Raw genomic sequence first — 144,179 nt, 5'->3', positions numbered from 1 at the left:
AAAGAAGTAGTTCCTCACTTATCATTACTCTTCTTGCTAGCATACATAATAGCATAGTAATGGAGATGGAGAAGATGGCAAGCTTAAGCATTGAAGCATGACTCTTGGTTGGATTTGCATTCCATAGCCAAGAGTGTTGGTGTAGGCTTTCACTCTCACAAGCTTGGAGAAGGAGGTGGTGTTCCTCAACTTTCACCAAGTGAGAATGGTGTCTCCAATGAGTGTGTGTGATGGTGTATATCCCCCTAGCACCCCCCTTTCTTGCTTTGGGAGAAAATTCTACTTGCTACAAGCTCATTGGACCCCTCTCCCCTTAGCCAATCACATCCAGCATGCAGTCAAGCATATGGGTAGTCTTTTGACAAGTGTCCTCCTTACCCTTAGAGAGAGAGAGAGATTGAAAATATCTAGATATTTGTTAGGTGGAAGCAAAAGCTCATTGGACCCCATGCTTTAGCCCAACCAATAGCATTCAAGCACCCATGTGGTTAAGCTTAGTGAGAGTCTGACATGTGTCCCATGTGCCCTTTTAGAATTCCCCTAACTTTGAGATTTTTATGCATAGGAAGTTTCTCAAGCAACTTCCTCATTAAGTGAGTAGGTTCTCTTTTTGACTCAAGCATCTTACCCCCCATGCATAGGAAGCTTCTCAAGCAACTTCCTCATTAAATGTGATAAGTACCTCAAGTACCTTAGTCATCAAGCATGACAAGCACCTTAGGTGGAGTTCCCACCTCAAGCACAGCCCTAGCTTGCCTAAGTTTAGGTCGGGTTCCCACCTCAAGCACAGCCCTAGCTTGCCTAAGTTTAGATAGGGTTCCCACTCCAAGCACAGCCCTAGCTTGCCTAAGGTTCTCACCTCAAGCACAACCCTAGCTTGCTTAAGGTCAAAAGGACTTTTAACACTAACCGTTGGAGGTCTTTAATGAAGCTAAACCTAAGGTCTTTTAAGCTTCATTAGTTAACCTTGCTCTTTGGCAGACCATCTCTCATGTGGGCCCCTTTACCATTGGCCCCGTGTTGAGATAGATCCGTAAGCACATGTCTATATTCTAACCCTTGTTCCCGTTTATTGTCCCATATTAAATGATCAGTTTAATATGAGAAAATCATTTGGGTTGGTTAGATATTATATATTTGATGGCATTCACACTAAAGGATTTTTTGAGTCTGACATTGCTTTGGGTTTATAATGTATCAAGGATTAAGTTGTACTATTCCACTCTAGCACAACCTCCAATACTTGCTCTTGAGTTCACTCACACATATGACTTTGAAAGCCCTCCACTAGATTTATTTTTGGTCACATCAAAATGGGTCAAAGTAAATAATGATATTCATTTAGAGAATGATAATAAGATTTACAAACTCTAAGCTCATGTACTAGATGATTAGAGAATATTAGAAGTCAATAACGATCATTGGCATGACATAAAATGTGTGTCTTTTTGGGTATCCCGCCAATAATCATTATAAAGGCAAAGACAATGCATTAGTTGGCTTAAGTTAGACTCATTATGAGGAGAGTGTGCAACCCTGCAACCATTCCTTCATCCCTTGCATCCACAAAGCTCCTTGCAATACACCTTCCTATTAAGACATCTTCATCTCCAACTATTGTGCACGCAGACACCCCGGTGCATGCCCACAACCTAGTCTCCATCACGTTCATGTAGTGATTTCTCCTTTTCTACATAGCCCCTTTTGCAAATCTTAGAGATAGGGAAGCAAGGAACTGTTTCTTCAAAGGCAATGCAAGCAGTTTTAGAGGAACACCAACAAGCCATACAGGAGATTAGGCAAGAATTAGCACAAGCTCAACCACAATCAACAGCTTCTTACTAGCACATAGGCAAACATGTGTTTTAGGTCAGAGAGAGGGAGTTGCTTCAGAACTAGGACATTGTCATTATTCTAGAAGTAGCAAAAATACTCATTGATCTGACTTTTATTGAACAAGTAGTAGAAACCTAGTTCGATGCTAACGTATCTATAGCCGTGGTGAGTGGTCGCAACTTGTAGATAATTGTTGCTACCATATCACACATCTTTAGATTACCATTTGGCCAGAAGATGCAATCCTGTAGTGTTGACACCATTAGTAGTTTCTAAATGAAATGGTTACCCCTAAGTCCAAGAAAAAAAGGAAGTCATGAGGAGAGGGTATCACAGTATTTGCATTATAACATAGGGAAATACACAAGTTTTCTATAGAAACCATTAGCCTCAAGAATAATCCAACCTATCTTTTAGAGAAAGCTATTTAGCATGCTACTGTTTAAAGCCATCAATAGTAAGACACCAATTAATCTAGGCACAGTTTTATTCAACACTATGGTGACCCAAACTGCCAAAGTCAAAACCCACAAAAATTTCAAGGTTTAGTATGTGTGGCAATACTTCTACTAGGAAACAAGCATACCTAAACATGTCAACACCTCAAGACTTTGTTGTTGAAGTTGAGTGGGGTAGAAGCCCAAAAAGACGAACCCCCGAGTGTGGCAACCTAGAAAGGGCAGAAGGCACTGGTCACACAAGGGACAAAGCACTTCAAAACGAGGTGCAAAGAAGTAGAATTTAACAAAAGATTCATGGATCAATTGAGTGCTAGAGTGAAGAAACCAGCAGAGGCATGCCTGGTGATAAGAAATTTGAACTAGCACTTCTACATTTATAGCTATTGTGTTGTCTAGCACCACCTCAAATATGCAATAGACTTACCAAAAAGAGTGAATTAGACATATGAGCAAGTTGGTACATTAAAACAGGCAAATTTTGTAAGCAAACAAGGCATTAGGATCACCACTACCTTGGTACAGAGAACTGTACATAGGCTTTAAGCCTTACAAAAAACCATGTTAGTGGGAAACTTTATTAATGAGACATCAAGGAAAATGGCAATTCCATACAATGTCCAATGATCCAATACCTGACAAAAGGCATTGATGTAGACACCATCACACTGATGGATGTGTCATGACTATACAAACCGGGTGGAACACAATCATCAATGCCCTAGGATGATGATGGAAGCCCAAAATTTAATGCAACATTTTGATATGGCTCGATTAGAACAGCAATTAGAGCAAGATGTTATCAAAGAAAAAAGTTACAAAAAGGATATTCTAATGCTTAAAGAACATCAAATTGAAGAAGAATGTCACAGGAAGAAGAACACAAAGATCATCAAAGAGCTCCAACAGCAAATAGAACAATTGAAGCTCCAAAACTAAGCTCTGACTGTTGAGAAATGGAGACACACAAAGGTTGCACAAAAAGTATTTTTGGATTAGAAGACGACATACTTTGAAAGAAGTCCATAGTGTACTAAAACAGTTAGTCCTTGACAAATACATTTATCAACCACTAGTGAACATAATAGATTCAGAGGGTAACTTGACCCTAAATTTAGAGGATTTTCAAAATCTGATGACAATAATCAAGGATGATCTCAAGGAAAAGAGCTTGAGAGGACCGGGGACCATCACACAAGAAGAATGATGATAATGAAAATGACTCCATTGATGCTCCTTGCTCCAGTCCACAAGGTGAAAATTGGACCAGCTAAGCACTTGGCAATTCTCAAGGCCCATCTGACCATACACTTGGCATACCAGCTAATCAGACCAAGGGAGGGTAGAAGCATGCACCTCTAGAACAACAACCTAAAGGCTAGCAACAGATGACTCTGACATGCAAACAAAACAAGGGAAAATCTATTTAGACAGACGGAGCTAGACTCAGATTTCATTTCTAAATTCTTGATTCAATGTTCAAGTCTGAGCAAAAGTCTATGCAAAGAGAAGGCAATCCAAATCCGAACATTCCTCCAGGATGATGATGCTTATTTGGATTTGGAAAGATATGAGATATTGTATATACATGCTAAAAGCTTGATCAATCAATGGAAACTTATCACATATCATTAGCAAAGGACCTTCAATCTTCCAAAACATTCTAAGGCACTTTAGGTTTTGAGTAGGATACCTGAATTTATTTTGACACACAATGATCTTCTCGTGAATCCCCAAATCAAACACTTACCTACTACAATGAACATTCAAAGCCTAGGGATTCAATTGGAGGTGTTATTGGAAAATAAATTAGTAGACAAATAATATCAAGGTAGTAATTAAATCCCTTTTACTAAAGATGCAAATAGACAAAAGACTACTAGATCACCAGGTCATAGCCCTCCTCCAGAACAATGCATCTAGCGGTCAAGGTACACGAACCAGGATGAGACTCATAACAAAAAAGCTCTTTAAAAAATGATGTAGCAAGAGAAGCATGTAGTCTTAATTACATTGAGACGGTACCAAACTCACTGGTACTGATGTATGCACTTCCCATGAAGGATGAGGAGATATTTAAGTTTTATCTAGCCCTCTATCCCAATTCCAATCAACATACTGATCAAATGTGTTACATCAATCAAATTCAAGAATGATTGAACAAAGCAAGGCACTATGGGTTGCTCGAAGTCTATGCTGAAGAGAAGACTCAAGAGCATAGTGTTAGGGCTGAAAAAATATCTAATCATTTTTTGGGGCATGATGAACCAGTGGCAAGCTTAGATTAGTCTGTCGATCAAATATAAAAATGAGCTACTTTAGTTGTCAGTCAAGACATCAAAGATTCCTGAAAGGAACTTGCCAGTAAATTCAGCTCTAAACCCCAGTCCAGAGAGATGACTAAGGTTTTGTGTGAAGATAGGATCCAAGAAAATCAACCAGACCAAGCAGGGTGGATACATACAATGTCCATCTATCACAAGTTGAAAATAGCATAGCTCACCAAAGGCAAGAAATGCTCTATGATCATGATGCAAAGACTTGGCATGCTTTAACACCTTATGAAGTTGAGATGCTTGCAAAGCGAAGGATACAATTAGAGCAGGAGGCCATCTATTGAAATATTAAAAATGAGGTTGTTGCATCTGTTAGGGTGGTAAAGCCCAATGTGCCGCGCCTGAGTGTTGGGCGGCCGGAGACTAACCGGGAACTAACACTGACCATTCATTCTATACAAAAAGAATAAGGACTCATAACCCTAACACTGTTGTGTTTGGAGTCCACCCAAACCTATGTCTCCTCTCTTCTCCATTGCTACACACACACACACACACACACACACACACACACGTTGCACGCACTCTTCAACTGGTATCAGAGCTCAGGGATTGGGAGCACCATTGGAGCTCAGCGGGGAGGCAAGCGGAGAAGCAGCAAAAACTACAGCACGTTTTTGCATATCTATTTTGGCCTATCAAAACGTCTTTATTCAAGCCAATTCTCACGAATTCTTGATCGTTCTTTCATCCTCTTCAACTTTGCAGAAGAAAGTTTTATCAAAATCCTCACCAATTTTGAGATACGTCACTCAGACTACCTGCACGTCTAGGATACACAGGTGCAGATTTTTATAGATCTGTTTTAACCTGTAAAAACAGCACATTTCAGGTCCATTCCCGCGAAGCGCAACCATTTTTGTGTGGTCGACAACTTTGCATAAGGAAGTTTCTGCAAATTTTGCACAGTTTGAGAGATAATCAGTTCAGACAGCAGGGTCTACCCTCGTCGGTTCTTCTGTGTACAGGTTTTCATTGCAGACTCTTTCTGCAATGTCTGTCACATGCATATTTGATGTAAGGTCTTGAGGGTCTGTTATATCAGATAAACCGCCGTAGCGATTACAGAAAGGGTTTCTGTGGTTGATGTAAGATCTTATGCGGTTTATGTATTGTGATGGAAATATGCAAAGCCTATTGTTGAGGGTCGTAGTGAGGTTTTATTGAGCTGGGAGATTCTCAAATGTGTAGATCCTTTCGGTTATATAGGTTTTGGAGAGAGCCCCGACATCCCCATAGTTTCGGCATCGACATAGGATGTATGTTTATGCGATTAGTGCAGTATTGGTGTGCACCTGCTGACCCGTCTCATTGTTGGCATTGTTGTCATCTTTATGCGTATGCCTTTGACAGTGTTCAGTTGGTCAAAGACACTCTTCTAGAGTTGGAGACATTGGCAGTGACAGTTCTTTGAGATTTTATCTTGCCGGTTTAGCCACTTTGATCAGTGTTTCAATCATTGTACACATTTGTTTTGGGTTCAGAAGTCAATTTTGCAGGGAATACTTTGCCGAAATTTTCCAGGTTTTCTATCATCTTCTTTAGTGGAGTGGATCTATAACTTTTGTTCCTTGTCGAGTGGTGGCTTCATCATCGGAGAACTCTTTGTTCAACGTTAAGAAGTTGGATGGCACTAACTTTCCATTTTGGAAGGAACAAATTTACAATGTCTTAGTACAGAAGAAGCAGATCCGGTCGATAAAGATGAAGGGGATAAAGCCTGAGGATATGGATGAGTATGACTGGGAGGAGTTGGATGACCTTGCCAAGTCCACCATCATGCTGACTTTGTCAAAGAATGTGTACTTCAATGTGAACATGGAAAAGACTAGTTATGAGCTGTGGAAGAAGTTATTGACCTGTATGAGAAGCAAAGTGCAACATCATAGGTTTATTGGCTGAAAAATTTAGTTGATTTGAAGATGGATGAGGGCACACCCATGTGCAACCATCTCAATGAGTTCAACACAATTTTCAGTCAGCTTTCTGCATAGGGAGTCAATTTTGACAATTCGGTCAAAGCAATGTTCTTGCTAGTTACGTTGCCAGAAAGTTGGGATACTTTCCGCACAGCCATAAGTAACTCAACACCTCCTGATGGTTTAACATGTGCTTATGTTGAGGGTAGTTTGCTCACTAAAGAGGTTAGCAGGAAGAATCTTGATACTTCTTGTGGTACTAGCAATGCTCTCGTTGTTCGTGGTCGATCACAAGAAAAGTGCAAGCAGAATCAGAGAGGAAAATCTCGTAGCAAATCACGTGGCCGAAAAGACATTGAGTGCTATCATTGTCACAAAAAGGGTCATATGAAGAAAGACTGTCGAAAGTGGAAACAAGAGAAAGGTAAAGACAAGAAGTCGGAAGTAGCCAAGACTAAGGAAAGCAGTATAAAGATTGAAGAGATCAATAATTTTTTTGTTGAAGATTCTGACGGAGATATTTATCTCACATCTGCCATGGATTCAGCATTTTTGGTTGCCACTGATGACTATGCTTTACAGGATTGGGTTATTGACTCAGGTGCATCGTTTCATGTGACTCCTCACAGAGAGTGCTTTAGTACATATGATGCAGCCCGTAAAGGTCGTGTTCGTCTTGGCAATGATTTTGCTTGCGACATAGTTGGTGTCAGCGATGTGCAGCTGAAATTTTAGAATGGTTCTTCATTCATGCTCAAGAATGTGAGACATGTGCCGAAGCTTACCAAAAGCTTGATTAGTATAGGACAATTGGATGACGTAGGATATTACTGCACATTTGGTGATAGCTCGTGGAAAATCACCAAAGGTTCTTTAGTAGTAGCACATGGTTCAAAGTCTGGGACTTTGTACATGCTACATGTATCCAATGTTAAAAACCATGTAATTTGTGTAACCGAGCAGCCAAGTGTTTCTTTGTGGCATCGTCGGTTAGGACATATGTCTCAAAAGGGAATGAAAATTTTACCTCGTTTTGGTTATGTGCCTGGCTTCAATTTCTCAGACTTTTCAGTTTGTGAGCATTGTCTTTATGGTAAACAAACATAGTCACCACACAAAAGGGGAAGCACTCGGAAAAGTGAGCCATTAGAGTTAGTGCATAGTGATGTCTGTGGACCTATGCCTAACGTATCCATGGGAGGTTCATTGTACTTTGTTACATTCATTGATGACTTCTCAAGGAAAGTGTGGGTATATCCTCTCAGGAAGAAGGATGAAGTTCTTTCAAATTTTCAAAATTTTGTGGCATTAGTGGAGAATCAGTCTAGCAAGAAAGTAAAGTGCTTGAGGTCAGACAATGGTGGTGAGTATGTCACTAAAGCCTTTCATAATTTTTGTGATTCCAAAGGCATAAAAAGAGAGCTGACTGCTCCATATAACCCTCCACAAAATGGTGTTGCTGAGAGGATGAATCGTACCATACAAGAGAAGTTATGTAGCATGTTGTCTAATGCAGAGTTACCTAATGGATTCTGGGCGGAAGCGTTTAACTGTTGTCCATCTTATTAATAGATCTCCTAACACAAGGCTTTAGATGAGAAGGTACCTGAAGAGCTTTGGTATGGGAAGACCCCTTCTTACAAGCATCTTAGAGTCTTTGGCTGTGAAGCGTATTGCCATGTTCCAAAGGAGTTCGAAGCAAGTTGGCTCCTAAGTCAAAGAAATGCATATTTCTTGGCTATGGCAATCCTGGCGAGATGGTATTTCGCTTATGGGATCCTCAAGCTAAAACGGTAGTTCGCAACAATGACGTATACTTCAATGAATAAAAGATGCATAAGAAGCCTGTGCATACAGTGGAGGTCAGGAGAGTTATCTTCCAAGAAGATGGAATTGTCCACAATAGGGCTGAAGTGCCTAATGTCAGACAACAAGTGCAAAATCCTCCTGTAGTACAAGATGTTGCTAAGGGACAACCGGCTCAAGTAGTTATTAGAAGGTCTACAAGATTTTCAAGGCCTCCTGATAGATTTACTCCCTCATTGGACTACATTATGTTGACAAATTGTGGAGAGCCTTCCTGCTATAAGGAAGCCATGTCAATGGATGACAAGGCAAAGTGGGAGAAAGCTATGCAATCAAAAATGGACTCGTTGCATAAGAATCAAACTTGGAAGTTGGTTCGGTTGCCTAAAGGTAAAAAGGCATTACCATGCAAATGGGTGTACAAGAAGAAAATTGCACCTCATGATAATAAACCCAAGTACAAGGCACGCCTTGTTGCTAAAGGATTTAAGCAGCAGCAGGGTATTGACTTTGATGAGATGTTTTCTCCGGTTGTCAAGATGACTACTCTGCGATGTGTACTTGCGTTGGTTGCTAAAGACGACATGGAACTTGACCAGATGGATGTCAAGATGGCGTTCTTGCATGGTGATCTTCAAGAAGAAGTTTATATGCAGCAGCCATAAGGTTTTGTTGAGAAGGGCAATGAAGACTTGGTGGTCAGTTAGAAAAGACTCTTTACAGTCTTAAATAGTCATCAAGGGAGTGGTATCGTAAATTCTACTCGTTCATGTTCTCTCAAGGCTACAAACGTAGCAATATGGACCATTGCCTCTACACTAAGCGAGGTAAAGATGGTAGTTTGCTGATTTTGGTCCTTTATGTGGATGATATGTCAATTGCCGGGAAATGCCCCAGAAATGCAGGGATGAGATTTCAGCTTTGAAGTCAGAGTTACATACAAACTTTGAAATGAAAGACATGGGTGAAGCAAGCCATATCCTTGGCATGCGCATTAAGCGAGACAGATGCAAGAAATTGGTCTATTTGTCTCAATCTGAGCACATTGCTAAAGTGCTCAAGCATTTCACTATGGATAAGGGGAGGACATTGAGTACTCAATTGCCTCCATATGTGAAACTTTCTAAAAATGATTGCCCTAAATCTGAAAAGGCTAAAATGGAAAAAGTGCCTTATTCATCTGCAGTTGGAAGTTTGATGTATGCTATGATTGCTACACGTCCTGTAATTGCTTTTGCAGTGGGAGTTGTTAGCAGATATATGTCAAATCCAGGCAAGAAATATTTGAATGGTACAAAAGACATGTGCATTTGCTTTGGAAGAAAGGAAGCATGTGTCATTGGTTACACGGATGCAGATTATGCAGGAGACTTGGACAAGAGAAGGTCCACTTTAGGCTATGTTTTTGAATTCACTGGAGGTGCAGTTTCATGGCGATCTCGTTTGCAAGATTGTGTTACCTTGTCTACTACAGAGGCTGAATATGTTGCAGCTTCAAAAGCTTGCAAGGAAGCTATATGGCATGGTCGGTTGGTGGGAGACTTGGGAATCAATGTTGAGATGCCTATGTTACAGTGCGATAGCCAAAGTGCTTTACAATTGGCAAAGGATCCAGTGTTCCATGCAAAGACAAAGCATGTGGATGTGAAGTATCACTTCATTCGTAAGGTGCTTGAGGACAAGCCATTGCAGCTTGCCAAAATTCACACCACTGAGAATCCTGCTGATCTTCTAACAAAGGTCTTACCTTCAGAGCGGTTTGCACATTGTCGAGCACTCATGGGCATTGGGTAGATAATCATGGTCATCGTCTACTTGTATTGTATGTATATAAACATTATCACCCCAGCTTAAAGGCACATAGTCCTTTATGTGGGAGGTTGTTAGGGTGGTAAAGCCCAATGTGCCGCGCCTGAGTGTTGGGCGGCCGGAGACTAACCGGGAACTAACACTGACCATTCATTCTATACAAAAAGAATAAGGACTCATAACCCTAACACTATTGTGTTTGGAGTCCACCCAAACCTGTGTCTCCTCTCTTCTCCATTGTTGCACACACACACATGCTCTTGCACGCACTCTTCAACATCCAGTGGACCTCAAGGTCAAGTATATCCTAGAGTGCTCCATTAGCCACCTCAACAAGAACCAAAGCCTGTTTTGAAGAAGTGCTAAAAGCAAGCAATGAGTTTAGACCAGCCATTTGGGCTTACTCCAAAATCTAAGAAAGGGAAGGAGGATGTAGATAGCGGGAACCTACCCCTTGGAAGCAGGTTTTTAAAAAGAAAAATTACTAGTAGTTCTAGTAATTATGTAATTGTATAGTCAAACAGTCAGTCAAAACCAAGTATGAGCACTTATAAATAAGACCGGCTATTTTCATTTTGGGATCTTCTATCGATCGGTCTAGAGAAAAGCTCTATTGGATTCATGAGTTCTTAAAACTCTTGCACTTTCTTATAATTCAACACTTAGTGCAATACCAGTTGTACTTCTGAACTCATCAATTTAATATATAAAATTTCAAATTTTCTCAATCCTTATCATCTTATTTCACTCTTTTAATTCAATCTAGTTGTATGTCTTTGATTTTTCCATCTGGTGATCTAAAATTTCATATGTTCATTTCATCTTATATGTTATCTAACATCTAATCAATTTGATATTTGACATTTGACTAGTCTGATATCTGACATTTGACTCCGAAGTTTTGAAGTCTGACATTTGACTCTGAAGTTCTAAACCCGGAATAGTTGTCAATTGACCAGCTCATTCCAAGCACAATGAAACCTTTACAAACACATCACATATCATTTAAAAAACAACAAAATCAAAATATTGTATGTCCACCTCACAATCACGAAGGGCAAAACAACAAACTAGCTGCAATTTACAATGCACTTACATCATCGGTATCTTCCCTCATTGAAATGTTCCAATTGTTGTTTTGTTAGATTTATGACTTCAACTGTCTCATTGATTTACAACTTCAACAGTCGCATTGTCATTGGTGATTTCAACATAAACACTCAACAAACAAAAAGTCATATAAAAACTTGTCATTTTTTTGCTTCTTATGGAATGCAACAACATACTGCAAATCCTACTACATTGCATGGAACTAGTTGATGTATTCACACCAGGTGCAATTTACAAAATATGTTGCAGTTTGACCATCCCATTTTCTATAGCCTATCTCCACATCCACCATAGCAACATACAAAACAACATGAAAACATCTCTACTTGTTGTTTTCTTTTGAAAAACGTCTTAACTACATTGTGCTCATTTGTACTAATATCCAATCCCCTCGCTTATACCACCTCCTCCCTTCTGCTCTAGTATCCACATTCATGTTTTGAGTACAATAAATTGAAGCTTTTCTTTCAGAACATCAAACTTAAAAAACAGAATCACCTTCGTGCTACAAAGCTTCCATGGCAAGCTCTTTTCCAATTACAATTATCTTGTTCCCCTCCCTCTCTCTCTCTCTCTCTCTCTCTCTCTCTCTCTCTCTCTCTCTCTCTCTCTCTCTCTCTCTCTCTCTCTCTCTCTCCTCCTCTCCTCCTTACATCTCCTCACACTATAATAGGAAAAGTCCAAAACCGCTAGCATTGCCGCAGATTAACAAAGGAAAATAGAAAGAGAAAATATTGTGTGTGCGGAAATAACAACGGAAACAGACACGGTAGTGGTTTAACAACAATATATGCGACAGTTGGAGCAGTAATATAGCCGCAATTTTTACCTTGATTATTATCACAGATATTACCTCATGTATTAAAACGCATATTATTGCCCATATTACCATGCATACTACCACGTATATTACCTCTCATATTTGGATGGCCCAGATGAGCATTTTTATTGTTGACCTGCATAAAGTCATCTGGTCTATGACTGTCTTCTTCAAGCATATAGCTCACATCAACAAATATTGGTCGCTTCTTCTTAATACTCTTCTCTCACAAGGGAGCTATATTCATCTTACGGGGTTTGTATACTCATCTATGAAATTGAAGAGTAAGTCAAATCAACCGATGATTTGGTAACTCATGCATTTGATGATTGACTTAAGAACCTCTGTGCATGATCATTAGCTCTGGTACTAGGAGCAGACCTATAACCTTTAAGGTAAGCAATGTATTTGACACTTTGTAGCATTGCCATTGCCATTGCCATGTTCATGCCAATTGTTTCATACAAGCTAATTTTCTCCTCAATACATGCATGCATGGAAGCATATTTGGTATCATACAAGTTTGAACACATGTGGCTACTCATTGCCTCCTAACTTTTTCTCTCTACTTAAACATTCATTTAACATTATCATGAAATCTACGTTAATCTCTACTTTAAGATTAACCATTAAATCTACGCTAATCTCTCTTTTTCTCTCTCTCTCTAATTACACAGTAAGCAAGAAGGAAAGTATCTACAAACTAATCACTCACCCACAACAAACAATCAAACAAGCAAAGTGAGGTCAACCAAACAAGCAAGAAGCACCTGCACCAAACAAGAAAGAGGTACAAAATCTTTGAATCTAACTTTTCTAGAATGTGTGTGTGTGTGTTTAAGACAATTGGGGGGGGGGGGGGGATTGTGTAGAAGCTTACATCTTGTGTTTCACTAGCATTCAGGTCTTCTTGCGGTCCTCTTGTGTAGAGCCCTCTTGTGGTACACCCTCTCTCTCCAATGATCTTTGTTGAGTGATGGAGCACTCCACCAAAGATTGATTGTGTGTGTGTGTGTGTGTGTGTGTGTGTGTGAAGGGGGGAGAGAGAGAGGGAGGGAGAGAGAGGGATGTGAGCTTTGAGAGGGAGAGAAAGAGAGAATATGGCTGCAAGTGCAACGGCGGTAAGAGTAGAAGAGCAAGGTATGTTGTAAAAAATGCAAAATATTGTGCTCTATTCTTTTTGAAATTTGCGAGGTAATATGTGCGGTGTATTTACTTAATTTACAAAAAAATATCCTTCCCACTCTCCTCTCTCCCCTTTGGCCACCTCACAAGAAGGCATGTTGAAGATGAAGGGCAAGAGTACCTTGGAAAAGGCTCTCTCCTGCCGATGAGTAAAGGAGATGAAGGGCGACAAGACCCTGGCAAAGAAAATGCCTTCGCAATAGGCCAAGATTCACAAATACTAATGGCATCCTATGAGCCAATTGCAAACTAAGATGAAAATGTGAAAGCCATATCCTTTGAGCAAACTGCAAGCCAAGGTGCGCAAGGCGATAAACCTGCACCCTTTGAGCCTCCTAAAGATCAATTTCTCTTAGCAAACAACGAGAAAATCTCCCTCTTAATTGGGCCTCAAAGTGATTATACGTTGGCATCATTCCAAGGCCCTTGCAAACCTGCAAACAGACCAAGGAACTCGGTGCTTCCTTTGAATGCAGTCAAAAGTGATAAAGGCCTCGTCTGGTCAAGTTGCAAATATAAAGCAGATAATGAAGAACTACAGATGGATAGCTTTCAAGCCTCAAATGAAGCGGACGTTACCTTCATGCTTAAATCAATTAATGCTATTTCTCTTTGCTTCTAAGATTTTAGTGAAGCATATTATCAAGTCCCATATGACAATGAGCACTATGTGTTTCTTGGCATGAGACTGCAATCTTCAACCTCGTGTGAAGTGAAGTCCAAAATTCATCTTCTTCTCCTCATGAATAAATCTTTGTACCTTGACGATGGAGCAAATGAGATAGACCGTGTGCATCAAAGAATATTCCTCACTCAAGATTCCCACTTCACTTGAGGGGGAGAAGTGCTAAACAACCTTGTGAGAAGCTTGATTTGCTGACAACAAAGCAGATGATGACTTCACACCTAACCAAAGATGTTTTGGGTCCGGGTTAATTGCATCTCATGATTGTAATGCAATAAGCATGTAGATAAGGATTAATCTATGCGAAGCACCAAGCAAACCCAATAAAGGAATTATAGGGTGCAGCTTTTTTTTGTATCTTCCATCACTGCCTTGTGCAGTCACATTCCTTAAGGGGGAGTGTAGGACGGACAAGGAAAGTATCCGCCCAAAGTGAACCGGTACATGTAGTTACATAAACAATGTTTACACCAACAATAATAACAGATTAGTTAAGCGGTTACGTCCATCTGTGTGTGCATGTCTTTAGAGAGAGAGAGAGAGAGAGAGAGAGAGAGAGAGAGAGAGAGGTTCATACCATTGATTTGCACATCATCTCCTACATGTAGTGCACCACCAGTGCATGTGTCGTTGGATCTGCAAGCTTGATTTTTTGTCCATTGCCCCGCCTCGATGACACCAGCTATGCATCTACCTGATAACACTGCATCCATCTCAACCTCGTCCACAATGCTTCCCTCTATAGATTAACCATGTCCATCCCACTATCACCGTTCAGCCACAAATTTTTGCTTGCGCCTTTTTCACCTTCATCACCCACTTTCATTTCTGCTTCTTGCCTTGAGGAAGACCTTTTTTATAAAGAAGTGTAATATTCACAATTTTACAGAATCACAAGTGCGTCAGCTTTTATCCTAAAGATCATCTCTTTACCTTTATGTCTCCAGGCCTAGGCTCTTCCAATGCATACTGGAAGAAGAATTAATGAGCCAAAAAAAATTCACCAATGTGCAACCTCTAATACACACACCTACTACTACTCGATCTACTCCAATTCCATTATGTGGAATCTTCACAAGATGCTCAAAATCTCCACCATTCTCCATTTCAAAGGTCACAACAAAACCACCTTTTATACCACTTCATTACTCGCATTTGAGCCCATCACGTTGAATATCCAAGGGTCAAGCTAAATCACTAGGCTACAAGCCTATGATGGTGTGTAGGGTGGCCTAATTCATCAAAAACAAAAAAATGATTCCCCCCCCCTCCCCTTTTTCACTTATCGTGCCAACCTTCTTGGTCTATTCTTGGTGTGTAGGGTGGCCTTATTCATCAAAAATAAAAAAAATGATCCGCCCCCCCTCTCCCCTTTTTCACTTATCGTGCCAACCTTCTTGGTCTATTCTTATTTGATTAAATAGAATTTCATCAGATTCACCCTCTCCTCTTATTAGCCAAGGATGCAAAGCAAAAGCCCATGGATCTTGAGTTCGCAACCTTGCGGACCCAAGGCAAGCGCATGACAATAAGGCGATGGCTTCCAAAGTTGCCAATGTTGGAATTTGTGGCAATGCACACTAATTTATAGTTTATGCAATTCATTGTTATGTTAGGACATTGCATTAGTAGAGAGCTCTTTATGAGTAGTATTTATTTTATACCTGTGTGTGAAATTTTGTAATTACTTTTTATGAGCATTGACACTATCTATCTCACTCTTGCACGAGGGTAGAGTACACCCATTGCCTATGTTGTTTCATCTTCTCTCTCTTTCTCTCTCTCTCTCTCTCTCTCTCTCTCTCTCTCTCTCTCTCTCTCTCACACACACACACACACACACACACACACACACACACACACTATCTCTCCCTATTTGACATTACCTCGTGAGAATGATATTATCCTATTCTTCAAGGCCATCATAGATTTGGCAGTAGCATTGTTATAAAAGGGGATAGTATGCCAAGAGCTTAGAGAACATCTATAGAGCTTTGAGTTTTGTGACACCAAGGAAAAGACGCCCAAGCTCTCTTTATCTCCTCTACATCTCTATGATATGTTGAGCAACCTCTTTATCACTCATGCAAGAAGGTTTGGTACCAATGGGTTCCCAATAAGGTAAGCACTTCTTTTTCTATCACTATGTGTATTTTCTCTTTCCTACTTTTGTTTTAGGTTTGTATTGAAGAAGTGCTTGCCTAAGAAGTGATTGTTTGGTTGTCCAGTTTTATATTCTTGGCTGCAATGTAAGTTGGTGCACCGTAAGCTAGGGTTGAGGGGGCAGTGAGAATGTGCAATCCAAGCCATGACAAGTCTCCATTGGTAGTGGGGAAAGCTACATCTCTCTTCTCTTAAATGAGTTGAATAGCCTTGTCTATCAACTCAAGCAAGTGTGGTAAATACAAAAAGGGGTTAGCATTTGAATGTATGCCACCATATTGGGATTAAGGAGCAAGGGATTGAGCTAGGTAGCTTGCAAATATTAGGGCTCTTGAGTCTCTAGTGTAGCAAAAGGATTAGATAGCTTTCAACCTTCAATACACAAGTCATGCTACAACATTGCAAGGATTAATAATTTAGAGGAGCATGCCCTGTACCGAGGGCTAAATTACCTTTTTTTTAGCACCATATCTAGGGAATGTTGGTCATAAAAAGCAAGCCTACTAACCACTGTGTGCTCGCTTGTGGTACTTCCTTTTCACATTTAAGTCAATAACTAAGTCATTTAAGAATATTGGAGTTATGGGAGCTCACGAACCCATACCAAAACACCTCATTGTGGAGGTTTATCATACCATTTGGAATAAGATAATTATGGTTAGGAAAGAAAGATCACTATTATGGTTAAGTAGAATATATAGGAAAATATGTGTGGTTAAGGTAGTTGTGCTTGCTATCATTCTTTTCAACGTTTGCCTAAGGATTGTGTGGAGTATTTTGATTTTTTGGTAGATAGCCTTGATAAGCTAATTTTGCTTGTCTTTGCAAGAATTTTTAAGGTTTCAATGTGAAAACTTGTCTTCTTCAGCACTAGGCTTGTTGTACTAGGGATTCATGGTGCACTACCCTCTATTTCTCATATTATTTGAGCCGAGTTGAATTATTTATAGCATAGATCAGGTGTTGGAGTCTATCATGGGTCAAGGAAGTTTTGGAAGACTTGGGGACATAGTAGAAGTTGTAAAACAATGGCAATCATGGATCATGAAACAATTTGAGAGGATCAATCTTGTCTATACCTTGATCTCACTAGTCCTAATCCCCAAGCCTGTGAGGCTTATTTGGTACCATTTTTCATAGCCCTGATACTGCTCTTAAATAAAATGATAAAATGAGACAACTTTGATTTGGGAGAAACTTATTAAGGCATGAGTAGGTGGTGCCCAAGCACACCATTGAGATTGTATAACCAACACACCAATTGAGGTTGTTCCCCCCCCCCCCCCGATCTTGTCTTTGCTTGGTCATTTCCCTTCAAGTAAAAGATGGAGACAAACTCACGTGCCACTGTCATGCACTTGCTAAATATTATAATGATTGGAGATTTGCCTCAAATTAAGAGGTTTTCAACAAAGCCAAAGTGAGTTGCTTCTTATCATGATTTACAGGGCACACGCTTGCACCTCCTTGTAATAGAACTCTAGACTTGAAGGTGATTGTACTCATGACGTTCCCCATCCATGAATCAAATAGCAAATTTCACTTGTGTCAAGCTTTTTTCTTGTTAGGAGATTCAGCAAGATCAAGGATCATGGATGAAATTGTAGGCCTCAATCAAGGGTCCTCTTTTTTTTCCACGTGGCCTTTTCTCCTTTCACCATTGGGAAAAACTATGCTTTGCTAACCAAATACCGACAAGCACTATAAATCTTGTTCTCACTGACCTTGCGTTCGTAAAAGTGCATGCCATCCATGAATATGACAAATCTTGTGTCAATGTTTCTTCCATGAAAGGGGAATTGTTGATTATGGTTCTCCATCTCGTCAAGAAATGTATGGTATAGATATGGCATTATCTCCATTATACAGCATCATCTTCACTTATAATGTCATCTCCAAAAGCAAAGCACAACCTACACTTATTCCGTAACATAGCACAATCCCCTGAGTTTGAGCTAGGGTTCATGCTATGCATAACTACACATTTCCAACACAAGTTCCTTGCCCTGGCAAAAGAGGGTTTTGTTTTAAAACATACAAACCCAAAAAGCGCTAGGATCAAAAGATAAAATAAAGTGTTGTTTGCATTAGCTGAAAACACGGTTAAAGAGGTTGGGCTATAAGTTAGATTGGAGGACTTGGCCTATGTCCAATACTCTCTCTCTCTCTCTCTCTCTCTCTCTCTCTCTCTCTCTCTCTCTCTCTCTCTCTCTCTCTCTCTCTCTCTCTACATGGCTTGTGTCCAATACACACAAGCTCTCTCTCCCTTTTCGTGAGCCAACTAACATAATAAGTTTGGAGTGAAAAACAAGTTCAACATGGCCACTCACTATCCTTTAATCTAAAAGAGAAGCAAAATTATCACAAAAAATCCTAACCATGCATTCATGACAAAACAATTTCATGTGGAGATCGATAGTGGAGGGAAAAAACATGAGAAAAAAATCTTGAAGAGATTTTCAATAGGCAAAGAAATTCATTAGCAAAAAAAAAACACAATAAAATTGTTAGTAGAGTCATAGAAAATAAAATTAGCTCTAGAGTGTTAGTAGGTATATGCTTGCATCTTGAAGGCATGTGGAGTTTTTCAAAATCCAAGAGACATGTGGCTTATGCAAACTAATGATCCGGGCAAAAAAAAACCTCATGAAAAAGAAAATTTTATGTTGCGATCAATAATGAACAAATATATGCACGTAAAATACTATCATGACAAGATTTTTGGTATGTAAAGTATAGCAAACAATCTCACAATGAAATTGTCAGTCAAAAGGGGAGCAATTGGCATGGCTATGTTCAACATGCATGCCAAGTGTGGTATGTAGTCGGGGAAAATTATTTTTGTGATGTTTTTTTGTCGTATATTTTAAGTTAAGCTTGCACAACTACAAACAATCAAGGGTTTGACTTAACATGACATACAAAGTAAAGCTTTGGCAACATTTAGATTTTTAGTTTGAGCTGTGATATTATGACTTGATAGATTATGATTCATGCCAACTTCTTGACAAGCAACATCTTTCATAGAATTTTCATCTCTTTCATGCTTAAGCAATTTTTGTACATTCTACTATAAATGATGCTAATAATCTTATTGTGTTTTCAAGTTGTGACACTACATGGAATGTAGAATGCAAGTTACACATGCTAGTGGATGAGTGACATTTGATCGTATGGTAAGTAGTAACTATCATAGTCTGCTCTTGAACAACAATGCAATGAACGAACACATTGGGATTTGTAGGCTCTTGTGAGAATAGCATTCCCATATACACTAAAAATTATGGGGACGACAAAGAAAACTCCCTCATTTGAGGAAACTTGCCTGTTTTTCTCTCTTTATGATACGAAAATGGAACCACAATATCATAAGCAGCTTCTACGATAGCAACCTAGGCTAACTTTGATAGTTTGTGCTTGTTTTTTCCAAGCTACATACAACAAGTGTCAACCATGTGATATTTGTAAGTCAACCGTTACATTGTCCAAAAACAATAAGATGAGATACAAGGTAAACAATTCTTCATCTGTTTCTACTTGATTATTGATTGCGTGGGATTATTACACCATTATCACATTTTCTTGTAGTGCATTGGTGTGCAATTGTCATAGGGAAACTAAACCTGCAATATGTTAAGGGCTCACAACGCTAACAGGTAATTAATACAAGAATCATGCAGTGTATAGATAAACACGGCAGAAGATTGCATATTAAAACACAGAACTGCATAATAGATGAATGAGAAACAACATAATGAAGATAAGAAAGTGCAGCATTCACTGTATATTCATCATCACCATTGAACTACAGAGAAAAAACAGCAGTACGACTACAGGGAACTGCCAAAACTGCATGTCGGTTACATTCGAAAACTGCTACACGCCATATGACCCTTCAAGGCTTTAAAATTAACTAGGCATAAAGTCCTTGTGTAAACAAACCCCTAAGGCTTAAAGCTAAAACCTTAGTTACACTCAATAAATAAGTGCCCTAACAGATCAAGCACTAACACCTGGCACTCCTGGTGGGCAATGTTTCTCAAACATTGTGAGAACCCATCCCTTGATCAAAAATTTCAACAGTAAGATGATCTTTATCTTCAGGCTCCTTTGAACTTTTCCCTTATGTTGCAGTATCCTTATTATCTTTACCAAATCCTGCATCCACTTCAACTTCAAGTGCCTTCATTGCAGTCTCAGCATCTTCTCCAGTGAGTATGTCATCCACAATAGACAATACTGGATCTTTAAACTGTTGTTGTCCACCTGCAACATCTGCTTCTTCATCTGCAACTCCAATTGGAAGTGTGAATGTACCTTCACTTGATTGTTCCTAAATTTCAATTTCAGGTTGCTCCGATAGTACAATATCTCTTTGAGTAATCACTTGTTCTAGTTGATGTGTTCCATGTTGATCCAACTGCAACTTTAATTCTTCATACTTCTTCTTCAGTTCATCAAATTGTCTCTGCATGAACAAATTTTCCTCCTTGGCTTCTTCCTCTGCAAAAATCTGATATGGTTTGCTAACCTCATCATACATTCTGAGTTTGATATGCTCCCACACTCCTTTCATGTACTCCATTATCTCAGTTTTCATTTTGTCCACATCAGCTGAAGCTAAATACCAACCTTCTACATCTAACTCTTCTTCTACCATCTCCCTGATCTTTTCTTCCACTATTTTGCATGATGTAACTCTGTTCTATAGAACTTTGTTACTGCTTTCAAGTGTTGCATTCAAAGTTGCCATTTCAGTCAATTGCCCCTGTAGCACACCTAGCCACTCATCTTTCCACTAAGCAATTCTTCCTGAAGTCTTTTCTTGGTATACTACTAACTGCTTATAAGATGCCAATTCTTGTTTCATGAGCTCTTGGCTGTCAGTCAATTCCTTGACCCGCTTCTGCAAAATCTCCATTTCAGACCAAGTCTTCTTTTCCTTTTGTGCACCCTCTCTGATTTGCTTCAACTCATTGTGCAATCCCTCATTTCCCTGCTCAACAAGGTAAAATACATGGCTTGTTGATCAACATACTCCTTTACTACACCCAATGCATTTTGCACCTCATTAAAGATACATTTGGAAAACTTGCTTTAGATATGCCCATCTTTTGAACTGTAGTATCCCCAATTGCAAGTACAAGATCCTCTCTTGTAAGTTTCCCCTTCAATTTTTTGAGTTTGATACCTGTTTTTACTGTCACATGGACTACATTTCTTTCACATGGCTTTTGAACCATAGACTCAGGAGATAAATCCCCAAATTCCTGATCTAACTTGACTTTTACTACATCCAAAGATTCTTTCTTTGAATAACCTGCAGCCATCAGTGTTTCCATATCCTTTGTCATCTGGAGGGGTTTCTTGTCATGTTGCAGTTTTTGCCCTTTCTCCTTTCTTTGAGCACACCCTGAGTCTTCAATCATTTTTTCTGGTGTTAAAAAGCTCTTCCCCTGTAATATACTTGTTATTGACATATTGAAAATATTGATGCCAAGTATGGACCCACCTTGTTTGTTTTGTCCTTCTCTCTCCGTTTGGTATAAATCTCAAATTTAATCCTCTCAAAGAGAATATTGGCCCATCCAATTTGTCTACCTCCTTCAGCTGCTAGCAATATTCCATAATTTTCCCTACTTATGTATTCCGATTTAACCAATAAAAACACTCTTTCAATTAACCACCTCACTTGCTACTACGTGACCTAATGTTTCATACGTGACAGTTGGTAGTAGTGCATGTCACCCTGAGATGGCCCAAAAGCTTTTGACATATCCTTCTCTGTGGCTTTACTAACTTCATTGTCCTCAGCAGTAGGCACATCAAACACTTGGGCAATCAAGGCTTCAATTAGATAATCATGAGCAAAAATATGGCCATCATTTGCTCATAAATACTTCAGGTAAACCATGGGCATCTGATTTTGCCTCCAACTTACCCATGGCAGTCTTGCAAAATCCAATAGCCCTATGCTCTTCAACCATGTTACATTGTCATCATTGGCTACCAAATCATATTTGAAATCCAAAAAAGTATACTCTTGTATTGGTTCTTCCTTTGCAATTGGCATAGCCTTGAGAGGTGTTAGCATCTCGGGTTCATCTTCAAAACTGGAGTCATGGATGATGGCTCGTTGATTTTTGGCTTTACGCAAAGGCCTAGCATGGCAGGAGGTTCATCATCCTCCAATCGCAAGTCGGCCTGCTCCCCCAGAAGTATTGCAATGGCTTGACATATTGTAGCAAGGAGAAGAACTTAGCGCAACAGAAAAACACAGAGAATTGAAACTCGTAGCGCACTTGCTAATAGTCACCCATTAGCCATGTCACATGAATAAGTTGTCACTATCCCAACATCATCATTAAACATATGCTCCTCTCAAGTCCCGATTATTTCTCCAAAAAATGGCTTTAATTGAAAACCATTAACTGGTTTGGCAATGAGCTGCCCTGACTCATCAGTTAAAACAAAAGTATTAGGCCCCACAATTTTAGCTAACCTGAAATGGATCCACATATCTCAGTTTCAATTTTCCAGGTCAGTGTCCTAGCTTGCTATTGTAAACCATCACCCAATCTCCTACAGAGAAAATTTTAAACTTTATGTTCCTGTTGATCCATGCTTGCCTTCTTTGCTGATAACATCTGCAATATACATAGATTTTAAGTTTGTCGTGTTTACCTTTTTCACCAATGCTTCCTTTCTGCAGTTTATTTACTCTTCATGTGACAATTTCTGTTGAGGTGCAACCCTTAAACTTGGTACTAAAAATTCCATAGGAACTACTGCGTCCAACCCATACACCAACTTGAATGGTGTCATGCATGTTGTCACTTTAAATGCAGTTCTAAAAGCCCAAAGTGTTGAATTCAACTTTTCATCCCAATCTGTTCTGTTCTGATTGACCAATTTCCTGATTATCCTGATCAAAATCTTATTTGTACTCTCTGCTTGTCCATTTGACTGAGGATAGTACACAGTTGATTTCTTATGCAGGATCATATGCAACTCGGTCAATTTACTGATCACTTTGTTAATGAAATGTCCTCCCTGATCAAAAACCAACTCAGTAGGACACCAAACCTGGTCATAATGTTTTTATTTTAAAAAAATTGCCACACTCCTTGCTATGTTATCTCTCAAAGCCACAACTTCTATCCATTTTGTGCAATAATCAGTTGCAACCAATATAAACTTGTTCTGTGTAAACCTTGCAGGTGGCTTGATTGGACCAACAAAATCTAATCCCCACTTTTAAAACGGTTTCAAAGGTAATATAGGTGGCAAGGGCATCCTATCTACATTCAATGGCCTTTCTCTCTCTGACACAACAAACAGTTCTTACTGAATTCCTGAGCATCTTTTATAACAGTTGGCCACCAAAGTTCTGCTTGAAATATTTTCCTTGTAGAAACATCTCCTAAAAAATGTCCTCCTATATTACCTGCATGAGCTTCTGCCATTACTTCTCTTTGCTCAAATTCAGGAACACATCTCCTAATCACATGATCAATTCCTCTCTTGTACAATACCCCTGCTATTACTGTGTAAGGTTTGCTTCTTAATGCTAATCTTTTTCTTTGATACTTATTCATTGCTTCAGGTAACACCCCGTCCATCAAAAATTGAAGCATGTCTTCATACCAATCCCTGACTGCTCCATCACCTGAACTAAAAACAACTCTGCATCAGGTAATTGATTGGGTACTCCTGAGGAATCAACCTCACCTAATTCCAATCTACTGAGATAGTCAGCCAAAACATGAAGTCTCCCAGGAGTATGTATTACTACATATTCAAATTCCTGCAAGAGCAATATCTATCTAGCCAACCTTCCTGATAAATGTGGTTTGTTCACTAGATAGATAAGAGCCTGATGATCTACGTGGAAGATTACCCTATTGGCTAAAAGGTAATGTCTAAATTATGCAATGCATAGATCATTCCCAAGCATTCCCTCTCTGTAACTATGTAATGATTTTTTGCAAGTGCCAGTACCCTCCTCGCATAGTAAATTGGTCTAAAGCAACCTCGTCTGGTTTCTTGCATCAATGTTGCACCTATTGCCACATGAGATGCATCCACAAAAATATGGAATGGTAAATTCCAATAAAAACAATTAAATTTGGTGCTATAATTAACATCTTCTTTAGAATCCTGAATGCTCTTCTCCCCATTCAAATACTGCATCCTTCTTTGTAATCTTTGTTAGTCGTGTACAAGCATGTGTTAAATATCTCAAAAATTGGTTATGCCACTTCACCTGAACCAAAAATCCAGTCAATTGCTTAATTGTCCTTGGTTCTGGTGCTTTATTGATTGCTTCCACCTTCCTTGGATCTATAGATACTCCTTCTTCAGAAATTACATGTCCCAAGAGAACTCCTCTCTTAACTGCAAATGCACACTTGGCTGGGTTCAGTGAGACAGTCTGAATTCCTTGCATTTCTAAAAACACAACCTCAAGTGCTCAAGATGCTCCTGCTTCTTTCCAAAAACACTAAAATCATCCAAAAACACGCTCATAAATGTTGTAAGGAATTCAGCAGACACATGCTGGACCACATTCTGAAATGTTGGTGAAGCATTCTTAAGCCAAATGTCATCACATTGCTAGCATAAACTCCCCACTCAGTGACAAAAGCTGTTTTCTCCCTGTCTTCAAGTGCCATTAAGATATGGTTGTATCCACTTAAACCATCCAGAAACTATAAAGCTCATGTCCAACTACTGCATCCAATAGTGTATCACAAAAAGGTAATGGAAATGGATCACTCACTGTTGCAGCATTTAGTTTCTTGTAATCTACACACACCCTGATCTTTCCATTCTTCTTGGGAACTACAACAATCGGTGACAACCAAGTAACCTCATCCAATGGGTATGAAACCCACATCCAACAGTTTATCAATCTCCTCTTTTAACCTGTTTGGCATAGTTAGGATTCATCATGTATCTTTGCTGTACGATTGGAACTGCATCTGCTTTCAAGTTAATTTTGTGCTAACAAAAGCTAGCATCTACTCCCGTCATATCTGTATATTTCCATGCAAGAACATTTTTGAATTCTAAAAACAACTCCTTGAGTTTCTCCTTAAACTCCTCATCCAATTCTGCTGACACCCTCACTGTTTGTGGTTCCTCCTGAGTGTTCACGTTCAGTTCTTGCAGTTCATCCTGAGTGACCCTAGCAATTCTTTCCATCTGATGTTCAAAAGCTCTTTCTGCCTGCTTTACTGCTTCAATAGCTTCCAATTATTCTTTATTTCCAATCTGCAAATTTTTCAACAACTCATCACCCAATTTGGTAGTTGACTGCTTACCCTGAGCAATCAGTGCTTCTTGAGTCAAAGACTTCAACCCATTATCCTAATGGTGCAAAACATACTTAGTTGCTATGTTTTGAACATCCACTTCAAAAATAGGTACCACTGATGAATTGGTTCTCATAAATTCTTCTTCTACATCCTCTCCAATTTCTTCTACCATGTTCAGTCCCTCTGCATGTAGTGCCCTGAAACCTGGCTGTATTACCTTTCTAGCATCCATTTGCATTCTAACTTTCTTCTTTCCTCTTTTGATCACAATGGAGTCTGCTCCCCACAACTGCTTTACTCTTGTTGCTCTTAACCATGGTCTTCCCAACATTATTGGATAAGAATGAACATTCTTCCAACTTGAGTACTACAAAGTTGGCTACAAACTGCAGTCCCCCAACAGAGATCTGCAAATTCCTCAGAATTCTCAAAGGTTGAACTCGCCTCTGGTCCACCATTTTCACCTGAAAAGGAGCTGGATCCCACTTCAAGAGATTCAATCGTTTGTAAGTTGACTCCGGGAAGACAGTAACTCCTGATCCCCCATCCAAGAGTACATCAGGGAAAAACACCTTTCCAATAGAAGCCCCTACGGCTGGTACCTCGTAATCAACATCGAAAGGTTGAACTTCACAAACTTCCCTACAATCAGTTTCCTCAGTATACATTCTTGTTAACTGATTCTTTCCTGCTACTTCCTTAGTAAGTCTTTTTATTAGTTGTTGTGAAAATGCAGGTACCAACCTCAACATTTGTTTAATTGTGATTGTCATGGGACCTGTGAAGAAAGCATCATAAAATTCATCACCACCAACCTGTTCTTGCAGCATAGTTGGACTGTGTTCTAAAGTCCTTCTTCCCTGATCATCCAATGACCTTATAACAAATTCCAATCCTCAGGTGGTACACCCCCTCTCTGAGTGTCAACGTCAGTATCCTGATATGAATCATCGGTGACTCTGACTCTTCCGACTCTGAGTCTGAATCCTCAGTCTTCTTCTTCTTCTTCTCCTTTAGTTATGCCTTACCTCCATATCTTCTTTCAGCTCTTGCAAGCTGCTTCCACCAAATCAGTAAAATCCTGTGCATTTGCTAATGGGGGTCTCCTTGCTACTGCACTTATGAACTCCTTTTTGAGTCCCTTACAAAAATAGTCTCCCAATTGCTCCATAGAAGGTTGTTGTGCTTCTTCTAACCTATTATTTAAGTTTATGAACTTCTTTGCATAATCTTCAACCAACAAATCTTTCTGCTTCAATTTTCTCAACTTCTTCAAACTGTCTTCAGGTGTTTTATCTTCCCTGAACCTTAATATAAATCTCTGCCTCAAATCATTATAATCAACAAAATCTGCCATGCCATACTGCAAGAACTAGTCCATGGCCTTATCCTGCAGTGTTGCTGCAAAATGCTCTTTCTTCACTACATCTGGATGTAACACCTCATAACCACTTGCAAACCACCTTGTTTGAAACTGACCAACATGGCTATCAACATCTTGGGATTTTTTCCCGCTGAACTTTGCCGCCCCCACTTTGGGATTTGGTGCAGCCATTGGAGGTGTCAAAAGTGTTTTGAGTACTCTTACCGGGAGTGGATTAAACGGTAAAGTACTTGTTCGTGATGGTACAAATTGCAATTGTCTTCTTGTCCTTAAGATTGACTGAGTCAACAGTACATTAACCAATTGTCCCAAAAGTGGGTTTACTATGGGAGGAGTTGTCTGTTGGACTTCTTGGTTTGCAGGTGGGGTCTCCTGCAGCATGTGTTCAGGTTCTTGCAGTTCAGTCCCCGCCCCAATAGTTTCCTCTCCTGCAGCAAGCCCCCTTACAGGTACTTCTTGGTCATCACTACTCGACTCTTCTTCATGTCTTCCCCTTCCAGCAAACTCTCTTCTTAGTCTAGACCTTGTGCCATATGAGTGTTGTGGTAAATTGTCCCCATCCGAAAACTATTACACACCATATGACCCTTCAAGACTTTAAAACTAACTAGGCATAAAGTTCTTGTGTAAACAAACCCCTAAGGCTTAAAGCTAAGACCTTAGTTACACTCAAAAAGTAAGTGCCCTGACAGATCAGACACTAACACAATATGAGTATAAAGTAACATTGGATGTTCCAAGTTATCAAAAAAGAGGGCAAAAAAGGGGGTCAATAGCAAGAGAAAGTGGAGAGAAAACTCCTATATGTAGTCTCACTTTGAGATGCAGATATTTTTGAGATATTAAAGACTACTAGCATTTATCATATCTACGACATAGTTCTTATAATAAAAAGGATCTTTCCAATCTATCATATTCAAACTCCAAGAGGGTGATCAAGTGCAATCATTGTTAGTACTTTGTTAGTTTCTAGCGCTTTGCTTGTGCAAACTTACCTACATCTTGTATAAATTTCAAACCTATACACACATAAGATGCTATAAGACCCATCCTTAGCATTATTTTTCCTATAACATGCCATGTGCATGCTCATGGCATCAAAGCAAAAAGGATTGGAATGAACTGGTCACTTTTCATACCTATTCCAAGTTGGAGATTTAAAGTAAGATGTCAGATCAGATGGAGAATCAAGTTTAAACTTCAGACAAGTATGGAAATCAAAAAGTACAAAGCTAGATGTTGGATACAAGAACTGAAGCTGGCATATTCAAATAATGGAAGAAAGTACAACTAAACAAAAAGTACAAAGTCAGATATTGGACACAATAACTAAAGTTGGTATATTAAAATAATGGAAGAAAGTACAACTGGAACCAAGTGCTAATTACAATAGAGCTAATTGATAATAAGAGCAACATCTCAAGAAGTACAATGACTCAAGACTGACTAGTGATGTCAAAGACTTGGGATAGATATCTTAATGACTGACCATCCTCAAAATGAAGTAGCGAGTCCTATTTATAGGTACTCGGATTAGGTTATGATGACTGATTGTACATTGTTACAATTACTATGATAATTATAGATGGTAAATACCTGATCCTACCATGTAATTTGACTATATACAAGCACCCCAATTTCCACCATCTACATTCCTCCCCCCCTTTCTTTGAATTTTGGTGTATCTCCAAAATTCCAGATGTCCATCTGATATTAATGCTTTTGCTTCTATTAATCTGGAGCCTTCTTCAGTGTTTCCTATTGAACAGTTTGGATGGGACCTAAAGTGTCCAAGGTTGACTTGTTCTTTGAGCACTACAGGGCCTCTCGCTCCAGTTGCTCCCTGTGATCAGTCATCATCTCAACTTTCTATGGCATTAGAGCATTCCATATCTTCATATCATCATCATAGAAAGTTTTCTTTCCTCTAGTGAGTCTGGCTTTGGCGAGCTTATGACAAATCGATGCAGTGTACAAGCAGCTAGATTTGTTTGATTGGCCTTGATCCAAGTGTTAAACAAGATTTCAACCATTTTTTTAAATCGAGGTTTAGAGGCTACTATGTTGGCCAGCTCTCTCTCAGGAATCTTTGATGCTTCAATGGACAATTGGAGCAGCTCATTTGTAGACTTTATCAATACACTGATCTAGCTCCTCCACTACATCATCATTCCTCTAAAGTTTATTAGCTCATTTTTTAGCTCTGATACTAATGTTTTTTATTCAGTGTCATTGAGCACGTTCTTCCATGTGACCCAGAGGGCTTTACTCTGTGCGTACCATTCTCTGATGTATCTTTCCTTATCAGCTGCTTCATTGTATTTTGGATACATAGGAAGGTAGAGACTAGGAAGCTCATCATCTTTCACTGGTAAGGCGTACAAGAGTACCGAGAAATCAGGCACTAATTTAATGAAATTCATTATCATCCGGTTCTTTTGAATCATCATTTTCAACAGGATCCAAAGTAGATGGAACAAAATTTTTAAGGCGGTTTCATGTTCCCAGAGCCTCATTTTTGTCTTGGCATCTCTACCGTTGAATACATTGTTTTCAAGAAATATTTTCACTTTCTAATTCAGAATCCGCATGATAATCTGCATTTTTGTCAACAGTGTCTGCATCCCCAATCTGATATCTTTCATACACTTGTACAAAGGGTGGTTGCCCAACAACATTTCCAACTATAGATCCAGGTTTTGGACATTCATTGTAGTTAATTGCTGATCCTGACAGTTCACCAGTAGATCATCCCTCCCTATCCAGCAATTGGATGGTGTTGGGGTGTGGAGGCAGCCTGCATATTGCATGTTCATGATAGCTGATTATCTTTCATTGGTCAATCATTCTTTTTCCACCTACATACAACATATGGAACCTCTCCATATCTAAATACATGTAAAAAATTATGGATCTAGAGGGCCTTTTCATATCATAACCTTTTGTTCAGGCTAAGGTATTGGATATAAGCTTTTCCTTTATTTGCTCCAGTGAGAGCCCTACTTTGCTACTACCCTTTGCTTCTCCTTGTGTTGTGCTAGTCTTGATGCCTCCTGTTTCTTATCCAAGAGCTAGAGGAGGTGGAGGGGGTTTTCGTTGTCATCATCCCTCTTCTCACAAGTTCCCTCCCCAAACCCTTTGTTGTGGTCTCGCCCCTCATTGTCTTCACTTTTATCTTCATCCAAATCATGGGCAAGATGCTCTATCAGAGCCTGGTTAGCCAATGTATCATTGTAGATTGAGGTCTTTTCTTCCATGTCCTTTTTTGTGGTGTTTGCCAAGTTTTTCAAATCTTCACAATTCAATATTAAGTTTCCATCAAGATCAGATATTTCTACTAGGGATTGGTAGGTGTACTTATCCAAGATAGATTGTTTTAAAACTATATGCACTACTTTTTGACTATTTAGTGGTATGATCTTCTAATCCAAGTGCCTCTTCTCTTATCCTTGGTCAACTTCCATTTATATGCACTCAAAGTTGAGTTTTGGAGTTTCAGCAGTTACTTGTTGTTGAAGTCCCTTGTTGATAGACTTTTGGTCCTGTTCTTGTTTACATTCCAGATTGAGCAAAATATCTTTAATGTGAAGATTTTCTTTGAACCTTTGTTCTTCAGATAATCTCCTTTTCAAGCTTAGCCTTCAAACGAGTGATATTAGATTGTATGATAGAGCTTTGGGCGTCCATGATCTAACCTATATCATTGACTACGGTGTTCCATCCTATTTGGATTGTGGCTACGCAACCATCAATCACAATCTTTATCTCTATCATGTCAGTTCGGTAGGTGAGGACATGCATCTTATATGGTATAGTTAACTTCCCAAATGTTTCCATTATGAGAGTGCCCACCATTTTGTTCTTTCGCAAAGCCTGCAACCTATCTATTAATGTTTCCATAACAATAGAGGTTACCTCAATGGTTTGTTCAAAAGTTGTGGCATGATCAGAGTTCTTCGGCTATTTAGTGGCAGTCTCTAGTGGGGATCCTGATAGCACAAATGCTTTATGTGTTGAAGTTCCTAGGACTTTACCAAATATTGACTCTGTAGTGTCGAGAATAGTTGATGCCGCAACACCTTGCTTGCTCCGAGACTTGAACCGGTCCCAAAATTCCTTCGTCAATTTTTGCTTCTTAGGTGTTGATATGGATATTCCAGCTTTGGTCTATTCCATGTCCTTCTTTGTTTTGAGTGTCACCATAGAAATATGTTCTATCTAGGATTGTAGACCAGTAGTCTAGTCCTTAGGTGCTTTGCCTCCACTGTCTTCAACATAGAAAACCGAACATTCACATGCACCGATATAATGGTTGCTCAATAAAAAATTGCTAGACATACCATGCTTTGAATAGATATTGGGTTTGTACTTTTGTTGTTTGGGTCATTACACTATTAAATACGATGGAACTCAGATTGATCACCACCTTAGTGATCATTGTTCTAGTCAAAAGCATGCTGAACATCTTTCTAGACCCATATGTGGGGTTGTATTTTAAATTGATAGCTATAGCAGAAAATTTGTACGTTGCTTTGTGTTCCAATGCTAGGACTAAAATGCCTTGGCCATCATCTTTTTGCTTCTTCCTGGCTTGAGGAGTTTTCTTTAGAAAACTACTAATCGTGTCTCCTGTGCACGGCTGGCGTTTTGAATCAAAGGGTAGTCTGAAAACATGGAATAGCGCTGCAACAATTATACGAAGAGTCCAACAATTGATTGTGACCATGCATGTATCTGAGTTGAAAGTATCAATGACCTACTTGATGATTGTAACATCAAATGGTATCCAAGTAGCTTCGACTTCCATCTCCATATCCCATATCTTGAATAGTGCTCACTCATTTAGTTGAAACATGTACTTGCTAATATTCTCATGAGGTATAGAACATTGGGCTATTGCTGAGGCCACAACTGCTAAAATCCTTCAATTTTTTGAGCTTTCTCATTGAAGATAGCCTTCATGGATTGAGAGCTCAATATTCCTCTTTTCCCCATGACGAAGCTCTACTATAGGATCTATGTAGATAATGAAAACTCGCTTGATGAATATGGTGATGCAAACCACGAATACGTAGGTGTATCAGGATGTGCAATAGCTAGAGAAGGCGAAGATGATGCAGGAGGAGGCTTTGTAGTTACAATGTCTGGTTTATTCTTTTGATCTGACTTTTGATGTGTTATTGTTCTTTTGTTTCTCCTACTACCATCACTAGCATTGATATAACCTTTGCTTTACCCTTGTTGTCTAACTTTTGAGACCCATGTGGACAAGAGCATCTTTAATCCTCTTTGAATGCCTCCTCCTTGACTAAGCAGAGTGCTGAGAGCCCCCAAGCCCTTCAGTATCTCTCCAATAAGGGTTGGTATCCATCTCCTCATTTCGGCAGTCAAGTACACCATCAGGTCCTGACTCCAATTCTTCAGCCATCGTGCTGATGTGGTCTTGATCCTCAGCAAAGACTATAGTAGGTCTCATGCCTCTTGTTGCACGTCTGGATGGCATTGCAATTATTCAGGTAACTTCAAATTCCAACTAGGAGATAGGTTCCTTTCAAGAGCTTGAGCTCACCACCGTGATCACGAAAATTGAATGAGCTAGTTACTTCTGACAGCTGTTTCAGGTTGGAGATTTAAAGTTAGATGTCAGATCAGATGGAGAATTAGGTTCATATTACAGACAAGCATGGAAATAATATGTGAACTAAAATAAAAGCACAAAGTCAGATACTAGACACAAGAACTAAAGCCGGCAAATTCAGATAATGGAAGAAAGTACAATCAGGACCAAGTGCTGATTACAGTAGAGCTAATTGATAGTAAGAGAAACAGGTCGGCAAGTACAATGACTCAAAACTGACTAGTGATGTCAAAGTTTTAGGATTGATCCCGTAAAGATCGACCCTCAAAATGAAGTAGTGGGTCCTATTTATAGGTACCTGGATTGGGTTATGACTGGCTATACATTGTTAATTGAAAAGTACCAGATCCGACTACGTAATTCGACTGTATACAAGTGCTCGACTAAGGCCTGCCGCTCCCACCATCTACAAGGAAAGGACCTAAAAATAATGATTAGGGAGTGTCTACCTGTTTTGGACAAGCAACGTCATTGAGTTCACAAAAACTAGATAGACTGAGATCAACAAGATTAATTTTATAGTTTCATACTTGAATGCCACTTGTACTAGGATGAGTTGCCTAGTTGAGAGTGTTATCAACTTTCGCTTCTATGGAAATGCATACTTACCTAATTTGTGATGGATTTATTTGGTTGAGTAAAAGGTCCCAATTTACTGCAAATAAAACATAAAACTTGTCTCGATTGAGTCTCATCCCCGCCTTCCCTCCCCTCTCTCTACTCCTACACATTAGCCTAATTCAAATGCACTCTAGTTGAATTTTTGGAGGTCTTTTTTCGTGGGGCAATCACGTGTGAAATGTAAAGAGCGTTCAGTGGAAGTCTTTTGCTGCACTACGCATTCAGTGCAGTGCCGCACACCATTTGAGCTTTCCAGCACTTCTTTTTCTGTGCTATCAGAACTCATTCGACGCCAGCTTCCTCTTCATCGCGCAGGCCGCTGAAGTTCGAGGTAGGGTTTTGTAGTCTTGGTGCCCTTTGGGGGGGGGAGAGAGAGAGAGAGAGAGAGAGAGAGAGAGAGAGAGAGAGAGAGAGATATTTAACCTTGTAGGAACAATCCCAAAAGACCTCAAAGATCTTTTCGACCATCTTGAACTACCTGCAGCTCAAGAGGGAGATTTCATTCATCTAGTTTAAGAGGTGTCTGTACAACCCCTTTGCATCTAGTATACCAGATGTTTGGTACAACCCCTTTCCATGCAATGTAACGTGCTCCTTTTTCTCTTTGGCCCTGGGGTTTAAGAAGACATGAGAGGAGACAAACAAAATGTGAGAGGGAGAGGATGATGCACGAGCAATAAAAACGCAATAGATTGCTCATACAATTGGATAAGGACAATGAGAGTACCTCTGTACGTCCCAAATAGTGGGAGGAATATGTACACTAAACATTGAACACTCGGAGGCACACAACCAATCTAGTCATCAAATCTAATTTTGAACCGTTGATGCTTGATGATCACTATCTAGCCATCTCATCCTTTTGGAACTTTTGATGCACTAAGATTAATATCTAGGCATCTCATCTAGATAGAACTATTGATGCACTAGGATCACATTTACATCTTTTTCCACAACAAGATCTTAGACTTAAACTGAACTATTTAGTCATCACATCCAGATTCCAGATTGCATTGATCTCTAGCAGATGTCTTAGATGCACTAACTTCATCATATCAATTTGATTTAATCATCAGTATCACTCTTGTCAGCGAGTAGAGAAAGTGTTGCAAACATTTCACCTCTCGCGCTCAAACAAAGACATGTTTGTAAGAGTATGTCAATCAGTTAGTTCTTAAGGAATTTCCAACCACAAACCCAAAACTTATGGTAGGAGTACATACTGGTAGGCTTGATAATAAACTACCTCGATACCTGCCAAGATTCCGCGTTGCTTACCACTTAGGAGATTGTTGTCATATCCTCATAAAAAGGAAGAGGGGAGACAGTGGACTCGAACTCATCACCACCACACAATTACCCTTCTGATGATATCACATAACCAACCAAGCAGCTGTGTCGAGGTGTTCCAAAACGGCAATTCATGTATGAAAAAAATCTTGCAAGCGGTCTTCCTTATGCTCTGCCCACAACACTGACATGCGCGTCCCATGCCATGCTTGTCTCGCCTTGCTTGCACGCCCATGTGTTTGACTGTTGCACAACCATCTGGGTGCTCGTCGCGCATTCCATGCTGCTACGCCACTTGCGACCATTATTTTCTGAGATTCGGCTTATTAAGCCTTTTTCCAAAATGGGTACGACATACTTATGGTTAACTTACATATTATTAAATCACTTAGAAGAGTATTGTCAGCGTGTCCACCCCTGTCACAAACTATTGGGGTGCTAACCATTGAAGACCAAGAGGGTCAAGACTCCCTAAGCCTAACCCTAGCCAACTTGCAAATCCTGGCCGAGGAGCCTAAGCCCTAAACCCTAGTAGAAGCAGGAGAAGAAGAAGTTTTACCAACTCACTGAAGTTGGCCGAGTGGCCTAAAGACTAAAGAAGGTTTGGATTTTAATCCTAACCTAACTCAACTTACAGGAACCGGTTGAGGGGCATGAATCCTAAAATAGATCACACACACACACACACACACAAACTCTAATTGCGTGGAGGTTGATGATGTGGCATGCTGTATGGAATTCTGCAAGTTGCGTTGTAGGATGGTGACGTGGTAGCGCTGTACAGAGAGTCCTTTGGGTGCTAGCTTTTGGACTAGATACTTTTAGACTTGATGCTTTTAATGTATTGCTTTTAGATGAGGCCAAGGGTCTTTAAATAAGTGGGTTGGGTTATCTCTCTTGCATTCTACTAGGAGGTGAAGCAAAGGAGAGTTCTCAGAGTTCTACAAGGTCAGAGCAATATAAAGAATTACCAAAAGGGGCCCCATCGTTTGGGGCCATTGTAGTCTGGGAGTGCAACTCCGTCATTCAACGTCTCATGTGGATTCTTTCTCTCTCTCTCTCTCTCTCTCTCTCTCTCTCTCTCTCAGTTTTGTGGCTTGAAGTGCTAAACGTCTGTTAAAGTCTGTTCTTTTAGTTGGCACGTGGTGCCCGTCCCGTTAAGTGGTATCAGAGCTTCAGTCGTGTGCTTTTCGAAAAGCATACTTGTCCTCCCAAGAACAGACAGAGCAAGGTGTCGTTTCTTGATTCCACAGAGTACCTACAGTTTCTCCTCGACCAGCTTTGCGACATTCTCTCGAAGCATCCTCAAGAGAATCTCTCGGTTTTGCAGAGCTTTCAACTGCACTTGAATTACATGCTTCCTCCTCTGTTGCCTTAGGCTGGTCCTCCTCCTCCGGCACCAGAAAGCACAAGGGCTTCTAATCGAAAACCAACTCAATCTTTGATTCCGATCGGGGGAGTGTTGCAGGCTTAGACACTCCAAGTGAGAAAATCAATAGCAACATACGAACAAAAACTTCAAACTCACTGGAGAGAGTCGACACGGCACGACGGTGTATTTACACCACTCTGTTGCTTCACGTAGGTCCACGACATACTTATACGGCTAGTATGTTTCTGGGCTAGCCACCCATGTATAGGTTGCACCTTTGTCCGACCGCCCATATTAGGGGCGGCCGCCCGCTCAATATGGACTCCCTTGGGCACTCGTATATATGGGGCTAGGGGGGTTCGCATTATAGATATCATCTGATCATTGTACGGGTCCTCTTGTTATGGTAGTCATGGGGGGCTGATCGCCCCCTCTTCCACACACGAGTGTTTCTCTCTCTCTCTCTCTCTCTCTCTCTCTCTCTCTCTCTCTCTCTCTCTCTCTCTCGCTTCCGCACATGCGCACTCTCACATGGTATCAGTCGCCAGAGTTTGGGGCGCATCACCTTCAACAACAAGTTCTTGTCACAAGACGGGGACCACGTGCCAATAGAAAAGAACAGACTGAACAGACTTTTAGCACTTCAATAACAACTGAACTGAAATAGAGAGAGATGACACGTGACACAGAGTGGCGGAATTCCACCCCAGAGAGTATTGGCCCCAAACCTTGGTGCCCCCTTCGGTATTTCTTTATATTGCATCATCAAAGTTTGTCAAGCCGGTACTCCAGACTCTGCACCTTCTCCAGGAAGCATGCACGGGGACCACGTGCCAATAGAAAAGAACAGATTGAACATACTTTTAGCACTTCAATAACAACTGAACTGAAATAGAGAGAGGCGACACGCGACACGGAGTGGCGGAATTCCACCCCAGAGAGTAGTGGCCCCAAACCTTGGCGCCCCTTTCGGTATTTCTTTATAGTGCATCATCAAAGTACAAGCCGGTACTCCAGACTCTGCACCTTCTCGAGGATGCATGCCAGAGTGTCACAAAGTGATGACGTGGCGGATAGCAAAAACCCTAATTTCTGCCAAAAACCCTAATTTTCGGAAATGGCGGAGGTTGAAAAAAAAATTTTTTATTTAAAAAAAAGAAAGATGAGCGATGCGAATTTCGCTTTTGAAGAGAATGCTTGTTTTTAACAAAAAAAAGGAGAACTTGAGAGAGAAGAGCTTTTGAGTTCTTATGCTTTTTATTTTAAAAGCTTTTGGGGCTCTGCTTTTGGGCATCCCTTGTACCTTTAAATATGTGGAGAGGGCATCACTTCTCAGAGCATCTGGACGCAGAGTCTGAGAGTGAAACCCTAGCCACTCTCTTGTACTTTGATCTGATTAATATAAAAAGAAATACCGAAAGGGGCGCCAGTCTTTGGGGCCAATATCTCTAGGCACGGAACTCCGCCGGGCCAGTGCAAATCTATTGTGATCTGTGAATTGTTTTGAAGTGGTTATTTGGTGTTGTCGTGATTGATGCTTGACTTGGAGTGTCCAAGTCTGTTACAGTGGTATCAGAGCACGGGCGATTTCTCTTCTACGGGAAATTCGATCCCCGATTTTTTTTTTTCCGCGGCACCTATGGCTTCAGGCAATGATCAGTCGACTCCCTCTGCATCTGGAGATGCGGGCAGGGATCACCACGAAGATTCCGGCACGGAGTATGGCCCGCCTAGGCCTACTTAGGCGGAGCAGCAAGAGATGGAGTGTCGTCAATTGATTGGCGATGCAACAAAGATGATGCTCAATTTTGCCAAAGACCCGAAGATGGCAAAATATATGAACTAGACCTCTTTGGAAGAGGTACAGATGGAGTGGCAAAGAACCACAACACCACTCGCGAAACCCGCTCTCAAGAAATCTTCTGCCTCCAAGAAATATACGGAGAAGGAACTGGAGAACGTGGTAGATGCACGGATTGCTCAGCTTTTCGACGTGCAAAAGAAGGACAAAAAGCATGGCAAAAAGCAGAAGGAAGGCACTGACTTCCTGGGATATTTGGGTCGTCGGTTGACATTCGACAAGGCAAAGAAACTGAAGAAGCGCGTCAAGTTTGAAGGCCTACCCAGTTCTTCTTCTTCTTCTTCTTCTTCTGACAGTTCTTCTAGCTCTTCAGACTCGAGCGAAGAAGACAGGAAAAGCAAAAAAGCGAAGCAAGAAACAAAGCTTCGAAAAGGGCAAGAAAAAGGCAAAGAAGGCTACATCTCGCCCAGAGACTGACAGTTCTACTGAGGACTCGTCTACAGACAGCTTAGATTCCGATGACGGAAACTTTTATGCGAACAAGAAGAATTTTTTTTACCAAAGCTAACCAGTATGACTTTCTTGAAGATAAAAGCAAGAAAGTCCGAGAGTTTAAGGAAGGTGGCCACTCGATCAAGTTTGATACTTTTTCAGGATACTCAGATGCTTCAAGGCTTTGTCTTTTATATAGCAGTTTGACATCGCTTTCGCAGGAGGACGCTATTCAGAGCACTCCAAGATTCGGAGAGCTGCCTCTTACTTTAAGGGGAATGCTCGTACTTGGTGGTCCACGCTTCTTTTAAACAAGACTGTGCCAGTTAAATGGCTGAAATTTAAGAAGCTTTTTATTTCTTCTTGGTTGACGCAAGAATATGAACGAGATGTACGAGCTGCTTGGAACCATCTTCGGATGACCAAGAAAGATACAATCAATGCTTATTGTGAAAGATTCTAGAGCTCTTTTCTACCCGCCTCTTCATTCAAGAAGATCTCGTTCAGAGAACAGATTGAGCGGTTTACCTTGGGTCTACCTACAGAGATCCGAGATCACTGCTTGGAACAGAAGTCAGCTTCTATCAAGGAGTTGAGGAGTCATGCGAAGCGGGGCTTTGCCATTCACTCTGGCAGTCTGACCTACCCCACATATGAGGCCATGACACAATGAGCCGAACAGACTTCTGGGAATGAAAGTAGAAAGAAAAAGAGAAACCCAGTGAAAAAGGATGCACGACCCAAGCTTACTCTTGAGGAGAGAGCTCGCTTCATCAGAGAGGGGAAGTGCTTTGGATGCGGGGAACATGGACATATCTCCGCGAAGTGCCATAAAAAGGCACAGAAAGAACAGAATGATAAAGACGACGACAGGCCTGAGAGTTCGAGAGCAGCTGAGGAACGTGGCAGAAAAGGCAAATAGAAAAGCAAAACTGGTACCACATGGCGTGGGACTTGCACCGAAAGAAATGAATGAAAGTACAAACTTTGCCGCTTTTTGGGGCAAAGTGAAGGATTTGGAAGCTCTTTTGAAGGAGCCAAGGCCAACTTCTTTTCACTTGGAATTGGCGAGTCGATTTGGAATTACGCCCGACAGACTGGCGCCACAGGCGGAGGTAGTTTGACTGGCACCCGGATGGGATGTTGCCATTACACCGAGCATTGGCAAACTTCGTTTGCAATGACAGGGGTGTTCAGGGCACGTGAGTGACGTTCTACTCGGAATCCCTTGGTACCACTAGAACTACGCTGTGGTTGACTACCGGGCCGAGAAAGCGACTTTGATAAATGAAGGGCTTAGAGATTGTACTTGATGAACTTTAGTTTCTTACTCATTCTTTTGGGAGAGAACTGAACGATGGATAAAGGTTGAATATGTTTTGACCTGATCAAAAGAACGCCAAGATTTTCCTCCACACTCATGCCGATTGCTTTTCAGAGGGCCTGAAGATCAAACCATTGATCTGATACCTGGAAGCACGCCACCGAATCGGCCACCTTACCGTGCGAGCCGAGTACAGAATGATAAGATTATGAACCCAATGAAAGACCTCTTGGAAAAGGTTCTTGTCCAGCCTAGTACTTCACCGTATTGCTCTCTAGTGTTGTTGGTTTTGAAGAAAGACGGATCTTGGAGAATGTGCATCGATTATAGCACTCTCAACGAAATCACCATCAAGAACATATTTCCGATTCCTAGGATCGATGATATACTCGACAGGTTACACCCGACAGGTTACAGGGATCCTCGTGCTTTAGTAGGATTGACTTGAAGAGTGGACATCATCAGATTAGGATAGCGCCAGGAGATGTCTACAAGACAGCTTTTCAGACGACTTTTGGGTTATTTGAGTTTTTGGTGATGCCTTTTGGCTTAACCAATGCTCCTGCGACATTTAACCGAATGATGGATAAGATTTTTCGAGAGTACAGGCTATTTGTTGACACTTTCTTTGACGACATCATTGTTTTCTCCAAGAATGAGGCAGAACACAGAGATCATCTGCTTCAAGTCTTTCAGGCATTACGAGATCACACGTTAGTGATTAATGCAAAGAAAAGGTCAATTTTTCCTACCAGAGATACACTTTTTGGGACACATTGTGTCAACAGCAGGAGTGCAAATGGACCCGGCCAAGATAGAGACTATCCGTGATTGGCCCGATTTGAGGAATGTCCATGAAGTTAGAAGCTTCTTGGGATTGTGTTTGTACTACAGGCGGTTCATACGAAAGTTTGCAGAGGTTGCTTCCCCTTTGCATATCTTGACACAGAAATGAGTACCTTTCTCGTGGGGATCCACAGAGGTGACTGCCTTTCAGACCTTGAAAGAGAAATTGACTACAAGACCTGTTTTGACTTTGCCAGACTTGCAAAAGTCATTTGAAGTATATTGTGATGCTTGTGGTCGTAGTCTGGGTGCGGTCTTGATGCAAGAAGGCCATGTCATTGCTTACGAGAGCCGATTGTTCTCTAGGCCGGAGATGACAGCACAGATATATGAGAAAGAGCTTTTGGTAGTGATCCATGCTCTTACCGAGTGGCGGCACTACCTATTCGGAGCGGATTGTCTTTACAGACCATCAGAGTTTGCACTACTTCTTGTCACAGAAGCAGCTTTCGGAAAAGCAGATGCGGTGGGCGAACATCTTGTCACAGTTTCACTTCCAGATTCTCCATGTGCACGGACAGAAGAATGTGGTGGCAGATGCTTTGTCTCGGAAGCCGTTGGTTCTGGCTATTTCCGCGATACATCATAGGAGCTTCGAGGATATGGTCGATCAGTATATCACAGATACAGATTTTGCAAATATTTTAACACGGATACGGGATGGGGAGACAGAGCTGGATACTCCCTTCGGGAAGGCTACTTGATGAAAAAGACTATGTTGTGCGTTACACAACCGTTGAGGAAAAAGGTCATGACTGAATGCCACTGTCCACCTTTTACGAGTCACTGCGGCATTGCTACCACCATGAAGGGGGTAGAGAGATACTTCTTTGGGCCGAGACTCAAAAAGGATGTGGAAGAGTTTGTGCGTAGTTGCTTAGTATGCCAGAAGGTCAATTTTGACAGGCATAAGGCACAGGGATTGTTAAAGCCTTTACCCATACCTACCTGCCCCTGGAAAAGTATTGAAATGGATTTCATTTTTGATATCCCGATTACACAGAATGATCACGATGATTTTTCGATTACATGGCACGTCTAAGACGATTGTCTCTGACAGAGACCCCAGATTTATGAGTTTGTTTTGGAAGGCAATTTGGGAGAACATTGGCACGCAGTTGCAGTTCTTGTCATCGTTCCACTTGCAGACTGACGGGCAATTTGAGATTGGCGATTCAGTGATTTTAGATTTATTGAAGTCTTGTATATCGGATCAGAAGACTCAATGGGGGTGGAATTTGCCTACAATAACACGATACACTCTTCGACGGGGAAGACGCCATGTGAGATTGTTGAAAGTGCTGCGAAGGTTCCATCCTTCCTGAGCACGAAAGATTAAATATCGGAAGCGAATGAATATTCGCGAGATTTGGATACTGCTTTTGCCAAGGTTCGCGAGACTTTGCAGGAGTCTCAAGAACAACAGAAAAAGGCAGCGGATCGCCATCGTCGCGACTTGAAATTGAAGGAGGATGATTGGGTGCTCTTACGTTTTGAGAAGGCACGCCTACGAAAGAAAAAGGGAAAGGAGAGGCTTTTTCCAAAGCTTAGTATGCGATACTACGAACCTTTGCAGATCACTGACAAGATAAATGATGTCTCCTTCCGATTGAAACTGCCAGATACTTGGAGGATTCACAATGCATTGCATGTGAGTCTCTTGAAACCTGTTAAGGGTGATGTGCCTGATGAGCAACCCGAAGTGGAAGAAAACGAGGAGATCCTTGTTCCTGAACAGATTTTGGCACATAATGATACGAAGAAAGGTAAAGTCCGAAGGCGGTTCTTGGTTAAGTTCAAGAACTTTCCTGCATTTGATGCGAAGTGGATGGAGGAGGAGGACCTAGCAGATACTCCTCGGATTGTGAAACTTTACGTCGATGTTTTGGTTTAGCATAGTCTACTCCAAACGGAACCCAGAAATTCAGCTTGGCCGAAGATCTGGTGCAGTGGGATGCACAAGAGGGGAGTCACTCCACTCCTTTGTCAACAGATGCCTTGATTTAGATACTAGAGTCACTGACGTCTCTTTGAGCTTCAGGGATACTGAGAGCTGACAGTATTCTGCTGGATAACTTTATGAAATGGAATTCCTGATAATGATACTGATTTGTTCTTGACTTCTTGTGAGTGCAGGAACTGATAGCCGAAATGACTGCAGCATTTTGGTTTGATTGATCTCGAATAGACATGGTTGCAATGGGGTTAGTCAATCGGACATCGTTGAGGTCCCGATTGGACCTAGATGTGATTGCTAGCTACATTGCCGATAAATCATGGTCTAAGATCTGAATGAATGTTGAATGTCATGTGATGTCCTGTGATGTCGTGTGATGTGACTGTCGATTTTGTACATGTGCTAGATGTGTGTTCCTAGTACGTATGTACTAATAGTCAGTGTCTGCTAAGACGGTTTATGGCTTCTGTCGGTTTTGCAGGCGTAATCGCGGTCGATTACAATGCTTTCAAGAGGGGGGTATGTCACAAAGTGATGACGTGGCGGATAGCAGAAACCCTAATTTCCGGAAATTGTGGAGGCTGAATTAAAAAAAAAAAATAAAAAAAAAATTGATGCGACGCGAATTTCGCTTTTGAAGAGAATGCTTTTTAACAAAAAAAAGGAGAACTTGAGAGAAGAGCTCTTGAGCTCTTATGCTTTTTATTTTGTAAGCTTTTGGGGCTCTGCTTTTGGGCATCCCTTGTACCTTTAAATATGAGGAGAGGGCTTCACTTCTCAGAGCATCTGGACGCAGAGTCTGAGAGTGAAACCCTAGCCACTCTCTTGTACTTTGATCTGATTAATATAAAAAGAAATACCAAAAGGGGCGCCAATCTTTGGGGCCAATATCTCTAGGCACGGAACTCCGCCGGGCCAGTGCAAATCTATTGTGATCTGTGAATTGTTTTGAAGTGGTTATTTGGTGTTGTCGCGATTGATTCTTGACTTGGAGTGTCCAAGTCTGTTACACAGAGAATGAGCCCTAATCTCATATTTAAAGGCCCTTGGCCTGAAAAGCAGTTACAATGAAAAGCCTTTAAAACTCAAAAGCTTCTAGTCCGAAAAGCAATGCCAAAAGCTGCCAGCGTAATTTACAAAAATCTGTACAGCTTGCCACGTCATCAGCCAACGCAAAACGCGGAAATCCGTACAGCCTGCCACGTCATCATGTCAGCGCAATTTTCGGAAATCGCCGTACAGCTGCGACGTCATCAGATTTTGCGCGTGTATGTGTAAGTCTCGCTTTATTTTAATCCCTTTATGTCACTGGGGCCCCATCGGACAGGATCCCCATAAGTTGGTAGGACTTCTTCTTCAGTTACTTGTTTTTCTTAGGGTTTAGGCCCCTCGACCGACATCTGCAAGTTGGCTCAATTCTTTAGGCTTTGACACGTCAGCAATTTGTTACATTTCCCCTCCTTTTAGGAAAACATCAGCGTTTCTGCAAATGTGCCTGCAAGAGGGGGTGGCGCCAACATGTGGACTACTTCCATCGCGAAGGAATGCTTTGCCACCTGCGTTTTTGCAAGCAACCATCAGATCTGCTATTTCTACTGCCAGTACTCCGCCTTAAATATGTGCCTTGGGGCCTCACTCTAGTATTTTAGGTCTTGGAAGCAGAGCACGAATCTCTCGACGGTTGTATCTTTTGGTTTAGAGTTTTCATGTTACTGCTTTTGGCCAGATAAGTGCCATGGCCTCTCTTCTCAATAGATGAGCTCGGGAGCACTGCGAGAGAGAGGACCCTTGGACATTGTACTCTTGCAAAGTAATAATAAAGAAATAGTGGAAGGGACTCCAATCGTTGGGGCTAGTGCAACTCCGCTCGGAACTCTGTCGTGTCGTGTCGACTCTCTCTCTCTCTCTCTCTCTTCCCCCCCCCCCCCCCCGCCCTTTCAAGTTTAGTTGAGTTATTTACAGTTCTCACGTGTGTTGGTGTTACAGGTGTCACGTGACACATCCGACCCTATTTGTCCGTGGACAAGCTACATCATGACAAGGGTTGAGTCAGTCTAGTCAGTCTAGATTAGCAAGTGTTCTGGCACTTTTTTGAGTCTGTTCGCAGACAGTGCATGCCCAGGCACTTAGTGTAGATGCATATCCTTTGGTTGCACACAGCATGATCATAAGCATTCCCATCAGAATCCATCAGAATCCTTCAGGGGAATTTTCCAGTGCATTTAACCTATTTTCCCTATTTTTGACATTTTTCACTTATTTATTAAGTGACTTTTGTTAGGAATTGAGTAGGGCAAATTGGGTAAGATAATATATAAGCAAACCTAGGCTAGCACTAATTGGCAGAAGAGCAAGGAGAACACAGGTCGCAGGTTCCCCCTCTCTCTCTCAGCAAGATATTGGTGGCGTTTTTCCTCCAAGCAAGATCCTCAGCACCCTAGCGTTTTTCATCAGAAACCTCATCGCTGTTAGGTGCAGCGGAATGATTGTTTGCTCTTTGCTCAAGATGAGTGCTCCGAACTGTGCTCAAGGTCCCTTTTAGTTCTTATGGAAGGGAGAGCCTTCCGTTCTTAATGGAAAGTGCTATGATCACAAACAAAGTGAATGGACACTGTGCGTGCAAGTGTATGAGACTGAGAGATAGAGACAGAAGAGAGATACAACACCAGAGACGTTGTAAAACCCTCCTCCGAAGGCCCCACTCTCGTCGGCGAGAGTGGTCTACTTATTGATTGCACAAAGTGGTACAATGACGATGCAATGGACTGATGCAACCAGGGACTATGCCGATGACGACGACGACGACGACTTTAGGGCTGAAATCTGTGGTCTTCTAACTGCTGAATTTCGGGGCTGTTTCGGTGGCTGAAAATCACCGTTTGGCTGCGGTTTTATGGGCTGAAATTGGGGATCTTTTGCAACCAACTGGGGCTGATTCTACTGCTGTACCATAAGCTGAAAACGCTGCCTTTTCTGTCGTGGCAATGGCTGAAAATGAAAAACGCTGATGCCTTCGTGTTGCTAGCAAAAATGCTAGACTGATCTGGTGCTGCAAAGCAAAAACGCTGATGGGCTGATTTGGAAAACACTAGCAAAGCTGGGATTGCCGGCGATGATGGGGATCTGCAGTCGCTAGGTAATGCTGGTGAGGCTGGCGATCAAGCAATGCTAGAAAACGCCAGGTCTGAGGGTAGGCGAGGATGGACAATCCAAAAACGCCAAGGGGTCTTGATGGTCCTTGATGGGTTCTGTTGAGAAGACGCCTGTTGAGCGGGGAGCTCTTGCTGCCTCTTCTGCCATTTAGTGCTAACTTGGGTTCGCTTATATGTTTTCTTAGCAAAATTGCCCTACCTACTTTTGTTGGAAATTCCTTAAAAATAATAAGTGAAAAATGTCAAAAATATGAAAAATAGGTTAAATGCACTGGAAAATTCCCCTGATGGAATCTGATGGATTCTGATGGGAATAGTGATGATCATGCTGTGTGCAACCCGAGGATATGCATCTATACTAAGTGACTGGGCATGCACGGTCTACGAATAGACTCACAAAAGTGCCAGATCACCGCTAATCTAGACTGACTGGACTGACTGAACCCTGATCAGGATATGCATCTATACTAAGTGACTGGGCATGCACGGTCTACGAATAGACTCACAAAAGTGCCAGATCACCGCTAATCTAGACTGACTGGATTGACTGAACCCTGATCATGCTGTAGCTTGTCCACGGACACATAGGGTTGGATGTGTCACGTGACATCCCCTCCTTTTCAAAGTGAGGTACTGGTACCGAACTGTATGGCGTTGAGGGAGATCGCCAATAGCATCCGGAATCTTGGAAGGGACTCTTCGCCGGCCCACTCTGATGTGTGGGTCGTGCGGTACTTGAACTTCATAAAGGTTTGCAACGCTTGCTTCTTTGGGCCGCGCCGAAAGCGACAAAGTTTTCTGTGGCTCCTTCAATGCTTGAACTTCGTCGAGAGTCATGCTTCTTTCTTCTTCAAGAATCTCCATGGCTGAAAATTCCTGAAACCATTTCCAACACAAAATCATGAACATACCCATTCCATGTAAAGTTAGTGGAAAAAATCGTGTCTTCTCAAAAGACTGTGCATGCAATGTAGCTGAACAACGAGACGGAGTGCCAAACTGTTCACTACACACGCGCAAACAATGAGATCAAATTTTTCTCTTATGATCTAGAGCAATCAACTGTGGCAACACACAATGGAAATGCCCACGCTTGGTGCTCATACTTCCATGTGCTCGTTCGGAAACTGTGTCATGCCAAGGAAGAGACATGGAGTGTGACTTCCATGAATGCATACTTTTCAGCTTTTCATGAAAAATTCGCATACATCGTGCTCATCCATGAGAGAAACGTGCTCAACATAGAATATGTCATGCCTAGGGAAAGGGATCACATAAAGATGTTGACTAAAATACAGGAAACGATCACGAATGAAACACTCGAACAATGCGTGCGTATCAATCATGCGAACACATAATACTTCCTGTGAGGGTTCTTTGGACCTAGGCTCGAGAGCCAAGATCGATTCTTCCTGAATGATCGAATCGTCCTGTGGGGGTTCTTTGGTCCTCGACTCGAAAGCCAAGATTGGTTCTTCGTGATTGATCGAATCTACAACGAGGTTAGCTTCGCTAGAAAAAGCATCCACTAACACATCATCCTTGTGAGTAATCACATCATCTTCATGCAACTCATCATGCTTGTGAGAAATCACATCTTGATCATGCAAATCATCATGCTTGTCATTGTCAATCAAATCATCATGCTTTTCACAATCATGCAAATCCTGTGTGTCATGCTTTGGAGAAGAAGAGACTGAGAGAGTCTCCTTTTCCCAAATCTCTTGCATCTGTGCCTGAACTTGAGAAAAGAGTCGCCAGAACTCTTTGTTGTGTCGGTCGCTCTGTTCTTTGAGGGCTTTGTTCTCACGATCAAATTCTGCTTGTCTTGCTTTGTTCTCTCGATCAAATTCTGCTTCTCTTGCTTTGGCTTCCAAGCGTGCTTGCTCGCTCTCACGCGCTATGGCTGCCATTCTTTCTTGGTACTTACGCTCGATGGCTACGATTCTTTCTTTGCTTTCTAACTTCCTGTCCATCATCCTCTTGTCGAAAGCCTCCATAGGAGTTAGTGCAATCCTTGTTGTAGATGGGAAAGGAGGAGGATCAGAAAAACCTCCTGGTGGGGAAAATTCTTCTTCGCCTCTCTCATGCTCATCACCTCCAAGCGAAGTATCCATTCCGCTTCGAATGATGACCATTCTCAAGTCGTGGGTTTTTGTGGTCTTGGGTTCTTAAGTTCACGAGGAACTTGGGTTCTTGGGGTTCTTGAGTTCTTGAGGTTTTCTTTCGCTTGCAAATCGCGTTGGAGAAGGATCTTCTCTTCACCCGAGTTCTACCCCTTTCTGCGGGCGCATCCCTTGGCGGCCTTGCGCTCATACCAAGGTTGCTTTTTCCCACCTCACGTTGATTGGCCGGCCGCTAAGTGCACGGTCCACTCTCAATGAGTGAAAAGAGACACAAGGGGAGGCTGGACAAGCCCTTCTTTCTTGGGATTCCTGTCACTCTTCAACAAAACACGATTAGGGATCTACATGCCCAAGCGAACTTGGGTTCGTGCGACCTCATCAAGCAAAAAAAAATTCTTGTGGTTCTTGTGGCTCTTTCCTTGAGTGATACAGAACACTGCCAAAGCTCTGATACCAATGTTAGGTGCAACAGAATGATTGTTTGCGCTTTTCAAGATGAGTGCTCCAAACTGTGCTCAAGGTTCCTTTTAGTTCTTATGGAAGGGAGAGCCTTCCGTTCTTAATGGAAAGTGCTATGATCACAAACAAAGTGAATGGACACTGTGCGTGCAAGTGATGAGACTAAGAGATAGAGAGAGAAGAGAGATACGACACCAGAGACGCAAAACCCTCCTCTGAAGGCCCCACTCTCGTTGGCGAGAGTGGTCTACTTATTGATTGCACAAAGTGGTACGATGACGATGCAATGGACTGATGCAATCGGGGACTATGCCGATGATGACGACGACGACGATTTTAGGGCTGAAATCTGTGGTCTTCTAACTGTTGAATTTCGGGGCTGTTTTGGTGGCTGAAAATGACTGTTTGGCTGCGTTTCTATGGGCTGAAATTGGGGATCTTCTGCAACCAACTGGGGCTGATTCTACTGCTGTACCATAAGCTGAAAACGCTGCCTTTCTGTCGCGGCAATGGCTGAAAATGAAAAACGCTGATGCAAAAACGCTAGACTGATCTGGTGCTGCAAAGCAAAAACGCTGATGGGCTGATTTGGAAAACGCTAGCAAAGCTGGGAATGCCGGCGATGATGGGGATCTGTAGTCGCTAAGTAATGCTGGTGAGGCTGGCGATCAAGCAATGCTAGAAAATGCCAGGTTTGAGGGTAGGAGAGGATGGACAATCCAAAAACGCCAAGGGGTCTTGATGGTCCTTGATGGGTTCTGTCGAGAAGACGCCTGTTCAGCGGGTAGCTCCTGCTGCCTCTTCTGCCATTTAGTGCTAACTTGGGTTTGCTTATATATTTTCTTAGCAAAATTGCCCTACCTACTTTTGTTGGAAAGTCACTTAAAAATAATAAGCGAAAAATGTCAAAAATATGGAAAATAGGCTGAATGCACTGGAAAATTCCCCTGATGGAATCTGATGGATTCTGATGGGAATACTGATGATCGTGCTGTGTGCAACCAGAGGATATGCATCTATACTAAGTGACTGGGCATGCACGGTCTACGAATAGACTCACAAATGTGCCAGATCACTGCTAATCTAGAGTGACTGGACTGACTGAACACTGATCATGCTGTAGCATGTCCGCGGACACATAGGGTTCGATGTGTCACGTGACAATCGCCATGGAGTTCTAGCACCCTGGCGTTTTCAGCCCACAGTAGCATCGCCATAAGATCTAGCCATATAGCGTTTTTAGCAGTCAACCATCATTGCCACAGATCCAGCATGCTAGCATTTTTCAGCCTGCATACTCAGCCCTAAATCAGCAATTTGTACAGCCATTTTCAGCCTAAAACCAGCTTTTGGAAGAGCTTAAAACCAGTGGTTTTGGGACAACAGATTTCAGCCTTCTGGCGTTTTTGGACAGAAGAGGAAGCACGCAGTTTTTCAGCCATAGAGTCGGTCTCGTCATCCCCGTCGTCGACATCGACATAGCCCTAGACTTGCATCGGTTCTCATTCATCCACTTGTACCAGTTTGTGTAATCAATAGTAGACACTCTCGTCAACGAGGGTGGGCCTTCGGAGGAGGGTTTTACAACGTCTCTGGTGTCGTATTCTCTTCTCTCTCTCTCTCTCTCTCTCTCTCTCTCTCTCTCTCTCAGTCTCATACACTTTCTCGCATAGTGTCCATTCACTTTGTTTGTGTTCATTGCACTCTCATTTTAAGAACGGAAGGCTCTCCCTTGCATAAGAACAAAAGGAACCTTGAGCACAGTTCGGAGCACTCATCCTGAGCAAAGTTCAAACATTCATTCCGCTGCACCTTACATTGGTATCAGAGCTTTGGCAGTGTTCTGAATCACTCAAGGAAAGAACCACAAGAACCACATAATTTTTTTTGCTTGTTGCGGTTGCACGAACCCAAGTTCGCTTGGGCGTGTCGATTCCTAATCGTGTTTTTGAAGAGTGACAGGAATCCCAGGAAAGAAGGGCTTGTCTAGCCTCCCCTTGTGTCTCTTTTTACTCATTGAGAGCGGGCCGTGCACTTAGCGGCCGGCCAATCGACGTGAGGTGGGAAAAAGTAACCTTGGTGTGAGTGCAAGGCCGCTAAGGGGTGCGCCCGCGTAAAAGAGCAGAACTCGGATGAAGAGAAGATCCTTCTCTAACACAAATTGCAAGCAAAAGAAGAACCTCAAGACCCTCAAGAACTCAAGACCCTCAAGAACCGAAGAACCCAAGACCCACAAGAACCCAAGTTCCTTGTGAACTTAAGAACCCACAACTTCAGTGCATGGTCATCACCCGAAGCGGAATGGAGATCGGGCATGAGAGTGATGGGCAAGAAAGTACTGAAGAAGAATTTCAGCAACAGGGAGGTTTTCGTGACCCTTCCCCTTCGCCATCTATGCCAGGAATTGCACCAAACCCCATGGAAGGTTTGGTTAAGTCGATGATAGACATGATGGCAAAGCAAGAGGCGACTCGCATTGCCGCGGAGCGTGACCGCCAAGACAAACATGATCGTGATCACTTGGCGGCCGAGGAAGGAAAAGAAAAGAAGCGGCAAGAAAGGCCGACTTGGTGCAAGCTCGCTTGGCGGCCGACACAAGAAGGGAAGCTGCCGAAGAAAGAAAGGCTACTTTGGAGTTAGAGCGTGAGGCCCAGAGAGAACAATGCATGAACGACTTGGTACTATATGTCCTCACCTCGAAACCCGAACCGGCCAAAGAAGTTGGTGGTTCATCAAGTGGCACAAGCCGAGATTCGGACTCCAACAACCCCGTCACCGAGAAGTTGACGTTCAGTAAGTACGATGGTAAGATGGATGCTAGTGTTATTCATTCTTGGTTGCATCAATTTAATGCTTATTTTGCGACAACTAAGAAGACAGGAAATAGCAAGGTTTTGACGGCAACTATGTATCTTGTCGGTGATGCCATCAATTGGTACCACGCATGGCAAGAGGCACAGCTAGCCGCGCACCTAGAGGAAGTCGACGGAGACGCGTCCCTTTCCTTCAATTGGGCCGACTTCCAAGACAAGCTTAAGGCGCGGTTTATGCCTCCTCAGTACCTAGCACGATTAAAAGAAGATTGGCACAATCTCAAGCAACATGGTATGCTAGTCATGTCTTTTTCTAACCGTGTTTTGCAGCTCGGCACTCAATTACGCAAATCAGATGATGAGCGTAAAGCGGCATTCCTTTTTGGGTTAGACGAATATATCAAGTTTGACGTAGAAGTCTTCGATCCAATCGATCTCAACAAGGCGGTAGCGATTGCTCTCGCACAGGAGACGAAGCACAACAAGGGAAAGCCTAAGGAGAACAAGACTTCCACAAGTACCTCTCAGGCTTCTAAGAACCCTCAGAACGGTAAGAACGGTAACTCTTCTAACCAATCTTCCAAGAGTCTCTCAGAAAAGAACTCTCACAATGAACCTAAGGGTAAGGCTAACACAATTGCTAAACCTAAGCTTACTCTAGATGAAAAAGTAGCACAAGGAATTTTAGGAGGATACATCACGTCCGAAGAGCAAAGCACTTATTCTAAGGAAGGTCGTTGTTTTCATTGTCACATGAAGGGTCACATAAAAAGAACATGTCCTAAGCTTGACTCTAATGAATCTAAAGAATCCACAGAACCCACTTCCTCTGTCAATGCAATCAATGACAACACGAGTGTGCCCCAAGTTTCTTCTGACCCTCCCATTGATGAGTCTCTCATTAAAAGTTATGATCATATAACGGGGCAGCGTTTTGTCATATTGTTTGACCCAGGTAGTATGCATGATGTGATCAATCCCTCTCTTGTTGGGAGAGCCTGCTTAGAGGTTAGTCAGAAATCTCCTCTCGAGGTCTCTGGCTTTGCTTCTGGTATGGACTCTCTCATCACGAAAGAGTGCCTTGATGTGCTGTTTACAGTCCAACAAGTTGCTTTCCGTAGAAAATTTTTTGTCTCTCCTCTCTCAGGATGTGATATGATTTTGGGCATTCGATGGTTTCGTGAGCATAACCCTTTCATTGATTGGGCGGAAAATATGTTCACTTTCAATGCCAAAAGTGACTCTCCCATTGTCATTCATGGAGAGCAAGTTGTTCATTCTCCCTCTCTCATTGCTAATGTGCAAGCAAAGATTGAACGGATTCACGAGAAGGAGACTCTCTCAGTCTCTTCTTCTCCAAAGCATGACACACAAGATTTGCATGATGATTTGAATGATAATGATGAGCATGATGATTTGGATGACAATGACAAGCATGATGATTTGCATGATCACGATGTGATTTCTCACAAGCATGATAATTTGCATGAAGATGATGTGATTGTTCACAAGGATGATGTGTTAGTTGATACTAAGCTAACCTCATTGCAGATTCGATCAATCACGAAGAACCGATCTTGACTCTTGAGCCTAGGTCCCAAGAACCGCGTCAGGAAGAACCGATCTTGGCTCTCGAGCCTAGGTCCAAAGAACCCTTACAGGAAGTACTATGTGTTCGAATGATTTGTCCGCATGCATTGTTCGAGTATTTCATTCGTGATCGTTTCCTGTATTTTCGTCAGCGTCTTTATGTGGTCCCTTTTCCTAGGCATGACATATTGTATGTTGAGCACGTTTCACTCATGAATGAGCACGAATGTATGCAGATTGTTCAAAAAAAGCTGAAAAGTATGCATTCAAGGAAGTTGTATTCCATATCTCTTCCTTGGCACGACACCGTTGTAGAAAGATCACATGAAAGTATGAGCACCAGGCATTGGCATTTCCGTTGTGAATTGCCACAGTTGATTGCTTTAGATCAGAAGAGAAAGATTCGATCTCATTGTTTGCGTGTGTGTGGTGAAGGGTTTAGCACTCCGTCTATTGGTTCATCTACATTGCATGCACAATCTTTTAGGAAGACAAGTTTTTTTCCACTCACTTTACATGGAATGGGTATGTTCATGTTTTTGTATTGGGAGTGGTTTCAGGAATTTTCAGCCATGGAGATTCTTGAAGAAGGAAGAAGTAGGCCTCTAGACAAAGTTGAAGCATCGAAGGAGCCCCAGAAGACTTTGTGTCACTTTCGGCGCGGGCCAAAGAAGCAAGCGTTGCAGACCTTTATGAAGTTCAAGTACCGCACGACCCACACATCAGAGTGGGCCGGCGAAGAGTCCCTTCCAGGATTCCTGATGTTATTTGCGATCTCCCTCGACGCCATACAATTCGGTACTAGTACTTCACTTTGAAAAGGAGGGGATGTCACGTGACATCCGACCCTATGTGTCCGTGGACAAGCTACAGCATGACAAGGGTCCAGTCAGTCCAGTCAGTCTAGATTAGCAAGTGTTCTGGCACTTTTGTGAGTCTGTTCGCAGACCGTGCATGCATAGGCACTTAGTGTAGATGCATATCCTCTGGTTGCACACAGCATGATCATAAGCATTCCCATCAGAATCCATCAGAATCCTTCAGGGGAATTTTCCAATGCATTTAAAACCTATTTTCCCTATTTTTGACATTTTTCACTTATTTATTAAGTGACTTTTGTGAGAAACTGAGTAGGGCAAATTGAGTAAGATAATATATAAGCAAACCTAGGCTAGCACTAATTGGCAGAAGAGCAAGGAGAACACAGGCCGTAGGCAACAGGTTCCCCTCTCTCCCTCTCAGTAAGATTTCCCCCCTTGGTGGCGTTTTTCCTCCGAGCAAGATCCTCAGCACCCTAGCGTTTTTCATCAGAAACCTCATCGCCATGGAGATCCAGCACCCCGCACCCTGGCGTTTTCAGCCCACAATAGCATCGCCATAAGCTCTAGCCATAGCGCGAAGAACGCAACGAAAGAATTGCCATACAACAAGAAGCGACTCGCATTGCCTTGGAACGCGAGCGCGATGAACGAAAAGAAAGGAAAGCACAGTTCGGAGCACTCATCTTGAGCAAAGTTCAAACATTCATTCTGCTGCACCTTACATTGGTATCAGAGCTTTGGCAGTGTTCTGTATCACTCAAGGAAAGAACCACAAGAATCACAAGATTTTTTTTTTGCTTGTTGCGGTCGCACGAACCCAAGTTCGCTTGGGCGTGTCGATTCCTAATTGTGTTTTTGAAGAGTGACAGGAATCCCAGGAAAGAAGGGCTTGTCCAACCTCCCCTTGTGCCTCTTTTCACTCATTGAGAGCGGATTGTGCACTTAGCGGCCAACCAATCGACGTGAGATGGGAAAGAGCAACCTTGGTGTGAGCGCAAGGTTGTGTGCCCGCCGAAAAGAGCAGAACTCGGGTGAAGAGAAGATCCTTCTCGAACACAGATTGCAAGCGAAAGAAAACCTCAAGAACCTCAAGACCCTCAAGAACCCAAGAACCCAAGACCCTCAAGAACCCAAGTTCCTCGTGAACTTAAGGACCAAAGATCATAGTGCATGGTCATCACCCGAAGCGGAATGGATACTTCGCATACAGGTGATGAGCATGGGAGTGGCGAAGAAGAGTTTTCCCCACCAGGAGGCTTTCCCGACCCTCCCCCTTTCCCATCTACGCCACGAGTTGTACCAAATTCTATGGAGGTGATGGTCAAGTTGATGATGGAGATGATGGCACAACTAGAAAGAAAAGCAGAACGATAGGAAGCCAAGGACCGCGAGCGCGAAGAACGAAACGAAAGAAATGCAATACAGCAAGAAGTGACTCGCATTGCCTTGGAACGCGAGCGCGGAGAACGCAACAAAAGAATTGCTATACAACAAGAAGCGACTCGCATTGCCTTGGAACGCGAGTGCGATGAATGAAAAGAAAGGAAAGCACAAAGACAAGAGGAATCTGCAGCAAGACGAGCGGCCTTGGAGGCCAAGCGTGAGGCTCAAAAAGACCTCCGCACTCAAGAATTGGTTCGATAAGTACTTGCCTCGAAGTCCGAACCAGCCAAAGATCGTGGGAGTTCCTCAAGTGGCGCAAGCCACGATGCGGATTCCAACAACCCAGTCACAGAAAAGTTGACTTTCAGTAAGTATGATGGTAAGATGGATGCTAGTGTTATTCATTCTTGGTTGCATCAATTTAATGCTTATTTTGCGACAACTAAGAAGACAAGAAATAGCAAGGTTTTGACGGCAACCATGTACCTTGCCGGTGATGCCATCAATTGGTACCACGCATGGCAAGAGGCACAGTTAGCCGCGCACCTAGAGGAAGCCGAAGAATTCACGCCCCTTTCTTTCAATTGGGCTGATTTCCAAGACAAGCTCAAGGTGCGGTTTATGCCTCCTCAGTAGCTCGGACGATTGAAGGACTATTGGGCGCTCTCAAGCAAAATGGTATGCCGGTTATGTCTTTCTCTAATCGTGTTTTGCAGCTCGGTACCTAATTACGCAAGTTGGATGATGAGCGCAAAGAGGCATTCCTTTTTGGATTAGACGACTATATCAAGTTTGATGCAGAAGTCTTCGATCCAATCGATCTCAACAAGGCGGTAGCGATTGCTATGCACAGGAGATGAAGCACAACAAGGGAAAGCCTAAGGAGAACAAGACTTCCACAAGTACCTCTCAAGCTTCTCAGAACCCTCAGAACGGTAAGAACGGTAACTCTTCTAACCAATCTTCCAAGAGTCTCTCAGAAAAGAACTCTCACAATGAACCTAAGGGTAAGGCTAACACAATTGCTAAACCTAAGCTTACTCTAGATGAAAAAGTAGCACAAGGAATTTTAGGAGGATAGATCACGTCAGAAGAGCAAAGCACTTATTCTAAGGAAGGTCGTTGTTTTCATTGTCACATTAAGGGTCACATAAAAAGAACATGTCCTAAGCTTGAATCGAATGAATCTAAAGAATCCACAAAATCCACTTCCTCTGTCAATGCAATGAATGATAACACAAGTGTGCCCCAAGTTTCTCCTGACCCTCCCATTGATGAGTCTCTTATTAAATGTTACGGTCATATGACGGGGCAGCATTTTGTCATATTGTTTGACCCAGGTAGTATGCATGATGTGATCAGTCCCTCTTGTTGAGAAAGCCCGCGTAGAGGTTACGGTCATATGACGGGGCAGCATTTTGTCATATTGTTTGACCCAGGTAGTATGCATGATGTGATCAGTCCCTCTTGTTGAGAAAGCCCGCGTAGAGGTCAGTCAGAAATCTCCTCTCGAGGTCTTTGGCTTTGCTCCCGGTATGGACTCTTCTGTATAAGATTTTTTCTCTCTCCTCTCTCAGGATGTGATATGATTTTGGGCATTCGATGGTTTCGTGAGTGTAACCCTCTCATTGATTGGGTGGAAAATACGTTCACTTTGAATGCCAAAAGTGACTCTCTCATTATCATTCGTGGAGAGGAAGTTGTTCATTCTCCCTCTCTCATTGCAAGTGTGCAGGCGAAGATTGAACGGATTCAGGAGAAGGAGACTCTCTCAGTCTCTTTTTCTCCAAACCATGACACACATGATTTGCATGATGATGGTTTGAATGACACGCATGATGATTTGGATGTTAATGATGAGCATGATGATTTGCATAATCAAGATGTGATTTCTCACAAGCATGATGATTTGCATGAAGATGACGTTATTGTTCACAAGGATGATGAGTTAGTTGATTCTTTTTCTAGCGAAGCTAACCTCGTTGCAGATTCGATGAATCATGAAGGATCGATCTTGGCTCTCGAGTCAAGGTCCAACGAACCCCTTTAGGAAGGACATATCTTGGCTCTTGAGCCTAGATCCAAAGAACCCTCACAGGAAGTACTATGTGTTTGAATGATTCGTCAACACGCCTTGTTCGAGTGTTTCATTCGTGATCGTTTCCTGTATTTTAGTCAGCGTCTTTATGTGATCCCTTTTCCTAGGCATGACATATTGTACGTTGAGCACGCTTCACTCATGAATGAGCACAATTGTATGCGGATTGTTCATGAAAAGCTGAAAAGTATGTATGTAAAGAAGTCACATTCCATGTCTCTTCCTTGGCATGACACATTTGTAGAAAGAGCACATGAAAGTATGAGCACCAAGCATGGGCATTTCCGTTGTGAATTGCCATAGTTGATTGCTCTATATCAAAAGAAAAAGATTCGGTCTCATTGTTTGCGTGTGTGGTGAACGGTTTGGCACTCCGTCTATATGTTCATCTACATTGTTTGAGGAAGACAAGATTTTCTCCACTCACTTTACATGGAATGGGTATGTTTATGGTTTTGTGTTGGAAATGGTTTCAGAAATTTTCAGCCATGGAGATTCTTGAAGAAGAACGAAGCATGACACTCGACGAAGTTGAAGCATTGAAGGAGCCACATAAGACTTTGTGTCGCTTTCGGCGCGGCTCAAAGAAGCAAGCGTTGCAGACTTTTATGAAGTTCAAGTACCGCACGACCCACACATCAGAATGGGCCGGCGAAGAGTCCCTTCCAGGATTCCGGATGTTATTGGCGATCTCCCTCGACGCCATACAGTTTGGTACCAGTACCTCACTTTGAAAAGGAGGAGATGTCACGTGAAAGCTCTGACACATCCAACCCTATGTGTCTGTGGACAACTACAGCATGACAAGGGTTTTGTTAGTCCAGTCAGTCTAGATTTAGAAGTGATCTGGCACTTTTGTGAGTCTGTTCGCAGACTGTGCATGTCGAAACACTTAGTGTAGATGCATATCCTCTGGTTGCACACAGCATGATCATAAGCATTCCCATCAGAATCCATCAGAATCCTTCAGGGGAATTTTCCAGTGCATTTAGCCTATTTTTGACATTTTTCACTTATTATTTTTAAGTGACTTTTGTTGGAAAGTAGGTAGGGCAAATTGAGTAAGTTTGTATATAAGCAAACCTAGACTAGCACTAATTGGCAGAAGAGGCAGCAGGAGCCCAAGCTCAACAGACAACTTCTCAGCAAGAACCCCCTTGGTGGTTTCCCTCCAAGCAAGACTTCAACTCCCCTAGCGTTTTTCCATGCACATCCCCATAGCTTTCCATTGTTGGCGTTTTCAACAAGACTCATCGCCATAGGACCTCATCTATTGGCGTTTTCAACAAGGCATCGTCACAGAAGAAGACCCCAGCCCTAGCGTTTTTCATAGACCCAAATCGCCCCTTTTGGCTGGCGTTTTTCAGCAAGATAAGCAACAACAGATTCCAGCCTTGACAACCATACAGACCCGCAGATTTCAGCCCGCAAGAAGCAGCCCACAACAACGTTTTTCATGAGCAGAAATCAGCCCCAATTTAGCGTTTTGATTTGCAACAGATTTCAGCCTTGAGCATTTTTGGACAGCAGATAAGGAGCTTCAGTTTTCAGCCCTAGCGTCGGCCTCGTCACCCCCGTCGACGACACCGACATAGCCTAGACTTGCATCAGTTTCATGCATACACTTTGTACCAGTTTGTGCAATCAATCGTAGACCACTCTCGCCAACGAGAGTGGGGCCTTAGGAGGAGGGTTTTACAACGTCTGTGGTGTCGTATTCTCTTCTCTCTCTGTCTCTCAGTCTCATTCACTTTCACGCACACTGTCCATTCACTTTGTTTATGATCATTGCACTCTCATTATTAAGAACGGAAGGCTCTACCTTCCATAAGAACAAAAGGAACCTTGAGCACAATTCGGAGCACTCATCTTGAGCAAAGTTCAAACATTCATTCCGCTGCACCTTACATTTTTTATAGCAAAGGTAGGCATGGGTTGAGTCTTCATCCAACCAGCAAGATCCTCACTTTGTGACAATGATATTATCTTGTAATGATATAAAAATCACCATCTTTGAGAAGCACTTAAAGATTAGTGTCAACATCAGATCACTCAAGACCTAAATAGATGATCTAATTGCATGTGTTGATACCAAGCCCTGGGTGCTTCTTTGAGACCATATAATGCTTTTTTTAAACAAGTAGACATGATTCTCACAATTATTAATGACAATATGAGGCGGTTGTTCTACATACACTTTCCAGTTTCTTCTCTAAATCAGCATTCAAGAAAGAAAACTTGACACCCATTTGATAATAAACAAGCCATACATAATGTGTAACAAGATCAATATTGTATAGTGGGAGCAAAAGTCTAATCCATGTCAACCCTATCCTTTGGAGCATATTCTTTAGCAACAAGACGAGCCTTATACTTGCTAAAGAATCATTGACCTTGGAAACCCACTTCACGCCAATTACCTTTTTGTAATATGGGCGACTCGCAAGTATCACTCTACTTTTGAAGACATCTTTGTTGATTTACCTTGTTTTGGTCTCATGTGCTATTTTGGTCTTTAAAGATGTTAATCTTTCTCTCTCCCTCTCTCTGATCCCTCCCTCTCACTTGGTTTAAACATTAGTGTGAAACACTCTAGGCGGGTTGCAAGGCAGTTGTGTGATAGCAAGAAGTAATAGTGTGGCTGCCCACGGATTGGACTCTCTTGTGCTTGTGTGAGCCATTGTTGAGATGGTCCTTGGAGAGAGGGGTTGCCCTTTGTCGTTGTTTTGTGCCACTTGAGGGCATCCTTTGTATAACTTTGACATGGCTTCTTGGAGTACATAAGTATTCAGCCCAAGGAGAGTCTAGCTTCAAGAGTTGCTTGATGTTGAAGACGGAGAGCATGTTCGGTTTTGATAAGGAAAATTCTCCTATTGCATCATTTGGTTGAAGTTGTCATAGAAGGTACATTCTCTTGTATTAACTTCTTCATTTAATAAGGAGCAACGGTTTGCGTAACGAAGTGGGGGGCCCTCGCCAAAAGCATACGTTACGGTATATAATCTTTTGTTAGATTAAGCCTTACACAAATGTAACTACAAACGCAAACTCAAATGCCCATTTTTGTGAGAGTGCGCGTGTTAGGAAGAGAGAGAGAGAGAGAGAGAGAGAGAGAGAGAGAGAGAGAGAGAGAGAGAGAGAGAGAGAGAGAGAGAGACCACAAACGCAAGATATGGTGAAGAGGGGGCGATCAGTCCCCCATGCATAGCAGCTAAAATACGCGTATTTTATTTAGAATACACGACGTCCCGTATTGAAACATACAATACGTCTCATAACGTTTTCTATTCTAATGTTTTTTTTCTCAAAACGTATGTCTTTTTCTAATTGATCAATTGTGTTTTAGAGCTTCATGGTGCTTGTTTATGTATACTATGGCTAAATATTGAAGAGTCATTGAGGAGGTCCATGAACCGCTCCATTTGTTCTTATTAAAGTATCATATCTAAAAAAGTTGACGTATTTTATTTTTGATTCTCAAAAATGCGTCTAGTACGCGTATTGTACATCGCGTATTAAACATCCCGTCCCGTATTGTAGCTGCTATGCCCCCATGACTACTATGAGCAGAAGACCCTGTCAATACATCAGATGATCTCTTGTGTGCTGAGAGATGTGGAAGTGGGTACCCCCCTGCCCCCATAAATAGGTGCCCAAGGAGGGCAAGGCCTGATAAGAATCCCCACGACCCAACAAAAAAATGATATATGGAAATATATGTGAGATCCGGACAAAAGTGGGCTGCCGGCTCCAAACTCAAGCAGTCGGACCAGGTACAACCTAGACTATGGGTGGCCATCCCTGAGACATACTAGCCATACAAGTATGCCCTAGACCTGTGAAGCAACAGAGTGGTGTAAGTCTAACACCCCCTCTCAGCACCGGATGTTGAACAAACCGCATGAAGCCGAAGATGTGAGGCAAATGATGAAGATGTCTGTTGAGATGTCTGCAGCAGTCTGGGGTGTCCCAACCATCAAGAGATCTCTGTAGGAAAATGCCGTCACGAGCAGTGTAGCAAATTGTTGTACTCCGCCCATACAGGGTGAAGATACTGCGTGAAGGTCCCGAACTGAGTGTGAAAACAACTCCTTGTCGTAAAAGAAGTGCCAATAGGCCTGCATGTGTCCTGCCCAATAGGATCTGTGGTGTCTGTAGTCAAACCGTCTGGAGAAAATGGAGAGGCCTAGGAACCGTCATGAGAATGATCGGAAGCCTTTCAATGCATGAACCTACAACCCAAGGTGACTAAGTTGTGTAAAACTCCAGGAAGGCCAGATGTGGTAATCTGGGCCATAAACGTCCTCCGAATCAAGGAAAGCCAGACTAAGCAATCTGCACTATAGAAGCTACCGTAAAGCTGCAGCAGTCACCGAGAGACCGCATGGACCACCACCGGATGGTGTCCTGTCAGTAGGTAGGGTAATCCAAGATGAGGGGAAAGCCAGACTCAACAATCTGCGCTGTGAAGGGCCTCTGAGAAGAGGTGTGGTCAGACCAAGTTGTCTGCACTGTAATCATCCTGTATGAAGAAGGGAAGCGAGACTGAGAAGTCTGCGTTGCGAAGAACCTCTAAGAAGAGGAAAGGCCAGACCAAGCTGTCTGCACCGTCTTGCCTGTATCTCGTGCCTCCAATCCTCCGGTGTCAACCAAAACAGAACTCGTGCCAACAACACCACCAAACCGCAACTTCGTGTGGCTCTCAATGTAAATGAGCTGGGAGTGGCCTATTGCCCAGGCTGGGGGATAAGTCTACTGTAAGGTTACCGAGGGTGAGTGTAAGCAACTCTGAAGGTAGCAATCCAAATGATAAGGAGTGTAGAAGAGCAACTGCACTATCATCCAAGCCAAGCTCCGGGTGACTCCGGATGTAGTCGCGGGATGCATGATCTCTCACATCTCACGGGTAAACTCTCAAGAGAGTCCAAAGCACTGAAGTCTTACTCTAGTCTGTAGATCCAAGCAATGAGCCTGTCCAGGAAGAGATCCAAGATCCTCTCCCTAAGTCCATGTAGATGCTCTTGTGTAAGCAAGTGATCTGACGTGTCGAGGTCAAGTGGTAAGTGTCTGTCCACCCAAGATGGTGGTGTCCTCTTTGGGAATGTCCTGATCCCATATGCCATGAGCATGGCCATATCTCGTGTGAACTCCTCTGATGAGTGCATAGGTGTGTCCATAGCAAATCACAAGTCACCACCCCCTTTGGAGTGCGCAACCGCCGAATGATGGCTGGAATGAATGGATCTCCCAATGATCGTACGCCCGTAGATGATCAAGCCAATGTCGAAGATACCGTGTACTGCAACAGTCACTGAGACACCGCATGGACCACCACCAGATGGTGTCCTGACAGGAGGTAACCTCATCCTCTGTGTAAAACTCCAACCAAGTGTCTGTTGTCCACCCAAAAACGCAACTGCGAGGTGATGAAAACGCTGCTGTCCAGCGATTTTCAGCGTGCTCGTACGCTCCCGGCAGGGTCTGGAGCGGTGCAAAGGGTGTAGGGAAGGGTGGTGAATCACTGTCACTGCCCCATATGGGCTGAAAATAGAGAAAACAGCAAGGGGTAATGGCTGAAATCTGTAGATCTGAAGAGGAACTTTTCCAGCAAGGCACCGGATGCCAAGGCCGGGTAGGTGGTGGCAAGGTCCGAGGTCCAGAAGCTGAGCACTGCCCTCCTGCTGCAAAAACGCAGGTCAATTTGCAGCCCACTTTTGCTGCACTTTTTGGCACTAAAAACCTTATGTTTGCTGAAGAAACATAGGCTTGTTGGGTACCCTAGGTGCCCAGCAACTTGTGGAAGGTGTCAACGACACAAAGTGACCAATAAAACCACCGAAAATGGGTTGAAAACCCAAAAACGCAGATGAAGGTAAAAAACGCAAATGGAGGAGGGGCATTTCCAGTGACGAAACTGTCCCAGAAGTGTAGCGCTAGCAGGGAAATCCGCAGATTTGATGTTTCTTGCAAAAAACGCAGGTTGAGGTGAGGCCCTCCGCGACAGATATGGCTCCCGTTTCTGCGCGTGCCTGGTTGATGTAAAAATGCTGGCAGATCTGGCTCCACTTGCAAAAATGCTGGCTGATCCAGCCCTTGGGAGAAGAACCTGATGTGATGTAGCGCCTTAGAACAGGCAGAGCCTGAAGCTGCTGATACCATGTGACCTGGCGACTGATACCATGTGAGAGTGCGTGTGTGCGGAAGCGTGAGAGAGAGAGAGAGAGAGAGAGAGAGAGAGAGAGAGAGAGAGAGAGAGAGAGAGAGAGAGAGAGAGAGAGAGAGAGAGAGAGAGACCACAAACGCAAGATATGGTGAAGAGGCGCCCCCCATGACTACCATGAGCAGAAGACCCTGTCAATACACCAGACGATCTCGTGTGATGAGAGATGTCGCAGTGGGTGGGTACCCCCCTGGCCCCATAAATAGGTACTCAAGGGGAGGTAGGGCAAGGCCTGATAAAAATCCCCACGACCCAACATAAAAATGATATATGGAAATATATGTGGGCGCTGTCACAAGACGGGCACCACGTGCCAATAGACAAGAATAGACTGAACAGACTTTTGGCACTTCAATAACAACTGAACTGAAAGAGAGAGAGAGACGACACGCGACACGGAGTGGCGGAATTCCACCCCAGAGAGTATTGGCCCCAAACCTTGGCGCCCCTTTCGGTATTTCTTTATTTTGCATCAACACAATACAAGCCGGTACTCCAGACTCTACACCTTCTCCAGGAAGCATGCCAAAGAATGAGTCCTAGCTTCATATTTAAAGGCCCTTGGCCTGAAAACAGTGAAAAGCCTTCAAAATTCAAAAGCATCTGCTCTAAAAGCAATGCTCAAAAGCTGCCACCGTAAAATCCGGAATTCCGTACAGTTGCCACGTTAGCAGTCAGTGCAAAACGCGGAAATCTGTACAGCATGCCACGTCATCAGCCAACGTGATTTTTGAAAATCTGCCACGTCATTAGCCAGCTTCGCGATTTCTTTTGTGTGTGTGTGTGTGTGAGTCTTGCTTTACCTAGACTATGGGTGGCTGGGGAGACATACTAGCCGTACAAGTATGCCCTAGACCCGTGAAGCAGCAGAGTGGTGTAAGTCTAACAATTTCGGGGGTTATTGTCCCAACTATCCACCCATCTTCCTCGTCCAAACATATTCTCCTTGTTTTAACTGTCACGAGACGGGCAACGGAAAAGAACAGATTGAACAACTTTAAGCACTTCAAATAACAACCAAACTGAAAGAGATGCATTACACGATATGGGGAGTGGCGGAGTTCCATCCCAAGAGAGCATTGGCCCCAACCTTGGCGCCCCTCTTGGCATTTCTTTATTATTGCTGATTCGCAAAGTACAATAGCCAGGGAACACCCTCTCTGCAATCTGCGCGTTGAATAGTGCCTGAGAGGGTCCCCAAGGCTCATATTTAAAGGCCCAAAGCCTAAAAGCATCAAATATGAAAAGATGACCCAAGAAAACACTTTTCTAAAATTTAGGGATTTTTCTAAAAATCCGCCGCAAATTTTGGGATGTCTGTACAAGTGCCATGTCATTATATTTCGAGGTTATAAACTTATCTGAATTCGCTTCTACCACTTTCGGACGCTTTAAATAAGTTTTCTTTGACTTTGAGGGTTTTTAGGCCCCTCGACTGCTGATCTGTAAGTTGGTCGGGGATTCCTTCTATTTCTTCTTCTTCTTCTAGGTTTTAGGCCCCTCGACCGGGATCTATTCCATTGGTCGGAACTTGGTGGGCACTATTCTTTAAAAATAGGCCACTTGACAAGTCTTTATAAGTTGGTAAAACATCTTTTACTGCTTCTGCGGCTTCTTCTTAGGGTTTAGGCCTCTCGGTCGGGATCTGCACATTGGCTCCGTTCTTTAGTGGCTTGACGCGTCAGCAATTTGTGACATTAACCCCTCTTGTGAAAACAAGGTTCCCCTCTAAGCCCCGTCCCGACTATTTGGGATGGGTCGCTTAACAGGAAAGGCTCCCCCCCCCCCCCAACACACACACACACACACACACACACACACACTTGATGAGTGGTTTTAAAAGCAAAAAGAATTCATGTGAAGGGATTTTGTAAATTGTGCTTGTCATGTGTTTACAATCCATAATTTAATGTAAGGCTCTTGCTAGTAGGACTTGTATAATTTTAGATGCAAAAGTTATCCTTTAATTAAGCAAAAATGCTGTTGTTAGGACCTTAATTTTACTGTTTTGCTTTCTCTTTAATGAATGTGGTCTGCCTATATCAAAGCTATTTCTAAGGTTGAGGTGCATGTTGATGTAGGAGCGCAGATAATTTTCTTCGTTTAATTTTTGGTGTTTTCCATTTTCAGGTGTGTAATAGAGCTTTGGAGATTGATAATGGTATTCTTTAAATTGGTTTTCCTTTTGTTTGGAAAAATTGAGTTTTGAGCACAATTGTATGAAATCTAAGGGGGGACAAGCGGGGCAAAGTGAGCCCCTTCCCCCCCCCCCTTTTCCCCCTGCGCGCCTGGAGGGGAAATGGAATTGAATTTTAACTCGGGGTTCTCTAGATTTAAGTTCCTCCTTATTTATCAAAGCCTCCTAGTATTTCTCATGTGCACACCTCTATTTTTTGGTGCTTGATTCATTGATTGTTATCTAGGCATCTTTTGGAGATGCGTTTTGTGGCTATATTGGATGGTTGGAGCAAGCTTAGAGCTTGTTCGGGCTTTTGGATCTTGCATATTGAATGCTTTTGTTAGGACTTAAAGGCTTAAGATCGGGACTCGTCGATTTGGATGTACTTGTGGAGCTTTGTGTATTGAAGAAGAAGAGGTCATGGGTATCCTTAGAAAAAGGTCATCCGTGGTAGAATCCTAATATTTTGAAGACTAAGATCAAGACCATGTAATCTATATTGATTTGGGACTTGGTTATTATTGTTGTGGATGCTATGACTCTTGATTTTAATGCTTAAGTCGTCAGGTTATTTGTGGAATGCAAACAACTAAAAATCTAAAGAACACATACGCTTAACTTCTCCAATTGTGTACTTAAGGAAGTTTAAACATGCACGTAGTCCTGCCAAGAGGATTAGGAAATCTTCTCAAAGGCAAGCCCATTGCTTGAAGATGGGACTTGAATGTGAATTAGTGACGTGTAAGATGTAGGAAATTTGGGATGTCATGACTAGGTTGCTTTAGCAAGAGGTGATATGACATTAGTGAAAATCGAGAAGTAGTTGCTCTTTAGGCTTTTTGTGTTAAGAGCTTTGGAGGTCATCTCTTGGGTTTCTGGTCTAGATGTAGTGAAAGGGGGCTTCTATGTGGCTGTGCCCTGCCTTGTGAGGCTCTACTAGGTGTTAGGCGTGCCGCACCATGGGGATTTCCCAGATTGTGTCTACTATGTCCACTTGTGGGCCATTTTCAGAGGGTGCCCCATATTATGAGGTGACGTTTCATGTTCCTCCTTGGCCGTCCTTGTCCTTGACGATAACCCCCCTAGTGGCCGACCTACGAGAGGCCAACAACATTGGGTTCCTATAGGGAACCATTTTGACCCTTTAGAGTAGGATATTCTCCTTTCACCTTAGCCTCGCCGCCGCCAGCCTCCCAACGCCGTGGACCCCTCCCCCCCCGGCCCCCTTCCTCCCCCACTGGCTCCTCAGCCTCATTTCCTGGCCCTTCTCACAGTCCACCATCGGCTTAGGGGACAAGACACTCATCAACAACTCAATCTCTTGGCAGTGCTTCTGCTACGAGTCAGTTGGCTTGGGAGCCTGAGACAACCCTATCAAAGGACGCCACTTTTGGTGAAGGCTTCTCCTCTTTTTGCGCCAGTCCCTTGTGGGCTAACGAGCTTTGACATTCACCGATCTCTTCGATTACGACTTTACGTGATTTCTTGGCAACTCATCTCTTGACCTTGAGGCAGCTTGTTTCAGAGTACATGTCCTCTTTCTGGCCGCTAGAGGTGTCGAGGCTTTGGATACAACAGTTGGTTTCTCCTTTTCTTTGTGTGGTAGGGATCACACACGGTGGACTTTGCATACAATACTAGATTGGCTCCAGGTCGAGGCTCTTGAGTTCTCGCACCACATGGGGAACATGGGAGTGACAGATTCAGACGCTTTGGCCGCTAGCCAAGTTCAATGTGACGCCACCTGATGCAGTTGGTTGTAGACACATTGTGGTATACTTTTTTGCAGACACTAAGAGTGCTCCTTGTTATGTATTTGTCCATGAGGATTCCTAAACAGAGGATGTAGCCCTTGTACACTTTCCTTGGGCATGGGTTGTATAGTCACTTCAGGCATGCCTCTCTCAAGGTCGCTCGGATGCGGATTACTTTCTATCCAAGCCGGCCTTGAAGATTGGGAGGTTGGTTGCACGGCAGCATCGGTCTTCTCTCAGTGATTCCATGAGGATTGTCTCATGAAATGTGTAGGGTTTAAGTGGACCCGAGTTTCTACTCCAGAGGGGTCGATTGTGATAGGAGCTTCAGAGATGCCTTGTGGGCGACACGATAGATATCCTCATGCTTCAGGAGCACCACCTTTGTGAGAGCCGTATTCAGCGTTGTGGACAGATCTTGCGTGACCGCTATGAGACTTTCTGGTTAGTTTCTTTTGGGCCTGTCGGCATTTAGGGAGGCGTATGTATGACTATTGCGAACTCATGGCAGCAGGCCATTGTGGGCAGAGGTATTATTGTGCCAGGCAGGCTCAATGGGTCACCATACAGGTTCAACGTAGCCTTGTGGGATTCTTGAACATTTATGCGCCCAACCATGCGCTTGCACGGGCTGAGTTTTGGTCACTATTGTGGAGTCCTTGCCGCACGTAGAGCATTGGTGCATTGGAGGGGACTTCAACATGCTTTAGGACCCCTTGGATAGGATTGGAGGCAGCCATGCTAGTGCTCACAGGGCTGAGTTGGTTGTTTGGGAGCACCTATGTACGACTTTGAGGATTTCGGATGTATGTCGGCATGTAGGCTTCGTACGCCCTCAAATATCCTCTCTTTCTCCCTGTCTGACCGCAGAGTAGGGGGCGTGAACCTGTCAAGGATAGATCGTTTTTACGTTGGCGACCTTATTTGTGACATGGGAGGTTCAGTATGAATTTTGGCAGGGACTACTTTTTTCAATCATGCTCTAGTGATTCTTATTGTGTCAGATAGACAGAGGAGTGGCAGTGCCATGCTACACATTCCAGAGAGGATTTTACTGGATATAGAGCTAAGGGAGTAGGTTGTGGCGCTTTGGATAGCGAGTATGGACGCACAGGGGGATCTTGTTGCTAGAGCGGCCTCTCCCCTTGTGAAGCTTAGTCGTTTCTTTCTCCAAGAGTCTGCAACTCGCTTGGCTGCGACCAAGGAGGAGGAGAAGTGGCTCCGACAGGGCTTAGCCTCATTACAACGGATGTAAGAACATCACCCAGGTAGCCCTTGGATGGAGGAGCAGATGCAACAGGCTCGACATGAGCTGATCACCATGGAGGAGCAGATGCAGCAAGAGCTGATCACCATTGACGAGCGGCGCCACGAGTTTGCCTTCCATTGTCAAGCATCTCAGTGGATTCAGATGGGCGACAGAGTTACGGATGAGTCTTTTGAGATTGTGGGTCCTTGCCATGCGCACATTAGTGTTTGCCAATTGAGGAGGCCCGATGGGCTTGTTGCTACAGAGCTCGAGAATATGCGCGCAATTGCTACTGACTTTTACCGTGAGTTGCTCTTAGCTTAGGCAAAGTTAGAGCGGTGAGATGCATGCAGAGAGCAGGCGTGGGCACAGATGCCTTGCTAAGTCATTGACGAGATGCGCCAGAGGCTTGAGAGCCCTCTCCAGCTAGAGGAGCTTTAGGAGGCCCTCAGGGCACTTCCTCGGGGTAGTTGCCTAGGGAAGGATGGTTTGACTCCTAGCTTCTTCTTGAGTATTGGGAGTTGCTTGGTTGAGACCTTTGTAGTGCTTATCAGCACATTTTTCACACTACGAGATGCCAGATAGCATGAGTGAGGGTTTGATCTATCTTATCTCCAAGGAGGGAGGCTCCTTGGACGAGATTCGGCAATGGCGACCCATCATCATTCTCAACTCAGCCTACAAAATCTTAGCAAAGGCTTTGAGTTTGAGAATTTAGCCGCTACTTGAGAGCATTATACATGAGACACAGACGGGCTTTGTCAAGGAGCACAGCATCCTTGACAACATTCACACTTTTTGGTAGGTGGTTGCTCTCACTCGTCTACAAGAGGATCTTGTGGTACTCCTTGTCGATTTTGAGATGGGGTATGACAGAGTTGATTGGGGTTTCCTTGAGGGCACTATGCGCCGGATGGGGTTTTCAGATGCATGGATTAGGGGAGTGTCAGCGCTCTACAGGTGTGCGCACAATCAGGTGCTGTTGGCAGGGGGAAGAGGGGAAGCCTTCATGCTCACACAATCGGTTCGACAGGGCTGCCCTCTTGCCCCTTCTTGTTGCTCTTCTATGCTGAGGCGATGAGTAGATTTTTGATCTCCCAGGAGGTTGGTTTGCATGGACTGTAGTTGCCTATTCGGGGAGATGAGATTTGCGGTTGACTCACCCGTTTCTAGAGGGCCGGGATGCCAACTTGCACAAGTGTGAGCAGTCTCTTGAGGTGTTCTGTTGTGCGTCTTGAGCACTGATTAACTGGCGGAATGCAGTGGCTTTCTTGGTTGGTAGTGCTCCCATGCCCGATTGGTCGCTTGGAGAGGGCTTTAGGTGGATCCCCCAGGGACACGAGTATGCTACTTGGTCTATGAGGTTGGTTTGGATCTGTCATAGCAGAGCAGTAGATTGCTCCTCTCCTCCTCTCCATCAAGAGGAAACTGCTCCATTGGAGCTCAGCACGGCTTTCTCTTGGTGGTTGGGTTGTAGTGGCCAACTAGGTGCTTTTGGCTACCATGTGGTACATCACGTCTTGCTGGATTTTCTCGAGCTCTTGCATTAGCTAGCTAGAGAGGTTGATCAGGAACTTTTTGTGGTCAGGACGAGACACACAGTCAGCTCGGCCCAAAGTCTCTTTGCAGGTCATCACTTTACCTTTCTCTCTGGGAGGGTTGGGGACCATCGACCCAACACGGCATAGTAGAGCCCTCCTTGGGAAGTTTGTGGTTAAGAGGACTTCTTCTAAAGGAGGAGCTCTGGAAGGAGCTGTTACGCTACCGAGCTCGCTGCTACTGCACGCTGCCCCCCTCGCCATCCCTGAAACCCCCCCCCCCGTTTGCGTTGCCCCTACCCAGCATTGCGTGCTGGTGCTCTAGGCCTCACGCACTCCCCGCTCACCCTGTGCTTACTCCCGCCAGCCCCCCTCCTCCACCTCTCTCGCTGCCTCAGTCCGCCATTGCTTCGTCCGCCTCCCCTTAGCCTCCTCAGCGCGCAGTCCCCTCGGCTCGCCTCCAGAGTCCTCTTTTTGCCGCCCATCCCCCCTTTTTTGCACTCCTTTAGCGCGCGCCCCCCCCCGCAGTGGAGTTCTCTCTGGGACTTTACTCGCCGGGTTACGCAGGGATTTGGCTTCACGCGCCCCATTTCCTTCACAGCAACAGACACAGATAGAGGCTCACGCTCCGCCCCAGAGAGACTCCTCAGAATCCCCCTCGCTAGCCCTGCAAAGCCCACCATCCGACTTGCTCTCTTGCCGACAGAGCAAGCGAGCCTTGCCGCAGAGGTGGAGCGCCTTCAGGCGACCTCCGTCATCTGCAAGATCATCGGCACCCGACCTAGCAGAGAGGAGGTGCGTGATCTCCTCCAAGCCCGCCTTTTAGCAGAGGTGGGCAAGATTCTCGATGTTTAGTTTCTCGGGCGTGGCTACTACCAGATAGAGTTTGATGCTCTCGAGATGGCGTCCAAATTCATTGCGATGACCCCCCTAGCCATTCGAGCAGTTCGAGCGCACTTTCGATAGTGGCGCCAATTTCGACCTAGCTACCGACGTTCTTGTCGAGGAGGCAGACCTGCCCATCTTAGTGTGCCTCCCTGGCCTGTGGAGGTAGTACGTTCCGCTCCTTTTAGGATAGGCTCAGCGATTGGGATTGTCCTGGAGACACCTCGCACGGCAGCCTGTGTAGCTGCCAAGGCGGCCGGCATCCCCACAATACGTGTTTTGCTCTGGGACACCCACACTCTCTCGAAGGTTATCCCACTACCTCGAGTGAGTGGAGGTTGGTTTCGTTAGAGCGTGGAGTATTCAGGCCTCCTGAATCAGTGTTTCATTTGTAGACAGATGGACCTCTTGGCAAAGGCTTGTCCTCGTAGGAGACCTCGACCCACAGCGTATGCGCAGCCTTCGAAGGCTGAGCATGCCAAGCAGCCAGATACACAGGACGCACGGGCTGGTACCTCGACTGAGACCAGCGATCAAGCTGACGGTTGGCAGCAGGTGCCTGGACGCTGGCTACAGGGGCGGGCTTGCCCCACTGCTCCCCCTGTGGTGGCCGACCTTCAACAGCTCAGCAACACCGGGTTCCGATTGAGAACCATTTTGACCCCCTTCAACAACACCCGCCTGAGGAGGCCCCGTCCTCTTCAGTTCCTCCACCTCCTGCCGTAGGCAGAGCAATGGTGCATTGGGGGTGACTTCAACATGTTGGAGGACCCCTCTGATAGGATTGGAGGTAGCCATACTACTGTGCATGGAGTTGAGCTGGCAGGTTGGGAGAGGTTATGGATGACTTTGCGGGTTTCAGATGTGTGGCAGCATTCTAGCTTTGTGAGGGTCCCAGACAGCTTGGCCTTCTCTCTTTCGGACCGCAGAGTGGGAGGAGCGAATCTATCTTGGATAGATCGCTTCTACACTAGTGACCACTTCTGTGACTTGGGTGGGACAGTTTGCATTTTGGTTGGGACTTCTTTTTCGGACCATGCACCAGTGATTCTCATAGTGATAGATAGACAGAGGAGGGGGAGCACGATGCTGTGTATCCTTGAGAGGGTTTTGCTGGACTCTGCTCTCAGAGAGCGAGTGGTGGCTCTCTAGACAGAGGGCTTAGACATGCAAGACTCTCCTGCTCACAGTGGCCTCTGGACTTGCTCAGCTTAGTTGGCTTTTTCTTCAGGAGTCCATGGCCCCCGCCTGGCTGCAGCGAGAGAGGAGGAGTAGCGTCTCTATCGTGGCGTTGCTTCCTTGCAGAGGATGCAGGAGCAGCCTCCAGACAGTCCTTGGTTGGAGGAGCAGTTACAACAGGCTCGCCAGGAGCTTGCTAGCACAGAGGAGAGGCGCCATGAGTTTGCTTTCCGTTGACTCAGGTGGGTGACAGAGTGATAGGGGCCTTCTTCGAGACTGTGGGACCCCGACATACGCAGGTGAGGGTCAGCCAATTGAGGAGGCCTGACGGATCAGTTGCTTCAAAGCCAAAGAACATGCGAGCAATTGCTACTGACTTTTATCGTGACCTGCTGTCAGCAGAACCTCGGTCAGAGCGTCAAGATGCATGCAGAGAGCAGGTTTGGGCACAGATGCCTTGTCTTGTTGACTGAGGAGATGCGCTAGAGTCTTGAGCTGCCTCTTCAGCTAGAGGAGCTCTACGTGGCCCTCAAAGCACTTCCCAGTGGTAGCTGTCCAAGTGAGGATGGTTTGACTCCCAACTTTTTCTTAGAGTACTGGGACTTGCTTGGCTGAGATCTCTACAACGGTTTGCACACAGGAGAGATGCATGACAGCATGTGTGAGGGTCTGATTTACCTCATTCCCAAGGAGGGTGGCTCCTTGGATGAGATTCGACAGTGGCGGCCCATCACCATCCTCAACTTAGCCTACAATATTCTTGGCTTTGAGTTTGAGGATTCAGCCACTTCTAGAGAGCATTATACATGGGACACGGATAGATTTTGTCAAGGAGCGTAGTATCCTTGACAACATCTTTACGTTTTGGGAGGCTTCTGCCCTTGCTCGCCTCCGTGGTGAGGATCTCGTGATACTTCTTCTCGATTTTGAGAAGGCCTACAATAGAGTTGATTGGGACTTTTTGGAGGGCACTCTACGCAGGATGGGCTTCTCAGCTGCCTGGATCAGAGGTGTGTCAGCTCTCTACAGATGGACACACAGTCAAGTACTTTTGGCAGGTGGTAGAGGCGATCGCTTCATGCTCACACATTTGGTCAGATAGGGCTGCCCTCTTGCCCCCTTCCTCTTTCTGTTCTATGTTGAGGCGATGAGCAAATTTTTGGCTTCATAGCAGGTTGGTCTACGTGGCTTAGCGCTCCCTATTTGGGGCGACGAGCTACTGGATGCAGAGTTTGCAGACGACTCAACTTTGTACATGGAGGGCCAAGAGGCCAACCTTCACAAGTGTGAGCATGCTCTTGAGACCTTTTGTTGTGCATCAGGCGCACGGATCAATTGGAGAAAGGCAATGGATTTCTCGATTGGTAGTGCTCCTACGCTCGATTGGTTGCCATGTGAGGGTTTCAGGTGGATTCCCCCAGGGACTGTAATTCAGTACTTGGGCTGTCAGGCTGGTTTGGACTTGTCTCCTGAGCAGCAGATTGCTCCCCTCCTTCTGTCCATCAAGAGGAAGTTGTTACATTGGAGCTCCGCACGACTTTCTCTGGTAGACAGAGTTGTAGTGGCCAACCAGTTGTTGTTGGCTACTATGTGGTACATCACATCTTGTTGGATCTTTTCGAGTTCCTGCATCAGCCATGTAGAGAGGCTGATCAGGAATTTCCTTTGGTCAGGGCACGACACTCAGATAGCCCGGGCCAAAGTGGCCTGGCAGATCATCACTCTTCCTTGTTCTCAGGGGGGGTCGGAGATCATAGACCTAGCAGAGCAGAGCAGAGCCCTTCTTGGGAAGTTTGTTGTCAGAGGATTGCTTCGAGGGGAGGAGCCCTAGAAGGAGTTTTTGCTTCAGCGGCTTAGTGCTAGAGTGCCTTAGGTTGGAGGCCCTTGGAGACCTTTGACCAGATGGATTTTCACAGAGATGTGCAGAGCTGGCTTGAGCAGGAGACTGGAGGACCGTTTTGCTGTGAGTCTGCTCCACTCTTGGGAGCATTTGAGGAGAGGCCTGGAGCAACACAAATCTACTTGCACAGAGGAGCGTTTGCGACAATCTCAGGCTTGTCAGAGGAGCTTTAGAGCATCCAGCTACAGGGCATGAGAAGGGTGCAGAGCATGTGTCAGGACATCACAGAGGCAGTACCAGCTGAGTGCCTCACAGCTCTCGAGTCAGCAGCGCCCAGATGGATGGGGGCCTTGACACGACTTGAGGTCTCATCGCAGTTCGGGCTTGTTCAAAGACTGTACCTTCCTTGTTTTTCGAGCTATAGGGTGAGGGCCGTTTACACCGAGTTCCAGTTGAGGCCCCACAGGTTGTAGAGTGCTGTTTTCAGCAGATCCGAGTTGTGACTTGTGTCATAGATCCTGACCCAACAGCTCTTGAGACTGGCCACTGGAGGCTGTGGGCTTGGGAGAGCTGTCCACTGGCAGGAGTGCAGTGGGATCTTGGAGAGTGGTTTTGGCGGGACCCTTTCACATCAGCCGACCATCCAGGTGTCCCTTTCTTTCAGTACACTGTTCGATTGGGATGTCACATACTGGCAGCACGGAGAGAGGCTCGTCCTGTTGCAGCACCTCATTGGCAGGAGGAGGGTCTCACAGCTGAGTTCTTGTGAGCTTTTTGGGCGAGGTTGTGGGACGCCAGACAGCCGCGGCGAGTCACTTTGCTCTAGTGGCTGGTTGCACATAGAGCTACAACAGTGGGGAGCTGGCTTGTACATAGTGGTCTCTCGGCAGCATGTGCAGCTTGCGGCCATCCTGTGGAGAGTCAGCGTCATTGTCTTTGGGACTGCCCTATGGCACAGCAGGTTTGGCTTCGTGTCCTTCAGCTAATGCCAGCTTTTTCCACAACACGACAATACACTTGGGCGGCAACTGCTTGGTCCACTCTCACAGACCCGGCACTATAGTTTGAGCTATCCTCCACTAGCAGGATGATAGTGATCCAGGGGGGTCGACCCACACTCCAGCCTGCTACATAGCTTACTCCAGAGGAGTGGTGCAATGAGAGAGAGGAGTGTTGGGACTCGGGAGCTCATCTATGGCCTGACGCTTTGGTTCATCTGGTGGGCCCGCTGCTTCCGCATCTTCGAGACTCGTTGTCACAAGGCGGGCACCACGTGCCAATAGAAAAGAACAAACTGAGCAGGCTTTTGGCACTTCAATAACAACAGAACTCTGAGAGAGAGAGAGAGACGACACGCGACATGGAGTGGCGGAATTCCACCCTAGAGAGTATTGGCCCCAAACCTTGGCGCCCCTTTCGGTATTTCTTTATATTGCATCATCAAAGTACAAGCCCGTACTCCAGACTCTGCACCTTCTCCAGGAAGCATGCCAGAGAATGAGCCCTAGCCTCATATTTAAAGGCCCTTGGCCTGAAAAGCAGTTATAGTAAAAAGCCTTTAAAACTCAAAAGCTTCTAGTTCAAAAGCAAAGCCAAAAAGCTGCCAGCGCAATTTATGGAAATCCGTACAGCTTGCCACGTCATCAGCCAGCGCAGAACGCGGAAATCTGTACAGCTTGCCACGTCATCATGTCAGCGCAATTTTCGGAATTGGCAGAAATTAGGGGTTTCAGGTTTTAGGGTTAGGGTTTTCAAAATTAGGGTTTGCAGGTTTTAGGGTTAGGGTTTCCAGCATTAGGGTTTCAGCAGTTAGGGTTTTTGGCAGACATTAGGGTTTAGGCCCCTCGGCCACATCTGTACGTTGACTCCATTCTTTAGGCTTTGACATGTCAGCAGTTTGTTACATCTCCCCTTCTTGAAAGAGAGTAATCGTCCGCGATTACAGCATACTTGCAAAACAACTCAAGTTAGCTCAAAAATTTCCGAGGGTCATTCCGAGGGACAATCAGTTTGCTCTTTTTATTAAGGAGTTAGCTTCTCCTTTCTGCTCTTTTGATCAAGGAGTTAGTTGCTCCTATCGGCTGTTTTGATCAAGGAGTTAGCTTCTCCTTTCGTCCAGATCGGAACTCTTGATATTCCGGCGTAGTAAAATTAGCCATCACACCCAGAACGTACTGATCTTCCTTAGGTGTCTTGATGCACTAAAATTACATACCCAGGCAATCTCATCCAATTAGGAATATTCAGTGGTTGGCACATCACAATGCAACACAAATGCTCACATATGCATGTTACAAGACATAGAAACATAAAGCCGCCGATGAACACTCCTCCCGCATAACCTAACAAGGTCCTGGCCGGGAGATATTCAACGACTCCCTCATCACTCCTCCCGCATCACCTAAAAAGGTCCGGGCCCGGAGATATAGAGGCCTTTTACAACCAAACGCCCCCCAGACCGCAGCCTGCGTCGTTTGGAGGTGCTGAGAGTAACCACTGCTCAGACTTCTTAATACTCCTCCCGCATAACCATCTAGGTCGGGGCTGGGAGTCACAACAACAATTATTTTACAAGCATACAACCAAACGCTCCCCAGGTATCGGCCTGCGTCGTTCGGAGGTTTTCAAACATACAACGAAACGCTCCCCAGGCATCGGCCTGCGTTGTTCCGAGGTTTAAACAATACCAAAACAGTATTTATCACTTCTCCACCCGGGAGTAAAATCACCAATCATTGAAACCAGTATCAAACCAGAGTCAAACAATTCAAATCGGCACCAAAACAGGTTCGAAACAGATACCATCCATTTCAAAAAAAGTTTCAAACAAGATCACCAAACAAGATCAAACAGAACTCAAACTTAAAAAGCAATCTCGACATCAATCGAGCTCGAAAAGTCGACTAACTTTCCATCCTGAAACTTGCACCAAAAATTAGGATTAGGTTTCTTCCATAAGGTCGTAGCCGAGCACAGCATGGTCCATCAACTCTTGGACAAATAGTGTTTCTTTGGTGGCGATGGTAGTCCCAAGATAGCAATCGCACTCGGTCTCCAAGTTCATCTGCTCGTGAAGAGACATCTACTGGGAGATGTCGAGAAACTTCAAGTTATAATCTGCTAGGGTTTCCATGGCAAGCATTTCGGGATACCCCACTCTGCCAGAAGTTGCACTCCGAAGTAAGATGTTAGAAACCATATAACTTCGGGCAAAAAATTTCTTGAAAGCTTGCCAAGTACTTGGAGTATGCTGCTTGGTAGCTGTAGACATCAACATCTGCATGGCACTGCTTCTGAGAAAAACAGTGACTTGAAACAAATCTGGATCCTTCTCTTGCAAGTGATCTTAATTGGCTGATGCCCTGTAAGACACTGCGGTGAAGACGGGAGCGCGCCCGATGTGCGATGAAGTAAGGGTGGGAGTGGCTAATATGTCCGGGGTGGACTGCGAAGATATCCTCGAATAAAGCTCTGTCTGCCCTTTTGTGGGACCGGTATGCTCTGATACCACTGTCACAAGGCGGGCACCACGTGCCAATAGAAAAGAACAAACTGAGCATACTTTTAGACTTCAATAACAACAGAACCCTGAGAGAGAGAGAGAGAGACGACACGCGACACGGAGTGGCGGAATTCCACCCTAGAGAGTATTGGCCCCAAACCTTGGCGCTCCTTTCGGTATTTCTTTATATTGCATCATCGAAGTACAAGCCGGTACTCCAGACTTTGCACCTTCTCCAGGAAGCATCATATTTAAAGGCCCTTGGCCTGAAAAGCAGTTATAGTAAAAAGCCTTCAAAACTCAAAAGCTTCTGGTTCAAAAGCAAAGCCAAAAAGCTGCCAGCGCAATTTACGAAAATCCGTACAGCTTGCCATGTCATCAGCCAGCGCAAAACGCGGAAATCCGTACAGCCTGCCACGTCATCATGTCAGCGCAATTTTCGGAATTTGTCTGTTGCCTTAGAGTTAGGGTTAGGGTTTTCGGTAGAAATTAGGGTTTGCAGGTTTTAGGGTTAGGGTTTTCAGAATTAGGGTTTGCAGGTTTAGGGTTAGGGTTTCCAGCATTAGGGTTTTTGGTAGACATTAGGGTTTAGGCCCCTCGGCCACATCTGTACGTTGACTCCATTCTTTAGGCTTTGACACGTCAGCAGTTTGTTACACTCGTCCTGTACCACGAGCAGAGCCAGTTCGAGATCTTTGGCTAGAGCTGATCCATACTCTCAGGGGACAGTTTGACAGACTCCAGGGTAGCTCCAACCGCATGCAGGAGCGTAGAGAGGCTTTTCTTCGACTCTGGCGTCCTGGGCCTTTCTTCACCATGGTCCAGGGTGGGCTCAGATGGCACTACCGTCCACCTGTGTGGCTTTTCCCTCCTCCCATCTCTTGATTTAGCCTCATTGTACATATTCTGTTTTTTCATTGGGAGTCTCCCCTTATGATTGCTGTAGACCTCTCTAGTAGAGGTGGTTGTAGCCCTATGGGCAGTATCATTAACTAATAGAAGGATCTTTTTGTCGAAAAAAAAAGGAGCTGCTGTTACACCAAATTTGTGCTCGGTCCCACAGACGGGCGACCCATGGAGCCCTTCCACCCGGTGGATTTTCACAAATATGCGCAGAGTATGCTTGAGCAAGAGATGGGAGGACCGCTTTGCTGCGAGCCTGTTGTGGTCTTAGGAGCAGCTGCAAAGTGGCCTTGTGTAGCACCAGCCCACATGCATTGAGGAGCTTTTGAGGAAGCCACTTGTTTGGAACCGTATGGTTAGTACACAACGAGGCCACATGGTTTGTAGCAGACCTAATGTCACTTGGGGTTCCATGGTAGAGGGTCGAGCCCGCCTTTTTGGGGACTGGTTGCAGTTTACAATGTTCGGAGGAGATTCAGAGCATTCATATGCAAGAGATGAGGGGGGTGCAGGGCATGTGCCAGGATATTGTAGGGGCTATATCTGTAGAGTGGCACACCTCTCTTGAGCTGGCAGCTCCTTGTTAGATGGGGGACTTTCACGCGACTGGAGGTCCTCATTTCAGTTAGAGCTTGCTGAGACACAGGTTCTTGCATGTTCTTTGTGGTTCAGAGAGGGTCACCACCACAAAGTCACTGCCAAGGCACCAGAGGTGGTTGAGTGTTGCTTGTAGCGGATCCGAGTTGTGGACATCAGTGGGGAGACTTGTGTCATAGACCCTGATCCGTGATATCTTGAGTTAAGACACTGGCGGTTATGGACTTGGGAAAGCGGCCCTTCTGTGCGAGTGCAGTAAGACTCGAGGGAGTGGTTTTTTTTTTTTGCGAGAAAAAGATCCTTCTATTGTTAATGAAACTGCCCATAGGGCTACAACCACCTCTTCGAGAGAGGGCTACAACAACCATGATGGGGAGACTCTCCCAATGAAAAAACAACATATTTACAATGAGGCTAAATCAAGAAACGGGAGGGGGGAAAAGCCACACAGGTGGACGGTAATGCCATTTGAGTACACCCTGGACCATGGTGAAAAAAGGCCCAGGACGCCAAAGTCGAAGGAAGGCCTCTCTACGCTCCCTCATGCGGTTGGAGCTGCCCTGAAGTCTCTCGAGCTGTCCTCTGAGAGTGTGGATCAGCTCTAGCCAAAGATCACGAACAGTCTCTACTGGTGGTACAGGGTGAGCCTCAAAGATGCGGAAGCAACGGGCCCGCCAGATGAACTAGAGTGTCAGGCCACTGATGAGCTCTCAGCACTCCTCTCTCTCACTGCACCACTCTTGTGGAGCAAGCTCTGTGGCAGGCTGGAGTGTAGGTCGCCCCCCCTGCATCACTATCATCCTGCTGGTGGAAGATAGCTCAAATTGAAGTGCCGGGCCCGTGAGTGTGGACCAAGCAGCTGCCCCCCAAGTGTACTGCCGAGCCGTGGAGAGAGCAGGCATCAGCCGAAGAACACGAAGCCACACCTGCTGTGCCAATGGATAGTCCACAAGATGGTCACAAGTTGCGCATGCAACCGAGAGACCACTATGCACAAGCCAGCCCCCAACTGTTGTAGCTCTATGTGCAACCAACCACCACTGAAACAAAGTGACTCGCCTCGGCTGTCTGGAGTCCCACAACCTCTCCCAAAAAGCTGCCAAGAACTCAGTTGTGAGACCCTCCTCAGTCGTGCGAAACTCCAATGTAACAACTTCCTCCTGATAGACAGGAGGAGGGGAGCAATCTGCTGCTCGTGAGACAAGTCCAAATCAACGTGACAGCCCAAGTACCGAATTGCAGTCCCTGGGGGAATCCACGTGAAACCCTCACCTGGCATCCAATCAGGTACAAGAGCACTACCAACCGAGAAAGCCACTGTCTTTCTCTAGTTGATCAGTGCGCCAGATGCACAACAGAAGGTCTCAAGAGCCTGCTCACAGCTGTGAAGGTTGGCCTCCTGGCCATCCAAGTACAAGGCTGAGTCGTCACCAAACTCAGCGTCGAGTAGCTCATCTCCCCGAATAGGGAGTTGCTAGGCCCCGTATACCAACCTGCTGCGACACCAAAAACCTGCTCATCGCCTCAGCATAGAACAGAAAGAGGAATGGGGCAAGAGGACAGCCCTGTCAGACCGAACGTGTGAGCATGAAACTATCACCTCTACCTCTTGAGAATAGTACCTGAGTGTGTGCCCGTCTGTATAAAGCTGACACCCCTCTGATCCAAGCATCTGAGAAGCCCATCCTGCGTAGAGTGCCCTCCAGAAAGTCCCAGTCAACTCTTTCGTAGGCCTTCTCAAAATCGAGAAGAAGAATCACCAGATCCTCACCTCGGAGCCGCGCTAGGGCAGAGGCCTCCCAAAAAGTAAAGATGTTGTCAAGGATACTACGCTCCTTGACAAAGCCTGTCTGAGTCCCATGTATAAGGCTCTCTAGAAGTGGCTGGATGTCACGCGACACATCCAACCCTATGTGTCCGTGGACAAGCTACAACACGACAAGGGTTCAGTTAGTCTAGTCAGTCTAGATTTAGAAGTGATCTGGCACTTTTGTGAGTCTATTCGTAGACCGTGCATGCCCAGGCACTTAGTGTAGATGCATATCCTCTGGTTGCACACATTATGATCATAAGCATTCCCATCAGAATCCTTCAGGGGAAATTTTCAGTGCATTTAGCCTATTTTTCCTATTTTTGACATTTTTCACTTATTATTTTTAAGTGACTTTTGTTGGAAAGTAGGTAGGGCATATTGAGTAAGTTTGTATATAAGCAAACCTAGACTAGCACTAATTGGCAGAAGAGGCAGCAGGAGCACCAGTGCTCAACAGGCAACTTCTCAGCAAGACCTCCCTAGGTGGCGATTTCCCTCCAAGCAGAAGACTCCCCATGCTAGCGTTTTTCTCCAAGGATCCATCACCGGCATAACCTCAGCTTTGGCGTTTTTCCCTCCAAGCAAACATTGCCAGAGATCCTCAGCCCTAGCGTTTTCATCCTAGCTTCATCGCGAGCAGATCCCAGCCTCTAGCGTTTTCCAGATTTGCAGCCTCAGCGTTTTTGGAGCCCATATCGCCCTTCCATTGCATGGCGATTTTCAGCCCTAAAGACCAACAGTTTTCAGCCCTAAGACGTGCAGTTTCCAACCATAAAGACCAGCAAAGGCAGCCTTTTCTCTTGCGTTTTCAGCCGTAGCAGAATTCAGCCTATCAGCGTTTTTGAATCGAGATAAAGAGTCGCAGATTTCAGCCATAGTGTCGGTCTCGTCATCCCGTCGTCGACATCGACCTAGCCTAGACTTGCATCAGCCACATGCATTCAGTTTGTACCAGTTTGTGCAATCAATAGTAGACCACTCTCGCCGACGAGAGTGGGGCCTTCGGAGGAGGGTTTTACAACGTCTTTGGTGTCGTATTTCTCTTCTCTCTCTATCTTTCAGTCTCATACACTTGCATGCACAGTGTCCATTCACTTTGTTTATGATCATTGCACTCTCTCATTAAGAACGGAAGACTCTCTCTTCCATAAGAACAAAAGGAACCTTGAGCACAATTCGGAGCACTCATCTTGAGCAAAGTTCAAGCATTCATTCCTCTGCACCTTACATTGGTATCAGAGCTTTGGCAGTGTTGTGTATCACCCAAGAAAAGAACCACAAGAATCACAAGATTTTTTTTTGCTTGTTGCGGTCGCACGAACCCAAGTTCGCTTCGGCGTGTCTATTTCTAATCGTGTTTTTGAAGAGTGACAGGAATCCTAGGAAAGAAGGGCTTGTCCAGCCTCCCCTTGTGCCTCTTTTCACTCATTGAGAGCTGACCGTGCACTTAGCGGCCGGCCAATCGACGTGAGGTGGGAAAAAGCAACCTTGGTGTGAGCGCAAGGCCGCCAAGGGTTGCGTCCGCGGAAAAGAGTAGAACCAGGGTGAAGAGAAGATCCTTCTTAAACACAGATTGCAAGCGAAAGAAAACCTCAAGACCCTCAAGAACCCAAGAACCCAAGACCCTCAAGAACCCAAGTTCCTCGTGAACTTAAGAACCAAAGAGCATAGTGCATGGTCAACACCCGAAGCGGAATGGATTCTTCGCATACACGTGATGAGCATGAGAGAGGCAACGAAGAGTTTTCCCCACCAAGAGATTTTTCCGACCCTTCCCCTTCTCCATCTACGCCACGAGTTGTACCAAATCCTATGGAGGTGATGGTCAAGCCGATGATGGAGATGACGGCACAACTAGAAAGAAAAGCAGAACAACAGGAAGCCAAGGACCGCGAGCGCGAAGAAAGAAACGAAAGAATTGCCATACAATAAGAAGGGACTCGCATTTCTTTGGAACGCGAGTGCAACGAACGAAAAGAAAAAAAGCACAAAGAAAGGAGGAAGCCGAAGTAAGACGAGCGGCCTGGGAGGCCAATCGAGAGCCTCAAAGAGTAGCCTTGGAGGTCGAGCGTGAGTGAGGCTCAAAGAGACCTCCGCACTCAAGATTGGTTCGACAAGTACTTGCCTTGAAGTCCGAACCAGCCAAAGATCATGGGAGTTCCTCAAGTGGCGCAAGCCACGATGCGGATTTCAACAACCCGATCACAGAAAAGTTGACTTTCAGTAAGTATGATGGTAAGATGGATGCTACGGTTATTCATTCTTGGTTGCATCAATTTAATGCTTATTTTGCGACAACTAAGAAGATAGGAAATAGCAAAGTTTTGACGGTAGCTATATACCTTGTCGGTGATGCCATCAATTGGTACCACGCATGGCAAGAGGCACAGTTAGCCGCGCACCTAGAGGAAGCCGACGAATTCATGTCTCTTTCCTTCAATTGGGCTGATTTCCAAGACAACCTCAGGCACGGTTTATGCTACTTGAGTACCTCGCACAATTGAAGGACGATTGGCGCGTTCTCAAGCAAAATGGTATGCCAGTTATGTCTTTTTCTAATCGTGTTTTGCAGCTAGGTACCCAATTACGCAAGTCGGATGATAGACGCAAAGAGGCATTCCTTTATGGATTGGACGAGTATATCAAGTACGATGTCGAAGTGCTCGATCCTATCGATCTCAACAAGGTGGTAGCGATTGCTCTCGCACAGGAGATGAAGCACAACAAGGGAAAGCCTAAGGAGAACAAGACTTCCACAAGTACCTCACAGACTTCTCCGAACCCTCAGAATGGTAAGAACGGTAAGACTGGTAAGAACGGTAACTCTTCTAACCAATCTGTCAACAGTCTCTCAAAAAAGAATTCTTCTAATGAATCTAATGGTAAGGCTAACACAATTGCCAAACCTAAGCTCACTCTATATAAAAAGGTAGCACAAGGAATTTTAGGAGGATATATCACGTCAGAAGAGCAAAGCACTTTTTCTAAGGAAGGTCATTGTTTTCATTGTCACATTAAGGGTCACATAAAAAGAACATGTCCTAAGCTTGACTCTAATGAATCTAAAGAATCCACAGAACCCACTTCCTCTGTCAATGCAATTAATGACAACACGAGTGTGCCCCAAGTTTCTCCTGACCCTCCCATTGATGAGTCTCTCATTAAATGTTTTGGTCATATGACGGGGCAGCGTTTTGTCATATTGTTTGACTTAGGTAGTATGGATGATGTGATCAGTCCCTCTCTTGTTGAGAAAGCCCGCGTAGAGGTTAGTCAGAAATCTCCTCTCGAGGTCTCTGGCTTTGCTCCTGGTATGGACTCTCTCATCACGAAAGAGTATCTTGGTGTGTTGTTTACCATTCAACAAGCTGCTTTCCGTAGAAGATTTTTTGTCTCTTCTCTCTCACGATGTGAAATGATTTTGGGCATTCGATGGTTTCGTGAGTTTAACCCTCTCATTGATTGGGTGGAAAATACGTTCACTTTGAATGCCAAAAGTGACTCTCCCATTGTCATTCGTGGAGAGGAAGTTGTTCATTCTCCCTTTCTCATTGCAAATGTGCAGGCGAAGATTAAACGGATTTAGGAGAAAGAGACTCTCTCAATCTCTTTTTCTCCCAAGCATGACACACATGATTTGCATGATGATGATTTGAATGACAATGATAAGCATGATGATTTGGATGATAATGATGAGCATGATGATTTGCATGATCAAGATGTGATTTCTCACAAGCATGATGATTTGCGTGAAGATGACGTGATTGTTTACAAGGATGATGAGTTAGTTGATGCTCCTTCTAGCGAAGCTAATCTCGTTGCAGATTCGATCAATCACGAAGGATCGATCTTGGCTCTCGAGCGTATGTCCAAAGAACCCCCTCAGAAAGAACCGGTCTTGGCTCTCGAGCCTAGGTCCAAAGAACCCTCACAAGAAGTACTATGTGTTCGAATGATTTGTCAGCACGCATTGTACGAGTGTTTCATTCGTGATCGTTTCCTGTATTTTAGTCAACGTCTTTATGTGATCCCTTTTCCTAGGCATGACATATTGTACGTTGAGCACGTTTCACTCATGAATGAGTACAAATGCATGCGAATTGTTCATGAAAGGCTGAAAAGTATGCATTCAAGGAAGTCACATTCCATGTCTCTTCCTTGGCACGACACATTTGTAGAAAGAGCACAAGAAAGAATGAGCACCAAGCATGGGTATTTCCGTTGTGAATTGCCATAGTTGATTGATTTAGATCAAAAGAGAAAGATTAAGTCTCATTGTTTGCGTGTGTGTGGTGAACGGTTTGGCACTCCGTCTATTTGTTCGTCTATATTGCATGCACAATCTTTGAGGAAGACTATTTTTTCCACTCACTTTACATGGAATGGGTATGTTCATGTTTTTGTGTTGGAAGTGGTTTCAGGAATTTTGAGCCGTGGAGATTCTTGAAGACGGAAGAAGCATGACTCTCGACAAAGTTTAAGCATTGAATGAGCCACAGAAGAATTTGTCGCTTTCGGCGCGGCCAAAAGAAGCAAGCGTTGCAGACCTTTATGAACTTCAAGTACCGCATGACCCACACATCCGTGTGGGCCGGCGAAGAGTCCTTTCCAAGATTCCGGATGCTATTGGCGATCTCCCTCGACGCCATACAATTCGGTACCAGTACCTCACTTTGAAAAGGAGGGGATGTCACGTGACACATCGAACCGTATGTGTCCATGGATAAGCTACAACACGACAAGGCAGTCTAGATTTAAAAGTGATCTGGCACTTTTGTGAGTCTATTCGTAGACCGTGCATGCCTAGGCACTTAGTGTAGATGCATATCCTCTGGTTCAACACGACATGATTATAAGCATTCCCATGAATCCATCAGAATCCTTTAGGGGAATTTTCCAATGCATTTAGCCTATTTTTCCTATTTTTGACATTTTTCACTTATTATTTTTAAGTGACTTTTGTTGGAAAGTAGGCAGGGCAAGTTGAGTAAGTTTGTATATAAGCAAACCTAGACTAGCACTAATTGGCAGAAGAGGCAGCAGGAGCACCAGTGCTTAACAGGCAACTTCTCAGCAAGACCTCCCTTGGTGGCGATTTCCCTTTAAGCAGAAGACTCCCCATGCTGGCGTTTTTCTCCAAGGATTCATCGTCGGCATAACCTCAGCTTTGGCGTTCCCTCAAAGCAAACATCGCCAGAGATCCTCAGCCCTAGCGTTTTCATCCTAGCTTCATTGCTAGCAGATCCCAGCCTCTAGCGTTTTCCAGATTTGCAGCCCTAGCGTTTTTGGAGCCTATATCGCCCTTCCATTGCATGGCGATTTTCAGCCCTAAAGACCAACAGTTTTCAGCTGTAAGGAGCCTCAGTTTTCAGCCCTAAAGACCATCAGTTTTCAGCCCTAAGACCTGCAGTTTTCAGCCATAAAGACCAACAAAGGCATCGTTTTCTCTTGCGTTTTCAGCTGCAGCAGAATTCAGCCTATCAGCGTTTTTGGACAGCAGATAAAGAGTAGCAGATTTCAGCCATAGCGTTGGTCTCGTCATCCCCGTCGTCGACATCGACCTAGCCTAGACTTGCATCAGTCACATGCATTCAGTTTGTACCAGTTTGTGCAATCAATAGTAGACCACTCTCGCCGACGAGAGTGGGGCCTTCGGAGGAGGGTTTTACGTCTTTGGTGTCGTATTTCTCTTCTCTCTCTATCTCTCAGTCTCATACACTTACACGCACAGTGTCCATTCACTTTGTTGATGATCATTGCACTCTTTCCCTTCCATAAGAACAAAAGGAACCTTGAGCACAGTTCGGAGCACTCATCTTGAGCAAAGTGCAAACATTCATTCGTTGCACCTTACACTGGATCCTCAAACTCCGAGCCTTTGCAAGAATTTTGTAGGCTGAGTTGAGGATGGTGATGGGGCGCCACTGTCGAATCTCATCCAAGGAGCCACCCTCCTTGGGAATGAGGTAGATGAGACCCTCACTCATGCTGTCAGGCATCTCTCCTGTGTGCAAGATGTACTGAAAAGCACTATAGAGATCTGGGCCAAGCAAGTCCTAGTACTCCAAGAAAAAACTGGGAGTCAAGCCATCCTCACTTGGACATCTACTACGGGGAGTGCACTAAGAGCCATGTGCAACTCCTCAATGAAGTTCATGACAATTTGATTCTCTTGTTGCATCATCTTTCTGGAGATCCAGACTAGATGACAGAGGCTTTTTAGATTCTTTTCTTGCTCTGTGAGGGTCATTTGAGTTTGTGGCCCTCTTCTACTGGTGGCGTTGCATTCCAAGAGAAACTTGACTTTGTCATCGAGGACACCCCTTGCAATCTGTAGCTTAAACTAGCATTTCCTTAATCTTGGTTCTGATATCTTTCATACATTTAAAAGTTGTCTTATCTCCCAATAGCATTTCCAGTTGTACTCCAAGGCAACATTAGGACAACGCGAAGATAGGTTCGTCCTGCTACAGTGACTCATTGGCTGGAGGAGGGTCTCACGCTCGAGTTCTTGGTAGGATTTTGGGAGCGCTTGTGGAACAACAGATAGTGGAGGAGTCACCATGTTCCACCAATGTTAGTTGCACATCGAGCTACTACAGTGGGGAGTTGGTTGGTGCACATGCCACAACGGCCTCTCGGCGGGATGTACCGCTTGTGACCACCCACTTGAGAACAAGCGTCACTGTCTGTGGGATTGCCCCATGGCACAACAAGTTTGGCTTTGGGTTCTTCGGCTGATGCCTGCACCCAGCCAATACACTTGGGGGGCTACAATTGGGTCCACACTCATGGGCCCAACACTCAGTTTTGAGATGGCTTCCGTCAACAGGATGATTGTGATACAAGCGGGCTGGCCTACACTCTAGTCCGCCATAGAGCTTGTCCCTCAAGAGTGGAGCAAAGATAGAGAGTGGTATTGGGAGCTCATTTGCAGCGTGACATTGTGGTTCATCTGGCGACCCCGTTGCTTCTGCATCTTCGAGGCTCGACCCGTCCCACTGGTGGAGACTGTCCGTGACATGTGGTTGGAGCTGATCCATACACTTAGGGGCCAGTTCGAGAGACTTTAGCGCAACTCCAACCGCCTGCGATTTTGGCGCCCAGGGCCCTTCTTCACCATGGTTCATGGCGTGCCTAGATGGCAATACCATCTACCAGTTTGGTCGTTTCCTCCTCCCATATCTTAGTTTAGCCATCATTGTACATACCTTGCCTCTTCATTGGACGAGTCTCCCCACATTTTGATGTAGCCCTTTCTAGCAAGGGCAGTTGTAACAGACTTGGACACTCCAAGTTGAGAATCTACTACAACACACGACATCAAACCGAAAGAACTGAACAAAACTGAGAGAGAGACGACACGGCATGACATAGTTCTGTGCCCAAAGAGATTGGCCCCAAAGATTGGTGCCCCTTTAGGTATTTCTTTATTATTAATGCTTCTCAAGGTACAACGTCCGAGGGTCCTCGTCTCAGCAGTGCTCCATAGTCTATCTGCTTGAAACTGAGGCCTTGGCACTTTATTTATAAGTCCTTGGCCTTGCAAAAGCAATATACATGAAAAGCTTCAATTCGAAAAGCATCTGGGTCTCGAAAGCTAGCGCTAGGGCTGCCAAGGCGTTTTGTGGCAATCCGTACAGGTGCCATGTTAGCAAGGCTAATCGCGGTGGTCCGTGTAGTCAAGCCATGTCAGCAACGCAATTTGAGGGTCGTATAGCTGCCACATCATCAGCCCTTCCGCGCATCTCTTTTAGCTTTTGTCCCTTGTGCCCCATCGGGCAGGACCTTATAAGTTAGCACAACTCATAAAATTGGTTGTCCTTTCATTTTTGGCTTCTCGGATGGGTTTTGCAAGTTAGTACAACTTCTTATGCATCTTTCAGTAGTGCTGTGACCCCTCTCTGTCCGAAGTCTGTCCTTTAGGTCATGCCACATCATCAGTTTGTGATATACCCCCCTCTTGAAAGAAATGTAATCGCCCTCGATTATGCTTGCAAAACCAACACAAGGCAGAAACCCGTTGAGTAGACACTGACCTTAAGTACCAACACACTAGACAACACATATCCAGTACTTGCACACATACATTCACATCACTATCCCCATCAAGATCTTTGATGAGAATTGTGATCATCTTAACGTATTTAGCAATCACATCCGGATCTCACCAATCTCTAGCGGATGTCGGGATTGACTAAATCTTGTTACTATCATATCCACATCATCTCTCATGTGAACAAGACCGAAATGCTAGAGACATTTCTTCTTTTAAACATGCACTCAAACACAACATTCATGAGAGAGCATATATATCAAATTCATTTAAGAAATTTCCATTTTAAAGCACTTCTTTTCATAAAGTCATACAACAGAATACTCTCAGCCCATCAGTATTCCCGAAATCTTAAAAGAAATCAGTGACTTTAATCCATCCGGGCATAGTTAGAGGGAACGGCCATTTTCTGGTCCCCGTTCCCCGTTCCCATCCCAATTTCCCGTTTCGGATTCTCGTTCTGTGTTTTGTTTGTGAGAAACAGATCCTTCTATTAGTTACTAAAACTGCCCATAGGGCTACAACCACCTCTACAAGAGAGGGCTACAGCAAAAACAAGGGGAGACTCCCAGTGAGAAAACAAAATATGTACAATGGGGCCTAAATCACGAGATGGGAGGAGGGAAGAGCCACACAGGTGGATGGTAGACTGTAGTCCCATGTGGATGCACCCCGGACCATGGTGAAGAAGGGCCCTCGGCGCCAGAGTCGCAGAAAGCCTCTCTGACTCTTGCATGCAGTCTCAAACTGACCCCTGAGAGTATAGATCAACTCCAGCCAAAAGTCACAAACAGTCTCCGCCGGTGGGTCAGGGCAAAGTCTCGTAGATGCGGAAACAACAAGCCCGCCAAATGAACCAGAGTGTCAGGCCACAGACAAGCTCCCAACACACCTCTCTCTCACTGCACCTCTCTTGGGGGGTAAGCTCCCGGATCACTATCATCTTGCTGGTGGATGATAGCTCAAATTGTAGTGCCGGCCCCGTGAGGGTGGACCAGGCAGCAACACCACAAGTGTACTGTTGCGCTGTGGAAAGAGCTGGCATCAGTCGAAGAACCCGAAGCCAAACCTGCTGTGCCATGGGGCAGTTCCACAGACAGTGACGGTGACTCTCCAAAGGATGAGTGACGGTGACTCTCCAAAGGATGGTCGCAAGCTGCACAGGCTACCGAGAGGCCACTATATACCAACCAGCTCCCCACTGTTGTAGCTCTGTGTGCAACTAGCCAATGGAACAAAGTGACTGCCTTGGTTGTCTAGATTACCATAACCTCTCCCAAAAGCCTGACAAGAACGCAGTTGTGAGACCCTCCTCCTGCGAATGAAGTGCTACAATAGGACGAGCCTCTCTCCGAGCCAGTATGTGTCGCCCCAATCGAACAATGCACTGAAAGAAAGGGGTCCCAGGGTGGTCAGCTGAAGAGAAGGGGTCTCTCCAAAACCACTCTCCAAGGTCCCATTGCAGGGCAGCTCTCCCAAGCTGAAAGCCTCCAGTGGCCTGTCTCAAGGTTTGCCGGGTGAGGATTTTGTGACACAGGTCCTCCCACAGATGCCCACTACTCGTATCCTTTGCAAGCATCACTTTGTAACCTGTGGAGCCTCTACTGAGACTCTATGAAGTCGACCCTCTCCGTGGATCTCGAAGAACATGGGGGGTACATACTCCGAGCAAGCACGAACTGCGATGAGGACCTCCAGTCGCGTGAAGACCCCCATCCATCTGGGAGCTGCTGTCTCTAGAGGGGTGAGCCACTTAGTTGGTAGAGCCTCTGTAATGTCCTGGCGCATGCTCCATATCCCTCTCATGCCCTGTAGCTGGGTGCTCTGTACCTCCTCTGGCAAACGTGAAACCTGAAGCCAGTTGCCTAGAGTGCGGGTTGGGTCCTCTGCCATGGGACCCCAAGAAACATGAGGCCTACTACCAACCAAGTGGCCTCTCTAAGTGCCAACCATGGGGTTCCAAACAAGGGGCTGTCTCAAGCGCTCCTCCATGCAAGTGGGCTGGTGCTGCCCCAGGCCACTCCGTAGCTGCTCCCAAGAGCAAAGCAAGCTCGCAGCAAATCGATCCTCCAGTCTCTTGCTCAGACCAACTCTGTGCATCTTTGTAAAGATCCACCTGATGGAAGGGCTCCAAGGGCCTCTTGCATGAGGGGCTCGAGCTCTAAGCCGCTGAAGCAACAACTCCTACCAGGGCTCCTCCCGTGGAAGGAGTCCTTTGACAACAAACTTCCCAAGTAGGGCTCTGCTCTGCTGTGCTGGGTCTATGATCCCCAGTCCCCCCTGAGAACATGGCAAAGTGATGACTTGCCAGGCTACTTTGGCCCGGGCTAACTGAGTGTCAGGCCTTGACCAAAGAAAGTTCATGATCAACCTCTCTAACTGGCTGATATAGGAGCTCGAAAAGATCCAACAAGATGTGATGTACCACATAGTAGCCAACAGTACCTGGTTGGCCACTACAACTCTGTCTGCCAAAGAGAGACGTGCCGAACTCCAATGTAGCAACTTCCTCCTGATGGACAGGAGGAGGGGAGCAGTCTGCTGCTTAGGGGACAAGTCTAGGCCAATCTGACAACCCAAGTAGCGAAATGCAGTCTTTGGGTGAATCCATTTGAAACCCTCGCTTGGCGACCAATGAGGTGTAGGAGCACTGCCAACCCAAAAAGCAATCGTCTTCCTCTAGTTGATCAGTGCGCCTAATGCACAACAGAACACCTCAAGAGCCTGCTCACACCTGTGCAGATTGGCCCCTTGGCCCGCCTAGTACAAAGCTGAGTCGTCGACAAACTCAGTGTCAAGAAGCTCATCTGCCCTAATACAGAGCTCAAGACCACGCAGGCCAACTGCTGAGAAGTCAAAATCTGCTCATCACCTCAGCATAGAACAGAAAGAGGAAGGGGGCAAGAGGGCAACCCTGTTTGACCGAACGCGTGAGCAAGAAGCGCTCCCCTCTTCCCCCTGCCAAGAGCACTTGACTGTGCGCAGGGCTGTAGAGAGCTGACACACCTTTGATCCAAGCACTTGTGAAACCCATCCTGCGAAGAGTGCCCTCCAAGAAGTCCCATTCAACTCTGTCGTAGGCCTTCTCAAAATCGAGGAGTATCACCAAATCCTCTCCTCGGAGACGTGCGAGGGCAGAGACCTCCCAAAAAGTGAAGATGTTGTCAAGGATACCACGCTCCTTCACAAAACCTGTCTGGGTCCCATGAATAATGCTCTCTAGTAGTGGTTGGATTCTCAAGCACAGACCCTTTGCTAGAATTTTGTAGGATGAGGTGAGGATGGCAATGGGTCGCCATTGTCGAATCTCATCCAAGGAGCCGCCCTCCTTGGGAATCAAGTAGATCAAGCCCTCACTCATGCTATCAGGCATCTCACTAGTGTGCAAAACATACGGGAATGCGCTGCAAAGATCTGAACCAAGCAAGTCTTAGTACTCCAAGAAGAAGCTAGGAGTCAAACCATCCTTCCTTGGATAGCTACCTCGGGAGAGTGCTCTGAGGGCCTCATGGAGCTCCTCTAGCTTGAGGGGAAGCTCTAGTCTCTGCCACATCTCCTCGGTAACAAAGCAAGGCATCTGTGCCCGAACCTGCTCTCTGCATGCATCCTAGTTCTCTGATTGAGGCTCAAATGACAACAGATTGTGGCAAAAGTCAGTAGCAATTGCACGCATATCCTCAGGCTCTAAAGAAACTTATCCGTTAGGTCTCCTCAATTGACTAACATTGGTGTGCGCATGGCATTGTCCCACTGTCTCAAAAAACTCCCCAGTAACTCTGTCACCCACCTGGGTCCACTGAGATGCTTGTTGATGGAAGGCAAACTCGTGACGCCGTTGCTCCTGCATCCTTTGTAAGGAAACAATGCCTCGTCGAAGGTCGAAGATGCTTCTCCCTCTCCTTGGCTGCAGCCAAGCGAGCTGCAGACTCCTGAAGGAAGAAGCGACTAAGCACTGCCAGTCCAAAGGCCACTCTACGGGGTGGCGGAGCTCAGGTGGAGGGAGCCTCCTCAGGGGGGTCCTACTGAAGGGGGTTAAAACGGTTCCCTGTCGGAACCCAATACTGCTTAGCTGCAAGAGGTCGGCCACCCGTGGAGCAGTGTGGCGAGCGCGTCCCTATCGGCGGCGGCCAGACACCTGCTACCAACGATCAGCTGGCTGATCGTTGGCCTCTGTCGAGGGACCAGCCTGTGTGTCGTGGGTATCTGTGTGTTGGGCCGTCGAACTATGCCTTTGCTTTACCTCGCGGCACTAGCGACACTGTCTACAACTTTTCTTCATCACTCCACATTTGCAATGAGAGCATAAATAACTCAAAATTTGCAAGCCACTCGTCTGCATCTTCATCACCATTGAAAATCGGGGCAGTACTTTGCCACATTTTCGCTTACAAACGAATCACTAGGGAGCAATCAACGTGCTCCTCCATGGGGCACTCGAAGATAGAGAGGGTGAATGGGGAACACGCCCAACACACACACGAATGCCCCTATATAGCTCAAGGTCTTCACAACACCCCTATCCTCTCGGAAAGCATCTTCAAAAAACACATTCTTGCTAGTCGATCACGGCCTGCACACCTCTCGACTCAACAACACTATATCAGATCACGACTCAACCCGCATGCTTCGCACATTGCACAGGCCTTGTGGATTGAGATCTCTTGTGAGGACAGACCTTCACTAAGTGGCCCATCTGTTTGCAAATGAAGCACTACTTTGCGAGACCCGAATACTCCACACTCTGTCTGATCCAACCTCCACTCACCCGAGGCAACAACATCACTTTCGGGAAGGAGTGCGTGTCGCGAACAAGAACCCGCACAACGGGCAAACCTGCGGCCTTGGCCACAACAGAAGCTGCAATGCGCGGTGACTCTAGAACCGTCCCGAACATGGAACCAATCCTGGGAAGTAAAGGGAGATACTCTCTCCTCAGGCTTGGGAAGCAGACCGAAATAGGCAAGTCGGCCTCCTCCTCAAGCAAATCTGTAGTAGGGTCGAAACCATGATGCCATCGTTTGAAGTAAGCTCGAGCTGCTCGGTGGGCTCATCGATATCACCTTGGCCGTCATCTCTGGAGACTCGAACTCTATCTGGTAATACCCTCTCCCGAGGATCTGGACATCGGTGATCTTGAGACTTGCCCACATCAGAGAGGGGTCGGGCCAGAAGTAAATCCCGAACCTCACCTTGGCTAGGTCAAGTATCAGTGATCTTGCAGATAATTGAGGTGGCTTGCAACCGTTCCCTCGGCTATCAAGCTCGCTTTCTCTTCTGGCGAAAGAGCAAGTCGAAGGGTCGGCTCCGCGGTGTCGGTGAGGGGGCTTCTATGGAGTCCCTCTGAGGTGGAGCAGAGGCCGCCATTCTGTGTCTGCTGCTGTAAAGAAGAGGGCGTTGGCGTCGAGGCGATTTCTAGGAGACTGAAAGAGAACAACCTACAAGTAGGTGGAGGTCTACAAGAGAACGGAAGGCGGGGAGTGAGGGGGCGGGCTAGGGCAGTGAGGGCGCAGGGGCAGGGAGATATGGAGGAGGGGGTGGGCTGGGACAGCTAGGGCGTGTGGGCGCAGAGGTAGGGGGCAACGCGCGGGTGGGGGCTGGGATAGCGCGAGTTGAAGGGGGGAGAGGTAGCGATGGCGGGCAGGGAGCGTGCGCAGGGAGCAGCGAGCTCTGGGTCTCTATGCCCAGGCTCCAGCATTCTTAGTCGTGTCTTCCCGTTCCGTGCTTCAGACGTGAATATTCGAAACAGGGAATGGCATGTCATGTATGTTGTCGTTCCCCGTTCCTTCTTCCGATTTCCCGTTCCGGGTAACAATTCATCTCGGTAATCCGTGACAAAGGAGTGGTGCAACTCGCCTTTTGTGCAGTCCACACCGCATCAAGTTCAACACGCTAATCATCGGTAACTCTTGGAATAGTTGAAGCTAGACAATAGCCTCAAGGTAAAGCTCTAAAATCTGAGCAGTATCTGCTAGGTCCTCCTCCTCCATCCATTTCGCATCCAATGCCGGATTGTTCTTAAACTTAACTAAATACCGGTGTATCAGCTTACCTTTCACTTTCCTCTCCTTGTGAGCCAATATCTGTCTTGGAACGATAATCTCCTGTGTCTTTTCCACTTCAGGTTGCTCCTTTGGATCCCCGTCCATTGGCACCTCACCTTTGAAAGGTTTCAATAGACTCGCATGAAATGCATTGTGAATATTCCAAGTATCTAGTAACTTCAGTCTGAAGGATACATCATTTATCTTTTCCTGAATGTGGAAAGGGCCATAGTATCGCATACTCAACTTTGGAAAAAGTCGCTCCTTACCCTTTCATTTCCATAGGTGTGCCTTCTCAAACTGTAGAAGCACCCAATCATCTTCCTTCAACTGCAAGTCATGTCGATGCTTGTCCGCTGCCTTCTTATGCCTTGCTTGAGACTTCTCAAGCGAGGCTCTTGAGACTTCTCAAGAGCCTCGCACACCTTTGCAAAAGTAGTCTCCAGATCCTGAACATACTGAACTGCTTCAAAAATCTTATGCTTGGTGCTTAGAATAGGTGGAACCTTGTTAGCACCCTTGATGATCTCAAATGGTACCTTCCCCGTAGACGTATGTATTGTGTTGTTGTAGGCAAACTCCACCAAAGACAAATACTTTTCCCGCTGAGCCTTTTGATCAGAGATATAAGACTTCATCAATTCCAAAACCACTGAATTTACTATCTCCGATTGCCCATTTGTCTGTGGGAAGAGGATGAGAATTGTAACCGAGTACCAATATTCTCTCAGATTGCCCTCCAAAACAAACTAGTAAAACGGGGATCTCTATCTAAAAGGATACACTGAGGCATGCCATGTAGTCAAAATATTTGTGAGAGAAACAATTTAGCCAAGTGATCTGACTTAACCGTCTTCTTAACCGGAACAAAACGAGTCTGCTTGCTAAATATGTCGATGACTTTCCAGATGCCATCGTGCCCACTCCGAGTCTTGGGAAGATCAAAAATGAAATCCATTGCTATACTTTCCCGAGGTCGGCTAGGTATAGGTAAAGGTAGCAAAAGACCTGGTGCCTTGTGCCTGTCGAACTTGACCTTCTGGCATATCAAACAATTGCGAACAAACTCATCTACGTCCTTTCTGAGCCTCGGCCAATAGAAGAACCGTTCCACACCTTCCAAGGTGGTTTCTATGCCGCGATGGCCCGAAAAAGGTGGACAGTGGCACTCTGTCATAACCTTATTCGGCAACTCTTGTGTAACACACAAGTTTTTCCACATCAAATAACCTTCCTTGAGAGGATAGCCCACAAGCACTTCCCCACTTTGCAATTGCTCAAGGATGTCTGCAAAATTTGGATAGCCAAAACCAAAGGCTTACGAGACAGTGCATCCGCCACCACATTCTTCTGTTCTTGAACATGCATAATCTGAAAGTGAAATTGTGACAAAATGTTTGCCCACCGCATCTGCTTGTTTGAAAGCTGTTTTTGAGACGAGAAATATTGTAAACTCTGATGATCGGTGAACACTGTAAAATCGGCTCCAAGTAGAGAGTGTCACCACTGAGTAAGAGCATGGATAACTGCCAGAAGCTCCTTCTCATAAGTCTGCTCAACCGTTTTGGTCTGGAAAACATTTGGCTCTCATAAGCTATAACATGGCCTTCCTGCATTAAGAGCGCTCCCAGACTGCGGCCACATGCGTCATAGTATACCTCAAATGGCTTTTGCAAGTCTGGCAAAACCAACACTGGCCAGTTGTCAACTTCTCCTTGAGAGTCTCGAAGGTTGCAATCTAAGATGGTCCCCATGCGAAAGGAACCCCTTTCTGTGTCAAAGCACGCAAAGGAGAAACAATCTCGGCAAACTTTCGAATGAACTACCGATAGTAAGAGCACAAACCCAAAAAGCTTCGAACCTCATGAACATTTCTAAATCTGGCCAATCTTTGATGGTCTCAACCTTGACTGGATCCATTTTGACACCCTCTGCAGAGACGATGTGTCCCAAGAACGGGATCTCCGGTAAAAAAAACTCACTCTTCTTCCCATTCACCACCAATCAATGTTGCCTCGGTGCCTGGAAAAACTGTAACAGGTGATGTCGATGCTCTGCCTCATTCTTGGGGAATACGATGATATCGGCAAAAAAGGTGTCTACAAATGACCTATACTCCTGGAAAATCCTGTCCATCATTTTGTTGAACGTTGCAAGAGCACTTGTGAGACCAAAAGGCATCACCAAATACTCGTACATCGAAAGGATGTTTTGAGCGCGGTCTTACATACATCTCAAGGAACGATCCTGATTTGATGATAGCCACTTTTTAGGTCGATTCTACTAAAGCAAGTAGAACCTTGTAACTTGTCCAGTATATCATCGATCCAGGGTATCGGAAACCTGTCCTTGATGGTGATCTTATTGAGCGTCTTGTAGTCAATGCACATTCTCCAAGTTCCATCTTTCTTTAAAACCAACAACACTGGCAAACATGGGTTGAATCAAACCTTTGTCTAAAAGTTGTTTCACCATAATTTCTTCATTTTGGGCTCTGCCTACTCTGTAAGGTGGCCGGTTCGGTGGCTTACTGCCCGGAATCAAATCAAGAGTTTGATCTTTAGGACGTTGAGGAGGTAACTCTCCTGGTAAGCCTTCAGAGAAACAGTTAGCTTGAGCTTGCAAAAATCCTTGTCGTTCCTTCTCAAGGTCTGACAAATTTGACATTTTTATGTCATCTATCTCATGTAAGAAGATCGCGTAAACAAATAGACTGGATTTTATTTATCTCGAAATGGCCGAAGCCTATACAAGTGCGATTGACTCGCCCTTCAATTTTACATCAAGTACTATCTCTCTACCCTTTTCATTCTTCAAAGTTGCTTTTCATTGAAGGGCGACTGACTCGCCCTTCAATTTTACATCAAGTACTATCTCTCTACCCTTTTCATTCTTCAAAGTTGCTTTTCTCGCCCTGTAGTCGATCACGACATTGTTCTTGTAGAACCAAGGGATTCCCAAAAGGATGTCACACTCTTCCAAAGGCATGATATAAAAGTCCTCATGCCCTAGATACCTTTGGCAATGCAACTGAAGTTTCCCTGTGACGGGTGTAATGGCAACATCCATTCCGGGTGCTGCTAGAATTGCCTCAGCTGGTGGTCCCATTTCTTTTGGCGTAATTCCAAGTCGAGCCGCCAATTCAATCGAATTCACAATGCAATGTATATGTGCATACATTTTTACCGAGTGATCAGTCTTAATAAACATATATGATATAATTGCACATGAATGTTAGTTACAATTCAACATAGCTCTCTGAGTCTCTTGTCACGTGACGAGAGAGAGAGAGAGAGAGAGAGAGAGAGAGAGAGAGAGAGAGAGAGAGAGAGAGAGAGAGAGAGAGAGAGAGACTATGGCCGAGATCTTGATGGCACCCTTCACACTTGCAGAGCTTCATGCTGCTATTGAGAGTCTAGATCCATCCTCCTGTCTAGGAGAGGATGGCCTCACTAGAGCTTTCTTTTTGACTTATTGGGATGTATTGCATATACCACTGCTTCGCGGTTTTCAGGACATCTTTGCATCAGGATATATGCATCCGGATCTTTGCTCAGGTCTCATATCTCTTATTCGAAAGGGGGTGACACCACTCAGCTCCGCCAGTGGAGACCTATTACCCTACTCCCTTCGGTCTATAAGATATTAGCGTTACTGATCAGCCATCGCTTGCGACCGTTCTTACCAGATATTATTCATACTTCTCAGACAGGCTTTGTCATGGATCGATGCATATTGGATAATATTTTCACTTTTTATGAGGCAGTAGAGTGGGCCAGATCATCTTCTGAACCTCTCGCTTTTTTCATTCTTGACTTCGAGAAAGCATACGATCGTGTTGAGTGGGACTTTCTCGAAGGATCATTAGCCAGGATGGGTTTCCCCTCGGGATGGATCGCAGGCATTTCAGCTCTCTTCAGGACTGCCAGCAGTGCTATTACTATTGGTGGTCGTGTCAGTAGCGCAGTTTTGAGCTTTCTCGATCTGTCCATCAGGGATGTCCTTTAGTAGCATATCTGTATCTGTTTGTCGGAGAGACTATGTCCGATTTTCTTCGTGCTCAGAGTCATGTATTTCGTGGCTTGACCATGCCAGTACCTTCAGCTCCGGACCTTATCGATTAGGAGTTTGCTGATGACACTATGCTGATGTTGCGCTATTTGCTAGTAGCTCTTGATGCCATGCGGGAGGCCATGGAGGTTTTTTGCATTGCCAGTGGTGCACGTATTAACTGGCATAAATCCTATGGGTTACTGGTTGGCAGTGATGACATACCTACTTGGGGGGTAGTTGATGGTTTCACATGGCTGCAGCCAGGTCAGACATGCAGATATCTGGGCTTTCAGGTTGGATTTGACGTTTCCTCATAGCAGCAGTTTGCACCCGTACTACAGTCTATTCGCAGGAAGCTATGTCATTGGTCTTCACGTCATCTGTCGTTGGCTGGCCGTGCATTGGTCGTCAACGAGGTCATTCTGGCTACAGTATGGTATACGGCCTCTTGTTGGATGCTACATTCTGGAGTGATAGCTCAGCTCCGTAGACTAGTGCGGAACTTTTTATGGAGTGGCACAGATGGGACTACTGATACTCGTGCTCGAGTTCGCTGGTCCACGATTATTCGACCTAGGTCAGAGGGAGGCCTTGGCATTATTGATCCAGAATTACAGAGTCGCTCCCTTCTTACCAAGCTTATTGTTCGGGGTCTTTTTCCCGGCCAAGAACCTTGGAAGATGCTTCTTCAGGCCGCTCTTTGCACAACAACTCCACGCCTCGGCACTAGAGATGGTCATACTTGGCATACATGGTATCGTTTTCTCTTTACGGATGCCCCCTTGTTCACCAGCACTCTCTCACCCTTCATCCGATCACTCCTTCAGATTTGGGTTTCCATGCGACGGGCTATCATACGCTCACCTCCCTCATGTCGTGAGGAGATTGAGCGCCAGCCTCTCATTTGGAATGATGCAGTTCTTGATTCTTCGGTGAACCCACCCCGTCAGCTTGGAGAGAGGACTCACATTGATTGGGCTGCTTGGGACACTGGCCCTGCTGCCTCTATGCGGTTGTTTCATGAGACGCGTATGCTGGATGCAGATTTTGTGGCAGAACATTATGACATTGGTCGCGGGGTGACAGACAGACTGCTTGAGATTGACTCCGCCGTTCCTTCACAGTGGGACGCAGTCATGCGAGGCACGGTTCAGATGCCTCCACATAGTGGCTGGGAAGGTCTCTTTGCTCAGAGCACTCTCTTATTAGTTCGTTTGGACACCATGCTGTTCACAGTTGATACAGACTACTCTTAGGGGATTCATGCTAGATTGACATATGATACCACCTCTCTGCACCTTGTCTTCCCGGGCGCTCGATGGGAGGCCATACGAGTAGTTGGCTCTCGCGGGAAACGTCGTTGTGTTGACCCTCGTTTCGCTTCCGCTGATGCCGCCCTTTGGAGGCTTTGGGTGTGGGAGGGTCGTGCCCTATCTCAGCTTTATTGGGACCCAGGAGAGTGGCATTGGCCTCACTCTAACCCCACCGGTGCACCTGTATCATTCTTTGAGTACACTGTCAGAATTGGAAGATTAGCATTGATGAGACAGCACCCAGAGCAGCCCACTCGTATGCGTTTTTGGTTACATTCAGGTCTCTCTTATGCCTATCTACAACAATTTTGGTCAGCCATCTGGGATTTACATGCCGCTCGTCGTATTTCTTTTTTCATGTGGATGATTGCACATGGAGGACTTCCAGTTGGGACTTGGCTAGCTACTATGGGTCATGATCCGTTATGCACTCGATGTCCTTCGCGACTACATGAGTCACCTGCACACTGTCTTTGGTCATGCTCCTCTTCTCATATAGTGTGGTTAGCAGTTTGCTTTTTACTTAGCAGAGCTGGTGTTCAGCATGGATTTCTCACTTGGGGCTCTGTCTCATGGTTGATGCGGATGCCCGGACCGCATCTTTTTTACGAGGGCTCAGACTCAGATCCAGCTCTTATGCTTACCTCGACTGGTTATCGGCGAGGGACTTTGGCTATGTTACCTCAGATCGCTTGGCAGGGGGATCCTCAGACATGTGATGAAGTTTTTTCAGTCATGACTAGCATTACACTATGAAATGTTTGGAAAGCTCGTTGTCTTCACATTCTCAGTGCGGCTCCATGTGCGGCTCCATAGCTCCTTCAAGATACCCTCACTGCCATTTGGTTGGACATCATTCACACCCTGATTTGGCAGTGGGATTCTTCCTCAGGTACATCTAGAGCAGCCGAGGCTCGACGATTTGCCTTCCTTCGGCGTTGGGCCCGTTCTCCACTCTTCTTCACACTTACAGGTGGCCAGATTACATGGCATTATGCCCCCCCTCAGTGGTTTCTCCTCCACTCATCACACAGACCACCATGAGATTGTTCTAGTTGAGTTGTCACTATAGTGGCTCTCACCCTTACCTTCAGCTTGTACACCCCACGTGATAGGCTATTTTGGCATCCGCTGGGGATTATATTGTACTTAGTAATATACAGCCCTGATTTTTCCAAATGATTTTTCCAAAAAAGAGAGAGAGAGAGAGAGAGAGAGAGAGAGAGAGAGAGAGAGAGAGAGAGAGAGAGAGAGAGAGAGAGAGAGAGAGAGAGACAAGAAATACTCCCGTTTTGCTCACCAATTACCCTCTCTATGACAAGTGTATACATGAATGCATGTGATGTGTGGAGCGAGCAAGGAAGAAAAGAACCAAGAATAGCATCTAGAGACACATGCTATGTTAATCTTGAAATAGCATATACATAGTACATAAATAAATTTTTAATGGTTTAGGCGTTTCACCGGCAGGGTGAAACGTTTCGGCTGTTTCTCCGTTTCGTGTGAAACACGTTTCGCGGTTACGTTGGCAGACACGAGAAACATTTGGCGCCCTGTGTCTTAAGTCGAGAGTTACATTTACTCTCCACATATGGAGTGAACTCCAATACTGATGCTGTTCTCTTAGAAAGAAGAGCTGTATGTGAAATGATTGAATCGAACTTATATGTCCCTCAACTTCAAACTCCACATTGTCATAGATGGTTCTCTGATGGATGGTGCTCTGTGCCTAGACATGTCTAGAATATATTGAACCAACATGTCTTGGCTTAAAATATCTGTGTCCATGTAGCTGCACAATCCTAAGTGAGTAGCCAAAGGATGATCAAGGCTAATGTAGTGAGAGTGGATCTTGATTTGAACGTAAACCAAGGCATTACACTCATCACGATACCACCTCGTAGATATATCGTAAAATTTGCAATAGAACGTCTGAAAGCATATATATAAACGACTATTACGTATTGTACTTCCACATCTTCTTAGATGTCACAGTGCATCCTTGATGTTGCACCTAGAAAGAAATTGGAAAATTTGTCCCTTGCTATGTGTTTGACAAGCTTGTACAAATGTTTCATCTCCTATTTTGCCAAAATTGCATAAAGATTTGAACAATGTAGATTACCTTAGTAAAAAATAAACTTAGCATAACGTAGAAAAGATCATAAAACTATATCCATCATCAGGGCCTCTAGATCTGTACAGAAAATTCCGATGAGCACTTTGCTACAGGAACAAAATTTGGCTAAAAATCCATGCTTGTAGAAGCATTGTACTACAAAATCTTGCAAAAATCTTGGTGAGCACTTTGCTATAGGAGCTAATAAGCGAAAGAAATAATCCAAAGATAGATAAGAAAGTTAGACATTTGTGGAACTCATGTCACAGTTTGGAAAAGAAAAACCTTGATGAATTCATGGCATCGTTGCTAGAAAGAAAAAAATACTAAAGAACACGCCCTTGGCTTCATTACTAGAGTTGTATTCATGCTAGTCATGCCAGAAATGGATTAACTTGCTGGCCAGAAACACCAGAGCACAAGATGCAAAGCACCATCTTATGGGGAAAAATGAAATTTCCTTGGAAAGATTTGCATCTGCAAAACTTGAGGCTAATGAAGTAATGTTAGTGGGTAGTTGTTTGCTACAACTCAGCCAGCCCGGTAAAACCTTGCACTTGTATAACACCTTCTTGTGGTTTGATACAAGGTGAATAGGTACGATAAGTACGGTATGGAAAAAAATGTTGTGCAATATGGGTAATCATTATTAGTACGAAAAATTTTCTAGGTATTGAATACAAATAGACGTACATGTCTACTTATACATGCTTGCATATTGTAATGTGTAGCGGAAATGAATGATGGTGTATGCTCGGGATGAGTGCTCAATGCATACTCAAGGTTCCTTTTACTGAAGGGGAGAGAGAGCCCCCCTTTACTTCTTGAGAGTTGTGCAATAGACCAAAACAAAAGAGAATGCAAACTGTGTGAAAGTGTTGTGAGTGGTAGAGAGAGAAAATCGACACCAGATGGGGTCCTAAGCCCCCCTGCAAGGGCCCCCTTCTCTATTGCTAGAGAGGTATTTGCTTTAGATTGCACAAAGTTTGGTACAATGGTTCTAAATGCTGAGATGCTTGGCGACGACGGTGACGACGACAACGATGCTTGCAGTCGAGGCTGAGACTGCAAGGCTAATGGGCTGAAAACTGAAATCGCTAGAGATGCTGATGGGATACTGCAAATTCGGCGAGACTAAGGGCTGATCTGCTGTCATTAATGACGACAATGGCTGAAAACTGAAAAACGCTGACTTTAGGGCTGGCTGAAAACTGAAAAGGTTGGTTTGGCCGTGACGGGAAATGCGACCGTGACGAGGCTATGGCTGTCCGCTGAGGTACTGCTGCGGAATGCCGATGATGAAGCAAAAACGCTGCTGCTGCTGAAAACGCTGAGGCAAAAACGCTGGGTTACTAATGAGAAAACGCCAGGAGGCTGCGGTGCCCAGGCTCTGAGGATACTGATGCTCTCTTGCTTGTTGTGCCTTCTTCCGACGCCCAAGGGGCTGCATATATATGTGTTTCATGCTGAGTCGAGCAAGTTTCCCTACAGCCCACGACCTTGGAAAATGAAAGGTCACTTTATTAAATAAAAGCCCTATACGAGGTGATTCATACGCAGTTCCGGAAACGGTCACTTGCGGTGAAAAATGCTCATGCTTGGTGCTAGATATTGATGCTAATGCTCATGGGTTGTGCAATTAGAGGGTATGCAACTACTCTTAAGTGCATGAACATGCACATCCTGCGTACAGGCTCACAAGGTTGCCAGAACACCTCCTAGGCTGTCCTAAATCCTAGAAGTAGGAGTTACAACTTGTCCACATGCACATAGGGTTAGATGTGCACATGACATCTCCCCCTTTTCAAGGTGAGGTGCTGCTACCGAGCTGCATGGCTTCTTTGTAGTCTTCCAACAACTCAGATAATTTGTGAAGAAAGCTTCGTCAACCCACACTGTCTCGTGGGTGCCTCGTTCTTTAAACTTCAAAACGTACTGTCGTGCTTGTTTCTTTGAGCCATGGCGAAAGTGATGCAACAAAATCTGCTCCGGTTCCATGACTTTTGCTTCGTCTACGATCTCAGGTTCGTCCTCTTCGGAAATGTTCTTTGGTCGATCGCCCTAAAACAACTTCAACCAAGAAACATGAAAAACGTTGTGCATTGACCATGAGTTAGGTAATTGCAATTTCATAGAAACCTCATTAATCTTTATAGTGAGTGGAAATTGACCATACATTCGAAAAGACAACTTTGGACACTTCTTTCGAACTTGCTTAAGACGGTGCTTCATGATCCTAAGGTAGACACAATCCCCTTCCTCGATAGTAACATCCTGGCGATGCTTGTTAGCATGACGTGAAGAAGATTCTCGAGCCTTGTTTAGCTGAAGCTTCATACTTTTAGTAATCTCATCCAAAACTGGCTCTCAGCATTGACATCAGGCAACTGACTGACCGATCTAGTCAACAAAGACCGGAACAGACGACCAAATGCTGCCTCATATGGAGTTCTACCAATGGCAGTGGAATAGGAGTCATTCAAAATTGCTTGAACTAACGGGAGGTAGTGCTCCCAATGAGACTATTGATCATGTACATATGACTTTTAAGACATCAAAAGCCAACTGATTGTAGATCTCAATGTGACCATCGGACTGTGAATGAAATGTGGACGAAAAATTCAACTTAGTACCAAAATTTTCCAAGAGTGCTTTCCAAAATGTGATGTAAACTTGACATCTCTGTCTAACACAATTGACTTTGGCAAACCACAAAGGGGATATCGATGCTTAATGAACAAACGTGCTACATCTTGTGCTTGTGACTGTGGCCTTACAAGGAATCAACATGCAAAACTTGTTGAAACGATCAATAATGGTTAAACACTGAGTATTCCTTGAATGCAAGATTAGTTACAAAATCCATGGAAATGTCATTAGTTGGGCCTTTGGCCCTCGGGAATAGGCAACGCTAACAAGAGGTCCTGCCCCTTACCCCTAGGGGCTTTTACTTTTTGACAAATAAAACACTGTGTGACATACTTAGGCACATTTTTTCGCATTTTAAGCCAATAAAAGAATCTTTCTATCTTTTCTAAAGTGGTATTCATGCCTCTGTGCTACCCACTCGTGAGTGCATCATGTGCATTGTGCAATATGGCTTGCCTAAGAGAATGTAGCACACAAAGACGGTGACGAAAATACAAAAGACCCTCACAAATGAGATACTTGCTAGGCCCTTGGGAAGCAAGAGCTTGCAACCATTGCTTACCAAACTCGAAATCTACATACTGGTTCTTCATGCTGTCAAAAGAGACTCCTTGAATGGAGGTTGCTGAACTTGACTCAAGAGCCAAGTTCTGTCCTTTGCGACTTAATGCATCTGCAATATGGTTAGCTTTACGAGGAGACCATTGTGCCTGGCGGTCACTTTAATGTGCACTAGACATAGAGTGGAGCCACTTGAGGGCTTGATGATCAGTATGAACAGTAAAGATCTGTCCTTTGAGACTTAACGCATTTGCAATATGGTTAGCTTTACGAGGAGACCATTGTGCTTGGCGGTCACTTTAATGTGCACTAGACATAGATTGGAGCCACTTGAGGGCTTGATGATCAATACGAACAATAAACTCTCTACCATACAAAAAATGCTTCCAATGCTTGAGAGAATGAATGACAGAGAGAAGTTCCTTATCGTACATAGAGTAATTCTTTTCAGCACTACTTAACTTTCTATTGAGAAATGCAACTTGACGGCCATGCTGCTGCAGCATAGCTCGTATGGCGACGTTGCTCGCATCTGTCCATACCTCAAAGGGATCATCCCAAGAGGCAAGGATGAGACACGGAGCCTCAGTTATCGCAACCTTGAGAGCTTCAAAAGCCTCAACGGTTGCCTCGGGCAAAACAACGCATTGTCGGCAAGTTTGTACCCCTTTCAAGACACCAGCCATTGGTGCGGCAATGCATGCAAAATTTTCTATATGTGAACTATATGCCTGACATAGACCTAAAAAAGAACGCGCATCATATGTTGTTTTGGGCAAATCCCAATTACGAGCTTGTTCTACCTTTGCGAGGTCCAACTTAACACTGTTTGCAGAAATGTTATAGCCCAGATAAGTAACTTTTGTTAGAAAAAATTCCGACTTCTTAGCTGCAATGTACAACTGACACTCATCTAAACGGGCTAACACCTTTTCTACATCCCATTCATGCTTTTCCCATGACTTAGAAAAAATGAGAATTTCATCTAGAAAATAAGCGCACATAGGTCAGTCATGTCACCAAAACGACTTAACATGAGACGGTTGAAAGTACCCACGACACTTGTCAATCCAAAAGGCATAACCACATACTCCCGTTGCCCCCGCTCCGTGCGGAATGCGGTCTTGTAGATGTCGCCCTTGAATACCCTTACCTGATGGTACCCACTTTTGAGATCGACTTTGTTGAAAACCTTTGCGCCATTCAGTCTATCGACAATGCGAGGCATCGGAAACTTGTTCTTGACGGTCATCTTGTTGAGTGCCCTGTAATCTACACACAAACGAGCAGACCCATCTTTCTTGCGGACAAACAAAATAGGAGCAACAAAGGGAATTACACAAGGGCGTATGAATCCCTTGACCACTAATTGGTGAGTTGCCGCTCTAACTCTTCTTCTTGAGACTTGTTCAAACGGTAGGGAGTCCTATTGACTGGTTGTGCTCCTTCCATGAGTTCAATATTATGATTGCTTGGGAGGGAGACGGGGTAGAAGATCATCTTGCAAGAAGAGATGCTCATACTTCTTAACAAACCTAAGTATCGTTCTGAAGTCTTGAGGTCCCGCGTCACTTTAGTGGCATAAATGAATGGCGCTTGAGCTCCTCTTCGTAATTCACGCTTAGCTTGCACATGAGAAATGAGAGGTAAATAATGGAGGCCCTACTCACCACGAATAACCACGAGAGAGGAACTTGCCAGAGGGTGAGCGTGTTTTCTTTCCAACGAAATTGTGGATCGTGCTCATGAAACTATTTAATGTCGAAAATCATATCACATTCTGTGAGAGGAGAAACAATAAACTTACAGCAGAAAGATGTCTGTTGAACATAGACTAACACACTAGGTCATTCCTTCGTGATTAAAGAGTGCATGCCGGGAGCGAAACCAGACACCTCTCGATAGGAGCTGCTTGAGTCGCTTCTAAGCGAGCCCTCTTTACAAGAGAATGGATGGGGGAGGATCGGGGAACAATCCTCCTGGTGTAGAGACTTCTTCTCTTCCAACTCCACTCTCATCACCTTCACGCAAAGTATCCATTCCGCTTCTGGTGATGACCATGCACTGAGTACTTGGGTACTTAGAGTGGTACTTGGCCTCTTGGGGTTCTTGGTACTTGGTGACGACTTGCAATCTGCGTTTAAGAAGGCTTTTCTCTTACCCAAGCTCAACTCCTTCTTGCGGGTGCAGCCCTTGGCGGCCTTTCGTTGACACAAAGAATGCTTTTTCCCACCTCACGTCGAATGGCCTGTCGCTAAGTGCAAGGTCTGCTCTCAATGAGTGGAAAAGAGGAACGAGGGGAGGTTGGACAAGCCCTTCTTTTCTGGGTTACCTGTCACTCTTCAAAAACACAGATTAGGGATGGACATGCCCAAGTGTTCTTGGGTTACGTGCGATCACAACAAGCAAACAAAAATTTCTATGGTTCTTTGTGCTTCTTTCCTTGAGTGATGATACCGAACTTTGCCAAAGAGCTCTGATACCAACGTAATGTGCAGCGGAAGTGAATGATGGTGTATGCTCAGGATGAGGGCTTAGTGCGTACTCAAGGTTCCTTTTATTGAAGGGGAGAGAGCTCCCCCTTTACTTCTTGAGAGTTTTGCAATAGATCAAAACAAAAGAGAATGCAAACTGTATGTGAATGTGTTGTGAGTGATAGAGAGAGAGAGAGAAAATCGACACCAGATGGGGTCCCAAACCCCCCTCCAAGGGCCCCCCTTTCTATTGCTAGAGAGGTATTTGCTTTAGATTGCACAAAGTCTGGTACAATGGTTCTAAATGCTGAGATGCTTGACGACGACGACGACAACGACAACGACGGTGACGACGATGGCTGAAAACTGAAAAATGTTGACTGTAGGGCTGGCTGAAAACTGAAAATGCTGGTTTGGCCGCGACAGGAAATGCGACCGTGATGAGGCTATGGCTGTCCCCTGAGGTACTATGTGGAATGCCGATGAAGAAGCAAAAACGCTGCTGCTGCTGAAAACGCTGATGAGAGAACGCTAGGAGGCTACTGGGCACTGCGGGTGCTGAGGATACTGATGCTCTCCTTCTTCTTTTGTCTTCTTCCCACGCCCAAGGGGTTGCATATATATGTGTTTTCATGTTGGGTCGAGCAAGCCTCCCTACAGCCCCGACCTTGGTAAATGAAATGTCACTTTGGTCTCGTACGTCGAATGTGAACAACCTTGATGGTGAAGAGGCGAAAATCTCTGGGCCGGGGCAGGTATGTTTGGTGCATGTAGCACGCGAAACGCATGAGGTCGAAACCCTCCTTCCTCCTTCCTTAGCATCTGGCTCCACAGAGCTTTTTACTTGAAAAGATAGCACTCGTGTTAAAAATAGCACCAGTTGCTTTGTCCACGCCCTCAAGAAGTTTTACTAAGCTCTAACACCACTAAAATGCTAGAGGATCTAGGACTTGCTGTTCTCCACCCAACCACCTCCTCTTATAGGATCCTTGACCCTATCTTTATGAGACCTTTGTACTTAGCACGCTATTGCGAGGCCTTGCCTAGGATCATGTCCCATCCTTAGGCATCCAACCTTCATCCTGAGAGAGCAGGGCTGCCCTAGCACATAGAGCTGTGAGCCGTTGCTGCTGCCGTGCCTTGTTGCATGTTGCCTCCCAGAATGTTGCCTTGCGCCTGGCATGTGTCACCGCCATTGCCCCACTGCTTACTCACTGCCGGCCGCTGCTCTCATCGCGTGCGCTGGAGGTGCTTGCTGCTGTTCGCCTCCATGGGATGTCCAATTCTGCACTGTCAACTAGTCGCCACTTTGCCTCCTCCCTTTAGCATTATTAGTTTTTAATGCTTCGGCCGTTGGTCCTTGTAATTGCCTACGGGCATCTTTGTATCAATTTTTACTTCCTCTTGGGGTCGGCACCATTTTGGGCGCTCCAAGGGAGATCATGTCAGCTGTGCTTTTCTTCAAGAAACAAACAAGAGAGAGAGATGTTTGCATTCTGTAATTAAGTAGGACTAGCATTTATTTGTACCTAGACTTCGCAATTTCAGTTTTTGACCAATTTTGTGCGTCTTGAGCTTCTTCAGTTACACCCATACCTTCTTGGGTGGCTTCTCTCTTCACAGAAGTTTGGTGGTGCTTATCATTCAGAGATTTTGGTGGATACCCTCTCCCCTTTCCCCTCTCCTTTCAGTAGTTGCCAGGGCACTTTTTACCCTTGTTTTTCTCCATGGCGTGCTTTAGCATTATCAATTTTTAATGCTTTGGCCGTTGGCCCTTGTAATTGCCCACGGGCGTCTTTGTATCAATTTTTACTTCCCCTTGGGGTCGGCACCATTTTGGGCGCTCAAAGGGGGGTCATATCAGCTATGCTTTTGTGCGCGTATGTTGCACGTATCAATGCAAGGAAATTGCCAATACACTCTGTGCGAGCCACAAATGGCTCCAAGCACACAACAAGCCTAAACTAGTAAGCTCAAAGATGGCTATGGTGTGTCACTCACCGCTCTACGCTTCCTGTCGTGGAGGATTCCTCGCCGCGAAGAAGAGGGAGATGCCGCTATGCCGCGCTCAACCGCCTCGCTGCCGTCGTGCCGCCGCAATGCTCGATCGCACACACTCTCTCTCTCTCTCTCACGCATACACACACACACACACACACACACAAGGAGATAAAGAAGAAGAAGATGGAGATGGAGCAAGAGCACTCTTCAATTGCACAAATGAGAGAATGAGTGAATTTTAGGTTTAGTTGACTTTTATATGAGCTCGCCCCATTCACACTTGGACGTCCATGGTTTGCCAACTAATCCCTTCAAAGTTCCAGTTAGATTGCGCCTCTCATCGGCGATCACTCTTACCCTTTTCCTATTCGACCGACAAGCCCGGTACTTGACTCTACCAAATAAATAATACAGTGTCCGTCGTAGGTGATAGGAATGTGCATGACGGATTAACATGTCCCCCTTCCTGATGTAGATTCCGTCCTCGGGAGCTATTGAGTTGAAGCTCGTTCGTTGAGGTGGAAGAGCATTTGAGATGAATGTCTTTAGCCTTCTTCAGTCACTGCAAAATCAAACAACATTGACACAGTAATTGCATTCTCATATACAATTAAAAAGCATATGTAGTTTTAGGCGGACAAATTGATTGGTAACATAATTCTAAACGATTTGTCAGCAATAAACATTAAATTTCAATATAATCAAACGCAGAAACAGCTGTAAAGGTAAAAAACTAAACAAGTCTGGGGTCACTAATTTAACGGTCGAAAGGCACTAAAGATTGACTATTAATATCATGGGCAAGCTTCTCAATTTTCTTTGGTCAATTAAGTTGTTTAATTGCGAGAGCCAAGTATTTCATGTTCGAGGGCTGACTAGAGGCTATACCTAGAAGACCTTGTAGTTAAGCTATGATAAAAGGAATTTCTTATGAAATCATCGCCTGACTTATGAAATCATCCCTAAGCTTGGTGATTGAGAGGTCAGGGAGGAGGGTTGAGAGGGAAATCATCCCTGACTTAATTATCCCTAAGTTGGTCAAAAACTGAAATTTCTAATAATTTATTTCTTATGAAATCATCCCTAAGCTTGGTGATTGAGAGGTAAGGAAGGAGGGTTGAGAGGGAAGTGAGTGAATGATGACTGTCAGCAAACACTCCCCCCTTCCTTGGGTAGATCATACCGTTTGAAATGTGCTCGTCACCCTTTGAAACCAATTGTTCCAGTTGATAATATGTGAGCTTAGGTGCCTCATCGAGTTGCAAGGGTGGTAAGGTACTCTCCTAGGATTGAACTTGAAGTGGTTCATCGGGTGATTCTTGAACACTGTGAGGTGTGGATTCCTTTGTAGCTTTATGGAGGTCCACTATTGTAGATGGAGGCTGTGGAGAAGCTTTTACCTCTATGGATGCATTACATGAGGAGCTAGAAGCTTCATGGGATTCCCTTCTTCCTGAGGGACTCCCCCCTTCCTGAGCTAGGTGGAACAAATTGTTCTTTCTTTGGTACCCAAACTAGCTCTAGAGCGGGTGTGTAGCATTCTGTGATTTTTTTCTTTCGGCGATTGTCGATTCGTTTTGGAGCTATGGGATTGGGCTCACATGGGTCAGGTGACAAGTAAGAGCACAATTTACGTTTTGGCACCCAGATTTGATCATTTCCTTGATAGTAGCCTTGGGCTTCCAATAGTCGTTTAGGAATCCACCTCCACGTTTCTTTACATTTCTTGGAGCGAGTGGGACGTTTCTTACAAGGCGTATGTTTTTTGGCACTAGCTATGGTCTCTAAAGAAGTTTTAGGGACCCACTTGTATGTTTTCTCTGTTTTATATGAGGATGAGTCTTGTGAGAAGCTATATGCATTGCTTCTAGCATATTTAAGGGTACGAGTGGTGGCATTTCATCCCCCTCAGGTGTTACCCAGGTCGTCCTCCTATTTCCCCAAGTGTCTATGGTTGCTGCTAGTGGACCCAATCCACATTGTTCGACTCAGTCATCCTAGGTAGTACATCCATATAAGGAGAATCTTCCCCAACATCAGGGTCCGCTTTATACGTGCAACAATACTGCAATGGGGCCGAGTGAAGTGTGGTGTCAGATCTATGATCAATTATTAACCTGTTTCCTAGAGGATGTGCTGGACCAATTACAAGATCCACTCGAATGACAGAGTCTTGGAACTGCAGGTAGACATGGTTTTTTGACCAGTCATGCACCATTTTTGCTTCCCTCATGAAAGGACGTCCTAAGATCATCTCCGATGCCATAGTGTGTTTGGAGAAATCCATAACAATGAAGGTAATCCTTATTTTATGTCCAAAGACCTTGATCTTGAGATCTTCTAGCATCCCAATAGGTTTAATGATAGACCCATTGGCCATCTTCACTACAATGGTTGTGGTCGCAAGGTGAGGTCTTCCCATAGTTTCCCAACAATTTTTGTTCACAATGCTAACCCCAGCGCCACCATCAAGGATTTCCTTCACAGTTAATCCCTTAGTAGTGATTGGTATGGTCGCATTGGATTCATCACCCTCAAAGTATTGTCCCAATTTGTTAACAGGTATTTCTATAAGAAGGTTCTCATCTATGTTGGGTTGTGGATCTAAGTGTTCCTCCTCTATTGGCATCTCCCCAGCTCCATCCATCTGTGCAAATTTGTGGTAGCCCAAACTTTAGTTCTCCATTGAGGAAGGCTCGAAGAGCTGAGACTAGCTCAGGGTCTTTATATAGTTTGGACATGATGGTGGTTCTAACTTCTGAAGACATGAAATCCATCAATTTGGCAATGTTTAACGGCACCTTTTGGGCTTCAGCCCCTTGATGTGGGGAAGATGGGATCTCCATTTCTTCGATAGGATCAAGTAGTCTCTATGTAAACATTCTTTCCATCAAGAAGTGAGTACGTCCACTTTCCCATGACTTTAAGTCACTTTCTTCTTGGATGACACTAGGTATGGCTAAGGGTCTATGGACTTGGTGAGGTTGTTGTTGCGTAGGGAACACGGTGTCTGTAATTTGAATCTGCCTAGGTGCTGGTTCTAGATCCCTTTGGGTATCCTTAATTGATTGACTCGCTCGATCTCCTCTGTAGAGTTTGGATAAGTTCCTATCTTCTTCTTGGATCCTGGCCATTGTGGCTCATGAAGATCTTCCTTGTTGGTTTCTATCTTAGTGATCGTTTTGGTCTCCATGGTTTCACCTGAATCAGAATCCTCTTCAGTGTCGTTCATATATACGGGGTCGTCACCAGTCCCTATGTTGGTCTTTGAACTGGGGTATGACTTCGCTGCTTTTTGCGATCTCTTCCTTCGTGTTTTCTTCTTTCTCTGAGATTGGGCAATTGATGCCGTGTCTCTTTTCTCAAGAATATAATTTTGTTTTTGGAGCATCGTTCATGTGAGTACGTTTACTGGTACCACAAGTGTACTTTGTGATGGCTCCTCGGTAACTTCAATCAAGTTTAATGGCGTGATCTTCGGTGCATTTGGATTATTTGGACATTGGGCAATCAAATGATCTATGCCACATCGATTACACATGAGCATCGGCATTGTAGACGTGCTCGCTTGATTGGTTTGCATTAGTGTGGCGTTCTTTTGTAGCCTAATAGGACACTCGGCTACACGATGTGGACCTCCATACTCATAGCATTGAAGAGGTGGTCTCTTAGTAGTGTAATTGATATTTTGGCCTCTTGCAGCAAGAGCAGCTACTTGATAGACAGATTTGACTTGTCCCCAATAGTTCTCCATGCAGTATTGTGGACTTTCTTCAAGCACATCTATCCCATAGGCAATATTAGGATCTATATCTTCCTCACAGTCTTCCAAACAAGCAATAGATGACTCACAACCCACTTGATTTATAGAAGTGATTCTTGAATGTGGTGGTTGTGGTCCTAGCACTGGAGGTGGTTAAGGGTGTTGTTTGAACAACATTTTGGGCCCTAGAGACCATGTGTTGTGCTGTTTGTTTAAGAGGTGGGGCCAACATCAATGAAGGCACTCGAGGTGTGTCTGTCCATGCTAAGGTTGGTCTATTGGCCATCCCGCGCTTAAATACTATGCAATCCTTAGCTTGATGACCATACCTTCCACAGGCATTGCAATTCCCATTGAATTTTACTCTAAAAGTAGGGCATTCATTGGTACTATGCGGTCCATAGCATACTGAGCAGCATTGTTGCTCCCTTCTTGGATATATATGATTGTTTTGCGGAGCACGATTATCTCTAAGACTCTCTTGAATAGCCTTGGTGAGGTCTGCTAAAGTCATGTCAGATATCTTTGGCTCCTTAGCAATAGGCTTTAGGGTCATTGGCTGATGCCCTGATGCTTGCGAGCTAATAGATTTAGGCTCAACAGACACTCTTTCTCCTTGAATCATTAAATTATCCTCCAATTGGATCGCATTGGTGGTGACTGCTTCCCAAGTGGTGATACCTCTAATGACTAGGCCATTGTAGATATCCTCATGTCGTAACCCCCTAATGAATCTATCAAGCAATCGATTATTATTGAAGCGCTCATTTGGATTACAACGAGAATTGAAATGCTTTAAGCGACTAATAAAGTCTCTCACCGACTCTCCTTCCTCTCGTTGGGCTTTCTGAAGTTGAGAGGCTACACCCCAAAGCACTCCCTCTCGTATGTATTCTTTCAAGAACAATCTCGTAAGAGTAGGGTAAATCGTTTTTTCTTCCACCCTTAAGGTTCTATACCAATCCCCAGCCTTTCCACTTAAGGTTAGGCTTAAAGCATTACTCTTATGCAGGTCATTGTGTTCTCCTAGAGGATCGCATATTTGTTCAAACACTTCGATATGCTTTCTCACATCTCCGTCTCTACTAAATTTTTGTGTGAGCTTGGCTATTTGTACTGCCTTACTTCTAGGCTCTCTATCAGGCGTGTTACGCATATTCTCAGCAATAGATCGACCAGTAGCTTGAGCAAATGTTGTCAAGTCACCTAAGTGAGCAGGCACCGTGGGTGGAGGTGCTCCAGAGACTACATGTGGAGTAGGTATTGGCATTGGTCTTGACGCATAGGAAGCCCTTGGGTTCCACGTTGGGTACGATGTTGTGCCATGTGGTGGTCCATAGTTCATATGTGTGGCCCTAGGCATAACAGACGTCGAATGTGACATGCTAATGCTAGCCGGTATAGTCCCATGGAAATAAGAACTTGGGTGTTGTGGTTGTGGAGCATAGGTAGTTGAAACAATGGGAGGAGTAGAGGCTACATGAGTATGAGGACCCATGGGTGTATACGATTGGTACACACTTGTAGGTACTGTTGCAGGCATTGAGCTACCATGTAGCAGTGCTTTACTAACAAATGAGGTCCATGGCGTGTTTCTTGGCATGCCCATCATTGGGGTAGGCATGGTAGCCGTGGTGTCATCAAGGGAAAGATAAGCTAGACTTGGAAAGGTAAAGCTATCACTTGTGAGCTGAGATTGTATCGAGACCCCTGGAGAAACAACATATGGAGGATCCATCGGACTGACCGAGGGAGTTTCCATTTGCGATAAGGTCGGTTGTTTAGCATTTCCTGTATCCAAGAATCTCATGAGACCCGTTGAAGGCAGTGGATCCCCTTGTTCTGTCTCTCTAACTCAATCACCCTATGGATGACCTCACAAACTCTTTGTTGTTGATCCTCCACACTAGCAGCACCCATTGTGGATTGTAGGACATCTAACCAACCCACGTAATAGGTGTGACCTGTGTATAGGTCGGTCAGAGTTTCCGTTTGTAGTTCGTACTCCCAGTTCTCATTTAAGAACGCTCCATCTAGAATTGAGGTGCTAGGGGTGTCCTTTGAGCTAGATGCAATGTAGCTTTCTAGGGGTTGGCCCTTAGCGGTTGCTAAGTTAGGAGCACTCGATTGCTCTCCTATCAATGATATTGACATAGGGGCTTTCGCTTTTAACTCTCTTCATTGCTCCACCTTGCGTAAGCTCTCAGTTTCCTTTTCCCTCACTGCAAGGATATAACGCTCAACCTCTTGCACTTCGGCAAGGCTTCTACCATCGGGTAATATGATCTCGGAGAGGAATAGCTCTGAAGAGTCAGGAGGTGCAGTGAATGAAGTATTCACGTGCACATTCTCTAAGGGCATAGGGTCTACGTTGGTCATGAATGGAGAATTTACTTCCCCACCCCCCTCATTTATATCATTAGCTCCATGTTCGGAGCGAGTGGCTCTACTAAAGGTTTCCTTCAAGCGGCTAAGCACGCTCGGCCCGGACCGTGGGTCCATGGCATGCATGTCTTGGCTTGAGCTATTGGGATTAGGCATTGGGAAACCCTCCATGACGTCGTAGTCAGAGGAAGAGTCACTATCCGCTATGTTCGGATCTTGGTTTGTACTACCTTGAGTCCCCGCCGAGGGCCCGGAACCTAAGGTAGGTGGATAATGAGAACTCGCGTAAGTCGAAATTCTCTCTAGTTGCTCCGTCTCTAGCACACGACCAGAGCGCAGATGCATGTGCCTTTGGCACCCTACCAACGTTGACGAATAACCTCGAAGGTTAACCGCTTACTTTTTTAGGCGTCCGTTTTCACTCGTTTTTTTATGTTATTTAATGATCGATTTTTTGATTAAAGTGTGTGATAGCTCGAAACGAGCGTATCACTCAGAGGGTCGCGGTGTGCTTCATAGCACAACGTTCGGTCACCTGAAGCTCTGTTGGTCATCAAAAAAGTCTATTTTTTGTTGCTAAAAGACGTAATTTTAAAGGGCGACTGAGACCTGAGCGTGAGCGTGAGCTTGGGTTTGGGTCTGGGAGATATTCCCAATCCCGGTCTTATATATATATATATATTTTTTTTTGAGAATAAGGTCGTTGCGGCCTGCGTGCGAGCACACACATACTCTACCTACCTACTTACAACTAATACACCTACTGTTATACACTGACACACTTCATTAGCTCTCACAGATCTACTTCCTACTTACTGTACTTTGCATTACACAGAACTAACAACCTTAATACTAACACTTTACACAGAGAAAACATAGTAACCTTTCAAAACTTCATTAACAAAGAAATACACAGTAGCAATAGAAAATCCTTCTTCTCAACACACACACTTTCCTTCCCTACCCTTCCTACAATTGAAATTGCACCACAGAAGAAGCATAGAGTGTCATTCAAGCTTAGTGTATGGCATTCCCCGGCAGCGGCGCCGAAAATGTGCGCATATGTCGCACGTGTTAATGCAAGGAACTTGCCAATACACTGTGTGCGAGCCACAAATGGCTCCAAGCACACAACAAGCTTAAACTAGTAAGCTCAAAGATGGCTATGGTGTGTCACTCACCGCTCTACGCTTGCTGTCGTGGAGGATTCCTCGCCGCGAAGAGGAGGGAGACGCCGCTACATCGCGCTCAACCGCCTCGCCGTTGTCGTGCCGCCGCAATGCTCGATCGCACACACACTCTCTCTCTCTCTCTCTCTCTCTCACGTATACACACACACACACACACACACACAAGGAGATGAGGAAGAAGAAGATGGAGATGGAGGAAGAGCACTCTTCAATTGCACAAATGAGAGAATGAGTGAATTTTAGGTTTAGTTGACTTTTCTATGAGCTCGCCCCATTCACACTTGGGCGTCCATGCTTAGCCAACTAATTTCTTGAATGTTCCAGTTAGAGTGCGCCTCTCATTGGCGATTGGTACCTGACTCTACCAAATAAATAATACAGTGTCCGTCGTAGGTGATAGGAATGTGCATGACGGATTAACAGCTTTTCTTCAAGAAACAAAGAGGAAGAGAGATGTTTGCATTCTCTTAATAAGTAAGACTAGCATTTATTTGTACCTAGACTTCACAATTTCAGTTTTTGACTGATTTTGTGCTATTGTGTTTTCAGCAAAATTTCCAGGGTGTTGGTGAAGAAATCAAGGGTGAACATGAACTTCAGCATGTGGAAGACCCCTGTGGTGGTAACAATCTGCAAACTTCGTTGGTCAAAACCTTATGTTGCGTATACACAAATTTTGAGTAGGCAAGACACTTCGCTTGTGAGAATTTGAATGTGGCAGTCTGTAGTGTACTCAATGCAAGAGTGGTCTGTAATGTGCAGCATTAAGCTTCTTGTTGTTTGTCCTCATTATACTGTCTGTCGGTATGTGAAGTAACTTCTTGTGTGACAGTGATGCAAACGGAGTCAAAGCTAGCTGCAAGTGTGCTGGTCGATTCAAGTCAAGGACAATCACACAAAGTATTGCTATAAATTTATTATCTGTTCTGTTGTTTCACTGCCTGTTTGATATGTGATGATGCACTTAAAGTGAAAAAACAATTTGGGAATGTCATGAACAAACGGATTGCATTATGGCCTTTGTGTAACGGTTGTGAGCTTTCTCTGCCAACCAAATTATATTTGCAGGTGTTCTAAAGCTTCATCTTTAAACTGCGTGAGCAGGCCTGTATGTGCATTTGGATGGTATTTTTGTTTCCTAAGCAGGATTGATTGGCTCAAACACTTCATCAACCAAGAGACATCCTCTTGATTTCATCGTGGATTTCTCCATGTTGGTGTTTAACCGTTGCTCCTCCCTCCAAGCACAGCATTTAGCATCTCCTAGATGTCTTATAAAGGGGCTCTGTGATCTGTAGTTTTACTTTCTTTTCTAAACTTTTAAGTCATTTCTCATTTATCCCCAGGGGCCTGTACCTATGCCTTATTTGATATCCTACTTAGGTCATTTAAGAACAGATGGTCAAAAGGTCTTGTAGATGACTACGATGGGTTGAGAACGTACACTTTTTTCAAGGTGAATCTGGGCTTTCCTTGGATTTATTCCTGTATTTGTTTTGTAGCTGAAGGCTGATGTGTGATTGACTTCTCTGATTGTTACAAATTGAAGCTGCTTTGTATATCAGAAGTGCAGTTGTAGAAATTGATTTGTGTGTAACGCAATAACTAGACTTCAGCTGATTAAGGTTGATGTTTTTATTTCGTTTGCTTGACGTTTATTTGATTTTGGTAAGAAGCTCAGCTATGAAGACACCTCTGCTGCTTAGCTCTTGTTTGCTTATTTGATTGATCCTTCTTCAATATCTTCTCAATTCATCAAAATCATTCAACCTGTTGACATGGCGATAGCAGTTGGATGATGTGCCTGAAGATGCACTAGGAAGGTGCAGGTTGGAATGCTCACCACGTGCAGTGGATTTTGATCCTGGCAAGGTAGTACGAGTTTCTCACATGTGAATAAGATTGAAATTTGTAGGCACCAAAGAAGTGCTATAAGAATTCATTGTCGAGTGCCATTTTTGTCGAAAATTTCAGAAGATTCACGCCAAATACTAAACATAAAGGTTTAGGGTTAACATATATCCGCCAACCCATCTGCACTGACGGATTCTCGAAGGGGTGTTATCTTACACCCTGTTTGGGAGATTTGGGCACAACAACAAAGAGATCCCATCTTCATGTTAATATATAATCCAAGTGTTGAAACCTTTACATTTTTTACAGATATATATGCAACTTACTGTGCTTATTTATCTGTTTCCTTGTCCCATGTCCTAGTGCTTTGCTTATATCGTTTTAAAGTTATGGTCTTGAGCGTTTTTTTCATTCACCAGGCACCGGAGCTCAATGAGTCAGTTGAAAGTTTGGCAGGCAATCCAAGGTCCAGTCATGGGTTAGAGATGCAAGATGAGGGCTCCAAGGTCGATACATGTTTTGGAATCTTACTTCCGGATTTTCCCAACCAATTTTTGTGGCTGAGTGGTTGCTTGGCTTCTCTCACAGAAGTTGGAGCTGGATAAAACCCTGCCCCCTATCCGAACAAGAAGAGAGGGAGATCCTAGAGAGCATTCACCATCAGATCTGACCCCTCCATCGCCAAAGCGGTTGCGGCAAGGATCGAAAGAAAGTCAAGAGAAATGGAATGGCCTTTGGAATACAGAAGGAAAGCCTTAGTGATTCGCCGTCAGCTCTGACCCCTCCCATCGCCAAAGCGGTTGCGGCAAGGATTGAAAGAAAGTCAAGAGAAGTGCAAGGTTTTTGGAACACAGAAGGAAAGCCGTAATGTTGGAAATGGATTGCGAGCAATATGATCCTTTTTGTGTTGTCTATCATCTGTATGTATGTTTGTATGTATGTCAAGGCTGAGGTGAACATCAGGGAACTATTTCTGTTGATATTGAGAATTAGGTTTTGTAGCCGGAATAAGCTAGGGTTTTGTTTTTGGACTTCACGGTAAGGGGTTGTAGAAAGTTTGCTAGGAAAGCGATGGCCAATATTGGCACACAGCAAAGGAGACTCTTGCTTGTTCCTTCTTTCTTTGTTTATTTTGCTTATGTGTGAATTCCGTCTACCAAGGGGCATGGAACAGAGGACCCTGATTTGTATCTAAGTACTTGCCTCTCTTTCCCACAATTCTAGGTGTGATCTCGGCCTTTGTAGCTCTCCCCCCCTCCTTTTTTTGCTGCTGGTGCACACAACAGTAGCTTGAGCTCGAACTCCAAAAAATACCCGGAAAAAAGATGAAGCTCGCAAGCTATTGAAAAATGGCTGACTTTGAAATCTTAAACAGCCCAATAAAAAAGCTAAGCTTTTTGTTTATAAGTATTACTGAAGAGTTTTCCACTATTTTGAAATATTGGCCAAGATTCATGTTGTAAGGAGATTAACATGTCCGCAAAATGGAGGTATAGTTTAGATTGTATGAATCCTTTTGCAAGACTACAGTAAATGAAGCGAAACTTTTCCCTACCAAAGCAGGTATGACCCTATCCTTTGAAAGGGAGGCAACTTTTTCCATATATGTGTAAAACCTCTCTTCACAATGTGATGTTAGATTTATGATATGTCACAGGCCAAACAGAGGAATGCCATTGGATATATGTCACACAGGGTAAATGCACATGCAAGCCAGGCCTCCTTGCTTGTACAGGGAAATTATAGAGCATTCCCAATCCACTCTGCCGTCCTCGAACACATTTTGTTGAGCAAGAGATTCTTAGTTTGTGGATACAAAGATGATGAAAAGATGCTGTTTAATGGATGAGCTCAGCATGATGAGAGTTTTGCTAGGTTGCAACTCCTTCCACTCTTGTATGGGATTGATAACTTTTGTACATGTTAGTGCTTGATAGCTATGCTATAGTCGTTTGTCACGGTGATGTGCTAACATTGGCAACACTATTGGAGTAGCGAAAGTGTGTTCCCTAATCAACAATGGTGTAGCATCAAGCTATGGTGGATTAAGCCTTAGCATAGTCATGGTGTTAGGGTGATGATTAGAGTAGTTAGGGTCATGCTAGTACTTAGAGAAAGATCATAAAGATAAAGAGTGTAGACACAATGATAGTAGACTCAAGGTTGAATTGTTTCATTACAGAGAATCCTCTTAAATAGGCTCTGTGCTTTACATTCATTAGCTAGAGCGGTTGCGCCCTCTTCTCATTGGACCATCTCATATTCTATCCATCTTAGTTGTCTTGGAGGCTTTCCCATGTGGTGCCACAAATGTGGGCCTAACCATCACCCCCTTAAGCTGAGCTTGGGGAAAAATACAAATGTTATTCAACAATGATTGTTCAATATGATTCATCATCATGGTTCAATGCCTCATGATTCATCATAGCAGTTCTCTTCCGGATTCATTGCTATAGTTCACAAGTGAGAATTAAGATAGACTCTCTTATGACCCAAGGTATTTCATCATTCATGTTATGGGTTCTTAATTCATTAATGAAGAAGGGTTTTCGATGTCATCCTCTTCATTGTTGATCTTCGTCTTGATCTTCATGTCGTGATATTCATCATATTTGGTTGTTATCTTTGTCTTCATTTGATGTTGAATTGCTTGATGTTGTTGGTTTGATTTGTAGAGGGTGCGGCCTTCATGGCCAATTTCGTAAAGTACGCATGAATATCATGTGTGATGTCTATGTTTGTGCTCATAATCATGGGTTGCCTTACCATATACACATCGTGTAGGGAGTGCTTGTAAACTTGTATGTGCTTAGTGCATAAGTTACATTGCTAGATATTTCTTAGAAGCCTTCTTAATAGAGGTGGATGTGAGGCGCTATGGGAGCGCGTGGGTGCGAGTGTGCGAGTGTGATGCAGTGCAGGAGGAGACCTTATGTGGTGATCTTTTGATGAGAATTATTCTCACCACTCCTTATTCTTTCCATATAATCAAAGAATAGTTGTTAGTGGTTAGTGATGGGCGGTCAATCACTTTGCCTGAACCCTAACAATCTCTCACTTGAAAGCCAACGTGGTCCACGTGACTATAAGTGTAAGGATTAGTATGTACAACTATACAAGTGTGAAGTATGACCATAGCTTCACCTTATACCCATCATCTCTTTGCAATGTGCAAACCGCTCTAAAGATAGATGTTGGGTTCTCATCTATGTGGACTTTGGCTAACTCAATGCATTTGCTAGTCTTATATCAGATGATACTTGACCTTAATGTTTCGATTTGGAATGAAACATGGGGTTATTTGCTAATGCAATTGCATTTGCTTGTCACAATGTAACACTGGAGTCTGGTGTATACCATGGTCTTCAACTAGACGAGATAACCATATAGCTTCCTTGTTGGCAGTGGAAATTACAACATACTCAATCTCGATGATGGAAGACGAGGTGAAATTTTGGAGACACACTCTTCAAGAGATTGTCACTTCACCAACAAGAAAACATAGCTACATGTGGTTGTCCTAGTGTCCATACAACTCGCATAATTAGAATGAGTGTATCCGATATGGATGCATCATTGCTTTCAAAGCTTAAGCACTTGCTAGCTGAACTCTTGATGTATCTCAAGATATGCTTCACTACTTTCCAATGCTTTTTCCCGGGTTTGCCATATAGCTGTTGACCACTCCCACTGTGAATGTAATGTCTGCTGCGTGCTAACCATGGTGAACATGAGACTGCTAATTGCCAAAGAGTATGGCACCTTGTTCATCTTTGCCTTTTCAATATCTAATTTGGGGCAATCATTCTCGCTAAGTTTTACATGCAGCCATTGGGGTACTCAATGCTTTCCCCCCTTGCATGTTAAAACATTGTAAGACCTTGTGAATATGCTCTTTTTGTGATAATTCAAGTATTCCATGCTTACAATCTCTCTTGATACGCAGATCAAGAAATTGATGTGCATCGCCTAAATCTTTCATGGAAAACTGCTTGCTTAAGGCGTCTTTGAGGAGTGCAATCTCATCTTTTGACTTCCCGGCTATAAGCATATCATCCACATACAAAATTAGAATGATGAGGGAGCTATTGTGCAACCTCCTTGTGTACAAACATTGATCCTCTTGGCTCTGTACATAACCTTGGGATTGAATGCACTTATCAAACTTGATGTACCGCTGCCTTGAGCCTTGCTTTAGTCCATACAAAGCTTTCTTGAGTTGACACAACAATTCTTCCCTTATTGGCTTTTCAGACTTTATCTCAAAATCTTCTGGATGCATCATGTTGACATCCTTCTTTGAGATCCTCTTGACTTCACATCCATTTGGATCAATTTCATGTTCTCTATGGCTACTAAAACAAGCACAAGATGTAGTGTAGTCATCTTGACCACTGGAGAAAAGATCTCATTGAAATCTACTCCTTTCTTCTGCTTGAGTCGTTTATCAACCAATCTAGCCTTATACGCAGGCTCGTGATCTTATGTAGTGTACTTCTTCTTGTACACCCATTTGCAAGACAATGCTGACTTACCTTTTAATAACTCTATCAATTCCCAAGTCTCATTGGATAAGATCGAGTTATACTTAGATTGCATAGCATGCTCCCACTTCACGGTATCTTCCATTTGAATAGCTTCTATATAACAAGTGGGCTCACCGTAGTCAATGACTAACAAATAGTCCAATCTTGACTGAAAACGCTCACGTGCACGAGATACACAAGTAGATGTTTTGAGTGCCTGATTACTGGATTTTGCTCTCTCTGGAGCAACCTTTATTTGTGTACTACTGGAAGATGCATCACTAGCACGCCCAACTTTCTGTGTAACTAGTGATGAGGCAACGTCCTCAAAACTTAATTTGCGATATTCAATCTCTTTCAATGGTTGTCTATGCATCTTAGACTCATTGAATATCACCTATGAGTTGCATATGGCTTTCTTAGATTCCGGGTGTCAGAGACGATATCCCATCTCTTCGTTCACACCATATCCAATGAAGATGTACTTGTGTGATTTGGGATTCAGCTTTTGCTTAAGCTCTTTTGACATATGTAAGAATGCCTCATACCCATATACACGTAATGTATTGTAGTTAGGCTGTTTGCTCATCCACATCTCCCGTGGAATCTTATACTTCAGTGGTGGACTAGGCAACTGGTTTATCAAGTAAACAACTCTCATAACAGCTTCCCCTCAAAACTATTGAGGTAAAGTGGCTGTAGACAACATAGACGTAACCCCATTCCTAAATAGTTCTATTCATCCTTTTTGCCACACTGTTCTGAAGGGGTGTGTAGGGTGTGGTGAAGTGTCTTCTAATGCCTCGTTTAATGCAGAAGTCCTTGGACTCAGAGGAGATATACTCGCCTCCATTGTCAGTTCACAAAGTTTTGAGCTTTCTACCTGATTGGTTTTCTACCATTGCTAAGAACTTCTGAAAGACTAAACACTTTGCTCTTCTGTTTCAAGAGATAAACCCATACCTTTCTAGTAGAGTCATCTATGAATGAGAGGAAGTATAGTGTCCCCCCTAGAGACTTAACATACATAGGTCTGCATAAGTCTCTATGAACAAGATCTAGAGGGTTTCCTAACTCCTTGTCTAAGGTACTGAGGTCAACCTAGTCTGCTTTTTGTAAATGCATTGCTCGCATAAAGAAAAATGAGAGTAATGTAACACAGTGATATAACTAGATGTTGCAAATACCTTCATTCCTTTTTGACTCATATGTCCTAGCTAGCTATGCCACAACTCTGTAGACAACATCTCAATAGAATTCTCTTTCACTGAAGAGACATAGAGTGAATACAATGAGGCAGACTTCTGACCTTAAAACATGACCAGGTTTCCTTTCTTGACTATCCAAGAACCATGTGCAAAAATAGTAGTGTAACCGAACTCATCTAATTGTCCAAATTCTTTGTCAACTTGGGTACATGTCTGACATTCTACAACATAAACTGGGTGCCATTATGCATACAAAGTTTTATGGCCCCAATACTACATATATCGAGCTCATAAGAATGCCTAGTTTCACTCTACCATGTGTAGCAGTATATGGGGAGGACCAATCCTTATGAAGAGGCCCCAATAATACATATATCGAGCTCATAAGAATGCCTAGTTTCACTCTACCATGTGTAGCAGTATTTGGGGAGGACCAATCCTTATGAGGAGTCCCATGAAAGCTAGCACCCGAGTCCACTATCCAATTCTAGGCATAACACCCGTCAAGAGCTAACAATGCATCATGACTCAAATTTGAGGTGAAAGTTAACACATTAGGAACAATCTCAATAGTTGGAGACTCAACAATATTAAGTTCTTCTATCTTCATAGTGCTCTTAGGTGTGTCAGACTTTACTTTTTCTTTGCCCTTTTCACGCTCTAATGCACGAAAATCCTTCTTTACGTGTCCCTTTTTATGGCAATGATAGAATTCAACATTCTTCATGTCTCTTCCACGACACTTGCTACGACTGTTCTTACAATTTTGAGAATGATCATGAATACAATCGCGCTACCTTGTCTTGTCACACAAGCTAGATACGCATCACCATGTCGACTTGCATCAAGAGACTCACTTCTAATCTCCTCAATGAGCAACACACTAGTAACATCATTGAACACTAGCTTGCCCTTAGGGTCGGAGTTACTTATGGATGTATTGAGTGTATCCCATAACGATGGTAGCAAACATAGCAAGAAGATGGCCTTCATCTCATCATCAAAGTTAAGACCTTTGGAAGTAAGCTACGAAGTCATTGTTGAACTTATTCAAATGAGAGATAATGATGTTGCCTTCTCTCATGTTCATGCACATAAGTTTCTTCATGAGAAAAACCTTATTCGAGGCACTTTTACCATCCCATGCTGCACATAAAGCATCTTATAAATCTTTGGCATTGGTCTTATCTATTATTGTGAAGTAAATGGATTCACCAAGGTGCAACGAATGGTCGCCATAGCACGCTCATTCAAATCTTCCCACTGCTCATCAGTGTATGCATTATCTTTTCTCTCACGCAATGGCACTATCAAACCTTTATTGATTAACACCACATCCTGCATATGCTGCTTCTAGATTGCAAAGTTTGTGCCATCAAACTTCTTAATGTAGTACTCATCCTTGTCCGAAGCACTAATAGAAGCCATAGTTCAAGAGAATGTGACAAAAGAAAGGAAATTGTTTTGAGAGAATTTTGACAAAGTTTCGCTTGTAACAAGAGAAATACCTCAAGACAATATGCAGCAAAATCAGTGTGTGAACAATCAAGTGTGTCAAGAATGCATATGGACAAATCATAAGAAAAATATGGTAGAGTCTCCTTCGCTCGAAGATCAAAATCTCAAGCAAAGCTGAGCCAAAAATAGTGTATGAACCAAGAGTAATTACTGGGCATACATTGGCATATACTGCTCAAATAAATTGTTGGTGGATGATTGCCAACTTGGCATCAAAAGCACCTATACCCATCTATACATAAGCTATAGCGAGGCCACAAAAGGGGATCTCCACTAACCTAATATACTTCTCACTGGGTAACCTGGCCCCTAGTGCTTAGCTTAAAAAACCTCACACAACGACCCTCACAAAAGGCTATGTAGACTGGACTAGCCACACTCTCAAAAAAGGCTCTTCGCGATCGAGTCGCAGAAACGGCCAAGAAATTGCCAAAAGTATCAAGCCAAATCGGCTCCACAATGTTGTATTGTGGAAATATTTGCAACTCAACGTACATGCGATAGTAGTCACTGCTAGTGTAGCAAGATCTGCGCACAAACATGTGCCAAAATGATACAAGAATTTGATATTGATGCCTCTCCTTATGGGGAGTGAAAACCGATCTCAAGAGATTATAGTAACACCACAAGTGCTAATCGCACATTAAACAATGCGTAAAGCTCCCACTATAAAAAGAATCTATCAACTGTAGCCAACTAGGCCAAGCATGCAACCACAGATGTGATACATTTGTCAAAACGGGTATGGCAATAACAAATTCTCCACCAAAAAATGCTGAGAATAGTGAAAATCTTGATCATAGAGGATGTGGGAAAGAAGATGCCAAAGAAACCACAATTCTATGAGGCCATGACCATCCACAAAGTGCCACCTTAGTCTTCGGGTCAGGAAGCAAAGTCAATTAAAGACTCCGAGCAGGCAGCAAATGGACTATATGAGTCTGCAATTAATGCAGTTCAAAGTCTAGAAGAGAAAATGTGGCAAGTCAGCTCAGACTTGGGACAATTCCGGAACTAAGGAGAAGACTGAAGAGAAATCTAAAAATCCATCACAAAGTTAGCCAGCAACCAGATGAAGGAAACTAGTTCAATGGCATTGTGAAGATAGCCAGTTGGAAGACAAATCTTCTAGCTCATATAGTAATTTTGGTAACAAGCAAGGTGAAACATATGCTAAAGTATGTGAAATATATGTTAAAGTATGTGAAAGAATTCAAAATCTGATGGTGAAACTGGATGATATTCAAAGAACCTTAACAGAAGCTGTAAAGTTTATCAAAAAGAAGAGAAAAGATGAGGTAGTGGCCAAAGCAGTAGATTTGGCAACCATCAAGGAATACAAGATTCGTGTCACACAAATGGATTACAAACTAAGGAAGCAATTAGAACCGTTTTCATGGGCCATATTGGATGGTGGGACTGGAGTCAACATTCTTAAAGAGCATCTGAGGCAGAAGTTGGGGATTCAAGACCTTAAGCCAACACCATTCAGGGTTTGAATGGCTGATCACAGGGTAGTCCAAGCGACTAGCTTAATTGAAAACATGCAGATCAGAGTCAACAAGGAGAAATTCAAGACAACTTCTTAGTTCTGGACGTACATGGAGCATATGGAATGTTTTTGGGCAAACCATGACTTAGAATTGTTGGAGCCATTCATGATTATGCCAATCAAACATTGACTATTCAAGGGGCTAGCAAGAGAATTTAGATCAAAATTGATAACACAAGAATCGTTGAAAAAGGCATTAAGAGCAGAAGAGCTCTGCAAGAAGTATGGTATGAAGAAGATTGAGCAAATGCTCGCATCACTAAATATTTTTCCACTTGCAAAAATAGATTTGAGTGCTGTTATGATGGATAAGGAACAAGTTGAAAAGCAAAGGAGGAAACTCCCTAATCAATTCACAGAATAAAACACTAGTGAAAGAACAGTCCAGATTGAAGGATGATCGCCAGATTAGACAGATCAAGAGAAGGAAGAAACCAAATTAGGGGTAGAGTATGGCTAGACCAACACGAAGAGTTCATACTAGGTTGCTAAAAGAATAGAGATGGAACCTATACTTGCGGAGTTAGGTGATCCATTCAATGAGTATGCAGCTGGCATTTGAACTAAGAAAGAAGCAGAGTATTGGCCAAGCAAAAAGGAGGTGGTGCAAATTGGCTACTTCTAAACGATCAAGAGATCAAAGAGTGTAATTTTTGTATAGATGAAAACCCCAAAATGGTGAAGATCATCAAACATCTAAAGCCATAGATTAAGGAAAAAGCTAAGGCTTTATTTCAGAAGTACAAAGATGTCTTTTCATGGGAACACACTGATTTGAAGAGAGTCAATCCAGAAGCGTATCAACACCGGATACTGCTAAAACTAGATGCCATACCAATGAGACTGCAAGGTATAGAATGAATCCCAATTATGCAGAATCCCAACTATGCAAAGAAGGTAAAAGAGGGCATTGCCAATCTTCTAAAAGCAGGGTTCATTAGCAAAGTATCAAGTAGCGACTTCTGATTATAGGGGTTCCGAAGAAGAATGGGAAGTCTTTATTAGTGTATTTTTTTTGGATACCGACCTTGAAATATTACTCAAGTTTTTGGCGAGAAAATGAATCTACATTTATGAATTTGGCGAGCAAATATTTTAAAACTAAATTTATCATTTTTTCAACAAAAAATTTAATTTAGACCTTACTTGGTCATTTTTTTCAATATCACATGTAAGGATAAAAGGAACATCTCTTACAACTTTTTATATAATAGAAAGAATTGATTTAAGTAGTGCCACCGTGAGTGCCACCTAGACGTTTCAAAGAAGTATCAATGTCACAACACACCTTATATGTACTAGGGTTTTGCTGGGAGATAACATCTTGTTGAGTAGGGTAAGGTCTTTGAAATCTAGATGAAAACTAAATGAGTAAGTGTGAAGATCTCAGACCTCCTACATAAAATCTAGCTAATCATGCATAGATCAATCATAGAAAAGTTAGGAGAGTGAAAAGAAAAGTAATTATGATGATAGGAGCCTATTAAAATTCCATGTAACAAAATCTTACAACCACATATCTTTGGCAACTAGCTACCCCAAAATACAAAACCTTATAGCAAAGTCTGGCGAAAAACATCTTAAGGTCTACACCAATGAGAGCAAGAAAATTTTCAAGATTCGCCAAATTGGTGTTTTTTAGCCAAAAAAAAAACATTGGTCTTTACGGGTATGTGTGGATTACTAAAAGCTCAATGCTCACACATTTAAAGATCCATTCACACTTCCATTCACAAAAAGCTCAAAATTTTCAAGATTCGCCAAATTGGTGTTTTTTAGCCAAAAAAAAAACATTGGTCTTTACGGGTATGTGTGGATTACTAAAAGCTCAACGCTCACACATTTAAAGATCCATTCACACTTCCATTTACTATTATGCTGCTAGACGAGATTGATGGCCATGAAATGTATAGTTTCATGGATTGTTACAATGGCTACAAGCAACTAAATATTTCACCAGAAGATCGAGAAAAAATGACTTTTATCACTAAATGGGCAGCATTTTACTATTTGGTAATTCCATCTGGGTTATGCAATGCTCCAGCAACCTTTTGGAGATGCATGATGGATCAGTGAGTTCTTGCACAAATTCCTAGCATTTTTATGGACGACTTCACGATCGTCTCAACTGAAGAAATTCACATGTTATTTTTGGAAATGGTTTTTGAAGGATGCAAAGAGAAGAGAATTTGCTTGAATCCATTTAAGTCAGTCTTTATGGTATTGAAAGGCCAACTTCTAGGACACATTGTTTCAAGAAACGACATTGAGATGGAAGAACCCAAGGTGAAGTGGCGTAGATAAATCCACTTCTAATAAGAGACGTTGTGCTAGAGAGTACTTCTTAGACCTATACAACTGTGGTAGTACACAAACTTGTTCAGCAATTCGATCAGATCGGATGCAAAAATTATAGAAGAAACCTTTGTAAGGAAAATTGGTCCTGAATAAACTTGAGAAATCGTTAGTACCATATCACACCCCTGTGCTAGTATATGAAACCAACCAAAATGATCGAGACATATTCATCACTGATGGATGTGTTTCTAACATCCAATCTAGTTGGAACACAATTGTTAATGCATAAGGGCAGATGATGGAGGCACAAGGTGTTGTTTCTAGTTTGAAGCTGACCGCCGTACAGATGGAACTCCAGAAGACTAAGGATGAACCTGAAGAGTCTACAAGAAAGAAATAGTTAAATTGAAAGGTTTGATTTTGGAATATCAGTTCAATCGAAACAAGGATGCACAACTATTGGCTACCCAGCAGAGAAAGATTGCACAAGGCTTTTCCCAATTGTACCTATCAACTTGTGCAGATGAATGGTAAGCATCTTAGGCATCAGGTCAATGGAGTGCAGTTCAAACTATAATTTGATAAGGAGATGGTGCAAGATGTGCATCAAATTATGATTGAAGGGGTTGGGCAACTCGCTTGAAGGAGATTTACTAGATTCAAGAATAAAATACAATTGTTTTATTTCACTAAAAGGTTTTCGTAGTTTGCAATTTCAAGTTCAATGAACATGTTTTCGATTGAACTTAAATGTTGAACAAGTGGGTCTGAAATGATGGTGCAACCAAACAGAGTTGATGCTAGAATTTGGTGGGAAGCAGAGTTATGGATGTTTATAGGTGTACACCATAGTGTTATGGATGTTTATAGGTGTACACCATAGTGTCTGAGTAGGTGTGAAGACCAAGTGCAGGCAAAGGGATCTAGAAGTTGATGCTAGAAGTTGGTGGGAAGTTGAGTTATGGATGTTTACAAGTGGACCATAGTGTCTGAGCATTTGTGAAGACCCAATGCATGCAAAGGGATCTAGATTTTTATTGTTTTTTATGGTTTCATAGGCCAAAAGGTCCCGTTTTAGGGATGATCAAGGTGAAGAGCACGCCAATGCAAAAACTGTGTGGTGCATGCTTGTGTGTGCAAAGTGAGTGTAGAGAGATAGAGTGTGTGTAAATGGAGTACTCACTACTAAAATGAATGAGACCCCTTATGTAGAAAGAATAAGGTCAATGTGGTGAGTGAAGCTAGTGGGCGGTTGGGAAACTAGTACGCTCGACCCCAAGGCAAGACACATGCCACATTTACCCCAACATACTCCCACTTAAAGGATAATGTGCCGATAAGTAGGTCCTACTACCTAAACTACTAGCATGCACAAGAAATAAGTGAGAGACTCTCTGAGCCTACGACCAGTGGCTTGCTCACTCAATCTACATGCAGTTGTATCGGCTCTAGTGATATACAAGCATACAAATTCATGTTAGAGCATGTATGTAAATCTCATAAACATCTATGTACGGTCTACATAACTCCACAATACATCATGCTAGTGTCATCATCATACATATGATAATCCCTATCGTAAATGCTCTCACTACAGCTTCTAGGTTGAGACTTTCCACTAGTAGATCGGAGATGTCCAAAAACTAACAAAATCTACGCAACCCTAGCATGACTAGCCTTCTCAGTGCTATCTACATACACTACATCATCGGAACCCCGACTCCGTAGGTTTCATCAATTTGTAGTTGATCATGGTTTCTAGTTTTTCTCGTGTGTCATGTTGGGACATTAAACATAGACCTTAACCATATCACACAACGGGCACGATATAGAAGACCAAAAGAACACTACAGAGACACATGAGAAAGACTAAAGAACTAGTGACATATATCTTTATCCATTAGAAAAAATATACATAAGACCATACATCATGTTTAGGTAGTGTCTGTCTTTTAAAATCCCAACTCGAATGTGGGTATGAATAATTACATTGTTTCCAATCAGGACTCACACCCCATCGATATTTGAACTAAGGTTACTCCAGCCTAATATATGGCAAAAAGGAGGGTGTAATGGGATGGCTATGTCCTCTCATCCATAGGTGGAACTTCATTGGAATGATCTCCCCTGCCTCAATGTCAGGACCACATATATCTCTTCATTATTCTCTCTATCAAATTGTATACTTTGTGTCTCCTTGCTTCATTACATATGTAGGTTTATGTGAACTTGTATTAGTGGCACTTTCTTTCTTCTTCTGTTGCACAATATCTTTGTCACCTTCCATCATAGGCTCCTCATACAAAGGACTACCACAAACCAAACCTTTCAAATTACTTGCAATATGAGTGGGATTTGGAGATTCTCTATGTTTGGCATTGGCCATCATTGCTTCTATGGAAGGGCTAGTTCCCATGAATCTGCCTGTGGTGTATCCCAATATTTTTGCATATTGAATATATGCATTCAAAACATCACTGACACATGCATCATAAAGTGATATTTTTTTATTTCCGTTTTCAATTGCTAGCCAACTTGCATGGATGCTCTCTAACAAATTTATGCTAGGAATTTGGCTTTCTCCCAAGGACTCTTGGCTGGTCTATAAATACAATATGAAAAAAAAAACATATATATATTAATCTCTGTTTTCATCTTTATTATATGAGCCAAAGAAAATATTGATATACCACTGGTGCAACGCTTTCCCAATGGGCAATTTGTTGCTCCCACCAATTAAACCACCTCTCTAAAGCGTTTATATTATCCCCTGTCACATTTTCCACCCACCATTCTTGTACCTTGGAGGCTATATGGGAGGCCTCATTTGTTGTCTCTGCCAAGCACCATGCCTCACACATTTCAATGTGATGCATTTTTCTATCTAGAGTGGCATGTCTTTTAGTGTCTTTATGTAGACTCTAGTCCCAATGGAACAGGCATGAGCTCCCTCCCTATCATTACATTATGCCTTCCTCCATTGTATACAACTCATATTGCCAGCCAATTACCTCCTAGCTTTGTCAGGCATGAATCCAACAAAGTCTGGTGGTTCATGCCTGCATCTCTCCATAAATATGTTTAAATTTCTCCAAAAAAGTGTTTGTGTCTCCTCGTCTTCCTCTTTGCTTTCACATATTGCAATCACCTATAGTGCTCTCATGCTATATTCAAAATAAAAATAAGTATAAAAAGGTGACTCATATAAAAAAATGATATCTAATATGTTTTTATAAGCTCACTTACCCAGGATCATAAACTGAGCATAAAAGGAGGCAAAAAGCTTTGAAGGAAATATTCATTGATCAGAAGCTCTCCATTTTGTGATGAAACACTATATTCTACAAGAGCACGATTAATTGTCCATAAAATCTTAGCTGAAGTCGTCATGTTTGAATTAGACAAGGGGAGGAATGGTTGAGGGAAAGAAAGTGAGAAAAAGAGACAACAGGGAGTGTGTATAAGACACTGAGGAAGAGCTACATAATATAGCTCAAAAGAGTTAATGCATTCATTGAAAACAATCTTTAATAGATTTTAAATATTCAATCTGTAAGATATGTCTCTGTCACAATCATTGAAATAAATTTGAATTGACATTTCTTCAAATTTTTAACTTAAAATACGTTACTTTCAAAATCTGTCAAAATATTTATGTGTGCATATAAAAAATTAGCTTAGTATTATAATTTATTTGAAATAACTTTGAAAAAATAATATATTATTATTATATTGTAGTTCAAATCTAGTGTGTTTTACAAGATATATAATGTATATTATATATATAGTATACAATATATATATAATGTATATTATATATATAGTATACAATATAGTATATATCTAAAAATACATATAGATTATATACTATATAGTATATAATATAAGTATTGTATATCTAAAATATATACTATATAATTTGTATAGTATATATAACATTGTATAGCTAGAGTATATATAGTATAAAGTATAGTATTATATATACTAAGTGTGAGCTAAGTATACTGTATATATTTGTTGGAAAGCATTGTAGCAACGACCTAATCGCAACCCACACAAAATTATCAAATCCGTGGATCGGCAACCCGGCTAGGGCATGGAAGCACAAGCATCAGATGAATAGAAATAGAGGATTCAAGCGATCAGCTCTCCAATGCAAGTATAGATTATCCATGGCAAGACTAACTCTAAACATACTCTAATCACTACTCAATCAACTCTTACACACATCAAGTCCACCAAACTCTGACTTACCATAGACTAAAAACCCCAAGTACACTAATGATAAGCACACACTAATTACATTGGTGTTATCATCTCCAAACACCACATGCCAATCCGCACTTCATCAATAGCTACACACACACACACACACACACACACACACACACACACACACACACACACACACACACACACACACACACACACACACACACACACACACACACACACACACGAGGTGAATGGTGCTAGAGTTCCATAAAACCTATCTACACACAAGCAAACAATAGGGCACACACACTAATTACAAGATTAAGACCCAACTTAATCAACCTAATTAGTGATGCTAAATATCACAAATTGAATGCTTATAGAAGAATAGGAGTGGTTAATTGCAAGAAGTACATACCTCTCTCAAATCTAGAAGAATGAGAGTGTAATACTACTCCATGACATAATGAAATGTAGAGAAGAAGTAGAATAATGAGAAAATAGGGATTAGATTAATCAAGAATAGCTTACTCTAGTTACAATGGATTAGCCCTAGCCTCTTAAGCATGGGCATAGAGTGAACACTCAAGAGAGAGGGAACTCTCAAAAGTGGATCCTCAAGAGTGGATACTCAAGAATGAAGCCTCCTTGCATAAAGGCTTCCTTTTGAAGGCTTTCACCACAATCCCTTCTACTATGGATTTAAGCTTGAGTCCTCTAACTAGCACATACAACTTTGGAACTCCAAGTGAGCCCAAGATTTATACAAAGTGAGTTGGAAATATTATGCACAACCATAGCATATCTCCCGCTTGATGCACAACTGGTGTAGTCTGTGTTAGCCGCTGCTAACATTCCTCCCTTCCTGGCAACGACGCCAAATGTTGGGAGACGTTATAGCAACGACCTAATCGCAACCCACACAAAATTATCAAATCCGTGGATCAAAAACCCGGCTAGGGCATGGAAGCACGAGCATTGGATGAATAGGAATAGAGGATTCAAGAGATCACCTCTCCAATGCAAGTAGAAATTAGCCATGGCAAGACTAACTCTAAACATACTCTACTCACTAATCAATCAACTCCTACACACATCAAGTCCACCAAAGTCCGACCTACCATAGACTAGAAACCCCAGGCACACTAATGATAAGCACACACTAATTACATTGGTGTTGGCGTCAAACACCACATGCCAATCAAGGCACTTCATCAATAGCTACACACACGAGGTGAATGGTGCCAGAGTTCCATAAAACCTATCTACACACAAGCAAACAATAGGGCACACACACTAATTACAAGATTAATATCCAACTTAATCAACCTAATAAGTGATGCTAAATATCACAAGTTGAATGCATATAGAAGAATAGGAGTGGTTAATAGCAAGAAGTACATACCTCTCTCAAATCTAGAATAAGGAGAGTGTAATACTACTCCATGACATAATGAAATGTAGAGAAGAAGTAGATTAATGAGAAAATAGGGATTAGATTAATCAAGAATAGCTTACACTAATTACAATGGATTAGCCCTAGCCTCTTAAGCATGGGCATTAAGCTCAAGGCTAGGCCATAGAGTGAACACTAAAGAGAGAGGGAGCTCTCAAAAGTGGATCCTCAAGAGTGGATACTCAAGAATGAAGCCTCTTTGCATAAAGGCTTCCTTTTAAAGGCTTTCACCACAATCCTTCTCTAGTATGGGTTTAAGCTTGATTTCTCTAACTAGCACATACAACTTTGAAACTCCAAGTGAGCCCAAGACTTATACAAAGTGAGTTGGAAATATTATGCACAACCATAGCATATCTCCCTCTTGATGCGCAACTGGTCTAGCGTCTGCTAGCTATTGTTAAAATTTCCCCCTTCTTGGCAGCGGTGCCAAATGTTGGGAGGAGTTGTAGCAATGACCTAATCGCAACCCACACAAAATAATCAAATCCATGGATCGGCAACCCGGCTAGGGCATGGAAGCACGAGCATCGGATGAATAGAATAGAGGATTCAAGAGATCACCTCTCCAATGCAAGTAGAGATTGGCCATGGCAAGACTAACTCTAAACATACTCTTATCACTAACCAATCAACTCCTAAACACATCAAGTCCACCAAAGTCCGACCTACCATAGACTAGAAACCCCAAGCACACTAATGATAAGCACACACTAATTACATTGGTGTTGGCGTCTCCAAACACCACATGCCAATCACGACACTTCATCAATAGCTACACACATGAGGTGAATGGTGTTAGAGTTTCATAAAACCTATCTACACACAAGCAAACAATAGGGCACACACTAAGTACATTGGTGTTGGCGTCTCCAAACACCACATGCCAATCACGACACTTCATCAATAGCTACACACATGAGGTGAATGGTGTTAGAGTTTCATAAAACCTATCTACACACAAGCAAACAATAGGGCACACACACAACTAGCCACATTTTGCAATATATTGCAATGATGACCCCTTCTTGGATCAATGAAAGTTCTTGTTTCTCACAACCCTTCAAAACAACTCAAAGCATTAGTGCTCTTAAGCATTAGAAATTCAACACAAGCACTAAAAGCATGCTCAATCACAAGCCCCAAAAGTTTAATGCTCACTCTTGGCCATCAAACAAGATCCATTTTAGTGCTGTGCAGGGTTTCTTACATTCAAATCAAGCACTAAAATGCATATCCAATGCCATTTTCAAGCATAAAATCCCAACCAAAGAAGCACAACTCATAAATCAATGCGACTGATCTCGTGCCTGCATACATATCATTAAAGAAAAATTTTCCTTTTTTGCAACCAAGCTTCCAATCGAGATGGCACGAAACCAATGCATAAGGTAAAAAATGGTGCAATGAAATTTTGTTTATGCATAGAAATGCTCGCACAACCATAGCATACACTCGATGTCTAACTATTTTCTCGCATGTAGCAGATATGATAGCATATGAGGAATCCAAAAATCCAAGCAAACAAAATCGAGCAAACCATAATCCGAGCAAAACCTGTGATGTTTTGTGACACCCTTGCGCAATATTCTTGTTATATACATATTTGATTTTTGCTGGTGGTTGGAAACAATCCCTTCATAGTTTCTTCACCTTAGGAAAATATTTCTCAATTGTTCAATCACTCAAACATGCCAAAAACCTTACATTATCAACAATGAAATCGACAAAAAAGATGTATTGTACGATCAAGAATACTTGGTAAAAAATCTAACACTTATAACCATAACCTGAAGAATCACTAGCTGGTGGCAATTCAAACGCAATGTAGCCATCATATTTATCTGGGAGTTCATTAGTCTAGACCACCTTCTTGGCTTGATGGAGTGAAATATATAAATCGATTTGCAGTGGCATGCACTTAATCATGTCAATTACACTTGCGTTGATCTGAGTGATCTATGTTGTGTAGATAATCATTTAAATGATCTCCATTGTTGTCTTTCTTGTCTTGAGAAACTCTGTCGATGCCTACACCAATTTGATCCTCACTTCTAACATCTACCTTGTCGAACTGGTGCAGATCACGATCAAGCATAAAAGTTTTCTCACCATCATTTGATATTATAGCCTCCTGCTTTACTTGCGGTCTAGATAATGTTAGTGGTTAAAGATAGAAATTGGCATCACAAAGCTCAAAATGTTCTTGCACAGAAGCAAATGCTAGAAAATAAAATCTACTTTCAAACATTAGCACTAGCTTATGTTCATGTCATGGCCCAAAACTTGTAATGCATCTCCCCATGGATTAATACTGTGACAAGCACAATTTTAGAAATATTGATACAAACGACAAATAAAGTAGTGGTAGTGTACAGATTGCTACAACGGGTTGAACCAAAGTTTTAAAAATTTCATCCAAATTTTTTTACTTGAAATTCTAGTCATAACTACAAGCCGCCTTTGGAGGTTTGCACGTTCATGTGCCCATACTCGCTAATCATGGATTTATTTAATATAAAATTTTCACTATATAAAATTTTTACAAAGTGAGATCAAATATTTAAAAACAATTTTCCCGAACTGTCCAAACAAAAACGTGCCCTGTCATTACTGTAAAATAATGGCAATTTTCACCTACCCTCCTGAAACCCAAACCCAATCGTCTGCCCTGCATTTCTCCTGGGAAAATCTCCAGAAGAAATTTTCAATTTATCCAATTCGTGGTACATCTTGCTTCTCAGCCCTATGTTTGTTCTTTGACGATTGCATTGGTACAAGCCTTCTATGCTTGCCTTGTCTCAAACTCACAGGCTCCTGCGGTTTGCAGTCCGCCAAGAGCTCGACTATCTCTAACAGCATCATTTAAGCTTCTTCATGGGAAGGCAAGAGTCATCATCTGCGCGAAAACCTCCTCCCATGTACCTTTGAAAACTACCTATAGTCATCCACGTTGGCGTGGATGGCTACATGCAGTTTTTTTTACATAGCTTCAAGGTTACTATCCACGGTTGTGTTCCTATTGCAGCTTTAGCTATTTGATAAGGTGGGTTTAATTGAAGTGTGTTGTAGTACTCGTAGGTCGTTCAAAAGTCGTTGCAGGCTCCTGCGGGGCCGATTATGAGGAGTTTATGAGCTAAAATATCTTGGTGGCGGTGCTAGTAGAGATAGCGATGGCGGTGTTAGCTCGTCAAAGCTTTCATTCAGTCCTTCACTTCATTCGCCCACTTGGCACCCATATTATGCATGTTTTGAACCTGATCTAGTGGCGAGCAAAAGACGGTTGCTTCAATACTAAATAGAATGGCTGTATGAGCCGAACGTCACGCCTCTTGGTGGATGGGATACAACTATTGGACTTGCAGGGTGGGTGAGGTCAACGTGGCCTGGATACTGAGCACGACGTGCTATTGATAGCTTTGCAAACTACCTGTAGCAATCCACGCCGGCGTGGATGGCTACATGAAGTTATTTTTCCTAAGGGTGCAAGCATCCTCATAACGCTGTCAACCTTATTCATATTTGTTTGCATTTCGGCTATGGGTTACGTGCGTGGCAGCACAATCAGAACCGATTGCTCGTCACATGCAACCGGCTAGATGCAGTCAAAATCAACACGTTTTCAAGATGCTCTATGAACCCGCGACCTCTGGCTCATCATAGGCTGTACTTGTACCGCTGCACTACTGCGCATGGTTGCAGGCAATGAGTGAATTTCTATTTATCACTAAAAAATAGGGTGCCCCCACAAAAGCGCGATGACTGGATCTTCCTGTCAACTCGACGTACACGCAGGCAAGCTAGACGATTTTTAATGCTTGACCCTATACAGCAGTGTTCATGAAAAATGTGTCTCAGCTTAATATCGTGCCGTTTTCAATTTCAAAAAGCCGGTTGAGGGCAAGGGGAAAACGAGAAATTCCGCCCCGAAATAGAGAAAAATAGTGTAAAACCCCGAAAAAAGGACATAATTTTCTAAAATCTCCTTTTGAGAAAATCTAGTAAAGAAATTTTGTATGTTTGGAAAAACGATTTTTCTCGGACAGTGCTATACAGATATTATTGCGTGCCTCCATATATACTCATTTGGACGCCTACCTTGATTATCGCCCAGTTTTGGGCTACACCAAGGGACCATGGGTTTGGGTTGAAAAGGCGTCGAGGGATGCCAGTAGGCACATGCTCTGTGGGTGCATAGGATATTCCAGTCCAAACAAGTACCATGATTGGTAGACCATAATCTGCTATTAGTTTTCTTAGCCAACCAATCTTATCATTACAAGATCCCTTTGCCCCTTAGTATAAGCTTGCATTTGTCATGAAAAATAGCTAGCTTTCAATTTACATGAAGCAAGCCAAAACACAGACAACACATATGCATGCCTGCTTCGTAGCACCATGCGCGAGCCTCCGCCTGCTCCTTAATCCTATGAGGATAAGTCCAAAGGAAAGAAATAGACCAAACATCTCATTTGCAAAATGCCAAGAAGGCTGGGACTCTGGATGAGTCGGATCATGTCTTTCAGGTATTTTGAACTCCTCAATGGCACCCTTTGCAAGTCAAGCTGGAAATAGATTTAGTGGCTTTCTTTCACATGTTTGCAAGCGTGTGAAGGGCTAAAATTGAGCAACACTTACCTTGATAGCTTGTTGCAACTTGCTGCATGAACAATATGGTGAGATGGTGCTAATCTTTGCGGCTAGTAGTGCTCTAGTTCGCGCAGCTGCTACAAATGGGGTCAATCTCATGATAGTTTTGCAATAGTGCATGGCGGGTTTTGATTGATCAAGGATGGCCGAGATACTTCTGCTACTTCCATATAAAGCTGAGTATGATAATGTAGTTGAGCTGGTTTCTTGGCCAAAACATGGGAAGAGGCACCATTATCATGAGAGCGGTATTCCTGCCATATCATCAGGTTACCTTTGCAACTATCTATAGCCATCCACGCCGGCGTGACTGGCTACATGAGGTTTTTTTCTCTTGAGTTTTTAAGAACTATAAAATAAATGAAATTAAAGCTACTAGTGGGCCATAATTCTCAAAAGTTTTTGAATCATCGTTGAAAATCAAAACGGACCGCTGTTATAACACATGAGCTTGCATATTCGATGTTGTCAAGACTTTGGGTGGTTGTTGATCATGGTCTCTATGGCAGGTTTGTGCTACCATCATATTTTCTATACAATAATTTTTTATTTTTTGGTTGTGTGTTTTTTATTTTAGTTTTGAGAATCCCTCACAGAAGATACCATTGGTTGGGTTGAGAGATTTTGTTGTGCATCAGAGATGGCTATTCATCATCGCATTGCGATCATCATGGAGCTTTTGGGTATGGCAATAGCTTTGGTGGTCGGATTGAGGTAATGCTCTTCTATATACTAACTTCTTTGTTTCTCATTTGGTGTGAAGTGTTATTGTTCTTATTGTCTATGTTGCATGTGGTGTAGTGTCATTGTTCTCTCCTACTTATGGTGCATAGGGTTGGCATTCAACCACTTTGCTTTGTGGTTGAGAGCACCCCACTAGCATGAATCCTTTCGACTCTTACATGATGCACCACCTTCCAGAGTCCTCTTAGACCAGATCATCTCATCAGCGGAGCCATGGCGCGGTGGCCTTCAACGAAGTCATTCTTTTGTTGCATGTTTTGTGGAGCTTCTTTGTAGGCGTGGAGGTCTTTGTTTAGAGTTGGGATGTGATACAACTCTAGTATTGGCAGCATGCTTAGGTACATGGCGGGTGTGTGTAGCTGTTGACAGTGATGATGCTTTGATTTTAGATTATGTGCAACCATTAGTTCGTCCTAAAAAGAGGAGCAAATAGGGGGCTTCCATCTCTCTTGATGTTGATGATGTGGGTAACATGCCTTCACGTGTGAACCCCTTTGATGACTAGTCAGACTCCACCTTACTCTTCCTTTTGGTCTCTAATTTATGTTCACATCGTACTTGTATGCTATTTTATTACTTTTTTTGTTATCATTGTTCATTATCTAGGAATTATGGATAATGATTCAAACAACAATTTCAATTTTAGATTTCTTGTTTCTATGATGTAGGTTCTATATTGCTTACTTGTGGATTGTGAGTCTTATCTATTTTTTTTGTATGGAAGTGTGTTGCCAGTTTATGCCGAGGGGATTTCAAAAACTATGGTGACTGATGTAAGAAATATTGACATCCATGATAAGTGTCAGAGGCGCAATGTCTTTATTGATGATGAGTGTGACTCTTCATAGTCACTAGAGAAAACTATGTTGTGGATCATGACATGGTTTGAATACTTGTAAAATAACTTTTCTCCTCGCTTGGGTTTCTTATTGCTCGACAAATCTTGCTCGGGTTACGGTAAGACTCATAGCATATGCATATGATGACATGAATTTTGAGCTCTCTCATTTGGTCAGTCTCAACTCGATGTTGTGCCATAGGCCATACCCCTTCAAGGTAGTGCATGGATTAGTGCACAATACGTTTAGCATTTAAGTAAACACTAAAAAGAACCCTCAACTCCCGTATTAGTGTAATGCAAGAAGTTTTCATATAATCCAAAAATATTTACAACCCCGATGAATCTAATGTCTATGCATTCCATTAAAACATGTTCACATTAGTACAAGGAGCATCCTGCGAGCTAGAGGTAGAGAGAGGGGTGGGTTTTGTGTGTGGTGGGTGAGTGCCAAAAGGTGGGAACGAGCCCCCCAAATCATCAATTTGTTTTTGCTAGTATTATTATTTTTTATTTTATTTTGATGCCTTGGTATCGGCAGCGGTCTGTGTAGGTGACAGAGAGTGAGCCAGGGGATGCCGGGAGCTCGGGCCTCAGCTAAGGATGAGAGAGAGAGAGTGTTTTGGAGAATGGAGAAAATCCCAGCATAAGATCACACTGCTGAGAGTTGCAAAATATATGTGTGTGTGTGAGGCTTGATGCGTCACTGGCATATTGAAATGGGCTAGGACTGGGCCCCGGGCAGCATGATCAGGCATGGTGTGTGCGTGTGTTGATACTTGAAGCTGCACCATATTCGGTAGTTGTAGCTTTTTGCGTGTGGATCCCAGGTGTGTGTGTGGGAGTGCTGGTGGGTTGAAGGCTTTTTTAATGCAGTTGATGGCTCAATCAAGGACACTGTGTGTGTGTTACGCTACGAGCCAAGTTTGGAAGTTGGCGGGGTCTGAGAGGCAGGGTCATGCTGCTACCGACTCATGCAGGTCCCATCATGTGGATGTGGTTAAAGCAGGAGAGCAGGAGTGAAGCGGGCAAGTGGGGCCTGGTTGAGCCGAGACAGAAAACGTGGGGCCGCTAGATGATATTGCACCCACTAAAGGGTGTGTGTGTTGTGAGCGCCAAGTCTTAGGCACGTGGGCGCGCGCGCGTGTGTGTGTGTGTGTGTTTGTGACTAAAGCCAAGCCAAAACCTGCCAGCACATTGTGTGTGTGTGTGTGTTTTGACGCGAATAAAGCCAGGCAGGAGGCAATTTGACAGAGAGAAAGTCGGAGAGAGTCAAGGTGTGTGCGTGTGTGTGTAGAGTAGCGCCAAACTAGACGTGGCAGGCCATGGCGAGATCAGCTTTGTGCTCATTGGATTTTTTATTTTTTATTTTTTTAATCCTCTTAGAACTTGTTCCCATGGTGAATCAAGGTATGGGTATTTGGGAGCCTCCATAACCAACAAGTGCAATAGAAGGCTTGGCACAAAATGAATCATTCTTGTAAGAATTGTAGAAAATTTACCGTCGTTCACAATCAATGCAACTCAAGCTTCCAAACATTCAAAACTAGGTAAATTTTATGCACATTATAACACACACTCCTAATTGAAATTCATGTACCATGTATCAAAAACTCTAGCTTCAATTCAAAATTGATGTAACTTATTAGCCGTTTCCATATATCCTCTCATTAGCCATTCCAAAATCAATAGTAATCATCGCAACATAGGTTGCTCATGAGGCATATCTATCAGCCCTAATAATCAAAACCTGGATTCGTCATTTTGGCTTGCAAGGCTACACCTGAATGAATTTCGCGTACACTTACACACACTTTAATGCATGGATCTTTGCCATGTTCATCATAGATGAATCATTAGCATGGCAACACATAATTTTTTTTCACAATTGGGCATTAATTGAGCAATCTATTTCAATTCTCAAAGCCAATTGTGGCACACACATCAATTATGTGTGGCCAAATTAATCATCATAATTGGTAAAAAAATACCAATTATTCATTCAAGCACCGGATTGCACATGCCATTGAGTAGGCACACACACCCAAATTAAGGCCAAAATTTTATGCAAAAATTACATCAATTCCACATTGCAATGCTCAAATTGCAAGTTCGATCAAGCATAAGTAAATGCATGCATGCTTAATTTCTAAAAAATTAACACTATTTTTACCCAATCAAGCAACGCACACACTAAAAAATTAAGCACAAAAATTCAAATTTGGCTCAATTGGCAATGCATTTAGGATTACACCTAATGATTGCATACACTTTTCATGCACATTTCACAATCAAAAATCATTTTGGTGCCCCAATTGACCATCAATCATTGAAACTCAAGTGGCCTTGGATGGGCACACACATCAATTTTTGCCGAAATTTTTGGCAATTAGGCTTATCCAATCATTGAAATATCCTAGCATACACATCAATTACATGATT

The 144,179-nt window shown here is 43.7% G+C and overlaps 2 protein-coding genes across 4 annotated transcripts; both read left to right on the top strand.

Annotated features, from left to right (window-relative positions):
• The first annotated feature begins 33,236 nt into the window (after positions 1 to 33,236).
• LOC147447308 (uncharacterized) lies at positions 33,237 to 119,644 on the top strand. Of its 3 annotated transcripts, none has more exons than XM_086523144.1 (7): positions 33,237 to 33,421; positions 64,965 to 64,995; positions 117,428 to 117,500; positions 117,711 to 117,778; positions 118,667 to 118,750; positions 119,152 to 119,238; positions 119,321 to 119,644. In XM_086523144.1, the coding sequence occupies exons 2-7, from the start codon at positions 64,993 to 64,995 to the stop codon at positions 119,489 to 119,491; spliced, it is 486 nt and encodes a 161-aa protein (XP_086379270.1). In that variant the 5' UTR covers positions 33,237 to 33,421; positions 64,965 to 64,992; the 3' UTR covers positions 119,492 to 119,644. The 3 variants fall into 3 exon arrangements, with proteins under 3 accessions (XP_086379270.1, XP_086379272.1, XP_086379271.1); XM_086523145.1 differs by having other exon boundaries at positions 33,238 to 33,421; positions 118,670 to 118,750; XM_086523146.1 differs by lacking the exon at positions 64,965 to 64,995.
• A 516-nt stretch (positions 119,645 to 120,160) lies between these two features.
• On the top strand, positions 120,161 to 121,152 carry LOC147447307 (uncharacterized). Its single transcript, XM_086523147.1, has 2 exons — positions 120,161 to 120,295; positions 120,390 to 121,152. The coding sequence occupies exons 1-2, from the start codon at positions 120,266 to 120,268 to the stop codon at positions 120,579 to 120,581; spliced, it is 222 nt and encodes a 73-aa protein (XP_086379273.1). The 5' UTR covers positions 120,161 to 120,265; the 3' UTR covers positions 120,582 to 121,152.
• Positions 121,153 to 144,179: the final 23,027 nt, after the last annotated feature.

The sequence above is a fragment of the Adiantum capillus-veneris genome, chromosome 11 (assembly GCF_014529385.1).
Source record: "Adiantum capillus-veneris isolate H3 chromosome 11, ASM1452938v2, whole genome shotgun sequence".
Classification (NCBI taxonomy): domain Eukaryota; kingdom Viridiplantae; phylum Streptophyta; class Polypodiopsida; order Polypodiales; family Pteridaceae; genus Adiantum; species Adiantum capillus-veneris.
Note: the sequence above shows the minus strand (reverse complement) of the source record. Positions and strands in the feature narration are given on the sequence as shown.

What these genes read in the sequence shown, in the direction of transcription:
- LOC147447308 (XM_086523144.1), top strand. An exon ending in TGGATTTTGATCCTGGCAAG is followed by an intron (nt 118,751 to 119,151) that starts GTAGTACGAGTT and finishes TTCATTCACCAG; the next exon opens with GCACCGGAGCTCAATGAGTC. An exon ending in TGCAAGATGAGGGCTCCAAG is followed by an intron (nt 119,239 to 119,320) that starts GTCGATACATGT and finishes CTTCTCTCACAG; the next exon opens with AAGTTGGAGCTGGATAAAAC.
- LOC147447307 (XM_086523147.1), top strand. Translation starts at nt 120,266, where the DNA reads ATGAAGCGAAACTTTTCCCTACCAAAGCAG. An exon ending in ACTTTTCCCTACCAAAGCAG is followed by an intron (nt 120,296 to 120,389) that starts GTATGACCCTAT and finishes GATATGTCACAG; the next exon opens with GCCAAACAGAGGAATGCCAT.